This window comes from Ranitomeya imitator, chromosome 1 (genome assembly GCF_032444005.1).
Source record: "Ranitomeya imitator isolate aRanImi1 chromosome 1, aRanImi1.pri, whole genome shotgun sequence".
NCBI lineage: Eukaryota > Metazoa > Chordata > Amphibia > Anura > Dendrobatidae > Ranitomeya > Ranitomeya imitator.
Window position 1 is genome coordinate 51,438,991 of NC_091282.1, and position 144,179 is coordinate 51,583,169.

A 144,179-nucleotide genomic window follows, 5' to 3' on the forward strand; every position below is an offset into this window, starting at 1 on the left:
GTGTATGTAGTGTACCCTGATTCCCCACCTATGCTGCGAAATACATTACCAAAGTCGCCGTTTTCGCCTGTCAATCAGGCTGGTCAGGTCGGGTGGGCGTGGTGACATCGCTGTTTCTTCCCCAGCTTTCCGTTGGTGGCGTAGTGGTGTGCGCATGTCCAAGTGCCGAATCCACTGCGCGCAGGTGAAGAAAAAGCGCGCGATCTGCGCTATTACCCTTGTCATCGGTGGGGGCGGCCATCTTCCTGAGGCCGCGCGTGCGCAGATGGAGTGCTCTGCTGCACGGGGCTTCAGGAAAATGGCCGCGGGATGCCGCGCGTGCGCAGATGGAGATCGCGGCGGCCATTTTCCCAAAGCCGAGTTTGCATCTCAACTTCAGGAAAATGGCCGCCGCAATCTCCATCTGCGCACACGCGGCATCCCGCGGCCATTTTCCTGAAGCCCCGTGCAGCAGAGCACTCCATCTGCGCACGCGCGGCCTCAGGAAGATGGCCGCCCCCACCAATGACAAGGGTAATAGCGCAGATCGCATGCTTTTTCTTCACCTGTGCGCAGTGGATTCGGCACTTGGACATGCGCACACCACTACGCCACCAATGAAAAGCTGGGGAAGAAACAGCGATGTCACCACGCCCACCCGACCTGACCAGCCTGATTGACAGGCGAAAACGGCGACTTTGGTAATGTATTTCGCAGCATAGGTGGGGAATCAGGGTACACAAAATACACTATTGTAACGCACAGCGCAGGCCCTATTTAACAGTATTTTTATCTCAATCTGAAAAAACGGGGTGACAGGTTCCCTTTAAACCGGCCCTAATGTAACCCTATAGACACTGTTGGCACATGTGTCAACATTTTTTTTGGCACAGTAAACACACAGCACAAATATGATATAAACTATTCTTTATTGACCACTACTGATTTTTTGGCCAGGACAATCAAACACGAGAGGATTATTCAGCGTTTATTCTTTAAGCATTGCTGTGCATATGACATATTCTTATGTTTTTATGAGCTGTGTACCTATATAAATATATATTAATTGAATTAAAGCTTATAGGAAAGGATCTGGTTACGGTTGAGTTGTATTAAAGAAGTTTAATTAGAGATGAACGAATCTGCTAAAATTTGAATTCAGCAAATTTGCTCAAATTCGGATAGGAAATCCGATTTACATTGAATTTTTTGGGTGTAAATTAAATGTCCCTTGTTATACTCTGGGGTCTCTATAATAATTATAGGTTAAACAAATAAATACTCTCCTCAGCCTTCACCTGGCTTTTTTTCTGATCTTCTAATTAGACAACCTGCCATTCCTTCCAGTCCGATGTTCTGTTTTGGCCTCCAAAGACTTGACGAGGCCTTAAGTGATGTCAGAGGCGCTGAAGAGGATGGAAGAGAAGACTGGAATGGAGAGAGTGACGGGAATGAGAAGACCGGAGAATAGGGAGTGAGATGTATTATGTATATTTTTTTAACCTTTCTCTGCCCTTTAGAATCCAGCAAAATGGTGGACATTTTTAAAGCAAATCAAAAGAATTTGGATTCTTGAAAATCGTTTTTTTTTTTAATGTGAAATGTGAAGTGAACTTGATTCGCCTCAAATCGATTCGTTCATCTCTAAATAAGAGGCATTGCAGGTTACTCTATGTATGATTTGGCTTAAAGTCACTTACTGGGGTCAGTTACGCGCCCAATAATAATGGGGATTTTGTTTTTGTCATTAACCAGAACATACAAAAAAGGTCTTTCCACTGAGAACACCGGCATCGTGCGAGCAACACTGATAGAAGTAGCAGCTGCAGCTTTTACGCCACTTTCTTTGATTTCCAAAACAGCACGATGACGGACATCGCTGATTACAAGCTCACTCTTATCTGTCAGGGCGCAGAACTCTGGGGCTTCAAAAAGATCATAGAGACCTGTGAGGCAAAAACAAATCATTTAATGTGTGGTATTAGAAAGTCCCAAGGTTTCAGTCACGTAAAAAAGTACAACATGACATGTTATATGGGGTCCTTTAACATATTTTGCATTGCGGTCAGGAGCCTAACATAGCAAAATAAGATGGCCCACACCACCAAACAACCAGAAACTGAAACAATAGCATGCATCGGATGAAATAAGTATCGAAAGGCAATTTTCTAAGTAACTATATTTCTAAAGGTGCTATTTGTTAGGGGTCGAATTCCCACTTCTGCACAGGGGGAATCTCGGGCCGCTTCTGCTGCGGTCTCCCATTCTTCTCCTGCCGCAGGTAAACCTGCTCAGCGGAGACGTCTGTCCTTGCGTCTGGCTCAGTCTCACTCTGTGCTTAGGCTTGCTGTTGCTTCTCCAGCTTTTACCATTAAAGCCAGTGCTGGGCAGCAGCGAACGGACGCTTTTGGGACTAAGTCCTCCTTTTTCCCTTCTGAGCATGCCCAGGGTGAGATCTCCCGTTGGAGATCAAGGGTCACATGCTCGGATGCTGCAGTGGTTCCCATTGGTCCTCCTGGTAGGTCCTGAAAGGGCTAACTTCTGTGGCAGCTGCCCATTGGTCCTTTATTGGAAGGTCCTGAAAGTACTACAGCTATATAAGCTTCGCATGACCGCACGGCCATGCGCTAGTGTACAATTGTATACGTGTGTTTGTTGTGAGTGCAAGTCGTTCATTAAATACCCTTACCCTATTGTATGACTGTTCGCGTATGGAGTATGGCTGCTATCTAGCGCCCGACTAACCACTCAACGTGTCACACACGTATCAGCGTCTATTGCTGTGTCCGCCAGTGCGGCGCCACGCGCCAGTAGTGCGCTTCCTGACCCACGTCTGGGTGCTTAGTGGTGTCTGCCAGCACGGCACAGTTCGCACTTCGGTGCTCTAATTATAAGAGTTGCCTAACACACCCAGTTGCGGTGTTGTGTCAGCAAGTGGTCTAATCGGACTTCAATCCTGAGTCTTGGGGTTGTGTTCGCTCACTCCTTGCTTGCACTCTTTAGTGCGGTATTACGGACCTGTGGCTTTACCGGGTTCGCTTCCACCGCCATATTACGCTGCCATTTACTAGCAGCAGGTTTTCATCTGCACGGTGGACCCCGGACTGCGAACGCATCTATTACATCTTTCTTGGTGCGTTCCGCCAGTCCTAACACTATTGACATGAAATTCTCACCCGATGTCAGCAATGATATCACCATAGATGACTATAAATTAAGTTATGCGTAATAATGAGAAATGACACAGGGAAAAAATATTGAACATGCTTTCTGAAACGTATTTAATTCTTCGCACAAAAATCTTTGTTGGTGATGACCAATTCAAGACGCCTCCTGTATGGAGAAACTAGTCGCAGGCATTGCTCAGGTGTCATTTTGGTCCATTCTTCCACAAAAACATTCTTCAAATTCTGAAGCTTCCGTAGGCTCCTGCTATGAACTCTGAGCTTTCGTTCCTTCCATAGATTTTCTATAGCATTAAGGTCAGGTGATCGGCTGAGCCATTCTAGCAGCTTTTTCTTTTTCTGAAACCAATTGAGAGGTTCCTTGCTTGTATTGATGGCAGTAGATTTTTATCAAGAATGTACATCTGTCCACTCATCCTTCCTTCAATGATATGAAGTTTGTCAGCGCTGTATGCTGAAAACAGCCACCATGCCATGATGTTCCCACCTCCAAACTTCACTGTTAGTATCGAGTTTTTGTGGTGATGTACAGTGCCTTTTGGCCTCCAAACATGGTGTGTATTATGGCATCCAAAGTGGTAAATTTTGGTCTCAGCTAACAAGACTATATTCTCCAAGTATTTCACAGGCTTGTATAAATGTTGTTGTGCAAACTTTAAACACATTTGAACATGCTTTTTGTTCAGCAATGGAGTCTTGCATGGTGAGCGTGCATACAGGCCATGGAAGTTGAGTGCATTATTCATTGTTTTCTTTGAAACAATTGTACCCGCTGATTCCAGGCCTTTCTGTAACTCTCCACATGTGGTCCTTGGCTCATGGACAACAGTTCTGATAATTATGTTCACTACTCTACCTGAAATCTTGCGGGCATCACCTGATCACGGCTGGTTTATGGTGAAATGATGTTCTTTCCACTTCGAGATTATGGCCCCAACAGTGCTCACTGGAACCTTCAGTAGTTTAGAAAGTCTTCTGTAACCAATGCCATCAGAATGTTTTACTGCAATAAGGTTGCAAAGGTCTTGCGACACCTCACTGGTTTTGAGATGTTTCTTTTGTGGCACCTTGGTAATGAGACACCTTTTTATAGGTCATCAGTTGCATTAGCTGATATTATTGTTCACTAAGTGGCAGGATTGCTTTCTAATTACTGATATTAGCTGCTGTCATGATTTTCCAGGGCTTTTTGCACCTTTTTCTGAGTGTTAAATACTTTTTCATTATTTGCACAAAACTTAATTTATGGACATCTATGGTTTGGTTTCTTTGCCTGTGTGGATTGGATGGATTGTTATCGACATCTGGTGAGAATTTTATGTCAATACTAGCACCTTTAAGAAATATATATTTACTTAGAAAATTGGTGACGTGTTCAGTACTTATTTCACCCATTATATATGTGTGTGATGCAACGTCTGAGACTAAATAAGTAGAAGAATTCATGTGATTGACAGCTAAAAGGTTGCTCCCAGTGTGCGCGGCATGGAGGGAGGCAGCAGCGCTCCGGATTTTGGAGTGAGGGAGAAGGTGGCAATTTCTGAAAACACGAGAATGGGATGCATTATATCATATATGCCTCTGTAAAATCAGCCATCATTCTGCCACTTTAGTATAATAATGAATTACTCCCCCCTTACAATTTACTATCACATATTAGCATGCAGTAATCATGCCATCTCCTCCTTGTATAATAAAGAATTATTACAATTAGTCATGTGACAAGGCTCGTTAAAGGGTCGACATTGACTGTTAGGATTGTTATGTGGCACTAGAGTTCTAGTCCTCTTCCTCTCTGAAGAGACAATTTACAATTAGTAAAATAATTATTAGACTAATAAATAATTAATCCAGCCATCAGAACATAATAAATGTAGTATGTAAAAAAAAAAAAAAAAATCCTTATACTCACCCTATCACTCACTTCTCCGCCCCCTCTGCATCACGCGTCTGGTCCTTGCTGCATCTTCAGATAGTGAGCGGGCGCGATCTGAAGATGTGGCGAGGACCAGACAAAAAGGAAAACACCAGCAAAGCTTAAACTGCCAAAATTAAGTAACAAAAATATCAATCTATATTAAATATAGCAATAAAAATTACACACAACTAAAAAGCTGAAGCAAAGGGGGTAGGTCTGTAGAGTGAACAAAAGTGGTAATTAATCATATGCATACCTTATTAAATACATGACAATCATGATATATACTTGTTGTGGGCTTGTCACAGTCAGTTATAATCGTAGTCAGTACATAGCCTTTGGTAAAGGATATAACAGCTCCGCTTATTGGCTACATTGTACTATAACGGCACACAAGGAAGGCAGTTATCCGTAATGAGCCTTTAGCAGCCAAGTTTAGCCATTAATAAATAGCATGTGTGCAAAAACCAGTGCACATTAGTATCAGAGACCTTGACCCTGGTAATGTCGAGCGATTGGGGTAACGGGGAAAACACCCCATCTTACTTAACTTGTACATACCTCCGTTTGCCAACCCCATTGCCCACCAATAACACACTTACAACATATTCTTTGGAATAGTATCGGCCACAGCAGCCTTTTTATTTATTTAACATAAAACAAACATTGAATATATAAAAAACACCAATCATTAAAACTGTGAAGGAGTCCTTGGAGCTCCCAAGAATCTGGTGACCAACACAGCATAGCGTGACTTTATCCAAACCAAAATTACTCCCAGCCGTTACCCTACTGGCTCGGGAGCACCAAAGAACCCCATAGGGTTAACTGTTCACGCTAATATTCCAGGGGAACCGACCACCCCTGCCGGAACCCCCACCCCAGTCACCAGATCCAAAACCAATTGACCTCTAAATACAGAGGAGCCATCAGCCAATGGCTCCCCCAACCCAATTTCCACCAACTCCAAGGACTCCCCCCAGCCACCAAAGCCACAGTGACCCTTGTTACCCGGTACAAAATTCCCCATAAAATAACATTCCACCCCCACTAACCATACCAAATAGGGCGGGCGGGACTCACGATGCCTGGAGAGCGGGAACTGCTTGGCCCCACCCCCCCCACCACCACTATATAAGCTCCCGCTCTTTCAACTATTCCTCCCTATTAACCCTAACCCCTCCCTCCATCCCATGGTCATGTTCGCCTCCACTTACGCCGCTGGGGGGAGGGGCGGCTCCAGCTCCGGCCACTACTTGACCCTGGTAATGTCGAGCGATTGGGGTAACGGGGAAAACACCCCATCTTACTTAACTTGTACATACCTCCGTTTGCCAACCCCATTGCCCACCAATAACACACTTACAACATATTCTTTGGAATAGTATCGGCCACAGCAGCCTTTTTATTTATTTAACATAAAACAAACATTGAATATATAAAAAACACCAATCATTAAAACTGTGAAGGAGTCCTTGGAGCTCCCAAGAATCTGGTGACCAACACAGCATAGCGTGACTTTATCCAAACCAAAATTACTCCCAGCCGTTACCCTACTGGCTCGGGAGCACCAAAGAACCCCATGGCTCCCCCAACCCAATTTCCACCAACTCCAAGGACTCCCCCCAGCCACCACAACGAGGGGCTTTGAACACCTCAAAGACCCAAGACCCCACCAGAACGAAACGCTATGGCCTTCTCCACACCTTCTTGCAGTCCCAGTGCCCAGAAATCCATTCCGACTGCATTCAGATGGACACCATCTGCCAACCAAAAAGCCCCGTCACCTTTTTTCCAATTCAAAATGCCGCATGGCAACTCCCCCATTCCGTACCGCTCTGTTTACTTTAATTCTAGCTTTGTTAAGCTTGTCCAAAGATCTCATGTTCCGCCAATGCTTACGCGGCACTATCTCGGACCAAACCACTGCCACACCCGGGTATAAAAGCCATACCCGAAGCAAATCTTGCTTAATATCCCTGATTAACTCTCTGAAGGGTCTTGCCCCCAAATCATTACCCCCCACATGCAACACCAAAATATCAGGTGACTTATCCAAAATAACTGCCTTGTGGATTTCCTTCAGCACCTTGTTCCAGACCAAGCCCCTAAATCCGATCCATCGAACCACCACCACCGAGCGATCGAATCCCAGCTGTCTACCCTCCGACCGCATGTCAGCCCTCAGGGCTCCCCAATGGACATAAGAATGGCCGAAAATCTACACAAGCAGTGGGGGGGGGGGAATCTGAAAAATACAAACACATGCAGTTAAACCAACGCTAAAACGACCCAGACACCAAACCTGATGTCACCCAACACCCTACCATCAATTCCTAACATAACTGCGATATCTGTTAGACTTCCATCTACCAATGCGCTTGATGACCTCAGAATCCAGACCCCCTTCCGCTGCAGCGGTTGCTGCCCCAATCCGAAACGAGTGAGGAGAGAATCGAGAGTCATCTAGACCTAAGGCTCTAATCGCCCTTTTAAATACCATATGAAACTGATATCGCGACAGCGAGGAACCGTCCCCGTGGCAGAGCAACGAACCCGCCCTGGACGAACCCCGTCCCCAAAAAACTCTCAAACAATCAACTGGGCACATTCTTGAACCACTAACTGAGCCGAGCACAATCTTTTTACCTCGACCCGCCTGATCCGTCTTAGATCGACGTAACCAAAATTCCACACGCCCGTCATACAAAATTACGTCGCGTGCCAAAATGCCCCCCACTACTCTCTTATTGGGAGACACTAACTCTCCAATTCTCGTGGCGCCGAAAAAGGCCAAAGAAAACGCCAGTCTGAACCAACAGTGTTCAAATTCCGACTCACAACACTCACCTAACACCTCGCCTAACCGCTCCAACATCACGAAAGAAATTGGACGCCGAGAATCCAAACGATTATACTGTCTGCGAAAACCCTTAACTGCCTGTTTTACCAGGAACACTTTTGATAAATCCCGCTGTCCTCTTAGCTTAAAACCAAAAGCTAAAGCAGCTAACAAACACGACGCTTTAGACCAGGACCAACCTTCAGAAAACCCCCGGCTCAACCATGACAACAAGACCCCCACCTGTCCATCAGGATCACCCTCACCATGGTGAAAAGACAACTCTCTTTCCCATAACAACCAAGCCGCCTGATAAGCCTCCCACGTCTTGGGAGCCAACGACGATCTTATCAGATCTTCTGCGTCCCGGATACCACTAGCCAAAGTTCCGCCGGGCATTCCAAACCGCTGCTCTCCGCTTCTGGAGCCAAGGACCGAAAACGGTCGAACTGGAAACAAGAAAGAGAATCAGCTATTGAATTACACACCCCAGGCACATGAGTAGCCGTAACCTGAGAATTCAACTCCAAACAACAAAGAACCAGCTGTCTCAACACTTTTACCACCGGAGGTGACGATGCAGTGAGACCATTAACCGCACACACCACCCCCATATTATCACAGTTGAAACGAATGCGCCTGTTACGGAATTCCTGCTTCCACAAATGCACTGCCACCAAAATAGGAAAAATTTCCAATAACGCAACATTACGCACCAACCCTTCCGAGAACCATTCCGCCGGCCAAGGTGCCGCACACCACTGCCCTCGAAAGTACGCTCCGAAACCACTGCTGCCAGCCGCGTCCGTGAACAAATCCAACGAGTCATTGTCCAAAACCTCCTCCATCACCAATGAACGACAATTGTAAGTTTCCAAAAAGGTGCTCCATACCGCCAAATCCTCTTTTAAATCCGCTGACAACCGCACAAAATGATGCGGGGCTCGAACACCCGCAGTAGCACTTGCCAGCCGTCTGGAGAAAACTCTCCCCATCGGCATCACCCTGCACGCAAAATTGAGTTTTCCCAACAATGACTGCAGATCCCGCAATGACAATTTTTTCACCCGATGCGCTCTGACCAAATCCTGGCGAAGCCCCTCAATCTTTTCAACAGGCAGCCGAAACTCCCACTCCACAGTATCAATGACAATGCCCAGAAAACTAAAACATGTGCACGGGCCTTCCGTTTTACCAGGAGCCAACGGTACTCCAAACCACTCCGCCACCCATTCCACTGCCTTCAGAAGCCTATGGCAACGATCAGACCCAGCCGGGCCCACACACAAGAAATCATCCAGATAGTGTATCACCGAATCACAATCTGACACGTCCTTAATTGCCCATTCCAGAAACGAACTGAAAGTTTCAAACAATGCACATGATAACGAGCAACCCATGGGCAAACATCGATCCACAAAAAACCCCCCTTCCCAAAAACAACCAAGAAGTCTTATGCTATCCGGATGAACAGGCAGTAACCGGAATGCTGCCTCAATATCCGTTTTTGCCAACAGGCCCCCTTCCCAAACTTATGCACCCACCCAATGGCTTCATCAAATGATGCATACACCACCGAGCAAAGCTCAGGAGCGATACCATCGTTAACTGATAGTCCACGCGGGTAAGAAAGATGGTGAATGAGCCGAAACTTACCCATCTCCTTCTTAGGGACCACACCCAGCGGGGAGACTACCAAATCCTTAAACGGCGATGACGAAAACTGGCCCGAGCGCCACCTCCTTACTCAATTTTTCCGACACAATCTCCTTATGAACCAAAGCCGAACGTAAATTCATAAGGACCCGAGGCACCTCAAACGACGGAGCCGGGATAACAAAACCAACCTGGAAACCACTGAATAACAACTCTGCCGCCTCCCTCTCAGGATATCTACTTAGATAAGGGGCCATCCTTTCCAGCCTCACCGGCGTCACCCGCATAGGAATTCCCTGCCCCTGTCTTTGACTTGCCTTTTTTAAAGCATTTTGTTGCCCCGTGTGTGGATCCATTGCAATGGGAGCACAAATGCTTGAATTTGCAATTGACCCCGTACTTACACTGTCCGTCGTTGTACTGCCAACACAGACCTGCCTTATGCCTCCCTGACTGACCGGACTGGCTTGACGCCCCTGTACTGGTGGACTGGTTACCTTGACCGGAAGATCCGGCCCCCCCTTGAAAGGAATGCCCGAATTTATACTGCGCCATCATGCGCAGCCATAGCCCTATATATGTCCCACCGCAATGTCGGCCGAATCGCTTTACGCTGACAAAATTGTTTGTCATACCTCAACCAAGCCTGCCCCCCATACACTCTATGGGCTTCCCCAATAGAATCCATGTAACAGAACAGGCCCGAACAATTCTCTGGCGCCTTCTCCCCAATCACACTAGCCAAAATAGCAAAGGCTTGCAGCCAGTTAACAAAAGTCTGAGGAATTAAACGCCATCTGCGCTTCTCCTCCTCCTCCTTTTTACTGTCCTCTTTCTTCCCTTTATCCAGGTTAAATTTTTCAAGGGGAAGTAACGAAAATATCTCCACATACTCATCTTTTACAATTTTTTCTCTCACCTCTTTTTTAAGGTGCGCCCCCAAGGGGCCCTCAAAACAGACATACACCTCCCCATGCGCCCTATCATCCAAGTGAATACGGCATTCTTTCTCCTTCTCCGTCTGCACTGAAACTGAAACCGGAGCCACAGGGCTAACCGCTATCTCCCTCGTTCCCATACCCACACCGCCAGCACCTATCCATGCTGCCAAATGCCTCTGATCATTCATACCCCTCTCCAATCTTGTCAATAAATCCCTCACATTCTCCAAAAGCGCACTTACCCCCCCTGTATCCCCTGCACTCGGGCCCACGGCCCCAAAAACAGACCCTCCATCGCCTTGCAGACCCCGAACCACTGGCGTGGATAACAATTGAGCAGATATTGAAGACAAAGACGCACACTCACCAGGCTGCGAAGGAGCTGTGATCCCTCCAGCCGGAGTACCAGGATCCTGACGACTCTGTCCCGCTGCAGACGATCCATCATAGGGGGATGCCGTGCTGGGCCCCTGGCTTGATTCCAGTTGCGATCCCTGTGATGCTCCAGCCGATGAGGGTGTCAGATCTGGTGCCAGCCGCCCTCCAAATGACTGCACCGACGAAGTTGCGGAGCCACCAACCGGTCCTGGTGAAAACGCCATCCCATCCTGCACTCCCGGGGCAGGAGAGTATCCTGCTGCAGTACTCGGGGCCGGCCCCAGGGCATGAGACCCCAAGCCGCCCGTACCGAAACCTCCGCTCTGAGTAGCCATCGGTGACGCTGAGGCAGGCCGCGCGGCAGGGACATCACCGCTGCGGCCCCCCGTCGCACAAGTCCTCCCACGTTGCCCAGCTTGCACAGGCTCCGCCCCCACAGTGCTGCGAGGTGGAGGCCTAGCAGCCGAAGATGGACCCCTCGTGGCCAATGGATTCCTCCCAGGCCGGGGCCCCCTAGCACCGCGACCCGCTGGCGCCCGGCCTGGAGGGGCTCCTACGCCTATGGGGGGCCCGAGGTGCAGAGTCGGGTGAGAGTCGGTCCGGCAGCGGGGAAGCCGCCGCCGCCGCAGCCTGACCGCCGCTCCCCAGGATGCCCGCCACTTGCTGCTGTAGCCAGTCGGGAGGGTGCGAGACAGCCGCAGCCCTCAGGCTCTCCAGGATCTGGTCCACCGCAGCCATTGTCAGGTAAGGTGTACTCACGATGCCTGGAGAGCGGGAACTGCTTGCCCCCCCCCCCCCACCACTATATAAGCTCCCGCTCTTTCAACTATTCCTCCCTATTAACCCTAACCCCTCCCTCCATCCCATGGTCATGTTCGCCTCCACTTACGCCGCTGGGGGGAGGGGCGGCTCCAGCTCCGGCCACTACTATGTCAATAAAAATAATAACAATAAGTAGTCTAAAGTGAAAAACGTGCATATATAAAGTATTCTATAATAAAGTGCAAATGGCAGTACAAGGTAAGATAAAGCATAAGAATGTATATGCGAAACGCGCGTTGGGGCTTTGTCTACCATCCTGCCTGATCTCTCCCATACTGAATAGGTAAGAGACATACTCCCTCTGGAAGTTTAACCTTACTTACCTCACTTGCAAGCTATTTAATTAATGGATTAAGGTGATTAATGATACCTCACCTTACCGCTTACCTTTTTATCTTTATATGGCTTGAATATAACAGTTGATGGGAATATTGAGGTTGGTAATTTACCTTCGTTTGCACATCTTTTAACTTTTCCAAGAAATGTTAAAAATACTTTGCACTTGTACTCGCAACTCCTTGTCCTCCAATTATTTTTATTGTCATAGGTCTCTAATGTGCACTGGTTTTTGCACACATACTATTTATTAATGGCTAAATTCGCTTTTAAGGGCTCATTGCGGATAACGGCTATCCATGTGTGCTGTAATTGTACTCTTTAGCCACTAGGCGGAGCTGTTATATCCTTTACCAAAGGCTATGTACTGACTAGGATTAGAACTGACCACTAGGCGGAGACCTTATCCCGTATACTAAAGATATTTTGCTGTCTTGACTTTATCAATGGTTATACATTATACATGCATTTATGCATTGCAGATTATGACCACATACTGTAGGTAGTACAAGCATATGTAAAATATACACATACTGTACATATATACTGATATTTTTGTCATTTACTTGTTCATACGATTTTTTCTTTTTCTTTCATTCCTTCAAAGTTATAACAGCCGTTAGGTTATTATTTTTAGGCTAACTTCACTATGTGAGGATTTGTTTTTGTCCGAAATTAGCTGAAGTTATTTTTTAAGTGACATTTTTCAAAACACATATGTTTGAGTTACATTTCTGTTATTTGTTTTTTTTTTGGATTTAAAGCAGAAAAAAAATAATCAATTAAAGCATTTTTTTAACATTTACCATTCACCATAAAAAAATATATATATTTGTTTTAAAAAGTGTAAAAAAAAATCTGGAATTGTTTTCATTATTAAAAAAATCTGTTTTTTTTTTTATTTATCTCTAATATAAAGTTAGATAGAGGTGTACTGGTATATATAGATATACTCATATATAGAGATGTATCTCCATGTACCAGTACAGTATTCCTGTAAGGATGAAGAATATTATTTAGATATTTAGAAAGAGAAAATTCTCCTATACAAAGCAATGCAACCTGCTAAAGTCTGCTATGGTAAAGGTTGCAAGTTTTTATTTAGGTAAAGTTTTTCAACAAAAGCATAGAAATAATTAACTATACAGTGAGTACGGAAAGTTTTCAGACCCCTTTAAATTTTTCACTCTTTGTTTCATTGCAGCCATTTGGTAAATTTAAAAAAGTTCATTTTTTTCTCTCATTAATGTACACTCTGCACCCCATCTTGAATGAAAAAATCAGAAATGTAGTAATTTTTGCAAATTTATTAAAAAAACAAAAACAAAACTGAAATATCACATGGTCATAACTTGTATTCAGACCCTTTGCTCAGTATTGAGTAGAAGCACCTTTGGAGCTAGTACAGCCATGAGTCTTCTTGGGAATGATGCAACAAGTTTTTCACACTTGGATTTGGGGATCCTCGGCCATTCTTCCTTGCAGATCCTCTCCAGTTCCGTCAGGTTGGATGGTGAACGTTGGTGGACGCCATTTTCAGGTCTCTCCAGAGATGCTCAATTGGGTTTAGGTCAGGGCTCTGCCTGGGTCAGTCAAAAATGGTCACAGAGTTGTTCTGAAGCCACTTCTTTGTTATTTTAGCTGTGTGCTTAGGGTCATTGTCTTGTTGGAAGGTGAACCTTCGGCCAAGTCTGAGGTCCAGAGCACTCTGGAAGAGTTTTTCATCCAGGATATCTCTGTACTTGACCGCATTCATGTTTCCTTCAATGACAACCAGTGGTCCTGTCCCTGCATCTGAAAAACACTCCCATAGCATGATGCTGCCACCACCATGTTTCACTGTTGGGATTGTATTGAGCAGGTGATGAGCAGTGCCTGGTTTTCTCCGCACATACCGCTTAGAATTATCACCAAAAAGGTCTATCTACGTCTCAGACCAGAGAATCTTATTTCTCAGTGTCTGGGAGTCCTTCATGTGTTTTTTTAGCAAACTCTATGCGGGCTTTCATATGTCTTGCACTGAGGAGACAAGTAAATAAGGCAGCACACTGCAGCGCTGAAACATGCAAACATGAAACACGAAAATTGAACTGCATTACTGCACTAGAAATATAAAACATGAGAGCGTTTAGCGCATAAAAATGGCCAATTTTATGTGTGCCTGGTAGCCACTTTAGGGCATCTCTCTTATACCAGGTCCTACACTTTCCTTTCCTCGCTGAGAATAAACGTCTCCATCTGAATGGGTACCTGTGAAACCTCTTCTTAGACTCAAAAAATATAGAATTTTAGTCTAAGAAGAGGTTTCACATGTACCCATTCAGATGGAGAGGTTTATTCTCAGCAAGGAAAGGAAAGTGTAGGACCTGGTATAAGAGAGATGCCGTAAAATGGCTACCAGGTACACATAAAATTGGCCATTTTTATGCGCTAAACGCTCTCATTTTTCATATTTCTAGTGCAGTAATGCAGTTCAATTATCGTGTTTCATGTTTGCATGTTTCAGCGCTGCAGTGTGCTGCCCTATTTACTTGACTGTATACGAGTTGGTGACTCTAGGTTCAGCACCTGTTCACACTTAGTCTATGTTTGGATGTGACGGTCAGTTTTTTGAAATTGCACTGAGGAGAGGCTTCCGTCGGGTCACTCTGCCATAAAGGCCCGATTGGTGGAGGGCGGCAGTGATAGTTGACTTTGTGGAACTTTCTCCCATTTCCCTACTGCATCTCTGGAGCTCAGCCACAGTGATCTTGGGGTTATTCTTTACCTTTCTTGTGGCGCCCCAGGGTTCTGGTCGTCACAGTAGCATTGCTTTCCTCATAGGGAGAGTGATGTTACGCTTGGAGGCAAGAAGGGATAACTGTAACCAGGTAACCACAAGCATGCAACACATTCACACTCCAGGCCACCAGGGGGAGCTTTTGATCCTATTTACTAGGTGACTCCCCATATATATGGTAGTCTGTAGGGAAAGTTAGTCAGTCTTGCCAGGAAACAGACTGGATCAGTCTGAGGCAGAAGAGCTGTGTAGCCGCAGTGCTGTAGTTCCCAGAAAGAGACATTCAGAAAGCCGAATACATTGCAGTGAATGTGCAGGAGAGCAAAGCACAAGAGAGGATACCAGGGGAGACCAGCCCCGAGCAGGCTGCCTCCTTCTGAGGCGCAGAGACCGGTAGCCAGAACACTGAGGATCGTAAGGCTCTCCACGACTTACATCAGAGACGGGCAGGACAGCTGAACTCCACGTCCCCTGTCTGCCTTAGTACCCAGGAGGCACGGTGACACCCTTAGAGGTTGGGGCGTGATAGAGTCCCTATAAACCGCCTCGAGTCACCAGTCATACAAGTCGTGTCCTATCCTATACGGGGGACAGAGAGAGAGAACATCTGTGAGGACCTTATGTGAAGCCATAGGCAATAAGGGACTACAACACCATGGCGCTAGAGGAAGGCTTTGATTTCCACCTCGGTAAGGAGACTCCTAACTTGCCTCCAAGCCGGCCGAACCCTGCCTGTCCTGTGATCTGGTGCCCTGGACTGTGGCTGCCTGAAGACTTCAGTAAACAAGGTAAAGAGACTGCAAACCTGTGTCCTCGTTCCTTACTGCGCCATTCACCGTCTTCCATCTACACACTGGGAGCCCTGGGGATAAACTTGATCTGTGGGAAGTTATACCATCTAGCTGCCATAACATTACCCCAGAGAACCCGATTAAAGCAGCGTTGGTCACCCTGACCGAATACCACAGGTGGCCTCACAAACAGAAACTTTATTCCCTTTAAAGACCTTTCCCTTTTACATGGGCGCCCAGGGCCACGGACCAGGTCACCACTGTGACATCCCCCTGTGAACGAAGACCCGATACCGAGTACCACACAGTACTAATAGTTCCTAAGAGCCCAGTGACCTCCATAATCCTTAAATGAAAGAAATGTATTCTTTCATTTAAGGATTATGGAGGCCACTGGGCTCTTATGAACCTTTAGTACTGTAGAAAGTCTGTTGTAACCTTGGCCAGATCTGTGCCTTGCCACAATTCTGTCTCTGAGCTCCTTGGCCAGTTCCTTTGACCTCATGATTCTCATTTGGTCTGACATGCACTGTGAGCTGTGAGGTCTAATATAGACAGGTGTGCGCCTTTCCAAATCAAGTCCTATCAGCTGGCCTCCAATGAAGGAGTAGAACCAGCTCAAGGAGGATCACAAGGAAATGGACAGCATGTGACTTAAATATGAGTGTCTGAGCAAAGGGCCTGAATACTTATGACCATGTGATCTTTCAGTTTTTCTTTTTTATTACATTTGCAAAAAATTCTACATTTCTGTTTTTTTTCAGTCAAGATGGGGTGCAGAGTGTACATTAATGTGAAAAAAAAGAACTTTTTTGAATTTCCCAAATGGCTGCAATGAAACAAAGAATAAAAAATGTAAAGGGGTCTGAATACTTACCGTACCCACTGTATATGAATGAACCACACACAGATTCTGGGGCTCATCCCCCAAGGTCCAGATTCAGAGGAGGAGAAACTAAATGATTACAGCAGCATCCTGATTAAGGAACTGTGGATCCTCAGCGCTAAACGACCATCATAGTAACATAGTAACATAGTTAGTAAGGCCGAAAAAAGACATTTGTCCATCCAGTTCAGCCTATATTCCATCATAATAAATACCCAGATCTACGTCCTTCTACAGAACCTAATAATTGTATGATACAATATTGTTCTGCTCCAGGAAGACATCCAGGCCTCTCTTGAACCCCTCGACTGAGTTCGCCATCACCACCTCCTCAGGCAAGCAATTCCAGATTCTCACTGCCCTAACAGTAAAGAATCCTCTTCTATGTTGGTGGAAAAACCTTCTCTCCTCCAGACGCAAAGAATGCCCCCTTGTGCCCGTCACCTTCCTTGGTATAAACAGATCCTCAGCGAGATATTTGTATTGTCCCCTTATATACTTATACATGGTTATTAGATCGCCCCTCAGTCGTCTTTTTTCTAGACTAAATAATCCTAATTTCGCTAATCTATCTGGGTATTGTAGTTCTCCCATCCCCTTTATTAATTTTGTTGCCCTCCTTTGTACTCTCTCTAGTTCCATTATATCCTTCCTGAGCACCGGTGCCCAAAACTGGACACAGTACTCCATGTGCGGTCTAACTAGGGATTTGTACAGAGGCAGTATAATGCTCTCATCATGTGTATCCAGACCTCTTTTAATGCACCCCATGATCCTGTTTGCCTTGGCAGCTGCTGCCTGGCACTGGCTGCTCCAGGTAAGTTTATCATTAACTAGGATCCCCAAGTCCTTCTCCCTGTCAGATTTACCCAGTGGTTTCCCGTTCAGTGTGTAATGGTGATATTGATTCCCTCTTCCCATGTGTATAACCTTACATTTATCATTGTTAAACCTCATCTGCCACCTTTCAGCCCAAGTTTCCAACTTATCCAGATCCATCTGTAGCAGAATACTATCTTCTCTTGTATTAACTGCTTTACATAGTTTTGTATCATCTGCAAATATCGATATTTTACTGTGTAAACCTTCTACCAGATCATTAATGAATATGTTGAAGAGAACAGGTCCCAATACTGACCCCTGCGGTACCCCACTGGTCACAGCGACCCAGTTAGAGACTATACCATTTATAACCACCCTCTGCTTTCTATCACTAAGCCAGTTACTAACCCATTTACACACATTTTCCCCCAGACCCAGCATTCTCATTTTGTGTACCAACCTCTTGTGCGGCACGGTATTAAACGCTTTGGAAAAATCGAGATATACCACGTCCAATGACTCACCGTGGTCCAGCCTATAGCTTACCTCTTCATAAAAACTGATTAGATTGGTTTGACAGGAGCGATTTCTCATAAACCCATGCTGATATGGAGTTAAACAGTTATTCTCATTGAGATAATCCAGAATAACATCCCTCAGAAACCCTTCAAATATTTTACCAACAATAGAGGTTAGACTTACTGGCCTATAATTTCCAGGTTCACTTTTAGAGCCCTTTTTGAATATTGGCACCACATTTGCTATGCGCCAGTCCTGCGGAACAGACCCTGTCGCTATAGAGTCACTAAAAATAAGAAATAATGGTTTATCTATTACATTACTTAGTTCTCTTAGTACTCGTGGGTGTATGCCATCCGGACCCGGAGATTTATCTATTTTAATCTTATTTAGCCGGTTTCGCACCTCTTCTTGGGTTAGATTGGTGACCCTTAATATAGGGTTTTCATTGTTTCTTGGGATTTCACCTAGCATTTCATTTTCCACCGTGAATACCGTGGAGAAGAAGGTGTTTAATATGTTAGCTTTTTCCTCGTCATCTACAACCATTCTTTCCTCACTATTTTTTAAGGGGCCTACATTTTCAGTTTTTATTCTTTTACTATTGATATAGTTGAAGAACAGTTTGGGATTAGTTTTACTCTCCTTAGCAATGTGCTTCTCTGTTTCCTTTTTGGCAGCTTTAATTAGTTTTTTAGATAAAGTATTTTTCTCCCTATAGTTTTTTAGAGCTTCAATGGTGCCATCCTGCTTTAGTAGTGCAAATGCTTTCTTTTTACTGTTAATTGCCTGTCTTACTTCTTTGTTTAGCCACATTGGGTTTTTCCTATTTCTAGTCCTTTTATTCCCACAAGGTATAAACCGCTTACACTGCCTATTTAGGATGTTCTTAAACATTTCCCATTTATTATCTGTATTCTCATTTCTGAGGATATTGTCCCAGTCTACCAGATTAAGGGCATCTCTAAGCTGGTCAAACTTTGCCTTCCTAAAGTTCAATGTTTTTGTGACTCCCTAACAAGTCCCCCTAGTGAAAGACAGGTGAAACTGTACAATATTGTGGTCGCTATTTCCTAAATGCCCAACCACCTGCAGATTTGTTATTCTGTCAGGTCTATTAGATAGTATTAGGTCTAAAAGTGCTGCTCCTCTGGTTGGATTCTGCACCAATTGTGAAAGATAATTGTTCTTGGTTATTAGCAGAAACCTGTTGCCTTTATGGGTTTCACAGGTTTCTGTTTCCCAGTTAATATCCGGGTAGTTAAAGTCCCCCATAACCAGGACCTCATTATGGGTTGCAGCTTCATCTATCTGCTTTAGAAGTAGACTTTCCATGCTTTCTGTTATATTTGGGGGTTTGTAACAGACCCCAATGAGAATTTTGTTACCATTTTTCCCTCCATGAATTTCAACCCATATGGACTCGACATCCTCATTCCCTTCGCTAATATCCTCCCTTAAAGTGGACTTTAGACAAGACTTTACATAGAGACAAACCCCTCCTCCTCTCCGATTTTTACGATCCTTTCTAAACAGACTGTAACCCTGTAAGTTAACTGCCCAGTCATAGCTTTCATCTAACCATGTCTCGGTTATTCCCACTATGTCAAAGTTACCTGTAGATATTTCTGCTTCTAGTTCTTCCATCTTGTTTGTCAGGCTTCTGGCGTTTGCGAGCATGCAGTTTAGAGGATTTTGTTTTGTTCCAATCTCCTCACTGTGGATTGTTTTAGAAATGTTCTTACCTCCCTTCTGAGTATGTTTTCCTGGGTCGTCTTTGTTCGAGTCTAATGTTTTTCTTCCCGTCCCCTCTTCTTCTAGTTTAACGCCCTCCTGATGAGTTTTAAATTTACAATTTAAAAGCCTGTTTACACAGGCAGCCAGCGCTGAACAATGCACACTGATCAATCAGTAATAGATCATTCAGTGTGCATAGGCTGCTGTTGTTCTCTGCAGCTCAAGTCCATTTGCGCTGCCGAGAATGATGATTTTAAGCAAGCTTAGAAATAATTTCACCTGACTAATGAGGGTTTTGCTCTTTCATCAGTGATCACCAGCCTAGGATTATAACTAGAGATGAGCGGACCCGAACTTTAAGGTTCAGGATTTGTACCAAATGGGGGTTCGGGTTCATGTTCAAGTAAAGTTCTGGTACCCCTGCCAAAATTTTGACATAAAGTTCGGTCGAATACAAGAACTTGAAATTCCACGGGTCCGCTCATCCCTATTTATCCCAAAACAAGCAATTCTATGAACATTTCTTTGTTAATCATTGAATGTAAGTGCACTTTTAGACACATGCATGACAAAAAAAGGTGCAACACCTACACTTTCACAGACCCCATAGCCCATTTTATTTGGTACTGCACTCCTGATTCTCTAAATAGAATCTTGCATCTCTATCCGGCATCTGATGGATGAGTCTGGGTTTGGTGAATGCCATGAGAATGTTACCTGCCTGACCACATTGTGCCCACTGTACAGTTTGGTGGAGGAGGATAATGCTATGGGCCTATTTTTCAGACTTCGGCCTCAACCACTTAGTTCCAGAGAAGAGAAACCTTAATGAATCAGCACAAGACATTGTGGACAATTGTAGCCTCCAGCTTAGTGGGAACAGTTTGGGGAAGACGCTTTTCTGTGTCCCATGACTGTGCCCAGTGGACCAGCTCCATACAGACATGGTTGGGGTAGTTTGGAGGGAAGAACATGAGCAGCCTCACAGAGCCTGGACCCCAACCCTATCAAACACCTTTGGGATGAACTAGAACAGAGATTGTGAGACCGATCTCCCCCCGGACATCAGGGTCTGACCTCACAAATGCAGGGAAGACGCTATATTAATGTTTCTGGATACAGAATGGGAGGTGAGAAAATCTCCTGTAGATGTAAACTTTGTTATCACTCACCAAGTAAACTTAATGTTTCTGTTAAGCGAAATTCTGAGTCAAGTTTCAGCTTTGGAATAGATATGGTTGTGGCACGCGGAGATTTTTCCTCTAGCTGTGTAATCAGCAAATTCAAAATTTCTTCTGTAAGTTGACTTTCAACATTTTTTAATCCTTCTTTTCCTTGTGATAGAGGCAAAAAGATGATGAGGCTGTAGTTGTCAGATAATGGTAATCTGGCGACCTAGATAAAATGGTCAAGGGAAGTATATCTTTTTACCAATATAATGTAATAGACAAGTATCATTTCTATGGTTCTGCAATGAAATGCATTGACATATCAAACATGTTATATTAGTAAACCATGCCAAAGTCCAAGAACCAATGTACTACTCCGTAGGCTGATGCTTCTCATTGTTAGCACATCTCGCATGCGGTACCATACTTCACCCTGGTGAGGGACCTCAGCTGTTCCACGTGACGTTGAACGGTGTAACTGTGAATGGAAACCTGGAGTCAAGGAGTTTGGTTACCCTATTAACTGCCACAATCATGTGCTAGTCCCAGAGAAGAGGTTGGGGATGGAGTGTATCTATGCAGACACCAAGAATTATCCCATGGTCCAGCTGGATATACGCATAGAATGCGGTTCTGTGTCCCACCAAGTAGGAAATGTCTAAGACTTATCTCATGCCATTGTTGTCAGGCGAGATTTTCTTTCATTCTTGGACTTATGGGTTAAAGCTGTAGCACCCAGTAGTCCGGTGTGCTGCAAGGAGTCGGCTTTCTTAACAAGGTCACATAATGTATCTGGTGAATTTCAATTCACTGTACTGCCTAGAGCGGAGGATGAGGAAGCATCCCTTGAAGCCAATATCACTGACCTGTAGAAGTCCAAGACAACTTTGGGACTGCCCAGAGTAGCGACTTAATGGTGCAAGGTATTCTGTAAAATGTTAGTGTGTTGAACGGTGTACCCCATGAGACGATAATAGATTTCTGCATCTGGCTGGGCATAATGTTCTTTTGTGTTGAGGGACCAAAGGGAGAAGCCAGATAAAAGAGCACCTCCTCAACGTACAAGAGGCGCAATCCAGGGGATATAATCGGACGGTTGAGTGAGACAATTTAAACCTAGGGATCAGGTACTTGTGTTAGTGCCCACAGGGAAGAGCAAGTTCCATACCAAGAGGCAGGGACTCTAAAAGGTGGTAGAGGTCAACTATATACCCTGGACGTATAGGGAACATCTAGAAACCCCTTGTTTGTTGGCTGAGTTAAAAGCCAACATTGCGGGTTTCAAAGTGACAGAAAACAGCACTGCCAAAGTTAGTACACCAGAATAGAGACGGGTTCTCAGTTTCCAGGTATCACTCGTGCCATCAGACAGAGCTTCACACTCGGCTCAAGTTCAAGCCATTTAGGATAAAATGTTATTCCTGCACATAATGGTGATAGAGTATTACATACCTGAGCCTGCAGATGTGCATCTCGAAGACTTTGTAGAGGATATTTGTGATTATTCATCATGGGGACCCGAACAGAACCTGAGGATGTCGTTTTGAAATTCTCTTTCTTTGTAAGCTTTGGATCAAACTGATTCATCCATTTTCCTATGAAAAAAAAAAATAATACAACCACAATGGTAAGCAAAAAAAAGTGTAATACTAGCATAAAAGCTATCAGCAATATGTTCTTCATCCGCAACATTTTGTGCCAGCAAACTGGAAAAACGAAAAAATGTCTATAAACATTTAGTGAAAGATTTATTAAGAGTCCTTGCCTCACTGCAGCAATCCTACACACGTGGTCAAAATTGTTGGTACCCCTCGTCTAATGACAGAAAAACCCACAATGATCACAGAAATAACTTGAATCTGACAAAAGTAATAATAAATAAAAGATCTATGAAAATGAACAAATGAAAGTCAGACAGTGCTTTTCAACCATGCTTCCACAGATTTTTTTTTTTAAATAAAACTCATGAAATCGGCCTGGACAGAAATGATGGTTTCCCTGAAAATAATGTGACAAAAGGGACATGTTAAATCACGGTGTGTCCACTAACTAGTATCACAGGTGTCTACAATCCTGGAATCAGTGAGTGGCCGTTATATAGGGCTACAGATATTCACTGTGCTGTTTGGTGACATGGTGTGTATCACACTCAACATGGACCAGAGGAAGCGAAGGAAAGAGCTGTCTCAGGAGATTAGAAAGAAAATTATAGAAAAACATGTTAAAGGTAAAAGTTATAAGACCATCGCCAAGCAGCTTGATGTTCCTGTGACTACAGTTGCACATATTATTCAGAAATGTAAGATCCATGGGACTGTAGCCAACCTCCCTGGACGTGGCCGCAGGAGGAAAATTGATGACAAATCAAAGAGACGAATAATACGAATGGTAACAGAAGGGCCCAAACTTCTAAACAGATTAAAAGTGAACTTCAAGCTCAAGGAACATCAGTGTCAGATCGCACCATCCGTCGTTGTATGAGCCAAAATCATAAAAAACCCACACTGGAATTTGCCAAACTACATGTTGACAAGCCACAAAGCTTCTGGGAGAATGTCCTATGGACAGATGAGACAAAAATGAAACTTTTTGGCAAGGCATATCAGCTCTATGTTCACAGACGAAAAAATGAAGCATATCAAGAAAAGAACACTGTCCCTACTGTGAAACATGGAGGAGGCTCTGATATGTTCTGGGGCTGCTTTGCTGCATCTGGCACAGGGTGTCTAGAATCTGTGAAGGGTACAATGAAATATCAAGACTATCAAGGGATTCTAGAGAGAAATGTGCTGCCCAGTGTCAGAAAACTTGGTCTCAGTCATAGGTCATGCAACAGGATAATGACCCAAAACACACAGCTAATAACACCCCAAAATGGCTAAGAGGAAAACATTGGACTATTCTGAAGTGGCCTTCTATGAGCCCTGACCTAAATCCTATTGAATATCTTTGGAAAGAGCTGAAACATGGCGTCTGGAAAAGGCAACCTTCAAATACGAGACAACTGGAGCAGTTTGCTCTTGAGGAGTGGCCAAGATACCTGTCGAGAGGTGCAGAAGTCTCATTGACAGTTACAGGAATCAATTGATTGCAGTGATTGCCTCAAACGTTTGTGCAACAAAATATTGAGTTAAGGGTACCATCATTTCTGTCCAGGCCAATTTCATGAGTTTTATTTATTTATTTATTTTTTTAAATGCTGTGGAAGCATGGTTGAAAAGCAATGTTTGACTTTCATTTGTTTATTTTCATAGTTCTTTGATTATTACTTTTGTCAGATTCAAGTTATTTCTGTGACAATTGTGGGTTTTTCTGTAATTAAATGAGGGGTATCAACAATTTTGACTACATGTGTATATACGTAAAGTTATTCAGGGGGTGAAATAGGTATTGAACGTGTCACCAATTTTCTATGTAAATATACAGTTCTGGAAAAAATTAAGAGACTACCACATCAAATCCCTGTCATGGGCAGCCCAATCTCCAGACCTGAACCCCATTAAAAACCTCTGGAATGTAATCAAGAGGATGATGGATAGTCACAAGCCACCAAACAAAGAAGAACTGCTTACATTATTGTATCAGGAGTCTCATAAGGTCGCCCAAAAGCAGTGTGAAAGACTGGTGGAAAGCATGGCAAGACATGAAAGCTGTGATTAAAAATCATGGTTATTCCACAAAATATTGATTTCTGAACTCTTCCTGAGATAAAACATTAGTATTGTTGTTTCTAAATGATTATGAACTTGTTTTCTTTGCTTAATTTGAGGTCTGAAAGCAATGGGGTTTGTTTGTTTTTTAATTTTTACCATTTCTCCTTTTCAGAAAAAAAAATACAAAATTTATTGCTTGGAACTTCGGAGACATGTTGTCAGAAGTTTATAGAATAACAGAACAATTTACATTTTTACTCAAAAATATACCTATAAAGAGAAAAATCAGACAAACCGAACATTTTGCAGCGGTCTCTTAAATTTTTCCAGAGCTGTATTTTTAAAGGAGCTATTGACATGAAATTCTCACCAGATGTCGGTAACAACACATCCAATCCACACAGACAAAGAAATCAAACCATAGATGTCCATAAATTCATAAAATAAACAAAAAAAGTTGCACTCAATAGTGCCAAATCATGCAGACGTGGAATATATGAAATATGAATAGCAACACTGCTCCGGATAGTAAGAAATCTTGGAAGTGTCAGTGATTAGCAGCTCAATTCATCATAGGATTTCCATTTAGTTCCTTCCACGGTAGGGGTCCATACCTTGATGCAATCAATGGTAGGAAAAGGTAGAAAATCCAGCTTCACAAATGTTTTATTTTTTTTATATATATATTTTCTTTTCTAGTGAATAATAGCAAATCAGTGAAAAAAAAATGGTTAAAACTTCAAATTCATAGCATGGCTACAAGGAGAAGTCATTCCTTCTCCATAGATCCTGTAGCCATGCTATGAATTTGGAATTTTATCCATTTTGTTTTTCACTGGATTACTATTATTCACTAATAAAGAAAATGTATATTTAAAGGGACTCTGTCACCTGAATTTGGCGGGCTCTCTGTCCGGTCCGATGGGTGGTGTTTTCTCTCCTTTCATGCACCCCTTCCTTTCCCTCTGGCCGCAATATTATGTTGAATATGAGTCTGTTTCCTCCGTAGTTCACGCGTGGGCAAAGCAATCTTGCCTTGTGCATGCGCAGTATGCTTTGCCCACCTGCGGGCAAAGCCGAAAAGCATTAGTGCGCATGCGCCGGGGCACTATGTCACGGAAGTATTTAGCTGTGTTCCGGAACATAGTGCGCCGGCGCATGCGCACTAATGCTTTTCGGCTTTGCCCGCAGGTGGGCAAAGCATACTGCGCATGCACAAGGCAAGATTGCTTTGCACACGCGTGAACTACGGAGGAAACAGACTCATATTCAAGATAATATTGCGGCCAGTGGGAAAGGAAGGGGTGCATGAAAGGAGAGAAAACACCGCCCATCTGACCGGACCGAGAGCCCGCCAAATTCAGGAGTCCCTTTAAAAAAAATAAGTTTGTGAAGCTGGATTTTCGACCTTTTCCTGCTAAATATTGCTGAGCAAACTTTCGATGCACTTGCAGATGCTTTTTGTTTAGCTGCAGAGTCCTGCACAGTGAGCGTGCATACAGGCCAGGGAGGTGGAGGGCATTACACACCTGTGCCTGCAGACTTACCTTGGTAATAGATCACGCTCATCAGCATCAGTTCAAAGTCTGGAAGCTCTTTGAACACACTTGGGATCAGGTTGTTTGTTACTCTCGACACCCAGTTGTTAATTTTGCTCAAGTTCTTCTTTTTATCTTTTTGTAATTGTATCCCTTTACTTCCGTAAAATCGTTCTGATTGGCTGCTAAACTCTTCCTTTAAAGAAAAATCTGGAAAGAGACATTATTACATAAAAGTGCCAGCCTTTTCTGGAGATCAGAACATTAGTACTTTATTATCCTTTCACCACATCACAGTAATTAAAGGAGACCATTCACTGGATTTTAAATTAACTTCCTCCAATTGCTGCTGTTTCAATTTTTTCTTTTTCTTCTATGCCCCTCCATTCCAAAGTTATGCCCCCTGAAAATAAAAATGCTAATTTTTCCTTTAACCAACTGGGTGCATACCACAGAATTTCTCTGTTTGGTTTTTCTCTTCTTTCAGAGAAGTTCTGTAGTGTACACCCAGTTGGAGGAAAGGAAAATTTACATTATTATTTTTTGGGGGGTATAACTTTGAAACAGAGAGGCACAGAAAAAACTGGTCTGGAAACAATGGATCAGTGACAATTGGAGAAAGTACTTAATTTACATTTAAGGCTGTGTGCACACGTTGCTGAAAAAAACGCATCAAAAACGCACCAAAAACGCGGCAAAAACGCGCAAAAAACGCATGCAGATTTCTTGCAGAAAATGTCAGGTTTTTCTCAGGAATTTTCTGCAAGAAATCCTGAACGTGTGCACCTAGCATAAATGTTCCAATGAAAGGTTGTCTATAAAATGACTTTGCGCTGAAGGGAAGTTGTCATCAGAAAGCAATCTATTGCTTAAATCAGGTTTTTGTACAGTTGTGCTCAAAAGTTTACATAGCCCGGCAGAAGTTTTGCTTTCTTGGCCTTTTTTCAGAGAATATGAATGATAACACCAAAATTTTTCTCCACTCATGGTTAGTGGTTGGGTGAAGCCATTTATTGACAAATTACTGTGTTTTCTCTTTTTAAATCATAATGACAACCCAAAACATCCAAATGACCCTGATCAAAAGTTCACATACCCTGGTGATTTTTGCCTGATAACATGCACAGAAGTTGACACAAATGGGTTTGAATAACTACTAAAGGTAACATCCTCACCTGTGACCTGTTTTCTTGTAATCAATGTGTGTGCATAAAAGCTGAGTGAGTTTCTGGGATCCAGACAGACTCTTGCATCTTTCATCCAGCCACTGACGTGTCTGGATTGTGAGTCATGGGGAAAGCAAAAGAATTGTCAACGCATCAAAGGGAAAAGATAGTTGAACTGTATAAAACAGGAAAGGGATACAAAAAGATATCCAAGGAATTAATAATACCAGTCAGCAGCGATCAAACTGTGATTAACAAATGGAAAATCAGGGTCTCTGTAAAAACAAAACCACAGTCAGGTAGACCAACACAAATGTCATCCACAACTGCCAGGAAAATTGTTTGGGATGCAAAGAAAAACCCACAAATAACATCAGCTGAAATACAGGACTCTCTAAAAACTAACGGTGTGGCTGCTTCAAGATACACAATAAGGAGGCACTTGAAGAAAATTGGGCTGCATGGTCAAGTCGCCAGAAGAAAGCCATTACTGCGCAAATGCCACAAAGTATTTCACCTACAATACGCAAAACAGCACAGAGACAAGCCTCAAAACTTTTGGAACAAGGTAATTTGGAGTGATGAGACCAAAATTGAACTTTTTGCCCACAACCATAAATGTTACATTTGGATAGAGGTCAACAAGGTCTATGATGAACATCATTCCTACTGTAAAACACAGAGGTGAATTGCTGATGTTTTGGGGATGTGTGAACTACAAAGGCACAGGAAACTTGGTCAAAGTTGAAGGAAAGATGAATGCAACACGTTATAAGGAAATACTGGAGGCAAATTTGCAATCAGCCCGGAAGCTGCGCATGGGACGTACTTGGACATTCCGACATGACAACAATCCAAAACACAAGGCCAAGTCGACCTGTCATTGGCTACAGCAGAACCTAGTGAGGGTTCTGGAGTGGCCATCTCAGTCTCCTGACCACAATATCATTGAGCCACTCTGGGGAGATCTCAAGCATGCAGTTCATGCTGAACAGCCTGGGAATTTACAGGAACTGGGGGCTTTTTGCCAAGAAGAGTGGGCAGCTTTACCATCTGAGAATATAAAGAACCTCATCCAGAACTTCCACAAAAGACTTCAAGCTGTCATTGATGTTAGAGGGAGCAATACATGGTATTAAGAAATGGGTATGTGAACTTTTGATCAGGGTCATTCAGATGCTTTGGGTTGTCATTATGATTTAAAAAGGAAAACACAGTAGTTTGACAATAAATGGCTTCACCCAACCACTAACCATGAGTGGAGAAAAAGTTTTGATGTTATCATTCATATACTTTGAAAAAAGGTCAAGAAAGCAAAAATTCTGCCGGGGTATGTAAACTTTTGAGCACAACTGTATTTAATGTGTTCTTTCAAACAATTTGTAGACTGATTTTTTTCCCGTATCACAATCGATATTAAAGATCAAAAAATAGAAATTGTTCAGGAAATCACACATGCACTGTACATTAGCCACAATGAACAGACTCTGACCCTTTCTTTTGTTTTGAAGCATCTAATGAGCGTGTGCAAAGGTCCATATAAATGGATAAGGAACAGATCAACTATGACATCACCTATTGTGAATGGTGCATCCGGTGTTTTCATAGAATCATATAATTTTGGCGTTGGAAGTGACCTCCTGGGTCATCGTTTCCAACCCCCTGCTCAATGCAGGAGTCACTAAACTATCAGAGACAGATGTCTGTCCAGCCTCTGTTTTGAAAACTTCCATTGAAGGAGAATTCACCAGCTCTTGAGGCAGCCTGTTCCACACATTGATCATATTCACTGTCAATAATTGTTTTCTAATATCTAATCGGTATCTTCTCCCTTTCAGTTTCATTCCATTGCTTCTTGTGTTTTCATGTGCAAATGAGAATAAGTATTATCCTTCTACATTGTGGAAGCCCTTCAGATATTTGTAGACATTTATTAAATGTCTTCTTAGTCTTCTTTTTTGCAAGCTAAACATTCCTTTAACCATTCCTCATAGGACATACTTTGCAGTCCGCTCATCATCCTGGTAGCTCTTCTCTTAACTTGCTCCAGTTTTTCAATGTCTTTGTCTTTTTTTTAAATGTTGTGCCTAGAACTGTACATAGTATTCCAGATGATGCCTGACCAAGGAGTAGTAGAGGGCAATAATCACTCCACATAGTCTAGACTCTATGCTTCTCCTAACACATCCTAGAACTGTTTGCCTTTTTTGCTGCTGCATCCCACTGTTGACTCATGTTCAGTCTGTGATCTATTAGTATACCCAAGTCTTTTTCACACGTGCTGTTGTTTAGTTCTATTCCTCCCATTCTGTAGATGTAATTTTCATTTTTCTTGCCAGATGTAGAATCTTGCATTTCTCCCTGCTAAATACCATTCAATTAGTTGCTCCCTATTGTTGAACCTTATCTAGATCCTTCTCTTCTCTACTTTTAGCTATCCCTCTTAGCTTTGCATCAACTGCAAATTCGATTAGTTTCCCTTTACTAGATCATTTACTAAAATGTTAAACAACACTGGGGCCAGGACAGAGCCTTGTGGTAACCCACTTGAAACACTCTTCCAATTGGATATGCAATCATTTATTACCACTCTTTGAGTACAATCACTAAGCCAATTATTAATCTACCTAACCATATCCTTGTGAATCCCATATTTGGTCATTTTTTGAATAAGGATAGAATGAGATATTTTATCAAATGTGTTTCTGAAGTCAAGATATATTATGTCTACCGCATTTCCCTGATCTACCCAGTCAGTGATTCCATCATACAAGGAAATTAGCTTAGTCTGGAATGACTTGTTTGCTATAAACACATGCTGTCTCTGGATAATTACTTCATTCTTATCCAAGCAGTTACATACATGTTGTTTAATAATTTGTTCAAAGATCTTTCCTGGTTTAGAAGTAAGACTCACTGGCCTGTAATTTACTGGATACATCTTCTTTCCTTCTTGGAGATAAGGACAACATTTGCCCTTCTCCAATCTTCTGGGACTTCTCCTGTTCTCCAGGTTTTTTCAAAGATTCTGGCTAATTTCCTCTGCTAACTCTTTCAGAACCCTAGCATGTAATTCATCTGGACCAAGAGATGTAAATTAATTTAAATTAAATCTCTGTTTATCTCTCTATTTATAGATAGTGTGGATTCTTTAATTCCTTTAGTCCTGGATCCAGCTGCTGTTTTCTGCTGTATATAGAGATGCTATCAGTCATTGTACAGGAGGAGGAGGTGAGCTGTGACATCACCTATTGTGAATGGTGGATCCTGTGTTATCTACTGTATTATAGAGGTGTTATCAATCATTGTACAGGAGGAGGAGGAGGTGAGCTGTGACATCACCTATTGTGAATGGAGAATCATGTGTTATTAGCTGTATATAGAGGTGTTATTAGTCACTGTTCAGGAGGAGGAGGTGAGCTGTGACATCACTTATTGCGAATGGAGAATCCTGTGTTATTAGCTGTATATAAAGGTGTTATCAGACACTCTACAGGAGGAAGTGAGCGCTGACATTGCCTAATGTGAATGTTGAATCCTGTGTAATCAGCTGTATATAGAGGTGTTACCAGTCATTGTACAGGAGGAGGTGAGTTGTGCATCATCTAATGTGAATGGTGGATGCTGTGTTATCTACTGTATGTAGAGGTGTTATTAGTCATTGTACAGGAGGAGAAGGTGAGCTGTGACATCACCTATTGTGAATGGTGGATCCTGTGTTATCTACTGTATATAGAGGTGTTATCAGTCATTGTACAGGAGGAGGAGGTGAGATGTGATAGCACCTATTGTGAATGGTGGATCCTGTGTTATCTATTGTATATAGAGGTGTTATTAGTCATTGTACAGGAGGAGAAGGTGAGCTGTGACATCACCTATTGTGATTGGTGGATCCTATATTATCTACTGTATATAGAGGTGTTATCAGTCATTGTACAGGAGGAGGTAAACCATGACTTCATCTACCATGAATGGTGGATCCTGTGTTATCAGCTGTGTGTACAAGTGTTACCTACCATTGCAATTTTTCCTCTGATAAGAAAACTGAACATTTTCCATGAAAGGACAGGAATAAATATGGGTGAATTTATTATACTCCCTGACAGAAATTATGTCGCTAATCCATGTTATGTGAATAAAGGCTTATAACCTGATGTTACATTCATCCATTGGTTGTATAAATTATTCTTTTGAAAGCTAAAACCCTCCGAAATGTGGTTTAGGTTAAGAAAATAAATTGGCATCAATGCAGAAATATTGATCAGTTAATGGACACAGAATGGTCAGATTTTGGCAAGACAAAAGTTTTGTCGCCCACAGAAAGTAATTCAAATAATTAACTTAAAATACAAATACATGTTGCATAATATTAGTGAATGAAGTTGTGGTGCTATTAGAGTCATATTTAATATTTTGTGTGACTTCCATGAGCTTGAAGGACTGGATCCATGCGGTTCAACAATGATTCATACAATCAATGAAATCATGAGGAATAGCAAAGAATGCAGTCTTACATACCTCCCAGAGTTCATCTAGATTCTTTGGTTTTGTCTTCCAAGCTTCCTCTTTCATCCTACTCCAAACATGCTCAATGATGTTCATGTCTGGTGACTGGGCTGGCCAGTCCTTGAGCTCCTTGACCATTTTTTGCCTGGAGGAACTTTGCTGTAGAGATGGATTTATGAGATGGAGCACCATCATGCTGCAGAATTTGACCCCTTTTATGATTTTGAATATAAGAGGTAGCTAAGACTTCTTGATATTTTAGGCTATTGATATTGCCTTCCACCTTGCAAATGTTTCGCACACCCCCATACTGAATGTAACCCCAGACCATGATCTTTCCACCACCAAATTTAACTGTTTTCTGCATGTATTTGGGCTCCAGTAGGCCTCCTGCAGTATTTGTGGTGGCTGTGGTATAATTCTACTGAAGATTCATCAGAGAAATGAACCTTCTGCCACTTTTCCAGCGTCCATCTGTTTAGCAGGCTGTGGGACTTTGCAAATACCACACGGTTTTTATTTGCCTTTTGTTTAGTGCTGGTTTCTGGGCACTGATTCGACCAAGGAGGCCATTTCAAGACAGAATCCTACAAACTGTTCTAGTTGACACAGGGACTTGAGGTGATCAGGCCTGTTGGAGCTCTGTTGCAGTGGAAGAGGGGCTTGCTTTGGATTTTCTAACCAACAAACATTCCTCCTGAGCAGTTATCTTGCGGGGTCTGCCGGACCGGGGCTTGTCAAACATCTCCAGTCTCTTCAAATCTTTTTTTAATTATTTGAACTTGATGCTGAGACACATTAAAGGTGCCAGCCACCTCTGCAGTGGATCTGGTCTTCAGCCTCTTGATAATCCAGGCTTTGGTCGCAAGGTGGATTTTTGGCATGTTGTCAGAGCTCAAGTTGCAATTCAAGTGAAGGTCTGGAGTGCTGGGTTTCTTTTTATGCACACACACTAATTAACCGATCATTTACTGAGCACAGGTGAGGATGTAAACTAGGATTGGGTGCATTATATGACCAGGCGACAAAACTTTTGTCTTGACAAAATCTGACCATTCCTTTCTGACCATGGACGGGACAGTACGTCTGAGGTCAGAACCCTCGCTTTGATGCGGGCTCCGGCGGTGAGTCCGCATCAAAGCCGGGACATGTCAGCTGTTTTGAACAGCTGATATGTGCCCACAATAGCGGCAGGTGAAATCGCGATTCACCCGCCGCTATTAATTAGTTAAATGCCACTGTCAAACGCAGACAGCGGCATTTAACCGGCGCTTCCAGCCATCGGGCCGGAAATGAGCGCATCGGGGGGTCAGCAATGCTCCTGCATAGTAACCATAGAGGTCCGTGAGACCTCTATGGTTACTGATGCCGGTTTGCTGTGAGTGCCACCCTGTGGTCAGCGCTCATAGAAAGCCTGCAATTCAGCTACATAGCAGCGTATAATGCTCCACAAATGCTGATTATGGCCCCATAAGATGCTCCATGACTATTATGCCCTATATGCTGTTGCTGCGATAAAAAAAAAAAATCACATACTCGCCTCTCGTCGCTCAGGCCCCCGGCACTTGCTATATTCACCTGTCCCCCATTCCACTGCCAAGCGCCACTGTCTTCTGCGTCCTCTGCACTGACTGTTCAGGTAGAGGGCGGCACGCACCCTAATCGCGTCATCGCGCCCTCTGACCTGAGCTTCACTGCAGAGGACGCGGAAGATGGAGAGGCGCCGACTATGGAACGCGGAGAGCTGAATATTGTGCACTGCCCCCGTTATACTCACCTGCTCCTGGCGCGGTCCCTGCACGTCCCTGGTTCTCTGGGCGCTGACATCTTCTTCCTGTATTGAGCGGTCACATGGTACCGCTCATTACAGTAATGAATATGCGGCTCCAACACTATGGGAGTGGAGTCAGGTCCATATTCATTACTGTAATGAGCGGTACCATGTGACCGCTCAATACAGGAAGAAGCTGTCAGCGCCGGAGAACCAGGGACATGCAGAGATCACGCCAGGAGCAGGTGAGTATAATTAGACAGCTGCCACTCCCCCTCCCCTGCCAACCCCTGGGAATGACTCGAGTATAAGCCGAGAGGGGCAATTTCAGCCTAAAAAAATGGGCTGAAATTCTCGGCTTATACTCGAGTATATACGGTATTATTTAATTTTCATGGATTTTTCATTTTTTTCTCATGCTGAATTTCAATTTTTTATACATTGCACAGATGATATGTTACGTGCACACCGCTAGGTTCAGATAGGGGTGGGACAGGTCTCATGAATTCTTTGGAACTCTGGGGGAACCGTTACTCAGGGCGACCATGTACTGCAGCTTTCACAAGATGGATCCACTTGCTCACACAGATACAATTGATAGAGTCCTCATAAACACATGAACAGTGTAGTTTAATAGCACAGCATGTCCAGTACAATTTGAGTCTTTTAAGCACAGGCTTCATAAACAGTACAGCTGCTTCTTAAAGGCATATTGACTACAGGCTCTTTTGATAGCACAGTTCAGAACAGATCAAGACTCTATACAAAGGCACAGTAGTATACAGCATTCCTTCCAGCACAGTGAGATGGAGGGAGGAATGTTTTCTGAGGGAGATGATCCCTGTGACACAATTCCTTCCAGTCCTTATCTTCCTGCTCCTGATAGACTTTCTCAAATAGCAGTACAGGGGTTATCCCAGCTTCACTCTTTCATGGAATCCTGTTTCTCTATGGTTCACTTGCCTGGACTTTTGTGAGAGACAGATCACACACCACTCATCCATTGGCTGCTGTCAGAATGGTACATACACAAGTTCCCCATAATCCCCTTGGGGCTCTGCTAACCACTCCCTGTCTCCAAGGACTGTGTTAACCCCTCTAGTTGCTGGATGCTTTTGAAGCAATAACACTCAGCTCTACTTCTGCATGTCGCAGATACTGTGATGGCTACTTCCCTTACAGTAAAAATCAAATTAATGGCCTTGAAAAGTATGTGTTACGTAAATCTGTCACCAGGTATTTGCTATTTAATCTGAGAGCAGCATAATGTAGGGAAAGATACCCTGATTCCAGGGAAGTATCAGTTATTAAGCTGTGTGCTGTAGTTTCAAAACAATCAGTGTTTTATCAGCAGGAGATTATGGAAGACCAGGTCTCACGTGCAGACAGTCTAGCTACTCTGTGTAACCCCCACCCTCACCACTGATTGGTAGCTTGCTGACAATGCACGCAGGAAGCTGCCAATCAGTGGTTTGGGCAGGGTTATAGAACGCTCAGCATTCCAAGCTCTGCTAGATCTACTGCAGAGAAAACAGGGATTTTTTAACCCCTTTCTGTCATTGGACGTATTATTCCGTCCATGTGGGGTGGGCCTTACTTCCCAAGGACGGAATAGTACGTCCAGCGCGATCGGCCGCGCTCACGGGGGGAGTGCGGCCGATCGCGGCCGGGTGTCAGCTGCCTATCGCAGCTGACATCCGGCGCTATGTGCCCGGAGCGGTCACGGACCGCCCCCGGCACATTAACCCCCGGCACATTAACCCCCGACACACCACGATCAACCATGATCACGGTGTGCCGACGGTATAGGGAAGTGTCACGCAGGGAGGGGGCTCCCTGCGAGCTTCCCTGAGACCCCTGCAGCAACGCGATGTGATCGCGTTGCTGCAAGGGTCTCTTACCTCCTTCCTCGCTGCAGGCCCCGGATCCAAGATGGTCGTGGCATCCGGGTCCTGCAGGGAGGGAGGTGGGTTACCAAGTGCCTGCTCAGAGCAGGCGCTTGGTACTCAGCGCACTCAGGACAAATTGTACAACAACTTTTGGGGTCCAATTTCTTCTCTTACCATTGGGAAAATAAAAAATTGGGTGCGAAAAGATAATTTTTGTGAAAAAATATGATTTTTTATTTTTACGGTTCTGCATTATAAACTTCTGTGAAGCACTTGGTGGGTCAAAGTGCTCACCACACCTCTAGATAAGTTCCTTATGGGGTCTACTTTCCAAAATGGTGTCACTTGTGGGGGGTTTCAATGTTTAGGCACATTAGTCGCTCTCCAAACGCAACATGGCGTCCCATCTCAATTTCTGTCAATTTTGCATTCTAAAGTCAAATGGCGCTCCTTCCCTTCCGAGCTCTGCCATGCGCCCAAACAGTGGTTAAGCCCCAGATATGGGGTATCGGCGTACTCAGGACAAATTGTACAACAACTTTTGGGGTCCATTTTCTCCTGTTACCCTTGGTAAAATAAAACAAATTGGAGCTGAAGTAAATTTTTTGTGAAAAAAAGTTAAATGTTCATTTTTATTTAAACATTCCAAAAATTCCTGTGAAACACCTGAAGGGTTAATAAACTTCTTGACTGTGGTTTTGAGCACCGTGAGGGGTGCAGTTTTTAGAATGGTGTCACACTTGGGTATTTTTTTATCATATAGACCCCTCAAAATGACTTCAAATGTGATGTGGTCCCTAAAAAAATGGTGTTGTAAAAATGAGAAATTGCTGGTCAACTTTTAACCCTCATAACTCCCTAACAAAAAAAAATGTTGGTTCCAAAATTGTGCTGATGTAAAGTAGACATGTGGGAAATGTTACTTATTTAGTATTTTGTGTGACATATCTCTGTGATTTAATTGCATAAAAATTCAAAGTTGGAAAATTGCAAAATTTTCAAAATTTTCGCCAAATTTCTGTTTTTTTCACAAATAAACGCAAGTAATATCAAAGAAATTTTACCACTATCATGAAGTAGGATATGTCACGAGAGAACAATGTCAGAATCACCAGGATCCGTTGAAGTGTTCCAGAGTTATAACCTCATAAAGGGACAGTGGTCAGAATTGTAAAAATTGGCCCGGTCACTAACATGCAAATCACCCTTGGGGGTAAAGGGGTTAAAACTCCACCAAGCAGCCCAGTAAGTGACACATCACAGGAATCAGAGTCTCAGCCCCTACATTGTGCTGCCTTCAGGTTACATAACAAAAACCTGGCAACAGATTCCCTTAAATGGGCAATTCCTAATCTTGCACAGTATAACCCACTGAAGAAAAGTTCAGGTTTACTACTAAATTAATACTTACATCTATGTGGATGCCTCTATGCATAAATTATGTAATTTCTTTAAAAAAACAAACAAACAAAAAACCTTGCTTACTGTTTCCCATGCATTTCTCACCTTCACTGAAGAAAATTTCATTTGCGGCAATAAATGATTGAAAATTGGTCAAGTTCTGCATGGCGTGATGTACGCACTGCGGGTTTTCCATATCGCGATATAATATTTTCAGCATTAATTCCCTTGTTTTTCCACTAGATCCTTAAAAAGAAAAAAAAAAGGCAATAATTTAAAAAAAAAAATTGCAAGAAAATGGTCACATTTTAAGTTTTAAAATATTTTATGAAAAGAATCATCTACAAAACATTTTGTAGAGAAGTAAGAGACAGAAATGTGCAGCACAAAACTCACATGGTTCCAATTGGCGCCAAGTAGAAGTACCGTATATTGCTTGTTATTGAAATCAATGAGAAATTACTTTAAAAACCCTACAAAAATTAATTCTGTGATTTTAAAGAAAATTAAATTAAAAGATTTTGGCCTGAAATTGTGTTTTTCAACCACCAGTACAGTTTTGCTTTACTTTATTGCAGAGGCAACAAAACTGTGAAATCACACTATATTTAACCCTTTAAAGAACATGATTTTTTAATTGTTGTTGTTTTAATCTATGGGGCAGCTCACATCACCGTTTTTTTTTCAGGCGTATTCGACATCCATGTTAAATCGTAGCATGCTGTTATTGTACGCATGTATCGACCGAGACTCGCCAATGCAAGCCTATTGGTGCGAGAAAAACTCGGACACCACACGGACCATCCATCTAGCTTGCGACAAATACGCACACATTTTCATCATTTCAGCCCATTGAGCCATTAAATTCAATGAGGAAAAGCAGTGAGAAATGTAAAGCCATAAGCATGTCATATGGATGTCACACGGATACAGTGGGGGAAATAAGTATTTGATCCCTTGCTGATTTTGTAAGTTTGTCCACTGACAAAGACATGAACAGTCTATAATTTTAAGGATATGTTAATTTTCACATTGAGAGATAGAATATCAAAAATAAAATCCAGAAAATCACAATGTATAAATTATATAAATTTATTTGCATTTTGCAGTGAGAAATAAGTATTTGATCCCCTACCAACCATTAAGAGTTCTGGCTCCTACAGACCAGTTAGATGCTCCTAATCAGCTTTTTACCTGCATTAAAGACAGCTGTGTTACATAGTCACCTTTATAAGGCCGGTTTCACACGTCAGTGGCTCCGGTACGTGAGGTGACAGTTTCCTCACGTACCGGAGCCACTGACACACGTAGACACATAAAAATCAATGCATCTTTTCAGATGTCATTGATTTTTTGCGGACCGTGTCTCCATGTGCCAAACACGGAGACATGTCAGTGTTCGTGTTAGCGCACGGATTACACGGACCCATTAAAGTCAATGGGTCCGTGCAAAACACGTACCGCACACGGACATTGTCCGTGTGCAGTCCGTGTGCCGTGCAGGAGACAGCGCTACATTAAGCGCTGTCCCCCCCACTGGTGCTGAAGCCCCATTCATATGTTCCCTGCAGCAGCGTTTGCTGCAGGGAACATATGGGGTGGAGCCGCATATTCATCACTGTAATAAGCGGCACCACGTGACCACTCATGCAGGAAGAGCTGCAACGCTGAGAGGAAGCTTCAAGGGAACTGGGTAAGTATTTTAATGCCAGCGGGCGGGCGCACAGGGAGAGGGAGAGGGGAGATTACCGGGAACTTTATTTTAACAACAACAACAAAAAAAAAAACGTTATTTCATTCCTTCTCTCCAGCGAATGCTGCTGGGAAGAAGGAATGAATTCTGGATTCAGCACCCAAAGCAGGGGACAGCACTTAACTGTAGCGCTGTCTCCTGCACGGTGCGTGTGGTACCCAGTCAGCACACGGACGGGACACGGCTGCCGCACGTGTGCTACACTGATGTGCCATGTAAGCACACGGACACATGGACACAGATAACTCCGGTACCGATTTCTTCGGTACCGGAATTATCTGGACGTGTGGGACAGGCCTAAGAACGTCAGGGACAAGATCATAGACCTGCACAAAGTTGGAATGGGATACAAAACCGTTAGTAAGACGCTGGGTGAGAAGGAGACAACTGTGGGTGCAATAGTAAGAAAATGGAAGAAATACAAAATGACTGTCAATCGACATCGATCTGGGGCACCATGCAAAATCTCCCCTCGTGGGGTATACTTGATCATGATGAAGGTGAGAGATCAGCCTAAAACTACACGGGGGGAACTTGTTAATGATCTCAAGGCAGCTGGGACCACAGTCACCAAGAAAACCATTGGTAACACATTACGCCGTAAAGGTTTAAAATCCTGCAGTGCCCGCAAGGTCCCCCTGCTCACGATGGCACATGTGCAGGCCCATCTGAAGTTTGCCAATGAACACCTAGATGATTCTGTGAGTGATTGGGAGAAGGTGCTGTGGTGAGATGAGACAAAAATTGAAGTCTTTGGCATTAACTCAACTCACCGTGTTTGGAGGAAGAGAAATGCTGCCTATGACCCAAAGAACACCATCCCCACTGTCAGGCATGGAGGTGGAAACATTATGTTTTGGGGGTGTTTCTCTAAGAGCACATGACTACTTCATCGCATCAATGGGAGAATGGATGGAGTCATGTACTGTAAAATCTTGAGTGACAACCTCCTTCCCTTAGCCAGGACATTAAAAATGGGTCGTGGCTGGGTCTTTCAGTAAGACAATTGTTGTGGATTCTGTTTTTGGGCTCCCTCTGGTGGTTACAGATGGTACTGGGTGACTTGTGTTCTCTGCGGTCTCTGGTGTCCACCTGTTCTATCAGGATATGGGAGTTTCCTATTTAACCTGGCTTTCTTGTCATTTCCTCGCCGGCTATCAATGTAATCAGTGTGTCTTGTTACCTCTGCTTCCCGCTTCTGTATTCTTCAGGACAAGCTAAGTTTTTGATTTTCCTGTTCCACGTTTTGCTTAATTTTTGTCTTAGTCCAGCTTGCAGATATGTGATTCCTTTTTGCTGGTTGCTCTAGTGGGCTGATATTACTCCTCATGTTCCATGAGTTGGAACATGAGTTCAAGTAATTTCAGGATGGTTTTTTGTAGGGCTTTTCGCTGACCGCGCAGTTCACTTTTGTATCCTCTGCTATCTAGCTTTAGCGGGCCTCATTTTGCTGAATCTGTTTTCATAACTACGTATGTGCTTTCCTCTCATTTCACCGTCATTACATGTGGGGGGCTGTTATTTCTGTGGGGTGTTTCTCTGGAGGCAAGAGAGGTCTGTGTTTCTTCTAATAGGGAAAGTTAGTTCTTCGGCTGGCGCGAGACGTCTAGAATCATCGTAGGCACGTTCCCCGGCTACAGCTAGTTGTGTGTTGAGGTTCAGGATCGCGGTCAGCTCAGTTTCCATCACCCTAGAGCTTGTTTTATTTTTTGTGCTTGTCCTTTTGTGATTCCCTGCCATTGGGATCATGACAGTATAGCCGGACAAAAAGTGGTAATCGTATTGGCTGAAGTAGGAGGAAAAGTAGTCTGAGGAAGTTTTTTTTTTTTTTTTTTCCCCTCAGAGTTTGCTGCATAGCCTTAATTGCAGCCTGGCTGCGTCTTACCTCCTCTTAATCCTTGAATGGCTCTGACCTCAGCTGTTTATCATGGACGTCCAGAGTTTGGCTTCCAGCCTGAATAATCTTGCTGCTAAGGTTCAAAATATACAAGATTTTGTTGTACATGCTCCTATGTCTGAACCTAGAATTCCTATCCCAGAGTTTTTTTCTGGAGATAGATCTAGTTTTCTGAATTTTAGGAACAATTGCAAGTTGTTTCTTTCTTTGAAATCTCGCTCTTCTGGAGACCCTGCTCAGCAAGTCAAGATTGTTATATCTTTCCTGCGGGGTGACCCTCAGAATTGGGCATTTGCATTGGCACCAGGGGATCCTGCGTTGCTCAATGTGGATGCGTTTTTTCTGGCATTGGGTTTGCTCTATGAGGAACCTAACCTAGAGATTCAGGCTGAAAAAGCTTTATTGGCTCTCTCTCAGGGGCAAGATGAAGCAGAAATATATTGTCAGAAATTTCGGAAATGGTCGGTGCTTACTCAGTGGAATGAGTGCGCCCTGGCTGCAAGATTCAGAGATGGCCTTTCTGAGGCCATTAAAGATGTCATGGTGGGGTTCCCTGCGCCTACAGGTCTGAATGAGTCTATGACTATGGCTATTCAGATTGATCGGCGTTTACGGGAGCGCAAACCTGTGCACCATTTGGCGGTGTCTTCTGAACAGGCACCTGAGACAATACAATGTGATAGAATTCAGTCCAGAAGTGAACGGCAAAACTATAGGCGGAAAAATGGGTTGTGTTTTTATTGTGGTGATTCAGCTCATGTTATATCAGCATGCTCTAAACGCACAAAAAAGGTTGATAAGTCTGTTGCCATTAGTACTTTACAGTCTAAGTTCATTCTGTCTGTGACTCTGATTTGTTCATTATCAGCCATTTCCGTCGATGCCTATGTGGATTCAGGCGCTGCCCTGAGTCTTATGGATTGGTCATTTGCCAACCGCTGTGGGTTTAATCTGGAGCCTCTGGAAGTCCCTATTCCTTTGAAAGGAATTGACTCTACACCTTTGGCTATGAATAAACCTCAGTACTGGATACAAGTGACCATGCGTATGACTCCCGTTCATCAGGAGGTGATTCGCTTCCTGGTACTGTATAATTTACATGATGTCTTAGGCTAGGGTCACATTGCGTTAGTGCAATCCGTTTAGCGCTAGCGGATTGCGCTAACGCAATGTTTTCTATGGGGCTGCGGTCGGGGTCGCGGTAACGTCCCCGCTCTCGCAGATCCCCGATCTGCGAGAGCAGGGAACGGACCGCTGGCGCGCCTCGGACGCTGCAAGCAGCGTTCGCGGCGCGCCAGGAATCACCGGCGCGTCGCTAGCGCGTGCCGAACATGGCACGCGCTAGTGAAGCGCGTTCCCATTGCCTTCAATGGGCGCGTTAACGGACGCGTTGCACGGCGTTAATTTCGCCATGCAACGCTGTCCGTTAAACGCGGTCCCATAACGCAATGGGAACCCAGCCTTAGTGCTTGGTCTGCCATGGTTACAAACTCATAACCCAGTCTTGGACTGGAAAACGATGTCTGTGTTAAGCTGGGGATGTCAGGGTGTTCATGATGATGCACCTCCGATTTCTATCGCTTCATCTACTCCTTCTGAGGTTCCGGTATTTTTGTCTGATTATCGGGATGTTTTTGAGGAGCCTAAGCTCAATTTGCTTCCTCCTCACAGGGATTGCGATTGTGCTATAGATTTGATTCCTGGCAGTAAATTTCCTAAAGGTCGTTTGTTCAATCTGTCAGTGCCAGAGCATACTGCTATGCGGGATTATGTTAAGGAGTCCTTGGAAAAGGGACATATCCGTCCATCTTCGTCCCCTTTGGGAGCAGGTTTTTTTTTGTGGCCAAAAAAGATGGTTCCTTGAGGCCTTGTATAGATTACTGTCTTTTGAATAAGATTACAGTTAAATATCAGTATCCTTTGCCATTGTTGACTGATTTGTTCGCTCGCATTAAGGGGGCTAAATGGTTCACAAAGATTGATCTTCGGGGTGCGTATAATCTTGTGCGGATAAAGCAGGGTGATGAGTGGAAAACCGCATTTAATATGCCTGAGGGCCATTTTGAGTATTTGGTGATGCCTTTTGGACTTTCTAATGCTCCTTCTGTCTTCCAGTCCTTTATGCATGATATTTTCCGTGAATATCTGGATAAATTTATGATTGTGTATTTGGATGATGTTTTGGTTTTATCGGATGACTGGGAGTCCAATGTTCAGCAGGTCAGGAAGGTGTTTCAGGTCCTGCGGGCCAATTCTTTGTTTGTAAAAGGTTCAAAGTATCTCTTTGGAGTCCAGAAGATTTCTTTTTTGGGGTATATTTTTTCCCCTTCTACTATTGAGATGGATCCCGTCAAGGTTCAGGCTATTTGTGACTGGACGCAGCCTACATCTCTTAAGAGTCTACAGAAGTTCTTGGGCTTTGCTAATTTTTATCGTCGTTTCATAACTAATTTTTCTAGTGTTGTTAAGCCTTTGACGGATTTGACTAAGAAGGGTGCTGATGTTGCTGATTGGTCTCCTGCGGCTGTGGAGGCCTTTCAGGAACTTAAGCGCCGGTTTTCTTCTGCTCCTGTGTTGCGTCAGCCAGATGTTTAGCTTCCTTTTCAGGTTGAGGTTGATGCTTCCGAGATTGGAGCGGGGGCGGTTTTGTCACAGAGATGCTCCGATTGCTCAGTGATGAAGCCATGTGCGTTCTTTTCTAGAAAGTTTTCGCCCACTGAGCGGAATTATGATGTTGGTAATCGGGAGCTTTTGGCCATGAAGTGGGCATTTGAGGAGTGGCGTCATTGGCTGGAGGGTGCTAGACATCGTGTGGTGGTCTTGACTGATCACAAAAATCTGATTTACCTTGAGTCTGCCAAGCGTCTGAATCCTAGACAGGCTCGTTGGTCACTGTTTTTCTCCCGTTTCGATTTTGTGGTTTCATACCTGCCAGGTTCAAAGAATGTGAAGGCGGATGCTCTTTCTAGGAGTTTTGTGCCTGACTCCCCTGGAAATTCTGAGCCCACTGGTATCCTTAGGGATGGGGTGATTTTGTCGGCTGTCTCCCCAGACTTGCGACGTGCTTTGCAGGAGTTTCAGGTGGATAAACCTGATCGTTGTCCGCCTGAAAGACTGTTTGTTCCGGATAATTGGACCAGTAGAGTCATCTCCGAGGTCCATTCTTCTGCGTTGGCAGGTCATCCTGGAATATTTGGTACTAGAGACTTGGTGGCCAGGTCTTTTTGGTGGCCTTCCTTGTCGAGGGATGTGCGTTCTTTTGTGCAGTCTTGTGAAGTTTGCGCTCGGGCTAAGCCTTGCTGTTCTCGGGCCAGTGGATTGTTGTCACCTTTGCCTATTCCGAAGAGGCCTTGGACGCACATTTCCATGGACTTTATTTCGGATCTCCCTGTCTCTCAAAAAATGTCCGTCATCTGGGTTGTGTGTGACCGCTTTTCTAAGATGGTTCATCTGGTACCCTTGCCTAAGTTGCCTTCCTCCTCTGAGTTGGTCCCTCTGTTTTTTCAGAACGTGGTTCGTTTGCATGGGATTCCGGAGAACATCGTTTCTGACAGGGGATCCCAGTTTGTGTCTAGATTTTGGCGGACGTTCTGTGCTAAGATGGGCATTGATTTGTCCTTTTCGTCTGCATTCCATCCTCAGACGAATGGCCAGACGGAACGAACTAATCAGACCTTGGAAACTTATTTAAGGTGATTTGTTTCTGCTGATCAAGATGACTGGGTTACCTTTTTGCCGCTTGCCGAATTTGCCCTTAATAATCGGGCTAGTTCTGCTACCTTGGTTTCTCCTTTCTTTTGTAATTCGGGGTTTCATCCTCGTTTTTCCTCTGGTCAGGTGGAGCCTTCTGATTGTCCTGGAGTGGACATGGTGGTGGATAGGTTGCATCAGATTTGGAGTCATGTGGTGGACAATTTGAAGTTGTCCCAGGAGAGGGCTCAGCAGTTTGCTAATCGCCGTCGCCGCGTGGGTCCTCGACTTCGTGTTGGGGACTTGGTGTGGTTGTCTTCTCGTTTTGTTCCTATGAAGGTCTCTTCTCCTAAGTTCAAGCCTCGGTTCATCGGTCCCTATAGGATCTTGGAAATTCTTAACCCTGTGTCGTTTCGTTTGGATCTCCCGGCATCGTTTGCTATTCATAATGTGTTCCATCGGTCGTTGTTGCGGAAGTATGAGGTACCTGTTGTTCCTTCGCTTGAGCCTCCTGCTCCGGTGCTGGTGGAGGGAGAATTGGAGTATGTTGTGGAGAAGATCTTGGATTCTCGTGTTTCCAGACAGAAACTCCAATATTTGGTCAAGTGGAAGGGTTATGGTCAGGAGGATAATTCTTGGGTGGTTGCCTCTGATGTTCATGCTGCTGATTTGGTCCGTGCATTTCATAGGGCTCATCCTGGTCGCCCTGGTGGTTCTCGTGAGGGTTCGGTGACCCCTCCTCAAGGGGGGGGGTACTGTTGTGGATTCTGTTTTTGGGCTCTCTCTGGTGGTTACAGATGGTACTGGGTGACTTGTGTTCTCTGCGGTCTCTGGTGTCCACCTGTTCTATCAGGATATGGGAGTTTCCTATTTAACCTGGCTTTCTTGTCATTTCCTCGCCGGCTATCAATGTAATCAGTGTGTCTTGTTACCTCTGCTTCCCGCTTCTGTATTCTTCAGGACAAGCTAAGTTTTTGATTTTCCTGTTCCACGTTTTGCTTAATTTTTGTCTTAGTCCAGCTTGCAGATATGTGATTCCTTTTTGCTGGTTGCTCTAGTGGGCTGATATTACTCCTCATGTTCCATGAGTTGGAACATGAGTTCAAGTAATTTCAGGATGGTTTTTTGTAGGGTTTTTCGCTGACCGCGCAGTTCACTTTTGTATCCTCTGCTATCTAGCTTTAGCGGGCCTCATTTTGCTGAATCTGTTTTCATAACTACGTATGTGCTTTCCTCTCATTTCACCGTCATTACATGTGGGGGGCTGCTATTTCTGTGGGGTGTTTCTCTGGAGGCAAGAGAGGTCTGTGTTTCTTCTAATAGGGAAAGTTAGTTCTTCGGCTGGCGCGAGACGTCTAGAATCATCGTAGGCACGTTCCCCGGCTACAGCTAGTTGTGTGTTGAGGTTCAGGATCGCGGTCAGCTCAGTTTCCATCACCCTAGAGCTTGTTTTATTTTTTGTGCTTGTCCTTTTGTGATCCCCTGCCATTGGGATCATGACAGACAATGGCCCAAAACATACATCCAAGGCAACAAAGGAGTGGCTCAAAAAGAAGCACATTAAGGTCATGGAGTGGCTGGCCAGTCTCCAGACCTTAATCCTATAGAAAACTTATGGATGGAGTTGAAGCTCCGAGTTGCCAAGCGACAGCCTCAAAATCTGACTGATTTAGAGATGATCTGCAAAGAGGAGTGGACCAAAATTCCTTCTGACATGTGCGCAAACCTCATCATCAAATACAAATAACGTCTGACTGCTGTGCTTGCCAACAAGGGTTTTCCACCAAGTATTAAGTCTTGTTTGCCAGAGGGATCAAATACTTATTTCTCACTGCAAAATGCAAATAAATATATGTACTTTATATAATATGATTTACAGGATTTTATTTTTGATATTCTATCTCTCAATGTGAAATTAACCTATCATTAAAATTATAGACTGTCTTTGTCAGTGAGAAAACTTACAAAATCAGCAAGGGATCAAATACTTATTTTGCCCACTCTACATGGGTGCGAGAAAATCACATTATCGCATTGCAAACGCATTACACATGGATGATCATACGGAGAACACTTGTGCGACTCTTGGCAGGGAGACTAGGACTGATTTTTCATACATTAAGTGTGACCCCAGCCTAACTTTTGTGTCGCCACAACAGTGCGAAAGCTCGTTTTGTGTGGGGCGAGTTGTACATTTGAATGACGCCATCCATTTTATCATGTGAAGTACTGGAATGCTGGAAAAAATGTCAATTACAGAGAAATTGCAAAAAAAGCACATTTAGGCAATTCCGCTCCACCCGCGGCTGAGAAACACAGCCATCACCTGCTGGCAAAGATGTCAGCTCAGTACCGTAAGTCAGTGAACCGACTTATCACATACCAGTATGTCATATGATGTTAAGCGGTTAAGTGATGAAAAAAAATCAGAATGTGACGGGCACAAGGGGGCATTCTTTGCGTCTGGAGGAGAGAAGGTTTTTCCACCAACATAGAAGAGGATTCTTTACTGTTAGGGCAGTGAGAATCTGGAATTGCTTGCCTGAGGAGGTGGTGATGGCGAACTCAGTCGAGGGGTTCAAGAGAGGCCTGGATGTCTTCCTGGAGCAGAACAATATTGTATCATACAATTATTAGGTTCTGTAGAAGGACGTAGATCTGGGGATTTATTATGATGGAATATAGGCTGAACTGGATGGACAAATGTCTTTTTTCGGCCTTACTAACTATGTTATTATGTATATGTTACTAATTTCGTAAAAAAAACAAAATTTTTACCTTGTGCTGGCATTTTCCGAGACTGGTAACAACATTTTATTTTTTTTTATTGATGGAGCTGAGTGAGGGCTTGTTTTGCATGGCGAGCTGACATTATTATTTATACCAATTTATTGCATTTGTTTTAGGGGGCAAGATGAAAAATAAAAACAGAATTCTGCCATTTTGATTTTTTTTCTCTTTACAGTGTTTATCATATGCGGCAATTAGCTCCACATTTTGATTGATACGACTTTTCAGAATGCGACGATACGAAAAATATATACTAGATGTACATATATATATACACTGCTCAAAAAAATAAAGGGAACACTTAAACAACAGAATATAACTCCAAGTAAATCAAACTTCTGTGAAATCAAACTGTCCACTTAGGAAGCAACACTGTTTGACAATCAATTTCACATGCTGTTGTGCAAATGGAATAGACAACAGATGGAAATTATTGGCAATTATCAAGACACACACAATAAAGGAGTGGTTCTGCAGGTGGGGACCACAGACCACATCTCAGTACCAATGCTTTCTGGCTGATGTTTTGGTCACTTTTGAATGTTGGTTGTGTTTTCACACTCGTGGTAGCATGAGACGGACTCTACAACCCACACAAGTGGCTCAGGTAGTGCAGCTCATCCAGGATGGCACATCAATGCGAGCTGTGGCAAGAAGGTTTGCTGTGTCTATCAGCGTAGTGTCCAGAGGCTGGAGGCGCTACCAGGAGACAGGCCAGTACACCAGGAGACGTGGAGGGGGCCGTAGAAGGGCAACAACCCAGCAGCAGGACCGCTACCTCAGCCTTTGTGCAAGGAGGAACAGGAGGAGCACTGCCAGAGCCCGGCAAAATGACCTCCAGCAGGACACAAATGTGCATGTGTCTGCACAAACGGTTAGAAACAGACTCCATGAGGATGGTCTGAGTGCCCAACGTCCACAGATGGTGGTTGTCTTCACAGCTCAACACCGTGCAGGACGCTTGGCATTTGCCACAGAACACCAGAATTGGCAAATTCGCCACTGGTGCCCTGTGCTCTTCGCAGATGAAAGCAGGTTTACACTGAGCTCATGTGACAGACGTGACAGAGTCTGGAGACACCGTGGAGAGACATCCTTCTGCATGACCGGTTTGGCAGTGGGTCAGTAGTAGCCTGACTGCCATTAGGTACCGAGATGAGCTCCTCAGACCCCTTGTGAGACCATATGCTGGTGCAGTTGGCCCTGGGTTCCTACTAATGCAGGACAATGCCAGACCTCATGTGGCTGGAGTGTGTCAGCAGTTCCTGCAAGATGATGGCATTGATGCTATGGATTGGCCCGCCCATTCCCCAGACCTGAATCCGATTGAACACATCTGGGACATCATGTCTCGCACCATCCACTAACGTCACGTTGCACCACAGACTGTCCAGGAGTTGGTGGATGCTTTAGTCCAGGTCTGGGAGGAGGTCCCACAGGAGACCATCCACCGCCTCATAAGGAGCATGCCCAGGCGGTGTAGGGAGATCGTACAGGCTCGTGGAGGCCACACACTACTGAGCATCATTTCCTTGTCTTGAAGCATTTCCACTGAAGTTGGATCAGCCTGTAACTTCATTTTCCACTATGATGTTGAGCATCATTCTAACTCCAGACCTCCATGGAATATTAGTTGCGATTTACATTGTTTATTTTTAGGTTTTACTGTTCTCAACACATTCCACTATGTAATGAATAAAGATTTACAACTGGAATATTTCATTCAGTGATATTTAGGATGTGGGATTTTAGTGGTCCCTTTATTTTTTTGAGTAGCGTATATACAGTTGTGCTCAAAAGTTTACATACCCTGGTAGATTTTTGCTCTTTGCCTTTTTTCAGAGAATATGAATTATAATACCAAAACTTTTTCTCCACTCATGGTTAGTGGTTGGGTGAAGCCATTTATTGTGAAACTACTGTGTATTCTCTTTTTAAATCATTTGGTGTTATCATTCATATTCTCTGAAAAAAGGCCAAGAAAGCAAACATTCTGCCTGGGCATGTAAGCTTTTGAGCACAACTATATATTATTAATTTCTTTTTTTTTTTTTATTGGGAAGATGGGTGGAGAACTTTTTAGATTATTTTAAAATGTAATCCTTTTTTGTTTTATAAATTAGTTTTTAATCCCTTTAGGGGATTTTAGGGGTCTATCAGAGGCATGCAGCTGCGCAGGCCACCGGTGCAATGACATAATGCCGGTTTCACATCACAGGCCATGCCTAAGACATGACACCTGGGTGCTCTGCAGCTGCGAGCCTCTGATAGGCTTGTGTTGTGGATGTAGAGTAAATGCAAGTCAGGGAGCCAGTGGCTCTCTGCTCCACAACGGTGGAATTTTTTTTTGCGGCTGCACCTCCAGTTGAAAATAGTGCTGGTTCAGACTGGTTGCCCTACCCCAAGCCCCTGCTCTGAAGTCTTGGACCCCCACTGATCATAAATAGTGACGAGTGAACGTGATTGCATAAGGTGTCATCTGAGCATGCTCTGGTGTTAATCAAGTGTCTTCAGCGTGCTCAAAAAATATGTTCGAGTCCTCGCGGCTGCATGTCTCGCGGCCGTTGGGCAGCTGCAACGCCTACAGGGACTCCTAACAAACTGACAATCTTTGCATGTGTTGCAGCTGTTGAAGAGCCGCGAGACATGCAGGCGCGGGGACTCAAACGTATTTTTCGAGCACGCCGAAGACACTAGGTTAGCACCCAAGCATGCTCAGATAACGCCTTATCCCAGCACGCTCGCTCATCAGTAAACATAAACACTATGTAGCACCTGAAATATACAACAAAACATTAATAAAATGACAGTTACACTTTAATTTATAAAAAATAAATGGTTACTCTTTAAGGCTGTGTGCACACGTTGTGTTTTTTTTTCTGCACAGTTTTGTCACAAAACCCGAACGATTTCCCGATGACAGGAAAGTGAATGAGAATCCCAAAGTCTCATGACCAAGTTGCTTTTTTTTTTTTCTTGCAGATTTGATGCAGATTTAATTCTCCAGAATGTCAATTCTTTCCGTTTTTGCTGCAGATTTCGCCCCGTACTAATGAGTGGGGGAAAATCTGCACCAGAAACACAGCAAAAATGTGGGTAATTTACATTGTTGGTTTTTTTGCCAAAAGATGCAGAATTGGTACAGAAATTTCTGCCCCAAATACTTAATGCACATGCCCTGATCCATTCCATTCTAGCATCGTTTTAAACAATGAATGCACAGATCCCTTCTGCATTGTGTAAACATTTGTTAACTAAAGGGGATGTCCACCTTTGGGGACAATTTTTATTTTTTTTTTTATTTCAATGCATGCATTTCAGATAGAAAAAAAAATATTAAATTTTGCAATTTCACTTCATTCAAAATTTTACACCATTTGGCTTTTGCAGACTTTTTGCTTCCGTGTTCTCTTCTGTAGTCATAAATCAGCAGAGAGGAGCTAAAAAAATCACAGATAAGAGTAAGGCCTCATTCAGACATCAGTATTTTCCACGTACAAGAAAAATGGACAGATTATTCTGATCAGACTGTAGTCTGACTGTCATTAGTTGTACTCAAAGTCGAAAAAAAACAATGTTTCTCTACCTTACATAGTAACATAGTAACATAGTTAGTAAGGCCGAAAAAAGACATTTGTCCATCCAGTTCAGCCTATATTCCATCATAATAAATACCCAGATCTACGTCCTTCTACAGAACCTAATAATTGTATGATACAATATTGTTCTGCTCCAGGAAGACATCCAGGCCTCTCTTGAACCCCTCGACTGAGTTCGCCATCACCACCTCCTCAGGCAAGCAATTCCAGATTCTCACTGCCCTAACAGTAAAGAATCCTCTTCTATGTTGGTGGAAAAACCTTCTCTCCTCCAGACGCAAAGAATGCCCCCTTGTGCCCGTCACCTTCCTTGGTATAAACAGATCCTCAGCGAGATATTTGTATTGTCCCCTTATATACTTATACATGGTTATTAGATCGCCCCTCAGTCGTCTTTTTTCTAGACTAAATAATCCTAATTTCGCTAATCTATCTGGGTATTGTAGTTCTCCCATCCCCTTTATTAATTTTGTTGCCCTCCTTTGTACTCTCTCTAGTTCCATTATATCCTTCCTGAGCACCGGTGCCCAAAACTGGACACAGTACTCCATGTGCGGTCTAACTAGGGATTTGTACAGAGGCAGTATAATGCTCTCATCATGTGTATCCAGACCTCTTTTAATGCACCCCATGATCCTGTTTGCCTTGGCAGCTGCTGCCTGGCACTGGCTGCTCCAGGTAAGTTTATCATTAACTAGGATCCCCAAGTCCTTCTCCCTGTCAGATTTACCCAGTGGTTTCCCGTTCAGTGTGTAATGGTGATATTGATTCCCTCTTCCCATGTGTATAACCTTACATTTATCATTGTTAAACCTCATCTGCCACCTTTCAGCCCAAGTTTCCAACTTATCCAGATCCATCTGTAGCAGAATACTATCTTCTCTTGTATTAACTGCTTTACATAGTTTTGTATCATCTGCAAATATCGATATTTTACTGTGTAAACCTTCTACCAGATCATTAATGAATATGTTGAAGAGAACAGGTCCCAATACTGACCCCTGCGGTACCCCACTGGTCACAGTGACCCAGTTAGAGACTATACCATTTATAACCACCCTCTGCTTTCTATCACTAAGCCAGTTACTAACCCATTTACACACATTTTCCCCCAGACCAAGCATTCTCATTTTGTGTACCAACCTCTTGTGCGGCACGGTATCAAACGCTTTGGAAAAATCGAGATATACCACGTCCAATGACTCACCGTGGTCCAGTCTATAGCTTACTTCTTCATAAAAACTGATTAGATTGGTTTGACAGGAGCGATTTCTCATAAACCCATGCTGATATGGAGTTAAACAGTTATTCTCATTGAGATAATCCAGAATAACATCCCTCAGAAACCCTTCAAATATTTTACCAACAATAGAGGTTAGACTTACTGGCCTATAATTTCCAGGTTCACTTTTAGAGCCCTTTTTGAATATTGGCACCACATTTGCTATGCGCCAGTCCTGCGGAACAGACCCTGTCGCTATAGAGTCACTAAAAATAAGAAATAATGGTTTATCTATTACATTACTTAGTTCTCTTAGTACTCGTGGGTGTATGCCATCCGGACCCGGAGATTTATCTATTTTAATCTTATTTAGCCGGTTTCGCACCTCTTCTTGGGTTAGATTGGTGACCCTTAATATAGGGTTTTCATTGTTTCTTGGGATTTCACCTAGCATTTCATTTTCCACCGTGAATACCGTGGAGAAGAAGGTGTTTAATATGTTAGCTTTTTCCTCGTCATCTACAACCATTCTTTCCTCACTATTTTTTAAGGGGCCTACATTTTCAGTTTTTATTCTTTTACTATTGATATAGTTGAAGAACAGTTTGGGATTAGTTTTACTCTCCTTAGCAATGTGCTTCTCTGTTTCCTTTTTGGCAGCTTTAATTAGTTTTTTAGATAAAGTATTTTTCTCCCTATAGTTTTTTAGAGCTTCAATGGTGCCATCCTGCTTTAGTAGTGCAAATGCTTTCTTTTTACTGTTAATTGCCTGTCTTACTTCTTTGTTTAGCCACATTGGGTTTTTCCTATTTCTAGTCCTTTTATTCCCACAAGGTATAAACCGCTTACACTGCCTATTTAGGATGTTCTTAAACATTTCCCATTTATTATCTGTATTCTCATTTCTGAGGATATTGTCCCAGTCTACCAGATTAAGGGCATCTCTAAGCTGTTCAAACTTTGCCTTCCTAAAGTTCAATGTTTTTGTGACTCCCTGACAAGTCCCCCTAGTGAAAGACAGGTGAAACTGCACAATATTGTGGTCGCTATTTCCTAAATGCCCAACCACCTGCAGATTTGTTATTCTGTCAGGTCTATTAGATAGTATTAGGTCTAAAAGTGCTGCTCCTCTGGTTGGATTCTGCACCAATTGTGAAAGATAATTTTTCTTGGTTATTAGCAGAAACCTGTTGCCTTTATGGGTTTCACAGGTTTCTGTTTCCCAGTTAATATCCGGGTAGTTAAAGTCCCCCATAACCAGGACCTCATTATGGGTTGCAGCTTCATCTATCTGCTTTAGAAGTAGACTTTCCATGCTTTCTGTTATATTTGGGGGTTTGTAACAGACCCCAATGAGAATTTTGTTACCATTTTTCCCTCCATGAATTTCAACCCATATGGACTCGACATCCTCATTCCCTTCGCTAATATCCTCCCTTAAAGTGGACTTTAGACAAGACTTTACATAGAGACAAACCCCTCCTCCTCTCCGATTTTTACGATCCTTTCTAAACAGACTGTAACCCTGTAAGTTAACTGCCCAGTCATAGCTTTCATCTAACCATGTCTCGGTTATTCCCACTATGTCAAAGTTACCTGTAGATATTTCTGCTTCTAGTTCTTCCATCTTGTTTGTCAGGCTTCTGGCGTTTGCGAGCATGCAGTTTAGAGGATTTTGTTTTGTTCCAATCTCCTCACTGTGGATTGTTTTAGAAATGTTCTTACCTCCCTTCTGAGTATGTTTTCCTGGGTCGTCTTTGTTCGAGTCTAATGTTTTTCTTCCCGTCCCCTCTTCTTCTAGTTTAACGCCCTCCTGATGAGTGTAGCGAGTCTTCTGGCGAATGTGTGTTTCCCAGGTTTGTTGAGGTGTAGTCCGTCTCTGGCGAGGAGTCCATCATACCAGTAATTCACACCGTGGTCCAGGAATCCAAATCCTTGTTGTCTGCACCATCGTCTTAGCCAGTTGTTTGCATCAAGGATCCTGTTCCATCTCCTGGTGCCATGCCCGTCTACTGGAAGGATAGAAGAAAAAACTACCTGTGCATCCAGTTCCTTTACTTTCTTCCCCAACTCTTCAAAGTCCTTGCAGATTGTCGGTAGGTCCTTCCTTGCCGTGTCATTGGTGCCAACATGTATCAGAAGAAATGGGTGGACGTCCTTGGAGCTGAAGAGCTTTGGTATCCTATCGGTCACATCCTTGATCATCGCACCTGGAAGGCAGCATACTTCTCTTGCAGTTATGTCCGGTCTGCAGATGGCTGCTTCGGTGCCTCTCAGTAGTGAGTCTCCCACCACCACCACTCTTCGTTGCTTCTTGGCTGTACTTTTTGCTGTCACTTGTTGCTGTGTGCCCTTTTCTTTTTTGCTTGCTGGTATTGCTTCATTCTTAGGTGTGCCATCTTCATCCTCTACAAAGATTTGATATCGGTTCTTCAGTTGTGTGGTTGGTGATTTCTCCATGGTCTTCTTGCTTCTTTTGGTCACATGCTTCCACTCATCTGCTTTTGGAGGTTCTCTGACACTTTTTGCACCTTCTGTGACCAGTAGAGATGCTTCTGTTCTGTCTAGAAAGTCTTCATTCTCTTTGATGAGTTTCAAAGTTGCTATTCTTTCTTCCAGACCCCGCACCTTTTCTTCTAAAAGGGCCACTAGTCTACACTTCTGACAGGTGAAATTGGATTCTTCTTCTGGTCGATCTGTGAACATGTAGCACATGCTGCAGCTCACCATGTAGGTTGTCACATCTGCCATGTTGCTCCTAGATCCTGCTGACTTGCTGTGTGTTTTCCTTCTTGTGTAATCTACTCAGCCAAGCTCTCTTGCAATAATGTCCTACAGGCAAAAATTTGCCTAATGTCTTACGGCGCGCGGTTTGGTGATGCTTTCGAAGCAGCTGGTCCCGGCTGTACCCAACGATCTTCTAGCTTAGGGAGACTTCGCTTCTCCCAGAAGGCACCTGGAATATGCAAATTAGCCTCCTGAAGCTTGAATCCCTGGTTTGGTGATGCTTTCGAAGCAGCTGGTCCCGGCTGTACCCAACGATCTTCTAGCTTAGGGAGACTTCGCTTCTCCCAGAAGGCACCTGGAATATGCAAATTAGCCTCCTGAAGCTTGAATCCCTGGTTTGGTGATGCTTTCGAAGCAGCTGGTCCCGGCTGTACCCAACGATCTTCTAGCTTAGGGAGACTTCGCTTCTCCCAGAAGGCACCTGGAATATGCAAATTAGCCTCCTGAAGCTTGAATCCCTGGTTTGGTGATGCTTTCGAAGCAGCTGGTCCCGGCTGTACCCAACGATCTTCTAGCTTAGGGAGACTTCGCTTCTCCCAGAAGGCACCTGGAATATGCAAATTAGCCTCCTGAAGCTTGAATCCCTGGTTTGGTGATGCTTTCGAAGCAGCTGGTCCCGGCTGTACCCAACGATCTTCTAGCTTAGGGAGACTTCGCTTCTCCCAGAAGGCACCTGGAATATGCAAATTAGCCTCCTGAAGCTTGAATCCCTGGTTTGGTGATGCTTTCGAAGCAGCTGGTCCCGGCTGTACCCAACGATCTTCTAGCTTAGGGAGACTTCGCTTCTCCCAGAAGGCACCTGGAATATGCAAATTAGCCTCCTGAAGCTTGAATCCCTGGTTTGGTGATGCTTTCGAAGCAGCTGGTCCCGGCTGTACCCAACGATCTTCTAGCTTAGGGAGACTTCGCTTCTCCCAGAAGGCACCTGGAATATGCAAATTAGCCTCCTGAAGCTTGAATCCCTGGTTTGGTGATGCTTTCGAAGCAGCTGGTCCCGGCTGTACCCAACGATCTTCTAGCTTAGGGAGACTTCGCTTCTCCCAGAAGGCACCTGGAATATGCAAATTAGCCTCCTGAAGCTTGAATCCCTGGTTTGGTGATGCTTTCGAAGCAGCTGGTCCCGGCTGTACCCAACGATCTTCTAGCTTAGGGAGACTTCGCTTCTCCCAGAAGGCACCTGGAATATGCAAATTAGCCTCCTGAAGCTTGAATCCCTGGTTTGGTGATGCTTTCGAAGCAGCTGGTCCCGGCTGTACCCAACGATCTTCTAGCTTAGGGAGACTTCGCTTCTCCCAGAAGGCACCTGGAATATGCAAATTAGCCTCCTGAAGCTTGAATCCCTGGTTTGGTGATGCTTTCGAAGCAGCTGGTCCCGGCTGTACCCAACGATCTTCTAGCTTAGGGAGACTTCGCTTCTCCCAGAAGGCACCTGGAATATGCAAATTAGCCTCCTGAAGCTTGAATCCCTGGTTTGGTGATGCTTTCGAAGCAGCTGGTCCCGGCTGTACCCAACGATCTTCTAGCTTAGGGAGACTTCGCTTCTCCCAGAAGGCACCTGGAATATGCAAATTAGCCTCCTGAAGCTTGAATCCCTGGTTTGGTGATGCTTTCGAAGCAGCTGGTCCCGGCTGTACCCAACGATCTTCTAGCTTAGGGAGACTTCGCTTCTCCCAGAAGGCACCTGGAATATGCAAATTAGCCTCCTGAAGCTTGAATCCCTGGTTTGGTGATGCTTTCGAAGCAGCTGGTCCCGGCTGTACCCAACGATCTTCTAGCTTAGGGAGACTTCGCTTCTCCCAGAAGGCACCTGGAATATGCAAATTAGCCTCCTGAAGCTTGAATCCCTGGTTTGGTGATGCTTTCGAAGCAGCTGGTCCCGGCTGTACCCAACGATCTTCTAGCTTAGGGAGACTTCGCTTCTCCCAGAAGGCACCTGGAATATGCAAATTAGCCTCCTGAAGCTTGAATCCCTGGTTTGGTGATGCTTTCGAAGCAGCTGGTCCCGGCTGTACCCAACGATCTTCTAGCTTAGGGAGACTTCGCTTCTCCCAGAAGGCACCTGGAATATGCAAATTAGCCTCCTGAAGCTTGAATCCCTGGTTTGGTGATGCTTTCGAAGCAGCTGGTCCCGGCTGTACCCAACGATCTTCTAGCTTAGGGAGACTTCGCTTCTCCCAGAAGGCACCTGGAATATGCAAATTAGCCTCCTGAAGCTTGAATCCCTGGTTTGGTGATGCTTTCGAAGCAGCTGGTCCCGGCTGTACCCAACGATCTTCTAGCTTAGGGAGACTTCGCTTCTCCCAGAAGGCACCTGGAATATGCAAATTAGCCTCCTGAAGCTTGAATCCCTGGTTTGGTGATGCTTTCGAAGCAGCTGGTCCCGGCTGTACCCAACGATCTTCTAGCTTAGGGAGACTTCGCTTCTCCCAGAAGGCACCTGGAATATGCAAATTAGCCTCCTGAAGCTTGAATCCCTGGTTTGGTGATGCTTTCGAAGCAGCTGGTCCCGGCTGTACCCAACGATCTTCTAGCTTAGGGAGACTTCGCTTCTCCCAGAAGGCACCTGGAATATGCAAATTAGCCTCCTGAAGCTTGAATCCCTGGTTTGGTGATGCTTTCGAAGCAGCTGGTCCCGGCTGTACCCAACGATCTTCTAGCTTAGGGAGACTTCGCTTCTCCCAGAAGGCACCTGGAATATGCAAATTAGCCTCCTGAAGCTTGAATCCCTGGTTTGGTGATGCTTTCGAAGCAGCTGGTCCCGGCTGTACCCAACGATCTTCTAGCTTAGGGAGACTTCGCTTCTCCCAGAAGGCACCTGGAATATGCAAATTAGCCTCCTGAAGCTTGAATCCCTGGTTTGGTGATGCTTTCGAAGCAGCTGGTCCCGGCTGTACCCAACGATCTTCTAGCTTAGGGAGACTTCGCTTCTCCCAGAAGGCACCTGGAATATGCAAATTAGCCTCCTGAAGCTTGAATCCCTGGTTTGGTGATGCTTTCGAAGCAGCTGGTCCCGGCTGTACCCAACGATCTTCTAGCTTAGGGAGACTTCGCTTCTCCCAGAAGGCACCTGGAATATGCAAATTAGCCTCCTGAAGCTTGAATCCCTGGTTTGGTGATGCTTTCGAAGCAGCTGGTCCCGGCTGTACCCAACGATCTTCTAGCTTAGGGAGACTTCGCTTCTCCCAGAAGGCACCTGGAATATGCAAATTAGCCTCCTGAAGCTTGAATCCCTGGTTTGGTGATGCTTTCGAAGCAGCTGGTCCCGGCTGTACCCAACGATCTTCTAGCTTAGGGAGACTTCGCTTCTCCCAGAAGGCACCTGGAATATGCAAATTAGCCTCCTGAAGCTTGAATCCCTGGTTTGGTGATGCTTTCGAAGCAGCTGGTCCCGGCTGTACCCAACGATCTTCTAGCTTAGGGAGACTTCGCTTCTCCCAGAAGGCACCTGGAATATGCAAATTAGCCTCCTGAAGCTTGAATCCCTGGTTTGGTGATGCTTTCGAAGCAGCTGGTCCCGGCTGTACCCAACGATCTTCTAGCTTAGGGAGACTTCGCTTCTCCCAGAAGGCACCTGGAATATGCAAATTAGCCTCCTGAAGCTTGAATCCCTGGTTTGGTGATGCTTTCGAAGCAGCTGGTCCCGGCTGTACCCAACGATCTTCTAGCTTAGGGAGACTTCGCTTCTCCCAGAAGGCACCTGGAATATGCAAATTAGCCTCCTGAAGCTTGAATCCCTGGTTTGGTGATGCTTTCGAAGCAGCTGGTCCCGGCTGTACCCAACGATCTTCTAGCTTAGGGAGACTTCGCTTCTCCCAGAAGGCACCTGGAATATGCAAATTAGCCTCCTGAAGCTTGAATCCCTGGTTTGGTGATGCTTTCGAAGCAGCTGGTCCCGGCTGTACCCAACGATCTTCTAGCTTAGGGAGACTTCGCTTCTCCCAGAAGGCACCTGGAATATGCAAATTAGCCTCCTGAAGCTTGAATCCCTGGTTTGGTGATGCTTTCGAAGCAGCTGGTCCCGGCTGTACCCAACGATCTTCTAGCTTAGGGAGACTTCGCTTCTCCCAGAAGGCACCTGGAATATGCAAATTAGCCTCCTGAAGCTTGAATCCCTGGTTTGGTGATGCTTTCGAAGCAGCTGGTCCCGGCTGTACCCAACGATCTTCTAGCTTAGGGAGACTTCGCTTCTCCCAGAAGGCACCTGGAATATGCAAATTAGCCTCCTGAAGCTTGAATCCCTGGTTTGGTGATGCTTTCGAAGCAGCTGGTCCCGGCTGTACCCAACGATCTTCTAGCTTAGGGAGACTTCGCTTCTCCCAGAAGGCACCTGGAATATGCAAATTAGCCTCCTGAAGCTTGAATCCCTGGTTTGGTGATGCTTTCGAAGCAGCTGGTCCCGGCTGTACCCAACGATCTTCTAGCTTAGGGAGACTTCGCTTCTCCCAGAAGGCACCTGGAATATGCAAATTAGCCTCCTGAAGCTTGAATCCCTGGTTTGGTGATGCTTTCGAAGCAGCTGGTCCCGGCTGTACCCAACGATCTTCTAGCTTAGGGAGACTTCGCTTCTCCCAGAAGGCACCTGGAATATGCAAATTAGCCTCCTGAAGCTTGAATCCCTGGTTTGGTGATGCTTTCGAAGCAGCTGGTCCCGGCTGTACCCAACGATCTTCTAGCTTAGGGAGACTTCGCTTCTCCCAGAAGGCACCTGGAATATGCAAATTAGCCTCCTGAAGCTTGAATCCCTGGTTTGGTGATGCTTTCGAAGCAGCTGGTCCCGGCTGTACCCAACGATCTTCTAGCTTAGGGAGACTTCGCTTCTCCCAGAAGGCACCTGGAATATGCAAATTAGCCTCCTGAAGCTTGAATCCCTGGTTTGGTGATGCTTTCGAAGCAGCTGGTCCCGGCTGTACCCAACGATCTTCTAGCTTAGGGAGACTTCGCTTCTCCCAGAAGGCACCTGGAATATGCAAATTAGCCTCCTGAAGCTTGAATCCCTGGTTTGGTGATGCTTTCGAAGCAGCTGGTCCCGGCTGTACCCAACGATCTTCTAGCTTAGGGAGACTTCGCTTCTCCCAGAAGGCACCTGGAATATGCAAATTAGCCTCCTGAAGCTTGAATCCCTGGTTTGGTGATGCTTTCGAAGCAGCTGGTCCCGGCTGTACCCAACGATCTTCTAGCTTAGGGAGACTTCGCTTCTCCCAGAAGGCACCTGGAATATGCAAATTAGCCTCCTGAAGCTTGAATCCCTGGTTTGGTGATGCTTTCGAAGCAGCTGGTCCCGGCTGTACCCAACGATCTTCTAGCTTAGGGAGACTTCGCTTCTCCCAGAAGGCACCTGGAATATGCAAATTAGCCTCCTGAAGCTTGAATCCCTGGTTTGGTGATGCTTTCGAAGCAGCTGGTCCCGGCTGTACCCAACGATCTTCTAGCTTAGGGAGACTTCGCTTCTCCCAGAAGGCACCTGGAATATGCAAATTAGCCTCCTGAAGCTTGAATCCCTGGTTTGGTGATGCTTTCGAAGCAGCTGGTCCCGGCTGTACCCAACGATCTTCTAGCTTAGGGAGACTTCGCTTCTCCCAGAAGGCACCTGGAATATGCAAATTAGCCTCCTGAAGCTTGAATCCCTGGTTTGGTGATGCTTTCGAAGCAGCTGGTCCCGGCTGTACCCAACGATCTTCTAGCTTAGGGAGACTTCGCTTCTCCCAGAAGGCACCTGGAATATGCAAATTAGCCTCCTGAAGCTTGAATCCCTGGTTTGGTGATGCTTTCGAAGCAGCTGGTCCCGGCTGTACCCAACGATCTTCTAGCTTAGGGAGACTTCGCTTCTCCCAGAAGGCACCTGGAATATGCAAATTAGCCTCCTGAAGCTTGAATCCCTGGTTTGGTGATGCTTTCGAAGCAGCTGGTCCCGGCTGTACCCAACGATCTTCTAGCTTAGGGAGACTTCGCTTCTCCCAGAAGGCACCTGGAATATGCAAATTAGCCTCCTGAAGCTTGAATCCCTGGTTTGGTGATGCTTTCGAAGCAGCTGGTCCCGGCTGTACCCAACGATCTTCTAGCTTAGGGAGACTTCGCTTCTCCCAGAAGGCACCTGGAATATGCAAATTAGCCTCCTGAAGCTTGAATCCCTGGTTTGGTGATGCTTTCGAAGCAGCTGGTCCCGGCTGTACCCAACGATCTTCTAGCTTAGGGAGACTTCGCTTCTCCCAGAAGGCACCTGGAATATGCAAATTAGCCTCCTGAAGCTTGAATCCCTGGTTTGGTGATGCTTTCGAAGCAGCTGGTCCCGGCTGTACCCAACGATCTTCTAGCTTAGGGAGACTTCGCTTCTCCCAGAAGGCACCTGGAATATGCAAATTAGCCTCCTGAAGCTTGAATCCCTGGTTTGGTGATGCTTTCGAAGCAGCTGGTCCCGGCTGTACCCAACGATCTTCTAGCTTAGGGAGACTTCGCTTCTCCCAGAAGGCACCTGGAATATGCAAATTAGCCTCCTGAAGCTTGAATCCCTGGTTTGGTGATGCTTTCGAAGCAGCTGGTCCCGGCTGTACCCAACGATCTTCTAGCTTAGGGAGACTTCGCTTCTCCCAGAAGGCACCTGGAATATGCAAATTAGCCTCCTGAAGCTTGAATCCCTGGTTTGGTGATGCTTTCGAAGCAGCTGGTCCCGGCTGTACCCAACGATCTTCTAGCTTAGGGAGACTTCGCTTCTCCCAGAAGGCACCTGGAATATGCAAATTAGCCTCCTGAAGCTTGAATCCCTGGTTTGGTGATGCTTTCGAAGCAGCTGGTCCCGGCTGTACCCAACGATCTTCTAGCTTAGGGAGACTTCGCTTCTCCCAGAAGGCACCTGGAATATGCAAATTAGCCTCCTGAAGCTTGAATCCCTTCTTCTTTGTCATCTGAGTGCAGTCCAATGATTTTCACGGACCCAAAAATTGACACTGCAGATTTTGATCTGACGCTCGGGTCAATAATTGGACATGTCTCTGATATTTTCCCAGGACTGCTTTTTGCGAGGAAAAAATTGGACATATGCACAGCCCCAAAGAATATCATAGGCAGGCTCGGACTGGCCCACGGGAGAACAGGAGAATCCTCTGGTAGGCCGCCCTTGTGAGAGAAGCTCTAATTGCATAATACTATGTCACTTGATTGACAATTTGCAGAAAATTAAACAAGCTAGCCAAGTTAATATTACATAAAAAGCAAACGTAAATTTTCAGGTTATTTTTGCATGTAGCTGAACAGTGGGCCTGAAGAATCAATATTACTGGTGGGCCTTTGCCATCCCAGTTCGACACCTATAGGTACAAGTTCTATCTGTGAAAAAAAAAAAAACGGATTGCACGCGTACGTGAAAAACTGCCTTTGAATGAGTCGTTAGAAACTCTCCAAATGGGCTGTCAGAATGAGTTCACAGAAGGATTCTCAGATAACTCATTCTGCAGCCACAATTAGACTGGGAAACACAGAGGCTGTAGAACGGGAAATGATGTAAAATGTGATTAAAAAAAGGAATTTTAGCTTAAAAGAAATAGTTTTCATTAATCATAAAAACGTCTATGTTCCTTACCCAGCATTAGCTGTGACAGCGCCAGTGCAATGCTTATTGGAGCAATCACGAGATTCGATGTTTCGTCACGTTGCGACAGTGTTTTGTACATATCCAGGCTGAATCTGCTCAGTTGTCTCGACACCTCCTCGGTGGCATTGTGAGGATTGGCACATTCTGGCCACATCGAAGAACAATTAAACTCTGGAGCTGCTGTTGATGTTTGCACCTTTGTCAGAGGTGTTTCCATATCTTCCTCATCCTCGGTTTGGTTACTTTTGGTGGCAGCTTGGTCCTTTTCAGAGGGAACTCTGTTCTTTGCTTCGGCATCAGCATCTAAATTATTTTCCGAATGAACTGAAGATCTTGCCGCTTCTTTTATCCATTCCGGTCCTGTTGGCGGATCCTTCTGATTTATAGGAACTCTATTTATACTCTCTGACGATTCCTGCGGGTTTCCGACATTATGTACGTCCGGAGAAGTCTCTTGATTGAGACCTTTTTCTACCGAATTTGCGTCCTGAACAGTAATGAATTCCTAAATTATAAACGAAACAGAAAAGTTTACGTCACATCTGCACTATTTAGGCTGCCGTCACACTTGCAGTATTTGGTCAGTATTTTTCATCAGTATTTGTAGCCAAAACAAGGAGTGGAACAAATAGAGGAAAAGTATAATAGAAACATATGCACCACTTCTGCATTTATCACCCACTCCTGGTTTTGGCTACAAATACTGATGTAAAATACTGACCAAATACTGATAGTGTGACGGCAGCCTCAAGGGCTTCATTTCGGCGAGAAAATATTAATAGGATGTTCACATGTTGCACACTATATTGTGTATCAGCATGTTTTAATCATATGGGCTTCGATTCATCAATTGTAGGGGTCTTTAAGTCAATTACAAACAGAGTGATCTAGTGTTTATTTCTGTTAATGTTTATGATTATGGCTTACAGTCAGTGAAAACCCAAAAGATATTATCTCAGTAATTTAGAATAATTAACAAAAAACACCTGCAAAGGCTTCCTAAGCTTATAAAAAGGTCCCTTTTTAGTCTGTTTCAGTAGGTTTCACAATCATGGGGAAGACTGCTGACTTGACAGATGTCCAGAAGGCAGTCATTGACACACTCCACAAGGAGGGTAAGCCACAAAAGGTCATTGCTAAAGAAGCTGGCTGTTCACAGAGTGCTGTATCCAAGCAGATTAATGGAAAGTTGAGTGGAAGGAAAAAGTGTGGTAGAAAAAGGTGGCAAGCAACTGGGATAACCGCAGCCTTGAAAGGATTGCTAAGAAAAGACCAATCAAAAATTTGGGGGAGATTCACAAGGAGTGGACTGCTGCTGAAGTCATTGTTTCAAGAGCCACCACACACAGACGTATCCAGGACATGGGCTACAAGTGTCACATTTCTTGTGTCAGGCCACTCATGACCAATAGACAACGCCAGAAGCGTCTTACCTGGACCAAAGAGAAAAAGAACTGGACTGTTGCTCAGTGGTCCAAGGTGCTGTTTTCAGATGAAAGTAAATTTTGTATTTCATTTGGAAATCAAAGTCCCAGAGTCTGGCGGAAGAGTGGAGAGGCCACAATCCAAGCTGCTGGAGGTCTAGTGTGAAGTTTCCACAATCGGTGATGGTTTGGGGAGCCATGTCATCTGCTGCTGTAGGTCCACTGTGTTTTATCAAAACCAAAGTCAGCGCAGCCGTCTGCCAGGAAATTTTAGAGCACTTCATGCTTCCCTCTGCCGACAAGCTTTTTGGAGGTGGAAATTTCATTCTCCAGCAGGACTTGGCCCCTGTCCACACGGCCAAAACTACCAATACCTGGTTTACAAACAACAGTATCACTGTGCTTGATTGGCAGCAAACTCGCCTGACCTTAACCCCATAGAGAATCTATGGAGTATTGTCATGAAGAAGATGAGAGACACCAGACCCAACAATGCAGACGAGCTGAAGGCTGCTATCAAAGCAACCTGGGCTTCCATAACCCCTCAGCAGTACCACAGGCTGATCGCCTCCATGCCACGCCGCATTGATGCAGTAATTGATGCAAAAGGAGCCACGACAAAGTATTGAGTGCATTTACTGAACATACATTTCAGTAGGCCAACATTTCGGATTTTAATATCCTTTTTCTATCTGGCGTTATAAAGTATTCTAATTTACTGAGATAATGACTTTTGGGTTTTCATTGGCTGTAAGCCATAATCATCAAGATTAACAGAAATAAACACTTGAAATAGAGCACTCTGTTTGTAATGACTCTATATAATATGTGAGCTTCATTTTGTGTATTGAAGAACTGAAATAAACTTTTTGATGATATTCTAGTTTTGTGAGAAGCACTTGTAGATGGCTTAGAAGGGTTGATCCTATCTACTGATTCCCTTTCAGAATTATTGTCAATGTAAAAGATGTGTCAAATGGTGCTAAATTTATGGTCCACTGTGATATACAGTATATGGTGCATTTTACGGGTATTTGCAAACGTCTTTTAGCAACAGGAAGGCGTTTCAGGAAAAGGTCAGCTCAGCTGTATTTTTATAAAGTGTAAAAATATAAAGCTCTTTTTTTTAAAAACAAACTTGTACTTATAAAAAATTGAGCTGCTTCCAAAATGAAGCTGTCTGTAGACTGGCATGGCCACTTCTTTTATCCGCTTTTCGGCTTTCTAAGCCAGAGCCTACCCTCCTGTAAAAATAGCACATACCCTATATTTCATGCAGTCTCAATATTAGAAAGCATTAATAAATTTGCCCCAATGTTCTAAAATGTCAACAGACGGAAGGTATACTATTTCAGCATCGTGACCTGCAAATAAAGAGTACACATGTAACGTGCAGACAATTGGACAGATGCGCTATACAGTTCTGATTGCGTATATTGCGCTAACCTCAGACTTGGGTTGATGTGAGAGAGACCCGTTCTTGCACATTGCAGTTGCAAAAAGGAAAACCACGTGGATCATAAGTTGCATCGTAGCTATTAAAGTATCTGAAAACAAAAACATAGAATGCTTCCATTTCAATGCAACTTTCGGTAAAGCAACAACAGTTGTATGGTTTTGATTCTTTCTTACCTCCTCCGATGTTGAGCTTTGGGGTCCTCTGCTGATCTCCAGTCGTGCGTCTCTTATCTTGAGAAGTTTGATTGCTCTCGAAGAAAGAAACAAAAAAATAATCCTGCTGATAACTTTTAAATGACTAATAAAGATAGAATAAATGATGTTACAACACAAATTTTCGGAATTCCAAATCCTTAGGTCTCTTCGTCAGGCATGTTCTCTAGGTGTTGTCCCAAAAAGCACAGTGCACATGTATTTATAAGTCAGACTCACAGAATGATATTGGGAGGGATGAAGACAATACTAGTTAAACATTCTCTCAAATTCCGGTAAATGCACTGACTTCCAAAAAGTTCCTCCCTCTAGTAAGCACCTCCCCAATAAAAGCAATTCATTTCATTCTTTCCAGATTCTTTCAATTTCATCTTGTTGGCAATGCAATACATTAACTCCTCAAGAACCAGGACAATTTCATAGTATTAATTTGGTCGTCCAGGCTGAAATGAAAAATCTGCAGTTATTTTTGCTGACTGCAATATGTTATTGCTGCGTAGCATTACTCTTACCTCAGTAAGGTACACCTGTTTACAGTGGTCGACATATCAGCCTTTGTTGCATTGCTACATGAATGCTGCAACAGGTGAAGTTCCTCATGTGTCATGTGAATGATTGGTGATGTGTGGGCAAATACATAACATGGGAAAAAAACACCTTTGGTCATCTAATGCCTAGGCTGGGTGCCACTGTTTTGATTGGCTGCGAGGATTGCTGAGTGTTTTTTTATAATGAGAAGTCATGGGACAATGTGGGGTCAGCAGTAGATTATATGCCCATGACGTGTCACTCAGGGAAGACTAAGTGCAACACGAAGGAATTGGGGAAGGGAGTTGAGTACTAAGGAAGGGGAGAGTGGGACCCCTAGGCAGATCTAAAGTCACCCTGTCTGCCCTAAACGTCCCTATATAGGTTCTACACCTATCGCCGAGCAGGAACCTGATCCCTGCCTGACCCAGTGGCTAAGCCTTGCTTAGGGAAGAACAAGGTGCACTAGTCAAACCCCACTACCACTAAAGACAGCTGGGATAGACAAACAAGAACTCATATCTTGAGTAGACTCACTGAGGTAACACAGATGTCCTCCAACAGCACCAAAGAGTAAGATAGCCGACTGCTATAGCTCCAAGTCTCAACAGGGGAAAATGGAAATATCACCGGCAATTCACAGATGCAGACAGGAAATCTACAAATACCCAGTCCAGGTGTGTCAATTAGAGCCGGGGGGAGGTTGCCACTGAGTCCAAGAGTCAGAAGGACCAGGAAGGTGTTTGCAATGCCAACCACAGAGACCTACTGCAGCCAGATGCTATGCGACTGTCTGTAGCCTCTGACACACCCGTGACACCATGGGAGCGTAAAGAGTGCATAACAAATATCTGTTTCAGACGTATGCAGACAGGATGACAATAAAAAAAATCTGAGCTGTCCAATAGAAAGGCCTGTGCCACAGCTAGCTATTAAGTGGGCATAAGCAATACTCACTACTAATGTCTATTGCCCCAATGATTTAGAAAGGGCCAGAGAGAAGAAAAGCATGGGCCTCTCTGACCTTTCCAGGTGCCTGTGCACTGCACTCTGCCATCAACAGGTCAGATAAGTACACCTGCGCAGGAGCATGATGCCGGGGAGCCATGAAGCAAGCAGGAGGGCGGCGATCATAAGAAGATGGGAGGTGCCGGACCTGTGACACCCATCGGACCAGACCGCCCCCGGGTGAGTATAATAAAACTTATTTTTCTTATCTTTCAGGTGGGATCAGGATCTCTTCTACAGCATTATAGAATGCTGTAGATAGGCCCTGAAAGGCGGTGGCCCATCTTATATCGGACAAACCTGGTGAGAGGTTCGCTTTAATGTATATATGAAATCTTCATCTGCAAAATTGCTATGAAAAATACAGTAAAAAAGAAGGTACTTAGCGCAAAGATTGGCCAATCATCAACTGCAGACTTGTTAGAGTGATGTTGCACAACTGTGTAATGATTTGTGGGTTGGAAGCTCCTTATTCCTTGCTGAAGACCTGCATGTTGGATTCCTCTGCATGTTAAAGGGAGTCCATCAGTCCAAACTGACAGTATAAACTGAGCATCAAGCCTTGTAGGGGATATAACACTTCTATAAAAAAAATCGCACTTAGTGTTCTCATCGCTGCCTCTGAAGTTTAATCAATTATACTTATTAATGTGCTCAGTGCACCCTGGATGTGGCCAAAAGATTCCGGATGTATGCGGATGCGTCCGCATGCGTCGTTTTGATGCGCCTGCCGACCGCAACAAAATGCAACCTGTTGCGTTCGACGCAGTTCGGTGCAGCGTCAAAACTAAGCATGCGGACGCATCTGCATACATCCGCATGGCCTGCGTACCCAATGTTAAAGATAGATGCGCAGGATGCATGCTAATGTAGGCGGAGCTGAATGGAAGAGGTGTGACAGTGGGCGGGGCTTAACAGCGGAAGTATGCAGCCCTCCGCAGCTCTGCCCAATGCAAAGGTGAAACCAGCCTAAGTGAATCCCAGTACCAATCTAAAAGTATTACCACTGTGGGTGTAGGGAACGGTGAAATTAAATAATACTGTATAACACATTAAATATAAAGAACAAGCAATAAAACAGTAGTGACTGTGCCCTGGTATATATTGAATGACTATGCAGACATGGCAGTATTAATGACTCATGGCGATATTGGAGATATTACCTGTGCAGGCAGGGGGGTGTAAGCAGAAACGCACCCCGACGCACGTTTCGGAATAAATCCTTCATCAGGGGGCAATGTCAGTCCACTATTTTAGCATGGGGAACCAGAATTGTATAGAATGCTGGCTCATTCCTTATCTTGGTAAGATGGAGCAGTCTACATAGAAACCAACAGTTGCAAAAACGGAGAAGAAAAAACTATATCGGTTCAAAATAATGAACAAGATAAAGTTTATTGATTAAAAGAGATAACAGGTGTGGAGGGAAGGGAATATAACACGTGTCACATGATGTGCTGTGCGAGACTAGGGCGCACACAATTGGGCAGAACTGCATATAACATGGTAAATAGCATGACAAAATTGACAGTCATTAGAGTATACAATAAGTCAAAAACAGGAATGTCATGAAACATGATAGCATAACAGTTAAATCTCTGCTTAGGAGGTAATGCTAAATAGCAATAATATAAAGACATATACAGCCATGTGCAGGCAAACATATAATAGCCATGTGTAGGCAACCACATGGTAAGAAGCACTACCTATGCATGTAACAGCATGGATCTCTGAGGAGTGTGCGCCCGCCCCGACGCGCGTTTCAGTTCTGCCTTCCTCAGGATCCGACAGTTGCTTAGAGTAGGTCTTTGTCATTGACCCAAGGTTAAGCATTGTTTTTTCTCTATCTGTAGGCTAAAAAAATTGCTTCCATCTCATACTGTTTTTTTAGTGTCCTACTGAACGTGGAAAGCTATTCAAGGTTTGCCTCTTTCCTGAGTCAAAGAAATCTTGAAGTGTCATAACGCAGAGCTAGACAGATCTTTGGAAAACAAAAATAGTAGCGTCAGGGTATTTTTCACCTTGGCTGAGCAATCATCATTAACTTGCGGAAGGCTACAGAATCCAATAGGAAGGGACTACATGACTAACCATGTAAACAGGTAAAGCTACAGGTGACTAGACTGCTTTTTGCAGGTAATATTTTCCTGTAGGTGGTTGCTATTGACTTGGGAATGTTGAAACTGGTGGATTAATGCTTTACACCATCACTGATTATAGCAGAACATCAACAGAAAATGATGACGGAACAGAAATAACCTGCTTTTGTTTTCTCACTAGTGTTAACAGGATATGTTATACTGCAATACCCAAAAGCTATCACACTGTTTGCAAAGCCTGCAGATGGCTACAAGTAGACTTTTGTCCAGCAAGATGAAAAAAAAATTGTTCTAATGATGTGATAGAATTTAATTTTCATTAATTGTAGTGCAGCGGAGTCGGTGCAGAGTGACAGACAGGGAGGGACCAAAAGTTCAAAGCAAATATATTTTAATGTTCAAAGAAACTCACAAAATAAACAGTGCACAGTTTCCTCCAGATCACAGCCGGGGCATCTTAACAGTCTGTATCCGAGACCGGCTGCCGAGGGCGACCCCTGTGTCACACTCAGGGGTACCAGGCGCTTGCTGCTCTTGGCTCTTTGTTACTGCACACCTAAGCTGGATGTTGCAGAGCCACCTGCTCTGCAGTTTGCAAACAAGCACTGACAAACATAACCCTTTGCTACAGGGTTTTTAAATGGAATTTGTGGCCATGGGCCACTTGAAAGACGCCGCGGAGAGAGCAGACTGCACCACTACCATCCTGTAGTCCACTCCAAAAATAAAAACCCTTAACGGGTTTTCCTAAACATTGCCTTGGTCAAATAACTTGACCAGGTTCACACTTACATTTATTTTGCACTGCAATCCTAAATTTATTCCAAAAAAAGCTAAAGTAATATGAAGTAAAAATGCCAACATCAATTTGACAGTTTTCTATTTTTTTCTACTTGTCTGTTTTCATTTTTGCATCATCTAAATTCACCTTTGTCCTTTTCTTTTACTCCGTGTTTGTGAAGCCTTTTGTAAACAACAGTTTAAGCAAATGATTAATGCACAAGTAATGAAGTCAACCAGACAAAATCCTATGTAATATCCAGTGTCATCCAAAGACAGATATGCAGTGTACAAAAGGTTGAAAAATTAAGATTTTTATTTTAGTAGTAGCAACATATGCTGCAGCATTTTACAGTTCGGAATAGAATGAAACATCAATGAAACACCAAAAGGAAAAATGGATATTATAAAGGAATACTCTTATCCTCTGTATGGATTGTAGACCAGTAATGGAAAGGAAACAACAAATAATGGACAACTTATAAACATGCAACAAACCTGTTTCATCACAATAGGGAACGATCACACCACCGATGTCTCCACATTCGAGAAAAAAAACAGTCCAATTATTTTGAGGGGCTTCAGTTTTTCTCAGACATGAAGAGAAAAACAAAAGTTTCCCCACCTTCTTCATTCTCCATTATGTCATCCGAGAGAGGTCTAATTTTTTTCACGGGCCCATAGACTTACATTGTTGATTTTGATCCGACCCCTCAAATCAAAATCGGACATGTCTCCGATTTCTTCTGCGGACCACTCGGCCTGATGGATAAATTGAACATGTTCATGGCCTAATAGAATAGCCTGGGTACAAATGCCATCCATAAAAACCATGGATAGCACTCATAAGCGAAATTTGGAGACAAGCCCAAAGGGGAACCCTCCAAGTGTGAAGTAAAAGTGCATCAAAAACTATAGAAAAAAAAAAACATGTACGTGCCAAAATTGGTTAGGTGATGATGGAAATCTTTTAGGGCCCTATTAATGAAAGTTTTTTAAAGTCACAACATTTTTGCATAGAGTGAGTATTCACACCAGTTTTAATCTGTGCTGCCAAAACAGGGGTAGCAGCGATGCGCATGGTAACATCTGCCGTTCAATTCATTAAATTGCAGCTGTTTTGTAGGCCAGAAATGCTACTCCAGGTCCTGATTGGAGTAGCAGTTCTGGCACAGTTCAAGTAGATGTATGCTACTCCAAAGATGCGCCACATTAAGTGGTGAGCATTGTACGCCAGCCAGACTGGCATAGTGCGAGTATGTGCTATCCAGGGCGTAATGAGTCAAACTATATGTTTTTTGTAGGATGTAGAGGCTTTTATGGGGGAGCGGTTCCCCACTCAGGATTAGTGGTAAAAATGAAAATGTAGGGGGGCATGGCCTGGCTATAGAGGAGTAAGGACGTGTGTTTCCTCTCTCCTATCCCTAGACTGGACACAGACCTCGCCTGGGCTACAAAACTCTGCCAAAACTCTGTAAATGCCAGCTAAGAAATAGAAGAACACACTACAGACATCCGGGTGCCCTCGCACAGACTCTCCAGCAAGTATTACCCGCTTTCTTAGGAGTGCAGCTCCCTCTCCACACAAGCCAGGAGAATCTAAGATGGAGGTGGATGCTTCTGGGAGAGACATTCCCAGCACTCCGCAGGCTCCTCAGCCTCATGTCCCTCTCCCTGCCCATGAGTCAGCTACTTCTATGTATCTAGACTGGAATCATCATACAGGGCTGAAGCTGCCTCTTTTAGAGGGGAAATGCAACAACAGAGAGGGTGTCTATCACATAAAATAACACAACTAATATGGAACAAAAGCTGATCTCTCATGAAAAAAGTTATTTTTCTCATTCATACCAAATAGAATACTTGACGGATCTTTTAGAGTACAATTAAAACAGAGTACGGCATAGCAATATCAGGGTTAGGGGGCTCCCTGAAACATTGGCTCAGAAGGATCTAGATGAGACCCTAAGATATATTTTCAACTTCATTTTGGGAGCACACCTGGACTCTGAATTAGAATTAGATAGAGCACATGTCACGCTCACGCCCTGACTGTGCCACAAACCAGACTACCCTGGAAGGGGCGTGACTATGACAGCTGCCTTGGTCTTCTCTGGAGCCTCTGATGGTGAGGTCAGGATTGTGCAGCAGGCAGCTGCCAGGTGCCACTACAAGGTTGTGTCTGGCTGTGGCTGCTGATCCCACTTGGGAGACAGGAACACTAGGACAAGTGTGGGCGACAGGCAGGACTGGCAGATGAGCACTACTGAAACTTGGACGAGTGGGCTGGCAGGCACGGCAGAGACACAGGGCTGGCAGGCACGGCAGAGACACAGGGCTAGCACGGCAGAGACACAGGGCTGGCAGGAACGACAGAAACACAGGGCTGGCAGGAATGGCAGAGACACAGGGCTGGCAGGAATGGCAGAGACACAGGGCTAGCAGGCACGGCAGAGACCCAGGGCTGGCAGGCACGGCAGAGACACAGGGCTGGCGGGCACGGCAGAGAAGAAACAGGTAGAAGTGATGTATGAATTAGGTAGGACCCTGTATACACAGCGGATGCAGGTACTGGTTCTGATAGGAAGGAATAGGTAGGATCCTGTTCACACAGTGGGTGCAGTGTTATGAAAGGTAATTCAGTACCACAATGGACATAGAGGTCAGCGCACATACAGTGACCTGGCAATAATCCAAAAAACAAAAACGAGCTCTGAGACGTGGGAACTCTGTTGACCGCAATCCCTAATCCTCTCCAACCACACTAAAGGCAGCCGTGGATTGCGCCTAACGCTGCCTATGCAACTCGGCACGGCCTGAGAAACTAGCTAGCCTGAAGATAGAAAATAAGCCTACCTTGCCTCAGAGAAATACCCCAAAGGAAAAGGCAGCCCCCACATATAATGACTGTGAGTTAAGATGAAAAGACAAACGTAGAGATGAAATAGATTTAGCAAAGTGAGGCCCAACTTTCTGAACAGAGCGAGGATAGGAAAGGTAACTTTGCGGTCAACACAAAACCCTACAAAAACCACGCAAAGGGGGCAAAAAGACCCTCCGTACCGAACTAACGGCACAGAGGTACACCCTCTGCGTCCCAGAGCTTCCAGCAAGCAGAAAAAAAACAAATTGACAAGCTGGACAGAAAAAAACAGCAAACAATAGCAAAGAGGAACTTAGCTATGCAGAGCAGCAGGCCACAGGAACGATCCAGGAGGAAACAGGTCCAATACTAGAACATTGACTGGAAGCCAGGATCAAAGCACTAGGTGGAGTTAAATAGAGAAGCACCTAACGACTTCACCACATCACCTGAGGAAGGAAACTCAGAAGCCGCAGTACCACTTTCCTCCACCAACGGAAGCTCAGAGAGAACCAGCCAAAGTACCACTTGTGACCACAGGAGGGAGCTCTGCCACAGAATTCACAACAGTGCAGGTACTGGTACTGATAGAAAGGAATGGTAAAATGGAGAAACAGGTAGAGACCTGTTCACACAGGAGGAGAACTGCAAGGCTGCAGAGAAGAGCTGTAGAGCAGCAAGAGATTCTGTAGAAGCAGGAACAAAGCAGAGCTGAACCGCAAGGTATACGGAGAAGAGCTGTAGCAAGAGGTTCTGCAGCAGCGGGGCCTAAGCAGAACAGAACCGCAAGGTAAGCGGAGATGAACTGCAGCAAGAGGTTCTACAGTAGCAGGAACAAAGCAGAGCAGAACCGCAAGGTATGCGGATAAGAGCTGCAGCAAGAGGTTCTGCAGCAGCAGGAGCAAAGCAGAGCTGAAAGAAAACAGAACCGCAGGAGTACGGAGCAGAGGTAAAGCTACAAGAGAGCAGAGCCCAGGCAAAAAGAGACGACACAAGGAAAGACACAGCAGGGAAAGAAGCCACAGACAATGAGACAGGTAGACAGAGATAGGACAAAGTACAGACAAGGTAATGGAATGAGACAAGGCACAAGAACAAAGAGACAGAGACCAGGATATTCTGCCTGACCAGGATATTCTGCCTCCTGGAGGGCGGACAGACCAAAACAAGGCAAAGCAAGGACACAGACACTGAGACCAGGATATACAGCCTCCTGGAGGGCAGACAAACAAGATCAAGGCAAGGCAAGGAGAAAAGCCTCCAGAGAAGGAGGAACACAGAGCAAGGCCTGGCATCTCAGTAGCTAGACACTAATTGAGTTTAGACATTGCACAGGCCCAGTCCAAAGGGTGGAGCTGTCCTAAATACTGGAGGCCTCTTGGTAATTGGTAAGGAACAGATTAGACAGGTGCACCCTGATTCCATAAGAACCAGAGAGTTCTGGCGCCGCCCCCCTATGCACACAGCCAGGAAGCATGCAGAGAGCAGAGGCACCTTATATGGAGCCGGCAGCAGACAGAGATCACAACATGACATGGAGCAGTGAGTAAGATGGTGTGTGAGGGATGGGAGGCTATGTAGTGATGCCATCAGAGTTGTTACAGTACCCCTCTTTACGGCCCCTCTTCTTCAAACCCACCAGAATTACTTGTAGAAGAAGGATAGGAACACACATAGTCAGAGCCATCACAACATTCCTCAGGTAGGATGAGGTATGTGTGACATTAGAGATCTCAGGTTGCCCAGACTCTTTGAGTCCAGCAAGATCAGCTTCCCACACTGAAAATACAAGAACCAGGACTTCTTTCACGTGGTTGACAAAAAGCAGGGACTTGGAAGCTTCTGTTTTGACCTCAACATAAACCGATCCCCTGGAAACTGAAGACACCTTCACTGGATCCAACTTAAGCCCATCATCACAAGAAAATTGAACCTCCTCCTTTAGACTGGTGGAAAGCAGAGATGAGCACACTTCTGTCTTGGGATCTTCACCCAATGGCCATATGGAAGATGGAGGCATATGCACAGGAAACATCTTCAGCCTGGTACCCTGATAAAACTGGACCTCCTCGTCTGGATTAGAGGATGAGTAAGTTTCTGTCTTGGTATTTTCACCAAGTAGCCACTTAGAAGTAGAAGGCATGCATTTAGGAAGCCCCATCAGCCTGTTACTCTGACAAAACTAGACCACCTCTTCCTCCGGATTGGTGAAGAACGGAGATACAAGAGCTTCTGCTTCAACTTCTTCATCCACCTGCCACATGGAACCCGAGGGCATCTTTACAGGAAGCATCTTCGGCCCATAGTTCAGAGAAAAACTTTCAAGCGACAGGGATGTTCCTGGGAACTGGTCACTGGTATTGTCACTGGAGGAATGCGGAGAGGGCGCCACTGCTTCCTTTACTTCAGTGAGGTCAGCACACAGTGACTCAATAGCCAGCTGATTAGGTGGAGAAGATATCAACACTGTAGATTGACCTCGCAGTTTAGGAACAAGAACACTCTGGAAACTTGATAGTTCCAAACGCAGAACCACACTGGGTTTTCGAACCAGAACAGGCAGCAGAGTATCCAGTTCAGAACAACTGACGTGCAGACTTGTCAACAAGTGGAAAACAAATTTCTTCAAATATAATGCTCCAATTTGGAGCTCAAGTAGCCCCTTCGACACTGTACTGTTCATAAGTAGGGCTCAGCCATCACCAAACACCTCTAAAGGATTCTGGATCTGTGGAACAGGAACCACACATAGACTCCGTCTGGTTAGCAGCTTGAATACATCTGCAGTGCTGAAGCTCCCACAAAGCACCGGAATAGACACAGACTTTAGTGGAAGGGAGTTATTCTCACCAAGGGCAGTCTCTCCTACTGGCCCAAGGTTTTGAAGTTTAGATCCCCTGGACAGAGGCCGTCCAGGTGTTCCTCACAACAGCAGCGACATTATATGCCCTTCTTATGGCTGATTTCAGGCTGCTGCTTTGCCAGCTCACTCTCATCAACCTTTTTAGGCTTCACTCGGGTAGCTGCTTTAACAAGTAGAGGAACTGGAGGGTCACAGACGTTCGTGGCTTGACGTGGAGGTTGCTTCACGGGTTTCGCCCGTCTGGAGCGCCTCTCAGATCTAGACATGGAAGACTTTGCAGAAGCAGCTGGATGAGGCATGTCAAAGTTTCTCCGGAAAGCCACCAGGAAGGCCCCAAGGTTCATGATGATAGGATCCCCTGCTTCCCAGAGGGGACAAATCCATATTAAAGCATCTCCTGCTAAGTAGGACATGATGTTAACCACCTTAATCCGGTCAGAGGGGAAACAAGCTGCATTCTGCAGGATGTAGTGCATGCACTGTTCCAGGAATCTTTGGCATTCTTCAGGATTCCCATAGAACCTAGGCGGACCTGCTGGGTCGTGCTCCTCCTCATAGGCCAGAAGTTGATTGTAGAGAGCGTTAGAAACTATAATTGGGTCAGAAGTCTCCTCAATCTGAACCACCCTTGGTGGAACAAATTTTCCAGGTTGCTCATACGAGCAAGAAAAAAGTTCCTGATGCTCTGCGAGCGGAAGGACATGGGACTCAGCGGGGACCATGGCCTGTGCAAACTGTCACGCTCACGCCCTGACTGGTGGGTGTGAGCCAGGGGATTTGTGGACCCACTGTGCTACAAACCAGACTACCCTGGAAGGGGCGTGACTAGGACAGATGCCTTGGTTTTCACTGGAGCCTCTAATGGTGAGGTCAGGCTTGTGCGGCAGGCAGCTGCCAGGTGCCACTCCAGGGCGGTGTTGTTTCAGCACATAGGTCTCTGGGTCCTATATCCACTGATGAAATAAACCTTGTGGTGTAATTTGTTGGGTTCACAGATATAAACAGAAGGATAGCATTCTATTCAAAGCCCGAAACATGGACCCTATCCTATACAAGGATCCAGCTTGTTTCAGAACTTGTCGTGGCACGCGTTTAAAAAATAACGGGCCCTGAAACCACTTCTGGAGCTCATGAGAAAGCGAAACATCCAATATTCATGGGGATTTCAATTGCGTTTTCTGGTCCGTCGGGAGGGATGCACTCATGTACTTCGAGGCCCTGGTGACTTATCAGCTTTCATTGCAGATCTGAAGATCTCACCCATCTCCATCACATCATGGGACTGGCCTGGACTCCCTTGGGGCCCTAACCTTGAATATAACCCTTAGCCGCAGAGAGCCCCAAGACGTAAACCTAGAAGGGTCTCCAGGATTGGAGGAGACAGTACACGTTTCTCTCCCTCCTACCCCACCAAACTTTTCCTTCACACTCTGCTCTCTTTTGAGATAAATGTTGGTAAAGTTTGATTCTCTTTCTTAGAAAGATTGTCAAACTGGACCCTTGAAGGATCTATAGCCAGTGTTTTTGATCTGTAATGCTGGTAACAAGGTAATGTTGTTAACACAATTATACTTGGTAGGGGTTTTTTTTTGTCATCATCAGTGTTATGCTACATAGGCGAGGTTTGATGTCCGGCCAGGGAGGAGGTGTCCCCTATAGAAAGTCCGCCCCATACAGGGGATCTACACTCTGCTGTGCAGGTGTGGAATGAATCTTTCCCCTCACTTATTTTCTAACTTGCATTTTAGTTTTTATTTCTCTTATATTTCACCTAATCCCTTCTTACCTACTCTTCTAAACCGCCTCCATTTTCCATTGCCTTTCTCCCAACCATGGTGTCGATCAAAATAAGTTTGCGTAACATAAGAAGCTTTAATATTCCACAGAAGCGATCTCAAGTGCTATATTCCATGCATAAACAGAAAGCTCAAATCCTTATGTTGCAGGAAACTCACTTTAAAACAGGACATGTCCCCAACAGACAGATACTTTCATCATTGGTTTTCACAGCACTAACCCAGAGTCAAGATCCAAAGGGGTCTCTCTAGCAGTTCATAAATCCTTAGCTATTACTCTTCTCAATTCTATCATTGACTACCAGGGCAGGTTCATACTCATTAAACAAAAAATAGCAGACTCGGCGTGTTACAATAGCCAATTGATACCTCCCGAATAGGGATCAGATTACTACTTGTGGTAATTTTTTAGCATCTCTCTCTGATTTTACAGAAGTGTCTTAATTGCTGGTGGAGACTTTAACTTTACCTTAAACCCCTTCTTGGACTCCTCATCTGGATAGACTTCCGTTCCTGTGAGACTGTGTAGCATTCACTAAAACGGATCCTCCATGCCTTCCGACGTGACGTGATGTCTGGCGTGTTCTAAATCCAGAGGGTAAAGATTACACATATTTTTTCCACTCATACAATACATATAGCCGCATAGACTTATTTTTATTGAGTCACCAGGCTCTGGCATGGTAACAAGCCACAACAGGTGATATTTTGTGGTCAGATCATGCCCCGATCTCTCTTTCTTTAACCCTCCCATCTCTGTCCCAACGCTCATGGTTTGGAGACTAAATGACAACCTTTTCAAGGATAGCCTTTCTACTGCAGAGCTGTCTGTGCCTATAGACGCCTTTCTTCAGGTCAGGGCTGCCACTAGAAATTTCGGGGCCCCATACTGGCAAAATTTTCAGGGCCCCCTTGAGACTCCGCCCAGACTCCACCCCAGCCCCTCCTCCACGCTACACCTTTTGAACTGTCCACAGTCCCACCACTCTCTCTTGGAAATACTCCACTTCTCACCTATCACACATTAACAGATCTCATCACTAGATCACACATATAGCCGGCAGCTTTTGTTTAGGCCAAAAGATTTTTTAAGCCGCCACCATAACACGGTAGACACTTTTGGCCAGGCCCTACTCTACTGTAACCTATTAAATATTTGTTAAAATATGCAATACAATTTAGATATATATTTTTTTTATTTTTCAAGTTTTAAAATGACCAATATTATCACATTCAAAGAACAAATACCGCTACACCATGTCCAGACCACAAATTACCACCACAGTGATCGAATAATATCAAATACAGTGAACAAATACTACCGCATCATGACCAGACCACATATTACCACCAATGACCGAATAATATCACATACAAGGAACAAGTACCACCACACCATGACCAGATACCATATTACCACCACAAAGTGACCAAATAGCACATACAAGGAACAAATACCACTACACCTTGTCCAGACCACATATTACTACCACATAGTGACTGAATACTACAATACTGATCTCAGTAATTAAAAAAAAAACCATGATACTAGTGCGGCGCTGCAGGGTTATGGTCGTCGCAGTAGTATTGCTTTCCTCCCGGGGAGAGTGAGGCTACGTTTGGAGACAGTGAAGGATAACTGCATCCAGGTAACACAATACATGCAACATGTTCATACTCCAGACCAGAAGGGGGAGCTCTAAGCCTGTTTTAAGTGAACTCCATTATAAGAACATCCTGATCTGGAGGGAAAGAGTTCAGTTCCTGTCAGGGAGACAGGGGGAAAGGAAGGAGAGGAGCCCTGTGGCCTAAAGTGCTGCAGCTCCTAGGAAACAGACGGATAAAAAGCAGCAAGTGTGCAAAGAAAGCAAAGCGAAGGAGATGATGCCGGAAGGGGACCAGCCCTGCACAGGCTGCCTCCTTCTGAGGTGCAGAAGCCCATTAGCCAGAACACCGAGGGAGAAAATACCTTTATGCTTTGCTCCAGAGACCGGCAGGACAGCTAATTGCAAGTTACCTGTCCACCCTTCACCCAGGAGGCACGGTGGCAACCCATGGAGGCCTGGGCATGCTAGAGTCCCTATAAACAGCCTCAAGCCACCAGTCATACGGGTATTGTCCTATCCTATATGGGGGACAGAGAGAGCAAAACATTGCATTTGTGAGACCCTTATGTGAAGCCATAGGCAGTAAGGGACTACACCACTGCAGCGCAAAGGAAGGCTACTGATTTCCACCTGGATAAGGGAACTCTAGACATGCCTCCCAACTGGCCGGACTCTGCCTGCCCTGTGATCTGGTGCCCTGGACTGTGGATGCAGAAGTCTTCAGTAAAGGTAAAGAGACTGCAACCCTGTGTCCTCATTCTTCATTGCGCCATTCATCATTCACCATCTACATACTGGGAAGCCCTAGGGATATACTTCACCTGTGGGAAGGTATACCATCTAGCTGCCATAACATCACCCCAGCGGACCCCTTAAAGCAGCGTCGGTCGCCCTGACCGAATACCAGAGGTGGCGTCATGAACATTCCACTTAAAGACCTTTCCCCTTTTACAAGGACATCCCAGGCCACAGACCGGGTCAGCCACCGTGACATCCCCCCCCCCCCCCCCCCCGTGAACCGCAGGACCCGGTACCGAGTACCCCACGGCCCCATGTGGGGTGCTCCACTATCACCATCAGTGCCATTATACACAGGAGATCTGTACTTAGTATGCAGTGTCTGTGTACAGGTAATAGTGATCACTGGTGGTATTATACACAGGAGCTCTGTATAGAATGTATAGGTAATACAGTGATCACTGGTGACATTGTACAGAGGACCTCTGCATATAGTATACAGTGTATAGTGTCAGTGTATAGGTAACACACTGACTCACCAGTGAAGTCTCTAGGTGAAGACCTTCATCTTTGTTTTTCATCCAGCACAGACCGCCATCACTTATTCCAGCCAGGACTTGTCTCTGCAGGAAATTACACAGTTATCTCGAGCTCCGCTTGTAGAACACATTAATTAATTTTTCCCAACTTCTACATTACACCACATGAAGAAAAAAAGGCGACATAGCATCACTCTACACAGTAACAGGACCGCCCCCTCATTTAAAACAGTATACTCAAAAAATAAAATAAATACATCACTGCAGTAATAATATCACTTAATTAGCCGCTATGGTAATAATATTCACCATCCTGGGCCCCGTAAGTGTCTCATTCCTGGCATCAGCCATATGTTCTCCCATCCTGCCCTCATAAGTATCCATTCTGCCCCATATGATCTCCATCGTATCCATCCTGCCCCATGATCCAATCATGCCCCGTATCTCCATTATGCCCCCTATGTCTCCAGCATTGTGCCCCAGTGTGTCCAGCATTCTTCCCCAGTGTGTCCAGCATTCTGCCCCAGTGTGTCCAGCATTCTGCCCCCAGTGTGTCCAGCATTCTGCCCCAGTGTGTCCAGCGTTGTGCCCCCAGTGTGTCCAGCATTGTGCCCCCAGTGTGTCCAGCATTCTGCCCCCAGTGTGTCCAGCATTGTGCCCCAGTGTGTCCAGCATTCAGCCCCCAGTGTGTCCAGCCTTCAGACCCCAGTGCGTCCAGCATTCAGCCCCCAGTGTGTCCAGCAGTCTGCCTCCAGTGTGTCCAGCATTCTGCCCCAGTGTCCAGCATTCTGCCCCGGGGCCCCACGGATCGCCGCTCTCAATAATAATAAAAAAAAAAGTTCTTACCTGACTGCGCTCCTGCGGTGAAGGCGAAGCTCTCTCCACTTAGCTGAAGCGCGCACTCGCCGGTGACTGACAATGACGTCAGACTCTGTGCGCGCTGCAGCTGACGTCAGCTGCCAGCCTCCGATTGGCAGGCGGCTGTTAACTATTGACGTGCGGGCATGGGCCCGCACAACAACAACTTTGCTGCCGCAGCGCCGCTAAAGGCCCGGTTTAGCCTGCTGGTAGGGGCCCGGTGAGCAGATGAGACGGGGTCCGATGCGGACCCCCTCTGCCCACCGGGTCCCATACGCCAGTCAGGGCAGTAATGCCCTGATGGCGGCCATGCTTCAGGTACATACCTCGGTACATACCTCGGATCAAACCCCCATCCCGTTACAGTGGGAGACTCTAAAATGTGTAGTGAGAGGCATATTAATCAAACACGGCTCCAGACTTAAAAAGGAGAGATATATTGAGGTAGATAATCGCTTAATGCAGATTCAGTCACTGGAGACCCTACATAAACAAACACTTTCATCTTTTATTCTAGGAGAATTATCCAAGAAAAGAACCTTTCTCAGACTGTTGTTAGACCAGAAATATCATAGACAGAAAAATTTAAAACGCTACATGTATGAGACATCTGATAAATGTGGTCGCCCCTTAGCAAGACTCCTTCACACCCTGGTTGGCAGCTTCATATGTACCGTGCATCAAGAGACACGATGGGAAAGACTTTCATAAACCTAAGGAGATTATGGATACATTTAGGTTATGAGAAGTTATACAATACTAAGGAACAGCTTGCAGACCATTCCCCATTGGATCTGTCTGAGCGAATCTGGAAATATATCAAAGAATCCTCTTTACCTACCCTGGACCGTGGTGTCTCGGATGCACTAGAGGAAGATATCTCAGGAATTGAAGTTAATACAGTAATTAAATCCACACCCTCAGGTTCTTGACCGAATGGATTTTCTCCAGCATTTTACAATTTTTTTAGAGACCAACTAGCTCCGAATATAGCCAAAAATGTTCAACTCCCTAGATCAGGGGTGGGGATCCTCAGGCCCCAGGGCCATTTACGGCCCTCGACGACCTTTTATCAGGCCTCCGAGCAGATTCTCAGGGACCGCATTCATGGGCAGGGAGGTGTATTTTGATTACAATAAGCTCATTAATTTCTTCTTGCTCTGTTAGCACACACATGCAGTGTTCATTACTGAACACTGAAGGGCATGCAATGAAAGATTACGTCCTGAAACCAGTGCCACAATTATGGTGCACTTTGTGGATGGAGTTTGTACAGACCCCAAAGGATGGTATAAATATCCAAATGGCCCTTGGCAGAAAAAAAGATTCCCCAACCCTGCCCTAGATGAAGGTACATGCTTTGCCCCCCAATCACTAGAGGCACATCTATAATATAACGCTGGGAGCGTCACTCTGTCCGAAGCCTCTATAGACTGCGCAAGCGCAAGCGCCGGCGCAGTTTGGGCCTCACAGAGCGACGCTCCCGGGAGATCGCGGTGTGCGTTCACACTGAACACACACCGCGATCTCCACCGCAGAAGCAGGGACCGCCAGGAGGGTAAGTATCGGCCTATATTCACCTGTCCCCGTTCCATCGCAGAGCGGCGCCATCTTCCCGGTCTTCGGTCTGTGACCTTCAGTTCAGAGGGCGCGATGACACGCTTAATGCGCGCCGGCGCCGCCCTCTGACTGAATAGTCACGGCCAGGAGACCGGGAAGATGGCGGCGCTCAGCGATGGAACGCCGGACAGGTGAGTATAGTAAGTGCTGGGGGGGCCTGAGCTGGCGGCGATACCGGCACCTGACCCCCACAGCGCGCCGGTGTCCCCGCCTGCTCAGGCCCCCCAGCACTCGGCGCCGAGCGGGTCAGAGGCAGTATGGGGACGCAGGATGGAGCAGCACATAAGGATGGGGACGCAGGATGGAGCAGCACATAAGGATGGGGACGCAGGATGCAGCAGCACATAAGGATGGGGACGCAGGATGGAGCAGCACATAAGGATGGGGACGCAGGATGCAGCAGCACATAAGGATGGGGACGCAGGATGCAGCAGCACATAAGGATGGGGACGCAGGATGGAGCAGCACATAAGGATGGGGACGCAGGATGGAGCAGCACATAAGGATGGGGACGCAGGATGGGAGCAGCACATAAGGATGGGGACGCAGGATGGAGCAGCACATAAGGATGGGGACGCAGGATGGAGCAGCACATAAGGATGGGGACGCAGGATGGAGCAGCACATAAGGATGGGGACGCAGGATGGAGCAGCACATAAGGATGGGGACGCAGGATGGAGCAGCACATAACAGGATGGGGACGCAGGATGGAGCAGCACATAAGGATGGGGACGCAGGATGGAGCAGCACATAAGGATGGGGACGCAGGATGGAGCAGCACATAAGGATGGGGACGCAGGATGCAGCATGAACATAAGGATGGGGACGCAGGATGCAGCATGAACATAAGGATGGGGACGCAGGATGGAGCAGCACATAAGGATGGGGGCGCAGGATGGAGCAGCACATAACAGGATGGGGACGCAGGATGGAGCAGCACATAAGGATGGGGACGCAGGATGGGAGCAGCACATAAGGATGGGGACACAGGATGGAGCAGCACATAAGGATGGGGACGCAGGATGGGAGCAGCACATAAGGATGGGGACGCAGGATGGAGCAGCACATAAGGATGGGGACGCAGGATGGAGCAGCACATAAGGATGGGGACGCAGGATGCAGCATGAACATAAGGATGGGGACGCAGGATGCAGCATGAACATAAGGATGGGGACGCAGGATGCAGCATGAACATAAGGATGGGGACGCAGGATGCAGCAGCACATAAGGATGGGGACGCAGGATGCAGCAGCACATAAGGATGGGGACGCAGGATGCAGCATGAACATAAGGATGGGGACGCAGGATGGGAGCAGCACATAAGGATGGGGACGCAGGATGCAGCAGCACATAAGGATGGGGACACAGGATGCAGCAGCACATAAGGATGGGGACGCAGGATGCAGCAGCACATAAGGATGGGGACGCAGGATGCAGCAGCACATAAGGATGGGGACGCAGGATGGAGCAGCACATAAGGATGGGGACGCAGGATGGGAGCAGCACATAAGGATGGGGACGCAGGATGGAGCAGCACATAAGGATGGGGACGCAGGATGCAGCAGCACATAAGGATGGGGACGCAGGATGCAGCAGCACATAAGGATGGGGACGCAGGATGCAGCAGCACATAAGGATGGGGACGCAGGATGGAGCAGCGCATGACAGGATGGGGATGCATGATGGAGCAGCGCATGACAGGATGGGGACGCAGGATGGAGCAGCACATGACAGGATGGGGACGCAGGATGGAGCAGCGCATGACAGGATGGGGACGCAGGATGGAGCAGCACATGACAGGATGGGGACGCAGGATGGAGCAGCGCATGACAGGATGGGGACGCAGGATGGGAGCAGCGCATGACAGGAAAGGGAACGCAGGATGGAGCAGCACATGACAGGATGGGGACGCAGGATGGAGCAGCGCATGACAGGATGGGGACGCAGGATGGAGCAGCACATGACAGGATGGGGACGCAGGATGGAGCAGCGCATGACAGGATGGGGACGCAGGATGGAGCAGCACATACCATGATGGAGACAATATACCAATATAAATGCTCGCCACCCGGGCGTAGAACGGGTTCAATAGCTAGTATAATATAAGTGTGATTGCCAAACCTGGGAAAGATCCCTCCGTTACTGCCAACTACAGTATAGACCTATTGCTAATTAATGTGGACAATAAAATATTATCGAAGATATTGGCAGATAGGTTAGCTCCTTTACTATCTGCAATAGTAAACATAGTCCAGGTGGGATTTGTGCAGGGCCGAGAGGCAAGGGACAAAAGACGATGCTTATTATCTCTAAGGCTGAATCTAAATCTTTACCCCTAGGTCTCTTATCAGTTGATGCAGAAAAGGCCTTTGATAGGGTTCATTGGGGTTTTATGAAAGAGGCGCTGTGTCAGTTGGGCATTGGTCCTCATTATCTGCAAAAGATCCTTTCTTTAAATAAAGGCCCTACTGCACGAGTTAGGGTAAATGGAACATTACCTTCTCCCTTCGAGATTCAAAATGGAAGAAGACAGGGGTGCCCCCTGTCCCCTCTGCTCTATATATTAGTGTGGAACATCTTGCTAATGCAATTAGGAACAATCCTAACATACATGGAATAAATATAGGCTCAGCAAATTACAAAACATCATAATGTGCAGATGATCTCCTTTTGTACATATCACAGCCCCAAATCTCTTTACCCTCCCTGTATTTGTTTTGTCTCTCTGGCTTTCCTGACCTCAGCTCATGTATTGGACTTAGTCTCTGACTTCCCTTTGTACTGCGCCATTTCCTGGACTTGACCTCGGATTGTTTGACCTCTCTTTACTTACAGTAAGTAGTATATATATTTACTGCCGTGACTCGCGTCACATTATGATTGACCATTAAAAAATTTTCAGTTTCCCACCTATGGATCAGTTATATACTTTGTGTGATCAGGTGGCGAATCTGACTCAGTTAGATCAAGATTTAGCCTTGGAACAACACAAACTGGCTTCCTCTCATGCTCAGTTACAAGGCCAGATTTCTGATACTCTTACTGCCCCTCAGAATCCCTCTCCTCAGACCGCAGTTATGACTCCTGTACCATCTGACATCTCGTTCAACCCCCCTGAACCTGCTATTGCACTCCCTGACAAATTTTCAGGAGAAAAGGACCAGTTCATAATTTTTAAAGAGAGTTGCAAATTATTGGTTTCCCTGCGCCCCCGGTGATCAGGGAATGAGTCACAGTGGGTGGGAATTATAATGTCCCTCTTGGGAGGGGTCCCCAGAACTAGGCATTTTGTCTACCCTCTCTTGCTCCTGAATGTCTTTTGGTGGATGCCTTTTTTGACGCATTAGGACAGATCTATGATGAACCTGACAGGGTCAAGGTGGCAAAGACAAGGATCATAAACCTGACACAGGGGAACCGCACAGCAGAAAACTATTGTACTGAGTTTCATCAAAGGTCTTCTGAGGTCCTGTGGAATGACGCAGCTCTCAGATTCTAATTTTTCAGGTTTTTTTTGGAGTCTCTTAAGGACGCTCTGGCTTTACATGCTTAACCTGGTTGTTTGGCGGAGGCCATGACTCAGGTTATCTGCATGGATCGGAGGATGCAGGCAAGATGTGAGGTGCAAAAAGAGGCTCCATTTTTTCCAACTGGCTCGGTTTGTGCACCTTAGGTGGAACCTCTGGAGGTTGGTGCTGCCAGCTCTAGGATTAAGGAGAGGAGATGCCGGTGGGAACTTGGACTTTGTCTCTATTGTGGCCAAGCTGGACATTTCTTGAAGGATTGCTTGGCACGACATGCAGCAAACAAGCTGTCAGGAAACGCCTAAGTCTGGGTAAGTGTCGAGGAGGTCACTCAGACTTACAGGTGCCTTTTTACTCCTCTGATAAGGTATTGTTGAATGCTGAACTTTTTCAAGATCAGTGTCTGTTCACATTTGTCTTTGTTGACTGCGGATCTACTGCTAATTTCATAGATGCGGAACTGGTTCTGAAGTTAGGATTAGGGACAGTTAAGCTAGAAAGCCCTATTCAAATTGTGGCCATTGACAGAACCCTGTTGCTCAAAAATCTGGTTTGGTTAGTTACGATGGAGTTCACACTCGAGGTGGGGTCTCTTCATATGGAAAATATCTCCTGTTATGTTTTGGACAATTTACCTGCTGGAATTGTGTTGGGTATTCCTTGGCTGCGTATGCATAATCCAATTATTGACTGGAATCGGAGAGATATTGTCAAATGTGGTCCTCTTTGTGTTGAAAAATGTCTTAAACCTGTGCATGTTTGTTCCGTTAGTCTAGAAGGTCTTCCGGAATACCTGAAAGACTTTAGAGATGTTTTTTCAGAAAAAGAGTCTGAGATATTACCTTCTCACCGCCCCTAAGACTGTGCAATTAATCTCATTCCTAATTCCAAGTTACCCAAGGCTCCCTTGTATAACATGTCTGGCTCTGAGCGGTCAGCCATGAAAGAGTATATTAGCGAGAGTTTATGAAAAGGTCATATTCGCCCTTCCTCATCGCCAGTACCTAACTTTTTTGTTAAAAAGAAAGATGGAAGACTTTGTCCCTGCCCCGATTTTTGAGAATTAAATAAAATAACAGTTAAAAATACCCACTTCCATTCATTCCCGATCTATATAATCAACTTTCCAATGGTTTTCCAAACTGGATCTTAGAGGGGCATATAATCTTAGACGGATTTGTGAGGGTGATGAGTGGAACACGACATTTTTAACATCTGAAGGTCTCTTTGAAAATCTCGTCATGCCTTTTGGTCTCACAAATACACCTGCAGTTTTCCACAATTTTATGAATGATATTTTTTCTGATTATATTGAGAGATTTATTATGTTTTTTTGGAAGACATTCTCATTTTCTCACCTGACCTGGATTCACATCATAAACATGTCCGTTTGGTTTTGCAAAGTTTGAGGGATAATTGGTTGTTCGCTAAAATTGAAAAATGTACCTTTTCTGTTCAAGAAATATCATTTTGGGGTTTCATTGTCTCAGCCTCCGGGTCTAAGATGGATCCTGGGAAAGTTTAGGCCATCATTGATTGGGTTCAACCCAGCAACCTGAAGGCTCTACAGCGCTTTTTAGGGTTCGCAAATTATTACAGAAAATTTATTAGATTATTATTAGATTTTCTCAGATTGTCAAGCCTCTTACGGACCTCACTCATAAAGGGGTGAAGCTAAAGGTTTGGTTGCCGGAAGCAGTTGGGGCTTTTGAAAATTTAAAGAAATGTTTTATGTCTGCTCCTGTTCTGGTGCAACCAGACCTCCAGAGGCTGTTTATTGTGGAAGTAGATGCTTCTGAGGTAAGGGTGGGAGCTGTACTATCTCAAGGTCCTGAGGCTTTAACTAACCTGCGACTATGTGCCTTCTTCTCTAAACAATTTTCTCCTGCTGAAACTATGATGTGGGTAATCAGTATTTGCCTCCTGTCAAGTTGGCCTTTGAAGAGTAGAGGCATTTTTTGGAGGGAGCCATTCATCCAGTCACTGTTCTGATGGATCACAAAAATCTTGCTTATATTGAGTCTGCCAAGCGGTTGACACCTAGACAGGCCCGATGGTCTTTTGTTTTTTTCACGATTCAAGTTTTCTATTACGTTCAGACCAGGGTCTAAGAACGTGAAGGTGGATGCCTTGTCTCATTGTCTTGATTCTGTGTCTCCTCCAGAACCTCCTTCCTCCATTCTTCTTCAGGTGTTGTTTCGGCCACGGTTTCCTCTGAGCTGGAAGCCGAGATCCGTAGTGCTCAGTCTTTGGCTCCTTCCAATACCCCTGAATGCAAGCTGTTTGTGCTTGTGTATCTCAGATTATGCCTTTTGCAAGTATTTCATGATTCTGTGTTGAGTGGTCATCCTGGGGTCACTGCCACCCAGATGGCAGTTGCTAGACTCTTTTGGTGGTCTGCTATGCATAAGGATATTAGAGATTTAGGATTAGAGATTTTGTGTCTGCTTGTGAAACGTGCACGTGCCAAAGTACAGCATTGCCGGCCGGCTGGGAATTGGCTCCTTTGCCAATTCCAGAAAGACCATGGACTCATTTGTCCATGGATTTCATTTCAGATTTACCGTGGCCTAGGGGGATGACTGCTATTTGCGTGGTAGTCGATCGCTTCAGCAAACAACTCACTTCGTCCCATTATCTGGATTACCCAATCCTGAAACTCTCTCCAAACTGTTTTTTATTCATTTGGTACGATTGCATGGGATTACTCTAAATATTGTATCGGATAGAGGTGTACAATTCGTCTCTACATTTTGGAGGGCTTTCTGCTGTAATGATTTGTCCTTTTCCTCTGCTTATCATCTGTTATGAACTGGTGATTTAGAACCACAATGGACCTGGTGGTTAAGAGCACACAAAATGACCTGAAAGTTACTAATAATATAGGACGAGCTCTGAGACGTGGGAACTCTGCTGACCGCAATCCCTAATCCTATCATACCACACTAGAAGTAGCCGTGGAGCGCTCCTGACCAGACCTATGTACACTACAAAATATAGGTCGGCACCACCGTCAGGGATCACCTATAACATGCTACAGAAGAGCTAAGACCAACAACAAGAGAAAAAGAGTAGCATGCATGATAAAGGGATCACCACAAAATATATTTAACTTTTTTGTGGTGTACTCAAGTGTGTTTCAATAAAAATTTGTTATATTTTGCTATATATTTTGTGGTGATCCCTTTATCATGCATGCTACTCTTTTTCTTTTGTTGTTGGCCTGACCAGACCTAGGCGCCTCGGCACAGCCTGAGAAACTAGCTAGCCCTGAAGATAGAAAAATAAGCCTACCTTGCCTCAGAGAAATTCCCCAAAGGAAAAGGCAGCCCCCCACATATAATGACTGTGAGTAAAGATGAAAATACAAACACAGAGATGAAATAGATTTTAGCAAAGTGAGGCCCGACTTACTGAATAGACCGAGGATAAGAAAGATAGCTTTGCGGTCAGCACAAAAACCTACAAACAACCACGCAGAGGGCGCAAAAAGACCCTCCGCACCGACTAACGGTACGGAGGTGCTCCCTCTGCGTCCCAGAGCTTCCAGCAAGCAAGAAAAACCAATATAGCAAGCTGGACAGAAAAAATAGCAAACAAAAGTAACACAAGCAGAACTTAGCTTATGCAGGGAAGACAGGTCCCAAGAACGATCCAGGAGAGAGCAAGACCAATACTGGAACATTGACTGGAGGCCAGGAACAAAGAACTAGGTGGAGTTAAATAAAGCAGCACCTAACGACTTAACCTCGTCACCTGAGGAAGGAAACTCAGAAGCCGCAGCCCCACTCACATCCACCAGAGGAAGCTCATGGACAGAACCAGCCGAAGTACCACTCATGACCACAGGAGGGAGCTTGACCACAGAATTCACAACAGTACCCCCCCCCCTTGAGGAGGGGTCACCGAACCCTCACCAGAGCCCCCAGGCCGACCAGGATGAGCCAAATGAAAGGCACGAACCAGATCAGCAGCATGAACATCAGAGGCAAAGACCCAGGAATTATCTTCCTGACCATAACCCTTCCACTTAACCAGGTACTGGAGTTTCCGTCTCGAAATACGAGAATCCAAAATCTTCTCCACTATATACTCCAACTCCCCCTCAACCAAAACCGGGGCAGGAGGATCAACGGATGGAACCACAGGGGCCACGTATCTCCGCAACAATGACCTATGGAATACATTATGGATGGAAAAAGAAGCTGGAAGGGTCAAACGAAAAGACACAGGATTAAGAACCTCAGAAATCCTATACGGACCAATGAAACAAGGCTTAAACTTAGGAGAGGAAACTTTCATAGGAATATAACGAGACGACAACCAAACCAAATCCCCAACACGAAGTCGGGGACCCACACAGCGCCTGCGGTTAGTGAAACGTTGAGCCTTCTCCTGGGACAATGTCAAATTGTCCACTACATGAGTCCAAATGTGCTGCAACCTGTCCACCACAGTATCCACACCAGGACAGTCCGAAGACTCAACCTGCCCTGAAGAGAAACGAGGATGGAAACCAGAATTGCAGAAAAATGGCGAAACCAAAGTAGCCGAGCTGGCCCGATTATTAAGGGCGAACTCAGCCAAAGGCAAAAAGGACACCCAATCATCCTGATCATCAGAAACAAAACATCTCAGATATGTTTCCAAGGTCTGATTGGTTCGTTCAGTTTGGCCATTTGTCTGAGGATGGAAAGCCGAGGAAAAAGACAAATCAATGCCCATCCTAGCACAAAAGGCTCGCCAAAACCTCAAAACAAACTGGGAACCTCTGTCAGAAACGTTGTTCTCCGGAATGCCATGTGTTGCGAATTCTGTGGCAGAGTTCACTCCTGTGGTCACAAGTGGTACTTCGGCTGATTCTCTCTGGGAGCTTCCGTTTGTGGAGGAAAGTGGTACTGCAGCTTCTGAGTTTCCTCCCTCAGGTGATCTGGTGAGGTCGTTAGCTGCTTCTCTACTTAACTCCACCTAATGCTTTGATTCATGCTTCCTGTCAATGTTCCAGTGTTGGACTTGTGTTTCTCTGGATCTTTCCTGTGGCCTGCTGCTCTGCATAGCTAAGTGCTTCTTTGCTATTTGTTGCTATTTTTTCTGTCCAGCTTGTCTATTTGTTTTGCTGGAAGCTCTGGGACGCAAGGGGTGTACCTCCGTGCTGTTAGTTCGGTACGGAGGGTCTTTTTGCCCCCTTTGCGTGGTTTTCTTTAGGGTTTCCTATCCTCGTTATCCTAGTTATCTTTCCTATCCTCGTTCTGTCTAGAATATCGGGCCTCACTTTGCTGAATCTATTTCATCCCTACGTTTGTCTTTTCATCTTACTCACAGTCATTATATGTGGGGGGCTGCCTTTTCCTTTGGGGTATTTCTCTGAGGCAAGGTAGGCTTATTTTTCTATCTTCAGGCTAGTTAGTTTCTCAGGCTGTGCCGAGTTGCATAGGGAGCGTTCGGCGCAATCCACAGCTGCCTCTAGTTGTGTTTGGAGAGGATTAGGAATTGCGGTCTACAGAGTTCCCACGTCTCAGAGCTCGTTCCGTTATTTTGGGTTGCTGTCAGATCACTGTATGTGCTCTGATCGCTATGTACATTGTGTTACTGAATTGCCTAACGCAACAGTACAGGAAGCCAAAGGTACTAATGTTTCTCAATAGAGGGAAAAAAGAAGTTCTGATACAATTTTTTTTCCTTTGCACTGTGTTTTGTCTTTTTTTTCCCCTAGACATTTGGGTGGTTCAGGACACAGGTGTGGACATGGATATTCAGGGTCTGTGCTCTTCAATGGATAATCTCGTTATAAATGTACAAAAGATTCAAGACTTGGTGGTTCAGAAGCCTATGTTAGAACCTAAAATTCCTATTCCTGATTTGTTTTTTGGTGATAGAGTCAAGTTTATGAATTTCAAAAATAATTGCAAGCTGTTTTTGGCCTTGAAACCTCACTCCTCTGGTGACCCAGCTCAACAAGTGAGAATTATTATTTCTTTTTTGCGTGGGGACCCTCAAGACTTCCCTATTGATGCGTTTTTCCTGGTGCTCGGATTGCTGTACGATGAACCTAATTCAGTGGATCAGGCAGAAAAAAATTTACTGACTCTGTGTCAGGGTCAGGATGAGATAGAGGTATATTGTCAGAAATTTAGAAAGTGGTACGTACTCACTCAATGGAATGAAGGTGCGCTCGCAGCTATTTTTAGAAAGGGTCTCTCTGAAGCCCTTAAAGATGTCATGGTGGGATTTCCTATGCCTGCTGGTCTGAATGAGTCTATGTCTTTGGCCATTCAGATTGGCCGACGCTTGCGTGAGCGTAAATCTGTGCACCATTTGGCGGTATTATTGAGCATAAACCTGAGCCTATGCAGTGTGATAGGACTTTGACCAGAGTTGAACAGAAAGAACACAGACGTCAGAATGGGCTGTGTTTCTACTGTGGTGATTCCACTCATGCTATCTCTGATTGTCCTAAGCGCACTAAGCGGTTCGCTAGGTCTGCCACCATTGGTACGGTACAGTCAAAATTTCTTTTGTCCGTTACCTTGATCTGCTCTTTGTCATCTTATTCTGTCATGGCATTTGTGGATTCAGGCGCTGCCCTGAATTTGATGGACTTGGAGTATGCTAGGCGTTGTGGGTTTTTCTTGGAGCCCTTGCAGTGTCTTATTCCATTGAGAGGAATTGATGCTATGCCTTTGGCCAAGAATAAGCCTCAGTATTGGACCCAGCTGACCATGTGCATGGCTCCTGCACATCAGGAGGTTATTCGCTTTCTTGTGTTGCATAATCTGCATGATGTGGTCGTGTTGGGGTTGCCATGGCTACAAGTCCATAATCCAGTATTAGATTGGAAATCCATGTCTGTGTCCAGCTGGGGTTGTCAGGGGGTACAAGGTGATGTCCCATTTCTGTCTATTTCGTCATCCACCCCTTCTGAGGTCCCAGAATTCTTGTCTGATTACCGGGATGTATTTGATGAGCCCAAGTCCGATACCCTACCTCCGCATAGGGAGTGTGATTGTGCTATCGATTTGATCCCTGGTAGTAAATTCCCAAAAGGTCGACTGTTTAATTTATCTGTGCCTGAGCACGCCGCTATGCGGAGTTACGTGAAGGAGTCCTTGGAGAAGGGGCATATTCGCCCGTCATCGTCGCCCTTAGGAGCGGGGTTCTTTTTTGTGGCCAAGAAGGATGGTTCGCTGAGACCTTGTTTAGATTACCGCCTTCTAAATAAGATCACGGTTAAATTTCAGTACCCCTTGCCGCTGTTATCTGATTTGTTTGCTCGGATTAAGGGGGCTAGTTGGTTCACCAAGATAGATCTTCGTGGTGCATATAATCTTGTGCGTATTAAGCGAGGCGATGAATGGAAAACTGCATTTAATACGCCTGAGGGCCATTTTAAGTACCTAGTGATGCCATTCTGACTTGCCAATGCTCCATCAGTGTTTCAGTCCTTTATGCATGACATCTTCCGAGAGTACCTGGATAAATTCCTGATTGTATACTTGGATGATATTTTGGTCTTCTCGGATGATTGGGAGTCTCATGTGAAGCAGGTCAGAATGGTGTTTCAGGTCCTGCGTGCTAATTCTTTGTTTGTGAAGGGGTCAAAGTGTCTCTTTGGTGTTCAGAAGGTTTCATTTTTGGGGTTCATTTTTTCCCCTTCTACTATCGAGATGGACCCTGTTAAGGTCCAGGCCATCCATGATTGGACTCAGCCGACATCTCTGAAAAGTCTGCAAAAGTTCCTGGGCTTTGCTAATTTTTATCGTCGCTTCATCTGCAATTTCTCTAGTATTGCTAAACCATTGACCGATTTGACCAAGAAGGGTGCTGATGTGGTCAATTGGTCTTCTGCTGCTGTGGAAGCTTTTCAAGAGTTGAAGCGTCGTTTTTCTTCTGCCCCTGTGTTGTGTCAGCCGGATGTTTCGCTTCCGTTCCAGGTCGAGGTTGATGCTTCTGAGATTGGAGCGGGGGCTGTTTTGTCACAGAGAAGTTCTGATTGCTCGGTGATGAAACCATGCGCTTTCTTTTCCAGGAAGTTTTCGCCTGCTGAGCGAAATTATGATGTTGGCAATCGAGAGTTGCTGGCCATGAAGTGGGCATTCGAGGAGTGGCGTCATTGGCTTGAGGGAGCTAAGCATCGCATGGTGGTCTTGACTGATCATAAGAACTTGACTTATCTTGAGTCTGCCAAGCGGTTGAATCCTAGACAGGCTCGTTGGTCGCTGTTTTTCGCCCGTTTTGACTTTGTGATTTCGTACCTTCCGGGCTCTAAAAATGTGAAGGCGGATGCCCTGTCTAGGAGTTTTGTGCCCGACTCTCTGGGTTTGTCTGAGCCGGCGGGTATTCTCAAAGAGGGAGTAATTGTGTCTGCCATCTCCCCTGATTTGCGGCGGGTGCTGCAAAAATTTCAGGCTAATAAACCTGATCGTTGCCCAGTGGAGAAATTGTTTGTCCCTGATAGGTGGACGAATAAAGTTATCTCTGAGGTTCATTGTTCGGTGTTGGCTGGTCATCCTGGAATCTTTGGTACCAGAGAGTTAGTGGCTAGATCCTTTTGGTGGCCATCTCTGTCGCGGGAAGTGCGTTCTTTTGTGCAGTCCTGTGGGATTTGTGCTCGGGCTAAGCCCTGCTGTTCTCGTGCCAGTGGGTTGCTTTTGCCCTTGCCGGTCCCGAAGAGGCCTTGGACACATATCTCTATGGATTTTATTTCAGATCTTCCCGTGTCTCAAAAAATGTCAGTCATTTGGGTAGTTTGTGATCGCTTCTCTAAGATGGTCCATTTGGTACCCTTGTCTAAATTACCTTCCTCCTCTGATTTGGTGCCATTGTTCTTCCAGCATGTGGTTCGTTTTCATGGCATTCCAGAGAATATCGTTTCTGACAGAGGTTCCCAGTTTGTTTCGAGGTTTTGGCGACCCTTTTGTGCTAGGATGGGCATTGACTTGTCTTTTTCCTCGGCTTTCCATCCTCAGACTAATGGCCAGACCGAACGAACCAATCAGACCTTGGAAACATATCTGAGATGCTTTGTTTCTGCTGATCAGGATGACTGGGTGTCCTTTTTGCCTTTGGCTGAGTTCGCCCTTAATAATCGGGCCAGCTCGGCTACCTTGGTTTCGCCGTTTTTCTGCAACTCTGGGTTCCATCCTCGTTTCTCTTCAGGGCAGGTTGAGTCTTCGGACTGTCCTGGTGTGGATACTGTGGTGGACAGGTTGCAGCAGATTTGGACTCATGTAGTGGACAATTTGACCTTGTCCCAGGAGAAGGCTCAACGTTTTGCTAATCGCAGACGCTGTGTGGGTCCTCGACTTCGTGTTGGGGATTTGGTTTGGTTGTCTTCTCGTCATATTCCTATGAAGGTTTCCTCTCCTAAGTTTAAACCTCGTTTCATTGGTCCGTATAGGATTTCTGAGGTTCTTAATCCTGTGTCTTTTCGTTTGACCCTTCCAGATTCTTTTTCCATCCATAACTTATTCCATAGGTCATTGTTGCGGAGATACGTGGCACCTATGGTTCCATCTGTTGATCCTCCTGCCCCGGTTTTGGTGGAGGGGGAGTTGGAGTATATTGTGGAGAAGATTTTGGATTCTCGTGTTTCAAGACGGAAACTCCAGTATCTGGTTAAGTGGAAGGGTTATGCTCAGGAAGATAATTCCTGGGTCTTTGCCTCTTATGTCCATGCTCCTGATCTTGTTCGTGCCTTTCATATGGCTCATCCTGGTCGTCCTGGGGGCTCTGGTGAGGGTTCGGTGACCCCTCCTCAAGGGGGGGGGTACTGTTGTGAATTCTGTGGCAGAGCTCCCTCCTGTGGTCACAAGTGGTACTTCGGCTGATTCTCTCTATGAGCTTCCGTTGGTGGAGGAAAGTGGTACTGCGGCTTCTGAGTTTCCTTCTTCAGGTGATGTGGTGAAGTCGTTAGGTGCTGCTCTATTTAACTCCACCTAGTGCTTTGATCCTGGCCTCCAGTCAATGTTCTAGTATTGAACTTGCTTCCTCCTGGATCGTTCCTGTGGCCTGCTGCTCTGCATAGCTAAGTTGCTCTTGTGTTATTTTTGTTTGTTGTTCTTTCTGTCCAGCTTGTTTATTTGTTTTTCTTGCTTGCTGGAAGCTCTGGGACGCAGAGGGTGTACCTCCGTGCCGTTAGTCGGTACGGAGGGTCTTTTTGCCCCCTTTGCGTGGTTGTTTGTAGGGTTTTGTGTTGACCGCAAAGTTACCTTTCCTATCTTCGCTCTGTTCAGAAAGTCGGGCCTCACTTTGTTTAATCTATTTCATCTCTACGTTTGTCTTTTCATCTTAACTCACAGTGATTATATGTGGGGGGCTGCCTTTTCCTTTGGGGTATTTCTCTGAGGCAAGCTAGGCTTATTTTCTATCTTCAGGCTAGCTAGTTTCTCAGGCTGTGCCGAGTTGCATAGGGAGCGTTAGGCGCAATCCACGGCTGCCTCTAGTGTGGTTGGAGAGGATTAGGGATTGCGGTCAGCAGAGTTCCCACGTCTCAGAGCTCGTTCTATGTTTTTGGATTATTGTCAGGTCACTGTATGTGCTCTGACTTCTATGTCCATTGTGGTACTGAATTACCTGATCATAACAGTCGTGGTCATCGCAGTGGTATTGCTATCCTCACGGGAAGAGTGATGCTACGTTTGGAGGCAATGAAGGATAACTGCATCCAGGTATCACAAACATGCAACACATTTCACACTCCAGGCCACCAGGGGGAGCTGTTGTGAATGCAGCTTTTGGGCTCCCTCCGGTGGTTGTAGAGGGTAATGCAGTTGTGCCTGGACTAGCAGGAGTGGACAGGTGTATCTACTAATTGCAAAACTGACTGGGGTATATAGCTTTGCAGGATCCTTTAGTCAGTGCCAGTTGTCCATTGTTCTGGAAGGATTCACTTCCCTGCTGGTCTCTCCAGTTTGCTGTGCTTCTCTACAAAGATAAGTCCTGGCTTTGTTTTTGCTGTCCACCTGCAGTGGACCTTATAGTTCTGTGCTTTTTCATGTTTTTGTCTTGTCCAGCTTAGTCTGTGAAGGATTTTTTGCAGCCTAGCTATTTCTCTGGAGATGCAGATATACCCCCATGTCTATAGTCAGATGTGGTGATCCGTATTTTCTGCGGTGGATATTTTCTAGTGTTTTTATACTGACCGCATAGTACTTTGTTCTATTCATTCTTTTTAGCTAGTATGGCCTCCTATGCTAAAATCTGATTTCATATCTGCGTATGTTATTTCCCTCTCCTCTCACAGTCAATATTTGTGGGGGGCTATCTATCCTTTGGGGATTTTCTCTGAGGCAAGATAGGTTTCCTGTTTCTGTCTTTAGGGGTAGTTAGATCTTAGGCTGTGCCGAGGGGTCTAGGGAGTGTTAGGTACCCCCCACGGCTACTTCTAGTTGCGCTGCTAGGTTCAGGGTTTGCGGTCAGTACAGGGACCACCTTCTCCAGAGTCCGTCTCATGCTGCTCCTAGGCCACCAGATCATAACAGTACAACTGGCCAACAATGAGTTAATAGCATCTCAGAAGAAGGGCGGAAAGCTTTTGAGCCATTTTTTTTCCTTAGCCTGTTTGATATTTTCCTCCCTCTTTACCTCTGTGTGGCTACAGAGTCTAGTATTAACATGAATGTTCAGGAGTTAGTTTCTCGGGTGGATCAGCTTGCTGCTAGGGTACAGGGTATTTCAGATTTCATTGTTCAAACTCCTGCCTTAGAACCTAAGATTCCCACTCCTGATTTATTCTTTGGCGCCAGATCCAAATTTTTGAGTTTCAAAAATAACTGTAAACTGTTTTTTGCATTAAGACCCCGGTCTTCTGGTGATCCTATTCAGCAGGTTAAAATCATCATATCTCTGCTGCGTGGTGACCCACAGGATTGGGCATTTTCCCTGGAATCTGGCAATCCTGCTTTGCTTAATGTTGATTCATTCTTTCAGGCATTGGGGTTGTTGTATGATGAGCCTAATTCTGTGGCTCAGGCTGAGAAAATCTTGTTAGCCCTGTGTCAAGGTCAAGAAGCGGCAGAATTGTATTGCCAGAAATTTAGAAAATGGTCTGTACTGACTAAATGGAATGAGGATGCCTTGGCGGCAATTTTCAGAAAGGGTCTTTCTGAATCCGTTAAAGATGTTATGGTGGGGTTCCCCACGCCTGCTGGTCTGAGTGATTCTATGTCTCTGGCCATTCAGATTGATCGGCGCAGAGTTGTGCACACTGTGGCGTTGCCCTCTGAGCGGAGCCCTGAGCCTATGCAGTGTGATAGGATTTTGTCTAGAGCTGAACGTCAAACATTCAGGCGTCAGAATAGGTTGTGTTTTTACTGCGGCTTTTCTGCTCATGTTATTTCTGATTGCCCTAAGCGTACTAAGAGAATCGCTAGTTCTGTTGCCATCAGTACTATACAACCTAAATTTCTGTTATCTGTGACCTTGATCTGCTCATTATCATCATTTTCTGTCATGGCATTTGTGGATTCAGGCGCCGCTTTGAACTTAATGGATTTAGAATTTGCCAGACGTTGTGGTTTTCCCTTGTAGCCTTTGCAGAGCCCTATTCCTTTGAGGGGCATTGATGCTACACCGTTGGCTAAAAATAAGCCTCAGTTTTGGACACAGCTGGCCATGCGCATGGCGCCAGCCCATCAGGAAGATTGTCATTTTCTGGTGTTGCATAATTTGCATGATGATATTGTGCTGGGTTTTCCATGGTTGCAGCTACATAATCCGGTGTTAGATTGGAAATCCATGTCTGTGACTAGTTGGGGTTGTCAGGGGGTTCATGATCAGGTTCCTTTGATGTCAATTTCCTCTTCCCCCTCTTCGGAAGTTCCTGAGTTTTTGTCAGACTTTCAGGATGTATTCGATGAGCCCAAATCCAGTTCCCTTCCACCGCATAGGGAATGTGATTGTGCTATTGACTTGATTCCAGGTTGTAAGTTCCCTACGGGCCGACTTTTCAACCTGTCTGTGCCTGAACATGCCGCCATGCGGAGCTATGTTAAGGAGTCTTTGGAGAAAGGGCATATTTGGCCATCTTCTTCACCGTTGTGAGCGGGGTTCTTTTTTGTTGCCAAGAAGGATGGCTCCTTGAGACCCTGTATTGATTATCGCCTCTTGAATAAGATCATGGTTAAATTTCAATACCCCTTGCCTTTGCTTACTGATTTGTTTGCTAGGATTAAGGGGTCTAGCTGGTTTACTAAGACTGACCTTCGAGGGGCATATAATCTTATTCGTATCAAGCAGGGTGACGAATGAAAAACTGCATTTAATACGTCCGAAGGCCATTTTGAATACCTTGTGATGCCATTCGGACTCTCTAATGCCCCATCTGTGTTCCAATCCTTCATGCATGATATCTTTCGGAGTTATCTTGATAAATTCATGGTTGTATATTTGGATGATATTTTGATTTTTTCCAATGATTGGGAGTCTTATGTGAAACAGGTCAGGATGGTATTTCAGATCCTCCATAATAATGCTTTATTTGTGAAGGGGTCAAAGTGCCTCTTTGGAGTGCAGAAGGTTTCTTTTTTGGGTTTCATTTTTTCTCCCTCATCTATAGAAATGGATCCGGTTAAGGTTCAGGCCATTCATGATTGGATTCAGCCCACATCTGTGAAGAGCCTTCAGAAATTCTTGGGCTTTGCTAATTTTTATCGTCGTTTCATTGCCAACTTCTCCAGTGTGGTTAAACCTCTAACCGATTTGACCAAGAAAGGCGCTGATTAGTGTTGAGCATTCCGATACCGCAAGTATCGGGTATCGGCCGATACTTGCGGTATCGGAATTCCGATACCGAGATCCGATACTTTTGTGGTATCGGGTATCGGTATCGGATACATAGAGATGTGTAAAATAAAGAATTAAAATAAAAAATATTGATATATTTACCTCTCCGGCGGCCCCTGGACTCAGCGCGGGTAACCGGCAGGCTTCGTTGTTCAAAATCAGCGCTTTTAGGACCTAAGAATCACGTCCCGGCTTCTGATTGGTCGCGGGCCGCCCATGTGACCGCCACGCGACCAATCACAAGCGGCGACGTCACCGCAAGCAATTAACGCGCTCATTTTTGAAAAATGAGCGCGTTAATGACTTTCAAAGACGTAGCGGCTTGTGATTTGTCGCGGCCACGCGACCAATCACAAGCCGCGACGTCACCGCAAGCTATTAACGCGCTCATTTTTAAAAATGAGCGCGTTAATGGCTTTCAAAGACGTAGCGGCTTGTGATTGGTCGCGTGGCCGCGACCAATCACAAGCCGCGACGTCACCGCAAGCTATTAACGCGCTCATTTTTAAAAATGAGCGCGTTAATGGCTTTCAAAGACGTAGCGGCTTGTGATTGGTCGCGTGGCCGCGACCAATCATAAGCCGCGACGTCACCGCAAGCTATTAACGCGCTCATTTTTAAAAATGAGCGCGTTAATGGCTTTCAAAGACGTAGCGGCTTGTGATTGGTCGCGTGGCCGCGACCAATCACAAGCTGCGACGTCACCGCAAGCTATTAACGCGCTCATTTTTAAAAATGAGCGCGTTAATGGCTTTCAAAGACGTAGCGGCTTGTGATTGGTCGCGGCCACGCGACCAATCACAAGCCGCTACGTCTTTGAAAGTCATTAACGCGCTCATTTTTAAAAATGAGCGCGTTAATAGCTTGCGGTGACGTCGCGGCTTGTGATTGGTCGCGTGGCGGTCACATGGGCGGCCCGCAACCAATCAGAAGCCGGGACGTGATTCTCAGGTCCTAAAAGCGCTGATTTTGAACAAAGAAGCCTGCCGGTTACCCGCGCTGAGTTCAGGGGCCGCCGGAGAGGTAAATATATCAATATTGTTTATTTTAATTCTTTATTTTACACATCCCTATGGATCCCAGGGCCTGAAGGAGAGTTTCCTCTCCTTCAGACCCTGGGAACCATGAGAATACCTTCCGATACTTGATGTCCCATTGACTTGTATTGGTATCGGATATCGGTATCGGCGATATCCGATATTTTTCGGGTATCGGCAGATACTATCCGATACCGATACTTTCAAGTATCGGACGGTATCGCTCAACACTAGCGCTGATGTGACGAATTGGTCCTCCGTGGCTGTTTCTGCCTTTCAGGAGCTTAAACGCCGATTTACTTCTGCCCCTGTGTTGCGTCAGCCAGATGCTTCTCTTCCATTTCAGGTTGAGGTTGACGCGTCTGAGATTGGGGCAGGGGCCGTTTTGTCTCAGAGGAATTCTGATGGTTCCTTGATGAAACCGTGTGCCTTCTTTTCTCGGAAGTTTTCGCCTGCGGAACGCAATTATGATGTCGGCAATCGGGAGTTGTTGGCTATGAAGTGGGCATTTGAGGAGTGGCGACATTGGCTTGAGGGGGCCAAGCACCGTATTGTGGTCCTGACAGATCATAAGAATCTGATTTACCTCGAGTCTGCCAAACGGCTGAATCCTAGACAGGCTCGATGGTCCCTGTTTTTCTCCCGTTTTGATTTTGTGGTCTCGTACATTCCTGGTACTAAGAATGTTAAGGCGGATGCCCTCTCTAGGAGTTTTCTTCCTGATTCCCCTGGGGTTCTTGAACCGGTCGGCATTTTGAAGGAAGGGGTGATTCTTTCTGCCATCTCCCCTGATTTGCGACGGGCTCTTCAGGAATTTCAGGCTGATAAACCTGACCGCTGTCCTGTGGGGAAACTGTTTGTTCCTGATAGATGGACTACTAAAGTGATTTCTGAGGTTCATTGTTCTGTGTTGGCTGGCCATCCTGGGATTTTTGGTACCAGAGATTTGGTAAGTAGGTCCTTTTGGTGGGCTTCTTTGTCACGGGATGTGCGTTCTTTTGTGCAGTCCTGTGGGATTTGTGCGCGGGCTAAGCCTTGCTGTTCCCGCGCTAGTGGGTTGCTTTTGCCATTGCCGGTCCCTGAGAGACCTTGGACGCATATTTCTATGGATTTTATTTCCGATCTTCCTGTTTCCCAAAGAATGTCGGTTATCTGGGTTGTCTGTGACCGATTTTCTAAGATGGTTCATTTGGTGCCTTTGCCTAAATTGCCTTCCTCTTCTGATTTGGTTCCGTTGTTTTTTCAGCATGTGGTGCGTTTGCATGGTATTCCGGAGAATATTGTGTCCGACAGAGGTTCCCAGTTTGTTTCCAGGTTTTGGCGGGCCTTTTGTGCCAAGCTGGGCATTGATTTGTCTTTTTACTCTGCATTTCATCCTCAGACAAATGGCCAGACTGAGCGAACTAATCAGACCTTGGAGACCTATTTGAGATGCTTTGTGTCTGCTGATCAGGATGATTGGTGGCTTTTTTGCCATTGGCCGAGTTTGCCCTTAATAATCGGGCTAGTTCGGCTACTTTGGTTTCGCCTTTTTTTGTAATTTTGGTTTTCATCCTCGTTTTTCTTCTGGGCAGGTTGAGCCTTCTGACCTTCCTGGTGTGGATTCTGTGGTCGACAGGTTGCAGCAGATTTGGGCTTATGTGGTGGACAATTTGGTGCTGTCTCAGGAGGAGGCTCAGCGTTTTGCTAACCGTCGTCGGTGTGTTGGTTCCCGGCTTCGGGTTGGTGATCTGGTTTGGTTATCTTCCCGTCATATTCCTATGAAGGTTTCTTCCCCTAAGTTTAAGCCTCGATTTATTGGTCCTTATAGGATTTCTGAGATTATTAATCTGGTGTCCTTTCGCCTGGCGCTTCCGGCCTCTTTTGCTATTCATAATGTCTTCCATAGATCTTTGTTGCGGAAATATGTGGAGCCCGTTGTTCCCTCTGTTGATCCTCCGGCCTCTGTATTGGTCGATGGGGAGTTGGAATATGTTGTTGAGAAGATTTTGGATTCCCGTTTTTCGAGGCGGAAGCTTCAGTACCTTGTCAAGTGGAAGGGTTATGGCCAGGAGGATAATTCTTGGGTTTCTGCCTCTGATGTCCATGCCGTTGATTTGGTTCGTGCCTTTCATCGGGCTTATCCTGATCGGCCTGGGGTGTTATGACCCCAATGGCGAGGGTCTCAGAGGAACGTGGAAGTCTGCAAGATACAAAAATCCAGCTCATAGGGCAGTGGTAACTGGGTTGACCATATATCTACTCCTAACGCCAACACTAGAAGTAGCCGGGGGTCATACCTACGTTGATCCTAGATGACTCGCGCCAGCCGGAGAATCTAAATACCCCTAGTAGAGGAAAACAAAGACCTCTCTTGCCTCCAGAGAAAGGGACCCCAAAGCAGGATAGAAGCCCCCCACAAATAATAACGGTGAGGTAAGAGGAAATGACAAACACAGAAATGAACCAGGTTTAGCACAGAGAGGCCCGCTAACTAATAGCAGAATATAGAAAGGTAACTTATATGGTCAACAAAAAAACCCTATCAAAAATCCACACTGGAAATTCAAGAACCCCCGAACCGTCTAACGGTCCGGGGGGAGAACACCAGCGCCCTAGAGCTTCCAGCAAAAGTCAGGATACAGATTAGGAACAAGCTGGACAAAAATACTAAACCAAAAACAAATAGCAAAAAGCAAAGTAAATGACTTAGCTGAATAACCGGACCAGGATCAGTAGACAAGAGCACAGCAGATTAGCTCTGATAACTACGTTGCCAGGCATAGAACTGAGTGTCCAGGGAGCTTATAAAGCAACGCCCCTAACTAACGACCCAGGTGCGGATAAAAGGAAAGACAGAAAAACCAGAGTCAAAAAACTAGTAACCACTAGAGGGAGCCAAAAAGCAAATTCACAACAGTACCCCCCCCTTAGTGAGGGGTCACCGAACCCTCACCACGACCACCAGGGCGATCAGGATGAGCGGCATGAAAGGCACGAACTAAATCGGCCGCATGAACATCAGAGGCGACCACCCAGGAATTATCCTCCTGACCATAGCCCTTCCACTTGACCAGGTACTGAAGTCTTCGCCTGGAGAGGCGAGAATCCAAGATCTTCTCCACCACGTACTCCAACTCGCCCTCAACCAACACCGGAGCAGGAGGCTCAGCAGAAGGAACTACAGGCACAACGTACCGCCGCAACAAGGACCTATGAAATACATTGTGAATAGCAAACGACACAGGAAGATCCAGACGAAAAGATACAGGATTAAGGATTTCCAATATCTTGTAAGGACCAATAAAACGAGGTTTAAATTTGGGAGAGGAGACCTTCATAGGAACAAAGCGGGAAGAAAGCCATACCAAATCCCCAACGCGTAGTCGGGGACCCACACCGCGGCGGCGGTTGGCAAAGCGCTGAGCCCTCTCCTGTGACAACTTCAAGTTGTCCACCACATGATTCCAGATCCGCTGCAACCTATCCACCACAGAATCCACCCCAGGACAGTCAGAAGACTCCACATGACCTGAAGAAAAGCGAGGATGGAAACCAGTGTTGCAGAAAAAAGGCGAAACCAAGGTGGCGGAACTAGCCCGATTATTAAGGGCAAACTCAGCCAACGGCAAGAATGTCACCCAATCGTCCTGATCAGCAGAGACAAAACACCTCAAATAAGCCTCCAAAGTCTGATTGGTTCGCTCCGTCTGTCCATTAGTCTGAGGATGGAAAGCAGAGGAAAACGACAAATCAATGCCCATCCTACTACAAAAGGATCGCCAGAACCTGGAAACGAACTGGGATCCTCTATCTGACACAATATTCTCAGGGATGCCGTGCAAACGAACCACGTTCTGGAAAAACACAGGAACCAGATCGGAAGAGGAAGGCAGCTTAGGCAAAGGAACCAAATGGACCATCTTGGAGAAGCGATCACATATCACCCAGATAACAGACATGCCCTGAGATAGCGGAAGATCAGAAATGAAATCCATGGAGATATGTGTCCAAGGTCTCTTCGGGACAGGCAAGGGCAAGAGCAACCCGCTGGCACGAGAACAGCAAGGCTTAGCTCTAGCACAAGTCCCACAGGACTGCACAAATGACCGCACATCCCTTGACAAAGAAGGCCACCAAAAGGACCTGGCCACCAGATCTCTGGTGCCAAAAATTCCCGGGTGACCTGCCAACACCGAGGAATGAACCTCGGAAATGACTCTGCTGGTCCACTTATCCGGAACAAACAGTCTGTCAGGTGGACAAGACTCAGGCCTATCAGCTTGAAATCTCTGCAACACACGTCGCAGATCCGGAGAAATAGCTGATAAGATAACTCCATCCTTAAGAATACCAACAGGATCAGCGACTCCAGGAGCATCAGGCACAAAGCTCCTAGAAAGAGCATCGGCCTTCACATTCTTTGAACCTGGTAAATACGAGACAACAAAATCAAAGCGGGAGAAAAACAATGACCAGCGGGCCTGTCTCGGATTAAGGCGTTTAGCAGACTCGAGATACATCAGATTTTTGTGATCAGTCAAGACCACCACACGATGCTTAGCACCCTCGAGCCAATGACGCCACTCCTCAAATGCCCACTTCATGGCCAACAACTCCCGATTGCCCACATCATAATTTCGCTCGGCAGGCGAAAACTTCCTAGAGAAAAAGGCACAAGGTTTCATAACAGAGCAACCAGGGCCTCTCTGCGACAAAACGGCCCCTGCTCCAATCTCCGAAGCATCCACCTCAACCTGAAAGGGAAGTGAGACATCGGGCTGGCACAAAACAGGCGCCGAAGTAAACCGGCGTTTCAACTCCTGGAAAGCCTCCACGGCAGCAGGAGCCCAGTTAGCTACATCGGAGCCCTTCTTGGTCATATCCGTCAAAGGTTTCACAACGCTAGAAAAATTAGCGATAAAACGACGGTAGAAGTTAGCGAAACCCAAGAACTTCTGAAGACTCTTAAGTGACGAGGGCTGAGTCCAATCAAGAATAGCTCGGACCTTGACCGGGTCCATCTCCACAGCAGAAGGGGAAAAAATAAACCCCAAAAAGGGAACCTTCTGTACACCAAAGAGACACTTTGAGCCTTTGACAAACAAAGAATTTTCACGCAAAATTTTAAAGACCAACCTGACCTGCTCCACATGCGAGTCCCAATCATCAGAAAAAACCAAAATATCATCCAGATAAACGATCAAAAATTTATCCAGATACTTCCGGAAAATGTCATGCATAAAGGACTGAAAAACTGAAGGCGCATTGGAGAGCCCAAAAGGCATCACCAAGTACTCAAAATGACCTTCGGGCGTATTGAATGCGGTTTTCCATTCATCACCTTGCTTAATGCGCACAAGGTTGTACGCACCACGAAGGTCTATCTTGGTGAACCACTTGGCACCTTTAATTCGGGCAAACAAGTCAGACAACAGCGGCAGAGGATACTGAAATTTGACAGTGATCTTATTTAAAAGCCGATAATCAATACAAGGCCTCAAAGATCCGTCCTTTTTAGCCACAAAAAAGAATCCTGCACCAAGAGGGGAAGAAGACGGACGAATATGTCCTTTCTCCAAAGACTCCTTGATATACGAACGCATAGCGGTATGTTCAGGTACCGACAGATTAAAGAGTCTTCCCTTAGGAAATTTACTGCCTGGAATCAAATCTATAGCACAGTCACAGTCCCTATGAGGAGGCAATGCACTGGACCTGGACTCGCTAAAGACATCCTGATAATCAGACAAATACTCCGGAACTTCCGAAGGCGTAGAAGAAGCAATAGACACAGGCAGGATATCCCCATGAATACCACGACAGCCCCAACTAGAAACTGACATAGCCTTCCAGTCCAGGACGGGATTATGGGTCTGTAACCATGGCAGCCCTAAAACAACCAAATCATGCATTTTATGTAAAACAAGAAAACGTATCACCTCGCGGTGTTCAGGAGTCATGCACATGGTAACCTGTGTCCAATACTGCGGTTTATTTGCTGCCAATGGCGTAGCATCAATACCCCTAAGAGGAATAGGATTTTCTAATGGTTCAAGAGTAAAACCACAGCGCTTAGCAAATGACAGATCCATAAGACTCAGGGCAGCACCTGAATCTACAAACGCCATGACAGGATAAGACGACAGTGAGCAAATCAAAGTTACAGACAGAATAAATTTAGGTTGCAAATTTCCAGCGGTGACCGGACCAACAACCTTAGCTATACGTTTAGAGCATGCTGAGATAACATGTGTAGAATCACCACAGTAGTAGCACAAGCCATTCCGGCGTCTATGAATTTTCCGCTCATTTCTGGTCAGGATTCTATCACATTGCATTAAATCAGGTGTCTGTTCAGACAACACCATGAGGGAATTTGCGGTCTTGCGCTCCCGCAATCGCCGGTCAATTTGAATAGCCAGTGCCATAGCATCATTCAGACCTGTGGGAATGGGAAAACCCACCATAACATCTTTAATGGCATCAGAAAGACCATTTCTAAAATTAGCGGCCAGTGCACAGTCGTTCCAATGTGTCAGCACGGACCATTTCCGAAATTTTTGGCAATACACTTCAGCCTCGTCCTGCCCCTGAGACATAGCCAGCAGGGCCTTTTCTGCCTGAATCTCAAGATTGGGTTCCTCATAAAGTAAACCGAGCGCCAGAAAAAACGCATCAATATCAGCCAATGCCGGATCTCCTGGCGCCAGCGAAAAAGCCCAATCTTGAGGGTCACCCCGTAAGAACGAAATAACAATTTTTACTTGCTGAGCGGAGTCTCCAGATGAACAGGGTCTCAGGGACAAAAACAATTTACAATTATTCTTGAAATTCCTAAACTTAAACCTGTCTCCGGAAAACAGTTCAGGAATCGGTATCTTAGGTTCTGACCCAGGACTTCTGATAACATAATCTTGTATGCCCTGCACACGAGTAGCCAGCTGGTCCACACTTGTAATCAAGGTCTGGACATTCATGTCTGCAGCAAGCATAAGCCACTCTGAGGTAAAGGGGATGAAGAAAAAAAAAAAAAAAAAAAAAAAATGAGAGAGGAGAAAAAAAAAAACTCAGAATCTTCTTTCTTATAATCCCTCTTTTGCAATGCATTAAACATTTAATATAGGCCTGGCAAACTGTTATGACCCCAATGGCGAGGGTCTCAGAGGAACGTGGAAGTCTGCAAGATACAAAAATCCAGCTCATAGGGCAGTGGTAACTGGGTTGACCATATATCTACTCCTAACGCCAACACTAGAAGTAGCCGGGGGTCATACCTACGTTGATCCTAGATGACTCGCGCCAGCCGGAGAATCTAAATACCCCTAGTAGAGGAAAACAAAGACCTCTCTTGCCTCCAGAGAAAGGGACCCCAAAGCAGGATAGAAGCCCCCCACAAATAATAACGGTGAGGTAAGAGGAAATGACAAACACAGAAATGAACCAGGTTTAGCACAGAGAGGCCCGCTAACTAATAGCAGAATATAGAAAGGTAACTTATATGGTCAACAAAAAAACCCTATCAAAAATCCACACTGGAAATTCAAGAACCCCCGAACCGTCTAACGGTCCGGGGGGAGAACACCAGCGCCCTAGAGCTTCCAGCAAAAGTCAGGATACAGATTAGGAACAAGCTGGACAAAAATACTAAACCAAAAACAAATAGCAAAAAGCAAAGTAAATGACTTAGCTGAATAACCGGACCAGGATCAGTAGACAAGAGCACAGCAGATTAGCTCTGATAACTACGTTGCCAGGCATAGAACTGAGTGTCCAGGGAGCTTATAAAGCAACGCCCCTAACTAACGACCCAGGTGCGGATAAAAGGAAAGACAGAAAAACCAGAGTCAAAAAACTAGTAACCACTAGAGGGAGCCAAAAAGCAAATTCACAACACTGGGGGCTCTGGTGAGGGTTCGGTGACCCCTCCTCAAGGGGGGGGGAGGGTACTGTTGTGAATTCAGCTTTTGGGCTCCCTCCGGTGGTTGTAGAGGGTAATGCAGTTGTGCCTGGACTGCAGGAGTGGACAGGTGTATCTACTAATTGCAAAACTGACTGGGGTATATAGCTTTGCAGGATCCTTTAGTCAGTGCCAGTTGTCCATTGTTCTGCAAGGATTCACTTCCCTGCTGGTCTCTCCAGTTTGCTGTGCTTCTCTACAAAGATAAGTCCTGGCTTTGTTTTTGCTGTCCACCTGCAGTGGACCTTATAGTTCTGTGCTTTTTCATGTTTTTGTCTTGTCCAGCTTAGTCTGTGAAGGATTTTTGCAGCCTAGCTATTTCTCTGGAGATGCAGATGTCTTTAGTCAGATGTTGTGATCCGTATTTTCTGTGGTGGATATTTTCTAGTGTTTTTATACTGACCACATAGTACTCTGTTCTATTCTTTCTTTTTAGCTAGTATGGCCTCCTATGCTAAAATCTGATTTCATATCTGCATATGTTATTTCCCACTCCTCTCACAGTCAATATTTGTGGGGGGCTATCTATCCTTTGGGGATTTTCTCTGAGGCAAGATAGGTTTCCTGTTTCTGTCTTTAGGGGTAGTTAGATCTTAGGTTGTGCCGAGGGGTCTAGAGAGTGTTAGGTACCCCCCAACGGCTACTTCTAGTTGCGCTGCTAGGTTCAGGGTTTGCGGTCAGTACAGAGACCACCTTCTCCAGAGTCCGTCTCATGCTGCTCCTAGGCCACCAGATCATAACAGGGAGCTCTTGCTCCTATTTATTAGGTCACTTCCCACATTGGTAAAAACTGGTGGCCTGTAGGGAAAGTTAGTGAGTTGCTGGCTGAGCTCGGCTCAGTTAGTTGGTCCCTCACAGGGGTGGGGTCCTGTCAGAGAGCAAAGGAGAAGGACACGGAGCTGTGCATGCCCTCAGAGCTGCAGCTCCTGGAAAGAGACATCGAAGGCAGAATTGTATTGCAATGAGCGTGCAAAAGAAGTCGTAGCAAAGGAGTGGATATCAGAAGGGAACCAGCCCTGCACAGGCTGCCTCCTTCTGAGGCGCAGAAGCCCTGTAACCGGAACACTGAGGGAGTAATGTTCTTTATGCCTTGCTCCAGAGACCGGCAGGACAGCTAATTTCACGTTACCTGTCCGCCCTACACCCAGGAGGCACGTTGGCACCCATTAGAGGCTGGGGCATGATAGAGTCCCTGTAAAATGCCTCAAGCCACCAGTCATACGGGTTTATCCTATCCTATCCGGGGGACAGAGAGAGAGACATAACATCTACAACAGTTGTGAGGACCTTATGAGAAGCTTAGCAGTAAGGGACTACAACATGGCAGCGCTAGAGGAAAGCTACTGATTTCCACCTGGACAAAGGGGACTCTGGACTTGCCTCCAAACCGGCCGGACTCTGCCTGCCCTGTGGTCTGGTGCCCTGGACTGTGGATGCTGAAGCCTTCAGTAAAGGTAAAGAGACTGCAACCTTGTGTCCTCGTTATTCACTGCGCCTCACACCATCCACCATCTACACACTGGGAAGCCCTGGGGATATACTTCACCTGTGAGAAGGTATACCGTCTAGCTGCCATAACATCACCCCAGCGAACCCCTTAAAGCAGCGTCGGTCACCCTAACCGATTACCACAGGTGGCGTCACGAACATTCCCCTTGAACACCTTTTCCTTTTACATGGACGTCCCCACGTCAGCCACCGTGACATCCCCCCGTGAACCGAAAGACCCGGTGCCGAGTACCCCGCTGCCCTGACGGGGCGATCAATTTACTGCCGTGACTCGCGTCACATTTAACAGTACAGACACTCAAAATATGGCACACTTTTTTTAATGGAAAATTTCCCTCTGGGAGTATCAGTCCCCTTACATCACTTTTTTTACTCCATCATTTTGACCAGGTTATTTTAGAGAGACTTTTCTCATTTGGAGGGACGTGGAGGACACCCGTATACATCATGTTCTTATTGATGGTAAGTTGCCCGCATTCAATGCTCTGCAGGCTCAGCACCCGTCCAAAGTCCTTTCTTGGTTTGAATATGTACAATTGCAATCTCTTTTATCTTCTAAGGGTCTAAACCGCTTATTTCCAATTCACACCTTCCCCTCTTGAAAAATTATTTTTACAGGAATCTCCGCCTAAGCATGTGATCTCAGTTATGTACAACTACCTAATCAGAGAGGGATGTGCGGGGAAAATGGGCTATCAGTTGGCATGGGAATGGGAAATTGGGGAATCTTTATCTCAGTCGGAGTGGGAGAAAGGATTTCTATTTACACAAATTATCACTCGCTTGCCCTGGCCAGGAAAAAAAACTATAAAATTATGGCAAGATTGTATTATTATCCCTCAAAATTACATGCTATATTTCCATCTGTTCCTGACACATGTTGGTGATGTGGAAGAGATAGAGGTAATATGATGCACATATTGTGGGATTGCAATAGAATTAAGCCATTCTGGGAAAAGATTTTTTCAAATTACTCTTCGGTTACTTGTAGGAGTTTGGCGTTCTTCTCCTGCTTTGTGGGCCTCCACCATTTCCATTGTCGGAGTTAGGCCAGCGTCACACTAGCGAGTTTTACGGACGTATGAGCGCATAAAATATGTCCGTAAAACTCGCCTAACAAACGTACCAATTATTCTCTATGCCCCTGCTCCTATCTGCCGTATTTTACTGATCAGTATTATACGGCTTTCTACGGCCGTAGAAAATCGCAGCATGCTGCGTTTGTCACCGTATTGCGCAAAAAATCCGCCAATGAAAGTCTATGGAAGCCCCAAAAATACAGATTACACACGGACCAGCAGTGTGACTTGCGAGAAATACGCAGCGGTGTTAGCGAGAAAAGCCGGCAATTCAGTGCGGTGTACAGTAAAATCACACTGACAGCTTACAGTCCAATAGGTAGAATAAATGTGTACACATAGAATAGGTATATATATATAGTATTCATATGAGGACAACCAGCAGAGGGCGCCCTCATATGAACTCGAGCCTAGGAGCTTTCTAGGAAAGTTCCCACGCTCCAGGAACAGCCAGCAGAGGGCGCCTCACCGCAAATGAAGGTAAATATAGGTCATTGACCTACTTTACCTTCATTCTCCTGGGTTTTGCAGCAAGGAGCAGCGCTGCATTAGCAGAGCTCCCGGCTGCAAAATTTTTTAACCCCTTCAGATGGATTTACATCGTGGGACTTACAGATCTTCGGAAGGTATGTATATTGTTGGTTTATTATTTTTACTTTGTTACAGAGCGAGGGTCTTCAGAAGGATTGAGCGAAGAATAAATTATTACAACAACCTTTGTTTTTATTTCATTAAAATAATTTTTATTAATGTGTGTGTTTTTTTAACCCTTTACTAGTATTGGATTAATAATGGATAGGTGTCATAATTGACGCCTCTCCATTATTAATTTGGCTTAATGTCACCTTACAATAGCAAGGTGGCATTATCCCTTCATTACCCCATATCCCACCGCTACACGGGAATGGGAAGAGAGTGGCCAAGTGCCAGAATAGGCGAATAGGCGCATCTTCCAGATGTGCCTTTTCTGGGGTGGCTGGGGGCAGATGTTTTTAGCCAGGGGGGGGGGGCAATAACCATGGACCCTCTCCAGGCTATTAACCCCTTCATGACCGTGGGATTTTTCGTTTTTCCGTGTTCGTTGTTCGCTCCCCTCCTTCCCAGAGCCATAACTTTTTTATTTTTCCGTCAATTTGGCCATGTGAGGGCTTTTTTTTGCGGTACGAGTTGTACTTTTGAACGACATGATTGGTTTTAGCATGTCGTGTACTAGAAAACGGGAAAAAAATTCCAAGTGCGGTGAAATTGCAAAAAAAGTGCAATCCCACACTTGTTTTTTGTTTGGCTTTTTTGCTAGGTTCACTAAATGCTAAAACTGACCTGCCATTATGATTCTCCAGGTCAGTACGAGTTCATAGACACCTAACATGTCTAGGTTATTTTTTATCTAAGTGGTGAAAAAAAAATCCAAACTTTGCTAAAAAAAAAAAAAAAATTGCGCCATTTTCCGATACTCGTAGCGTCTACATTTTTTATGATCTGGGGTCGGTTGAGGGCTTTTTTTTTGCGAGCCGAGCTGGCGTTTTTAATGATAGCATTTTGGTGCAGATGTGATCTTTTGATCGCCCGTTATTGCATTTTAATGCAATGTCGCGGCGACCTAAAAAAAGTAATTCTGGCGTTTCAAATTTTTTTCTCGCTACGCCGTTTAGCAATCAGGTTAATGCTTTTTTTTAATTGATAGATCTGGCAATTCTGAACGCGGCGATACCAAATATGTGTAGATTTGAATTTTTTTTTATTGATTTATTTTGATTGGGGCGAAAGGGGGGTGATTTAAACTTTTATATTTTTTTTATTTTTTTTCACATTTTTTTTAACTTTTTTTTTTACTTTTGCCATGCTTCAATAGCCTCCATGGGAGGCTAGAAGCTGGCACAACGTGATCGCCTCTGCTACATAGCAGCGATCTTATGTTCGCTGCTATGTAGCAGAAATGGAGGTGTGCTATGAGCGCCGACCACAGGGTGGCGCTCACAGCTACCGGCGATCAGTAACCATAGAGGTCTCAAGGACCTCTATGGTTACAATGGAGACGCATCGCCGACCCCCGATCATGTGACAGGGGTCGGCGATGACGTCATTTCCGGCCGCCCGGCCGGAAGCGGTAGTTAAATGCGTTTGACAGCGGCATTTAACTAGTTAATAGGTGCGGGCAGATCGCAAATTCTGCCCGCGCCTATTACGGGCACATGTCAGCTGTTCAAAACAGCTGACATGTCCCGGCTTTGATGCGGGCTCACCGTGGAGCCATGAATCAAAGCAGGGGATCTGACCTCGGACGTACTATCCCGTCCGAGGTCAGAAAGGGGTTAATATCTGCCCTCAGTCACTGGCTTTACTACTCTGGCGGAGAAAATTGCGCGGGAGCCCACGCCAATTTTTTCCGCCATTTAACCCTTTAATTTAATAGCTAGAACAGCCACTGTATGTAAACCAGGTCTCATATCATGTCGGGTTTAGGAAGGAGAAAGCAAAAGCCGGTAATTGAATTACCGGCTTTAAAGCTATCTAGCGCTGTATGAAGTAATAATATATATACATATATGTGTCTACTGACATATATATACATATATACAGTATATATTTTTTTTTTTTACACATGGATCCCTTGTATAGCCGTATGTTGGTTTTGCAAGCCTGCGAGAAAACCACGCAGTACGGATGCCATACGGATTACATACGGAGGATGCCATGCGCAAAATACGCTGACACACCCTGCCTACGGAGGAGCTACGGACCACTATTTTGGGGACTTTTCAGCGTATTACGGCCGTAATATACGGACCGTATTGTCTTACGCTGAGTGTGACGCCGGCCTTAGGCAGCTGCTTATAAGAACCCATGGCTGCTGTTTTTTGGCACAAGGTTGGAGGAGGCTGGGTTATTATAAAGCTGGGAAATTTGCATCACCTGGCCTTTCCTAACGATGGTAGAGAACAAGCCATAACCCTAACAGGCTAATTAAGGTCTGAAACCTTGGTCAAAGGTATCTGAGCATAGAAATCTCCAAACTTTTGCATCGGCCGATTTTCCTTTTTGTAATTTTTCAAATGTAAAAGATGAAAATGTATACATATTTTTAGCCTAAAATACAATGGAATTGTGTCATCTTTAACTTTAGGCCCTTCTAGAGATCATTTCATCTTCAGCTTGTGCAGCTGTTCACAACAACAGCAATTTTGACCAGGGGTGCCCAAACGTTCACATGCCACCTTACATCTGTATAAACCGATGCATTTCTATGTTACTGTGTTCTATGGGTAAAATATGTCAGAGAATTATTTATTTCTATAAAATTACTAAAAAAAAAATAATAAAAAAAGTTACAATAATGCCATTTTTAATGTGCTTTTTTGAAAAATAAATAAAATAAACATCACAAAACAGCAAATAACAGACATATGATGTAGCTTATAACAACCTGCTCAATCCGGTGGATAGATTATTTACAGCGATTGGTAAATGGTGTAAAAAAAAAATAGGGCTATTGATTTTTTTTCTCCATTAAACCCCCACAAAAAATAATAAAAATATAACACTGAGGCAATGTTCAAAGGATGCTGAGTTATTTTCTACTGCTTTTTATCGGCATGTTTTCTCCAGGTTTCCTCAACACATGGCGCAATAACAGTCTTATAAGATTGAGTTTTCGCTGGGTTTTTTCTGCTTTTTCCCAGTTATTGATGAGTGCACATGTGAAGCCGTGTTTTTATGCATTTTTTTTATAAGACAGAAATGCTTTCATTATGCACTTTAAAATGCAACTGCGATTTTTTTTTAATATATATATAAAAAACAAATAAATGAGACAAACTATAATACTTCCTGCCACATTCCGACTAGACGAGTCCGACCGCACGTCTAGTTGGCATGTGACTGCATGTATGGGGGGATCACATACTTATGGTTACACACTCGCCCACTCCCAAACATTGCACCCACTGCGCGCTCTGAGGATTCACAAGTCTGCAGTCACATAGAATGACTGCAGACTTGTACCTCAAGGGCGGACAACTTCTTTAAGTGCAAAATCAAAGCTTTTTCTGTCCCATAAAAAACACATTTAAAAAAGCTGCATCAAATCTGCACCAAAATTCACCAAATAGGTGGGAAAAACAGATAAAAAATGCAGCAAAAATGCAATAACCAGAGAAGGTTGCTATTGCGTAGTTTGGTGCCAACACCTGCAGGAAATGTGCAGATAAAAAGCAGCATGCAAAAAATGCAGAATTTATGCTGTGTGTGAACACAGCCTCAGAGATGCAAAAAGCAAAAAATGGTGAATGGTAAAAATGTGCGTATACGTTGGCAGGCATGCTGATGGTATTGCATGATGGATAAGTATCTGCTGGTAAAAGTTTATTGTGTGACCTTATGTAGACTAATAATGACTTTATTGTGTTAATTTATTTGTAATTAATTGTCGGTTCTTGTAACTAGTAGAAGTGACCTTTATTATCTGTGGCTGCCGTGGAACGCCCGGGAAGGAGCGTTTCCTAACGTTGTTCCCTCTTGAAAACTTGGTGGTTATTCATAGCACTAAGTAATACCAAACTTCCCCTCTAGGTGGCACTGCGCCCCTGATTATTTCCGATGATGACTCATAGGAAACCAGCAGGAAAAAAATGGGAAAAATTTGACCCATTTCTTGACTGAGGACATTAAATCTATGTCTTATGTAAATATAGTTGATGCATAAATCTGGTGCAGAACTTTGGCTAGTAAAAATGTTCGCCCCCTCTGCAATAAGGGAAAAGTATGGGTCGTAACGTCATCAGCGTCGCTCACTTCTGATAGAGAAGTGGATGGCGCCAGAGAACCCCTGTACTGGATATATGTCTCGTAGACCCCCACTGTTCTACTGACCCAAGTTATCTTTCAGTACTGTATATAATAACAATTAATTTTTATTCCTATAGCGTCAACATATTCCGCAGCACTTCACAATTCAGAGGATCGATGTCCACTAGTTAGAAATGATTCTGCATCGTTCTCGTTCACGGACGACCTGGTGTTTGTCCTCGCCATCTACAATCTCCCTTGGTAAGAGATGAGGACGGCGCTGCCCCCAGATCCGCAGAAAGGGCCTTAGTTTTGCTTAAAACATTTAAAGATTAATTGTGAGCTCTTCCCTCTAATGTTTATTCCTCAGAATAAAATATAATCTTTAATAACCTGCCGGCGGCGGCCATATGCCAGTATTTACCGAGCCTCCTCCAACTCTACAGCCAAGTTATTTACTACGGTTTATGCTGAGAAGGGTTTTAACTTCCAAGTATAAAGTACTTAAAGCTGCAGAAGTCCGGGCTAAATGTGGCCGGGGGCTGGGGGGCGCTGTAATCTGATTTATAGCCATGTGCATATGTGAGATCTGATCATCTACTGCCATCGGGGGAGGGGAGCGCAACTAGCCCACCACCCTCATCATTATTATTATTATACATTTTTATAGCGCCATTTATTCCATGGCGCTTTACATGTGAATACGGGGCAAATATAGACAAATACATTAAACATGAGCAAATAACAAGGCACACGGGTACATAAGGAGGGAGGACCCTGCCCGCGAGGGCTCACAGTCTGCAGGGGATGGGTGATGAAACACTAGGAGAGGGTAGGGCAGGTTGCGCGGCGGTTCAGTAACTTCAGGATCACTGCAGGCTGTAGGCTTGTCGGAAGAGGTGGGTCTTCAGGTTCTTTTTGAAGGTTTCTATTGTAGGCGAGAGTCTGATGTGTTGGGGTAGAGAGTTCCAGAGTATGGGGCAAGCACGGGAGAAGTCTTGGATACGGTTGTGGGAAGAAGAGATGAGAGGGGAGTAGAGAAGGAGATCATGAGAGGAGGAGGTTGCGTGTAGGTAGGTACCGGGAGACCATGTCACAGATGTATGGAGGAGACAGGTTGTGGATGGTTTTGTTTGTCATTGTGAGGGTTTTGAATTGGAGTCTCTGGGCGATAGGAAGCCAGTGAAGAGCTTGACATAGGGGAGAGGCTGGGGAATAGCGGGGAGACAGGTGGATTAGTCGGGCAGCAGAGTGTAGGATGGATTGGAGCGGTGCCAGAGTGCTAGAGGGGAGTCCAGAGAGTAGGAGGTTGCAGTAGTCGAGGCGGGAGATGATAAGGGCATGCACTAGCGTTTTTGTGGTGTTGCGGTCAAGGAAAGCACGGATCCAGGAAATATTTTTGAGCTTGAGACAGCAGGAGGAGGCAAGGGCTTGGATATGTGGCTTGAAAGAGAGGGCAGAGTCGAGGATCACCCCGAGGCACCGGGCGTGTGGGACTGGGGAAAGTGAGCAGCCATTGACATTGATGGATAGGTCTGGTGGAGGGGTAGAGTGAGATGGGGGAAAGATGATGAATTCTGTTTTGTCCATGTTCATTTGTAGAAAGCGAGCAGAAAAGAAGGCCGAGATAGCAGACAGACAGTGCGGGATTTTGGTAAGTAAGGAGGAGAGGTCAGGTCCGGATAGGTAGATCTGCGTGTCATCGGCGTAGAGATGATACTGCAAACCGTGGGATTCTATGAGCTGTCCCAGGCCGAAAGTGCAGATGGAGAAGAGTAGGGGTCCTAGAACAGAGCCTTGAGGAACACCGACTGACAAGGGGCGAAGTGAGGAGGTGGTGTGGGGGAGGGAGACACTGAATGTTCAGTCTGTCAGATATGACGAGATCCAGGAAAGGGCCAAGTCTGTGATGCCAAGAGATGAGAGGATTTGAAGCAGAAGGGAGTGGTCCACAGTGTCGAAGGCAGAAGACAGGTCCAGGAGAAGGAGGACAGAGTAGTGTCGCTTGCTCCTGGCAGTTAGTAGGTCATTGGTGACATTAGTTAGGGCAGTTTCAGTTGAGTGATGGGAACGGAAGCCAGATTGTAACCGATTAAAGAGGGAGCAGGAGGAGAGGTGGGAGGACAGTTCATGATGGACGTGTTGCTCCAGCAATTTTGAGGCATAAGAGGGAAGAGATATCGGGCGATAGCTAGACACAGAGGATGGGTCGAGGGAGGGCTTTTTGAGGATGGGTGTCATCTTGGCATGCTTGATGGATGAGGGGAAGACACCTGTTGTGAGTGAGAGGTTGAAGAGGTGCGTTAGGGTTGGGATGAAGACCGTGGAAAGGTTAGGGATGAGGTGGGATGGGAGCGGGTCAAGCGTGCAGGTGGTGAGGTGTGATATTGACAGGAGGGCGGAGAGCTGATCTTCTGTCATGGTGGAGAAGCTGCTTTTGGAGGAGCAGGGTTGAGCAGCTAAGAGGGGCAGTGGGCGCTGTGGGACAAAGCTTTCTCTGATCGTATCGATCTTCTGTTTAAAGAAAGAGGCGAAGTCTTCAGCAGAAATGAGGGGGGAAGGAGGAGGTGCAGGGGGACGGAGTAGAGAATTGAAAGTGTTGAAAAGCTGTTTAGGGTTATGAGACAGGGAGGATATGAGAGATGAGAAGTAAGTTTGTTTTGCGTCAGTGAGCGCAGACTTGAAGCTGGCGAGGGACTGCTTGTATGCAGTGAAGTGGTCGGCAGAGCGGGATTGCTTCCATCTCCGCTCAGCAATCCTGGAAGCCCGTCTTAATTCTTTGGTCAGGCTGGTCAGCCAGGGCTGCCTGTTAATTGTATGAGTTTTGCTATGCATGAGCGGGGCGGCCGAATCGAGTGTTGCTGTTATTGTGGTGTTATAAAAAGTGGCAGCTAGAGTTGAGCGACCTTGACCTTTTTAGAGTCGAGCCGGGTTTTGCGAAACCCGACTATGTCCAAAGTCGGGTCGAGTGAAATCGGCCGATTATGACGTAAAGTCGGGATCGACCGAAACACGAAACCCAATGCAAGTCAATGGGGCAGCATAGTCGGCAGTGAGTGGGGGCCAGGAAAACACCTAGAGTACACATTTTAATGTCAATACCATCCATTCTTCTTAATGAAGCTTGTCAAGCGTAATTTACCTTATAATAATTGGAAGGCATTTGAAATTGGGGGTCATTTGGCTAAAGTTGTGGGGGGTAGGGCTGGTTCAAGTAATTAGTGGGCCCAGGAAATCTGGACCACGTCACGGCAGTGGAGCAGGGAGAGGTAAGTATTTCAACTTTGCAAGTGCTGTGAACCTGAGCAAGCAGGGGGGGCCCACTCGTTGGCATTGGCACTGGCACAGGGCCCCTCAAAGTACAGCGGTGTGTTTGCACGGCGGGGGCGCCTCCCACCGGCAGCAACACTTTTGCGTACTATGAGAGGCCCTGTGCCAGTGACGTCGCCAACTAGTATTCCTCCCCCCACCTGATGAAGGAACCTGCACTTTCATCTGCACCTTCCTCTTTGTCCCCGTGTAAGGTGGTATGGTATGCGGGAAGAGCAACCTGACTTTCAGCAGGGTCACAATGTTGTTGTGTAGCGTGCACGGGGAATGTTGCGTTATGGGTCAATGTACCAGCAGACTCATCTATCACTGGCTGGGCAATGGGCACGATGAAGTGGAAACACAGATATAGGCCCAAAGAAGAAAGTGGGCTAAATGCAGTTCAAAATTGGTAACACAGGAATAACCAGGGGGCATTGCAGTGGAGGACAACTGGAATGAGAGGCTGACACAGAGAGTAGGGCCAAATCAGTAAGTAGTCGAAATGCAGTTCAAAATTGGCAACCGTAGTAAACAGGCGGCACAGCTTTGTTCAGTGGAGGAGAACAGCAAGGAGTGGCAGACACCGATAGTAGGCCCCAACCCAACAAGTAGGCCAAATGCAGTCTAACATTAACAACTACTTAACGAGAGGCTGAAAATGGAATTTCAGGACAGGAAACCAGGAGAACAGCAAGGAGTGGCAGACACCGATAGTAGGCCCCAAACCAACTAGTACGCCAAATGCAGTTGTTCCATTTAACCACAATTTAATGAGAGCCTGAAGATAGAAGCTCAGGAAAGGCAACCTGGGGAACACCTTGGAGTGTAACACACCATCTCTCTCCACCCCATACCCATTTTTTAGGCCTAATGCAGTGTACTTTTCTACAACTACTAAACGAGAGTCGGAAGACCGAAGCAATGGCAAGGAAACCTGGGGAACACCTTGGAGTGTAACACACCATCTCTCTCCACCCCATTCCCCATTTTTTAGGCCTAATGCAGCCTACTTTCCGACACCTACTAAACGAGAGCATGAAGATCGAAGCTCAGGAAAGGCAACCTGGGGAACACCTTGGAGTGTAACACACCATCTCTCTCCACCCCATACCCATTTTGTAGGCCTAATGCAGCGTACTTTTCTACAACTACTAAACGAGAGCATGAAGATCGAAGCTCAGGAAAGGCAACCTGGTGAAAACCTTGGAGTGTAACACAACCTGTCTCTACACCCCATACCAAATTTGTAGGCCTAATGCAGCGTAGTTTCCACCAACTACTAAACGAGAGCCGGAAGATCGAAGCTCATGAAAGGCAACCCGGGGAACACCTTAGTGTAACACAACCTCTCTCTACACCACGAAAGGGCTGATTCTTAGGAAGGAAGGCTGTTGTAAATAAGCATTGCGCGTCCGAGGGTGATTATATTCTTATTCGGTATCTACTCACCCTTGGACGCGCCATGCTTCTTGATTTGTAATTAATGTTTATTTGCAATGTGCTTTTGACTTACTCAATTAATTTTTTAATTATTGATTTTATTAAATTAATAGTTTAACATCTTATTGGAAATAATTTAAAGGAGACGCGACAGGACAACACTCGGTGGATGCCATATCTGTGTTAACAACTCCAAAAAACTTTCAGTTAACTTCTTGCAGGAGAAAGAAATTGTAGCTGTTGGACCTTTGTAGTACAGTTCCAGATATTTGTTGTGTGTTTGTTTTGATTGTTAAAATGTCTGCATTTGAGATCTCAACACGATCTTATTTTTTATAATCAAATTAATTTTTAAAATATTTTATTAGGTTGGTTCAAGGGGTACACGGGCCGCAGTAGACAGGTCAGAGGAGGCCTAGTGGAAGGAGGGACCGCAGATGCGCCACTGTTTCACCCATACACAATTAGTAGGCCTAATGCAGCGTAGTTTCCAACAGCTACTAAACGAGAGCCGGAAGATCGAAGCTCAGGAAAGGCAACCTGGGGAACACCTTGGAGTGTAACACAACCTCTCTCTACACCACGGAAGGGCTGATTCTTAGGAAGGAAGGCTGTTTTAAATAAGCATTGCGCGTCCGAGGGTGATTATATTCTTATTCGGTATCTACTCACCCTTGGACGCGCCATGCTTCTTGATTTGTAATTAATGTTTATTTGCAATGTGCTTTTGACTTACTCAATTAATTTTTTAATTATTGATTTTATTAAATTAATAGTTTAACATCTTATTGGAAATAATTTAAAGGAGACGCGACAGGACAACACTCGGTGGATGCCATATCTGTGTTAACAACTCCAAAAAACTTTCAGTTAACTTCTTGCAGGAGAAAGAAATTGTAGCTGTTGGACCTTTGTAGTACAGTTCCAGATATTTGTTGTGTGTTTGTTTTGATTGTTAAAATGTCTGCATTTGAGATCTCAACACGATCTTATTTTTTATAATCAAATTAATTTTTAAAATATTTTATTAGGTTGGTTCAAGGGGTACACGGGCCGCAGTAGACAGGTCAGAGGAGGCCTAGTGGAAGGAGGGACCGCAGATGCGCCACTGTTTCACCCATACACAATTAGTAGGCCTAATGCAGTGTAGTTTCCAACAGCTACTAAACGAGAGCCGGAAGATCGAAGCTCAGGAAAGGCAACCTGGGGAACACCTTGGAGTGTAACACAACCTCTCTCTACACCACGGAAGGGCTGATTCTTAGGAAGGAAGGCTGTTTTAAATAAGCATTGCGCGTCCGAGGGTGATTATATTCTTATTCGGTATCTACTCACCCTTGGACGCGCCATGCTTCTTGATTTGTAATTAATGTTTATTTGCAATGTGCTTTTGACTTACTCAATTAATTTTTTAATTATTGATTTTATTAAATTAATAGTTTAACATCTTATTGGAAATAATTTAAAGGAGACGCGACAGGACAACACTCGGTGGATGCCATATCTGTGTTAACAACTCCAAAAAACTTTCAGTTAACTTCTTGCAGGAGAAAGAAATTGTAGCTGTTGGACCTTTGTAGTACAGTTCCAGATATTTGTTGTGTGTTTGTTTTGATTGTTAAAATGTCTGCATTTGAAATCTCAACACGATCTTATTTTTTATAATCAAATTAATTTTTAAAATATTTTATTAGGTTGGTTCAAGGGGTACACGGGCAGCAATAGACAGGTCAGTGGAGGCCTAGTGGAAGGAGTGACGGCAGACAGGCATCAAAGGCCTAACATTGGGCTGGCTGTAGGTAAGTTAAAATTGGTTCCAGGGGAACACGGCCATCAGTGGCCTGGTCAGTGTAGTTGTAGTTGAAAGAACGGGACGCAGACAGGCTTCGAAGGCCTAACATAATAACATAGGGCTGGCTGTAGGCAAGTTAAAATTGGTTCCAGGGGAACACGGCCATCAGTGGCCTGGTCAGTGTAGTTGTAGTTGAAAGAACGGGACGCAGACAGGCTTCGAAGGCCTAACATAACAAACTTGGGCTGGCTGTAGGCACTTTTAAATTTGTTCCAGGGGTACATGGGCAGCAGTGTATGGTCAGTGGAAGTCTAGTGGAAGGAGTGACCGCAGACAGGCTTCCAAGGCCTAACATAACAAACTTGGGCTGGCTGTAGGCACTTTTAAATTGGTTCCAGGGGTACATGGGCAGCAGTGGTCTGGTCAGTGGAAGTCTAGGGGAAGGAGTGACCGCAGACAGGCTTCCAAGGCCTAACATAACAAACTTGGGCTGGCTGTAGGCACTTTTAAATTGGTTCCAGGGGTACACGGGCAGCAGTGGTCTGGTCAGTGGAAGTCTAGTGGAAGGAGTGACCGCAGACAGGCTTCCAAGGCCTAACATAATAAATTAGGGCTGTGGGCACTTTTAAATTGGTTCCAGGGGTACACGGGCAGCAGTGGTCTGGTCAGTGGAAGTCTAGTGGAAGGAGTGACCGCAGACAGGCTTCCAAGGCCTAACATAACAAACTTGGGCTGGCTGTAGGCACTTTTAAATTGGTTCCAGGGGTACACGGGCAGCAGTGGTCTGGTCAGTGGAAGTCTAGTGGAAGGAGTGACCGCAGACAGGCTTCCAAGGCCTAACATAACAAACTTGGGCTGGCTGTAGGCACTTTTAAATTGGTTCCAGGGGTACATGGGCAGCAGTGGTCTGGTCAGTGGAAGTCTAGTGGAAGGAGTGACCGCAGACAGGCTTCCAAGGCCTAACATAACAAACTTGTGCTGGCTGTAGGCACTTTTAAATTGGTTCCAGGGGTACATGGGCAGCAGTGGTCTGGTCAGTGGAAGTCTAGTGGAAGGAGTGACCGCAGACAGGCTTCCAAGGCCTAACATAACAAACTTGGGCTGGCTGTAGGCACTTTTAAATTGGTTCCAGGGGTACACGGGCAGCAGTGGTGTGGTCAGTGGAAGTCTAGTGGAAGGAGTGACCGCAGACAGGCTTCCAAGGCCTAACATAACAAACTTGGGCTGGCTGTAGGCACTTTTAAATTGGTTCCAGGGGTACATGGGCAGCAGTGGTCTGGTCAGTGGAAGTCTAGTGGAAGGAGTGACCGCAGACAGGCTTCCAAGGCCTAACATAACAAACTTGTGCTGGCTGTAGGCACTTTTAAATTGGTTCCAGGGGTACATGGGCAGCAGTGGTCTGGTCAGTGGAAGTCTAGTGGAAGGAGTGACCGCAGACAGGCTTCCAAGGCCTAACATAACAAACTTGGGCTGGCTGTAGGCACTTTTAAATTGGTTCCAGGGGTACACGGGCAGCAGTGGTGTGGTCAGTGGAAGTCTAGTGGAAGGAGTGACCGCAGACAGGCTTCCAAGGCCTAACATAACAAACTTGGGCTGGCTGTAGGCACTTTTAAATTGGTTCCAGGGGTACATGGGCAGCAGTGGTCTGGTCAGTGGAAGTCTAGTGGAAGGAGTGACCGCAGACAGGCTTCCAAGGCCTAACATAACAAACTTGTGCTGGCTGTAGGCACTTTTAAATTGGTTCCAGGGGTACATGGGCAGCAGTGGTCTGGTCAGTGGAAGTCTAGTGGAAGGAGTGACCGCAGACAGGCTTCCAAGGCCTAACATAACAAACTTGGGCTGGCTGTAGGCACTTTTAAATTGGTTCCAGGGGTACACGGGCAGCAGTGGTCTGGTCAGTGGAAGTCTAGTGGAAGGAGTGACCGCAGACAGGCTTCCAAGGCCTAACATAACAAACTTGGGCTGGCTGTAGGCACTTTTAAATTGGTTCCAGGGGTACATGGGCAGCAGTGGTCTGGTCAGTGGAAGTCTAGTGGAAGGAGTGACCGCAGACAGGCTTCCAAGGCCTAACATAACAAACTTGGGCTGGCTGTAGGCACTTTTAAATTGGTTCCAGGGGTACATGGGCAGCAGTGGTCTGGTCAGTGGAAGTCTAGTGGAAGGAGTGACCGCAGACAGGCTTCCAAGGCCTAACATAACAAACTTGGGCTGGCTGTAGGCACTTTTAAATTGGTTCCAGGGGTACATGGGCAGCAGTGGTCTGGTCAGTGGAAGTCTAGTGGAAGGAGTGACCGCAGACAGGCTTCCAAGGCCTAACATAACAAACTTGGGCTGGCTGTAGGCACTTTTAAATTGGTTCCAGGGGTACACGGGCACCAGTGGTCTGGTCAGTGGAAGTCTAGTGGAAGGAGTGACCGCAGACAGGCTTCCAAGGCCTAACATAACAAAATTGGGCTGACTGTAGGCACTTTTAAATTGGTTCCAGGGTAACACGGCCAGCAGTGGCCTGGTCAGTGTAGTAGTTGTAGAAAGAAGGGACCGCAGACAGGCTTCGAAGGCCTAACATAACAAAAATGTCAAAACAATGGTATTGTCAGTGCCAGGCATTGAAGGATGTCAGCGCCTAGACTACACATTGGTGAAGCTGTGAGAGATAATTTTGCTAGTGGTAGAGCACTGTTTGAGCTGGGGGGGGGGGGAACTGTCTTGTGGCCGGCGGTACAGGCACAGGGCCCCTCATATTACAACGGTGTGTCTGACGTTGGGTGCGCACCACCACCGCCAGAGACACTTTATTGTACTATGAGGGACCCAGTGGCAGTGCCGTCGACCAAAAGCGGCCACACCCACCTCTTCAGACAAACAGCACTCTCAAGGGTCCAAGCGCAAAGTGTCGATAGCACGGCCCCGTGTGGGGAGTTTGGCCATTTCGTGAGGTGGAAACATGTCGTATGCTGGACAATCAGGTGAAGAAAATTACGAGATTGGAAAAGTCATTCAGAATAGTCCACAGGCAAGACCTTTTCATAGGAAAGCTAGGTGTCAGCCGGGCAGGGTGGGGCAAAAGATTTTGAAATCCAGTTGTGGTTCATTTTAATGAAGGTTAGATCATCTACATTTTGGGTAGCCAGACGAGTCCTTTTTTCGGTTAGTATTGAACCTGCAGCACTGAATACTCTTTCTGATAGGACACTAGCTGCCGGGCAAGCAAGCTCCTGCAATGCATATTCTGCCAATTCTGGCCAGGTGTCTAATTTGGATGCCCAGTAATCAAATGGGAATGACGGTTGAGGGAGAACGTCGATAAGGGATGAAAAATAGTTTGTAACCATACTGGACAAATGTTGTCTCCTGTCACTTTGAATTGATGCTGCAGTACCTGTCCTGTCTGCGGTCATAGAAAAATCACTCCACAACCTGGTCAGAAAACCCCTCTGGCCAACGCCACTTCTGATTTCTGCCCCTCTAACACCTCTGGTCTGCTGGCCCCTGGAGCTCGTGTGAGAACGATCACGGGCGCTGTGTGCAGGGAATGCCAGAAGCAAACGGTCAACAAGAGTTGATTGTTTTGTTGCTAATATTAGTTCCAAGTTCTCATGTGGCATAATATTTTGCAATTTGCCTTTATAGCGAGGATAAAGGAGGCAGGCCAACCAGTAATCGTCATCGTTCATCATTTTTGTAATGCGTGTGTCCCTTTTGAGGATACGCAAGGCATAATCCGCCATGTGGGCCAAAGTTCCCGTTGTCAAATCTGCGGTTGTGCTTGGTTGAGGGGCAGTTGCAGGCAAATCTACGTCACTTGTGTCCCTCAAAAAACCAGAACCCGGCCTTGCCACGCCACCAATTTCCCGTGCCCCCGGGAAAGCTTCCTCATTAAAAATATACTCATCCCCATCATCCTCCTCATCCTCCACCTCCTCTTCGCCCGGTACCTCGTCATGTACACTGCCCTGACCAGACAATCGCTGACTGTCATCAAGGCTTTCCTCTTCCTCTGGTGCAGACGCCTGATCCTTTATGTGCGTCAAACTTTGCATCAGCAGACGCATTAGGGGGATGCTCATGCTTATTATGGCGTTGTCTGCACTAACCAGCCGTGTGCATTCCTCAAAACACTGAAGGACTTGACACATGTCTTGAATCTTCGACCACTGCACACCTGACAACTCCATGTCTGCCATCCTACTGCCTGCCCGTGTATGTGTATCCTCCCACAAAAACATAACAGCCCGCCTCTGTTCGCACAGTCTCTGAAGCATGTGCAGTGTTGAGTTCCACCTTGTTGCAACGTCTATGATTAGGCGATGCTGGGGAAGGTTCAAAGAACGCTGATAGGTCTGCATACGGCTGGAGTGTACAGGCGAACGGCGGATATGTGCGCAAAGTCCACGCACTTTGAGGAGCAGGTCGGATAACCCCGGATAACTTTTCAGGAAGCACTGCACCACCAGGTTTAAGGTGTGAGCCAGGCAAAGAATGTGTTTCAGTTGGGAAAGGGAGATGGCAGCCATGAAATTCCTTCCGTTATCACTCACTACCTTGCCTGCCTCAAGATCTACAGTGCCCAGCCACGACTGCGTTTCTTGCTGCAAGAACTCGGACAGAACTTCCGCGGTGTGTCTATTGTCGCCCAAACACTTCATAGCCAATACAGCCTGCTGACGTATGCCAGTAGCTGCCCCATAATGGGAGACCTGGTGTGCAACTGTGGCAGGTGCGGATGGAGTGTTTGTGCGACTGCGGTCTGTGGACGAGCTCTTGCTTCTGCAGGAGGACGAGGAGGAGGAGGAGGAGGAGGGGGTGCGAACGGCTACAGACAACTGTTTACTAGACCGTGGGCTAGGCAGAACTGTCCCAAACTTGCTGTCCCCTGTGGACCCTGAATCCACCACATTTACCCAGTGTGCCGTGATGGACACGTAACGTCCCTGGCCATGCCTACTGGTCCATGCATCTGTTGTCAGGTGCACCTTTGTGCTCACAGATTGCCTGAGTGCATGGACGATGCGCTCTTTAACATGCTGGTGGAGGGCTGGGATGGCTTTTCTGGAAAAAAAGTGTCGACTGGGTAGCTCGTAGCGTGGTACAGCGTAGTCCATCAGGTCTTTGAAAGCTTCGCTTTCAACTAACCGGTAGGGCATCATCTCTAACGAGATTAGTCTAGCTATGTGGGCGTTCAAACCCTGTGTACGCGGATGCGAGGCTAAGTATTTCCTTTTTCTAACCATAGTCTCATGTAGGGTGAGCTGGACTGGAGAGCTGGAGATCGTGGAACTAGCGGGGGTGCCGGTGGACATGGCAGACTGAGAGACGGTGGGAGATGGTATTGCTGCCGCCGGTGCCCTAGATGCAGTGTTTCCTACTACGAAACTGGTGATTCCCTGACCCTGACTGCTTTGGCCTGGCAAAGATACCTGCACAGATACAGCAGGTGGTGCGCTAAATGGTGGTCCTACACTGCCGGAAGGGATGTTGCGTTGATGACTAGCTTCATTGGCCGAGGGTGCAACAACCTTAAGGGACGTTTGGTAGTTAGTCCAAGCTTTCAAATGCATGGTGGTTAAATGTCTATGCATGCAACTAGTATTGAGACTTTTCAGATTCTGACCTCTGCTTAAGGAAGTAGAACATTTTTGACAGATGACTTTGCGCTGATCAATTGGATGTTGTTTAAAAAAATGCCAGACTGCACTCTTTCTAGCATCGGATACCTTTTCAGGCATTGCAGACTGAGCTTTAACCGGATGGCCACGCTGTCCTCCACCAGGTTTTGGCTTTGCCACGCGTTTTGGGCAAGATACGGGCCCGGCAGATGGAACCTGTGGCGATGTTGATGCCTGCTGCGGCCCCTCCTCCTCCTCTGCTTCAGAACTGCTGCCGCCTGCACCCTGTTCCCCCAATGGCTGCCAATCGGGGTCAAGAACTGGGTCATCTAATAACTCTTCTTGTACCTCCTGCGCAACTTCGTCTGTGTCACCGTGTCGTTCGGTGGTATAGCGTTCGTGATGGGGCAACATAGTCTCATCAGGGTCTGATTCTTGATCACCACCCTGCGAGGGCAATGTTGTGGTCTGAGTCAAAGGACCAGCATAGTAGTCTGGCTGTGGCTGTGCATCAGTGCACTCCATGTCAGATTCAACTTGTAATGGGCATGGACTGTTAACTGCTTCACTTTCTAAGCCAGGGACGGTATGTGTAAAGAGCTCCATGGAGTAACCCGTTGTGTCGCCTGCTGCATTCTTCTCTGTTGTTGTTTTTGCTGAAGAGGACAAGGAAGTGACTTGTCCCTGACCGTGAACATCCACTAACGACGCGCTGCTTTTACTTTTACCAGTTTCACGAGAGGAGGCAAAAGAGCTAGAGGCTGAGTCAGCAAGATAAGCCAAAACTTGCTCTTGCTGCTCCGGCTTTAAAAGCGGTTTTCCTAATCCCAGAAAAGGGAGCGTTCGAGGCCTTGTGTAGCCGGACGACGAACCTGGCTCCACAGCTCCAGACTTAGGTGCAATATTTTTTTCCCCACGACCACCTGATGCTCCACCACTACCACTACCCTCATTACCAGCTGACAATGAACGCCCCCGGCCACGACCTCTTCCACTAGACTTCCTCATTGTTTTAAAAACATAACCAAACTAACGTTATTTGTTGCAGTCACACAACTTACACGGTGAGCTATAACTTCAGTATGATTTAGCTACCCCTTTACAGGTTGGTGAGACCACAGCGAAAATCAGGGCCAATGTTACACACTCTTTTTTTGGTGGCTGCAAATTAGAGAGATGCCCCACACGCAGGACTGTCACTGAAGCACAAATGTTAATATTAATGTCACACTATTATTTTTTTTTTATTTTTATTTTTTTCAGGAACACTTTAGAAACCGCAAAAAAAAAAAAAAATAGATTTTTGCAGGGAGAATTTAGAAAACAAATGTAACAAACTATATGCTTTCTATGGGCCACTGAGTGAGAGATGACGCACACAGGAATCAGGAGTGGCACACAAGCCCAGAGGCCAATATTTTTCTACCAATGATTGATGGAGTTATTTTCTCTGGTAGATTTTTGAACCCAAATCAAGGAAAAAAAATATAGGCTTTCTATGGACCACAATTGGAGAGAGAGAGAGAGAGAGAGAGAGAGAGAGAGAGATGGCACACCCAGGAGTCAAGACTGGCACACAAGCAGAAAGGCCAATATTAATCTCCCAATTTTTTGGGGGGTTTGTTTTTTTTTTTTTTTTTTCAGGGAGACTTTAGAAAAAAAAATAATAAAAAAAATATGATTTTATCAGGAAGAATTTAGAAACCAAATAAAATAAAATGATTTTTTCAGGGAGAATTTATAAAACAAATAAAAACAAAAATAGGCGTTCTATGGCCCACTGACTGAGAGATGACGCACACAGGAGTCAGGAGTGGCACACAAGCCCAGAGGCCAATATTTTTCTACCAATGATTGATGTAGTTATTTTCTCTGGTAGATTTTTGAACCCAAATCAAGGAAAAAAAATATAGGCTTTCTATGGACCACAATTGGAGAGAGAGAGAGAGAGAGAGAGAGAGACAGATGGCACACCCAGGAGTCAAGACTGGCACACAAGCAGAAAGGCCAATATTAATCTCCCACTGTTTTTTTTGGTTGTTTTTTTTTTTTTTTTTTTCAGGGAGACTTTAGAAAAAAAAATAATAAAAAAAATATGATTTTATCAGGAAGAATTTAGAAACCAAATAAAATAAAATGATTTTTTCAGGGAGAATTTAGAAAACAAATAAAACCAAAAATAGGCGTTCTATGGCCCACTGACTGAGAGAGAGAGAGAGATGGAACGCTTAGTACTGGCACACAAGCCCAAAGGGCAATATTAATCTCCCTTTTTTTTTCAGGGAGAATTTCTAAAACCCAAAAAAAAAAAAAAATAGGCTTTCTATGGCCCACTATTTGTGAGAGAGATGGGACGCTCAGGACTGGCACAGATGGCACGCTCAGGACTGGCACAGAAGCCCAGAGGCCAATATTAATCTCCCTTTTTTTCTGGGAGAATTTATAAAACCAAAAAAATATTTAAATAGGCTTTCTATGGCCCACTATTTGTGAGAGAGATGGCACGCTCAGGACTGGCACAGATGGCACGCTCACAACTGGCACAGAAGCCCAGAGGCCAATATTAATCTCCCTTTTTTTCTGGGAGAATTTATAAAACCAAAAAAATATTTAAATAGGCTTTCTATGGCCCACTATTTGTGAGAGAGATGGCACGCTCAGGACTGGCACAGATGGCACGCTCACAACTGGCACACAAGCCCAGAGGCCAATATTAATCTCCCTTTTTTCAGGGAAAATTTATAAAACCAAAAAAAAAATTAAATAGGCTTTCTATGGCCCACTATTTGTGAGAGAGATGGCACGCTCAGGGCTGGCACAGATGGCACGCTCACAACTGGCACACAAGCCCAGAGGCCAATATTAATCTCCCTTTTTTCAGGGAAAATTTATAAAACCAAAAAAAAAATTAAATAGGCTTTCTATGGCCCACTATTTGTGAGAGAGATGGCACGCTCAGGACTGGCACAGATGGCACGCTCACAACTGGCACACAAGCCCAGAGGCCAATATTAATCTCCCTTTTTTCAGGGAAAATTTATAAAACCAAAAAAAAAATTAAATAGGCTTTCTATGGCCCACTATTTGTGAGAGAGATGGCACGCTCAGGACTGGCACAGATGGCACGCTCACAACTGGCACACAACCCCAGAGGCCAATATTAATCTCCCTTTTTTTCAGGGAGAATTTATAAAACCAAAAAAAAAAATTAAATAGGCTTTCTATGGCCCACTATTTGTGAGAGAGATGGCACGCTCAGGGCTGGCACAGATGGCACGCTCACAACTGGCACACAAGCCCAGAGGCCAATATTAATCTCCCTTTTTTCAGGGAAAATTTATAAAACCAAAAAAAAAATTAAATAGGCTTTCTATGGCCCACTATTTGTGAGAGAGATGGCACGCTCAGGGCTGGCACAGATGGCACGCTCACAACTGGCACACAAGCCCAGAGGCCAATATTAATCTCCCTTTTTTCAGGGAGAATTTATAAAACCCAAAAAAAAAAAAAATAGGCTTTCTATGGCCCACTATTTGTGAGAGAGATGGCACACTCAGGACTGGCACACAAGCCCAAAGGCCAATATTAATCTCCCACTGTATTTTTATCAGGGAGAATTTATACACCCCACAAAAAAAAATACAGAAAAATGAAAAGGCTTTCTATGGCCCACTATGTGAGAGAGATGGCACACACAGGGATGGCACTCTAGCAGAAATGCCAAATTGCCAATCTTAATCTCCCACCAAAAAAAAAAAACAGGGAATGTCCTACAATTACTATCTCCCTGCCTGCAGTAATCTCAGCCAGGTATGGCAGGCAGCTACTATCTCCCTGCCTGCAGTAATCTCAGCCAGGTATGGCAGGCAGCAATAAGGAGTGGACTGATGCACAAATGAAATAAAAAGTGTGGACAAACAAACAAGATAGCTGTGCAGAAAGGAAGGAACAAGAGGATTTGTGCTTTGAAAAAAGCAGTTGGTTTGCACAGCGGCGTACACACAGCAATGCAGCTATCAGGGAGCCTTCTAGGGCAGCCCAATGAGCTACAGCGCTGAGGGGAAAAAAAAAAAAAAAAAACTTCCACTGTCCCTGCACACCGAGGGTGGTGTTGGACAGTGCAAATCGCTGCAGCACAAGCGGTTTTGTGGTTAATGGACCCTGCCTAACGCTATCCCTGCTTCTGACAAAGCGGCAGCAACCTCTCCCTAAGCTCAGATCAGCAGCAGTAAGATGGCGGTCGGCGGGAACGCCTCTTTATAGCCCCTGTGACGTCGCAGACAGCAAGCCAATCACTGCAATGCCCTTCTCTAAGATGGTGGGGACCAGGACCTATGTCATCACGCTGCCCACACTCTGCGTTTACCTTCATTGGCTGAGAAATGGCGCTTTTCGCGTCATTGAAACGCGACTTTGGCGCGAAAGTCGCGTACCGCATGGCCGACCCCGCACAGGGGTCGGATCGGGTTTCATGAAACCCCGACTTAGCCAAAAGTCGGCGACTTTTGAAAATGTTCGACCCGTTTCGCTCAACCCTAGTGGCAGCAGCATCTGTGTCATGAAGGGAGGCTATGTCTGTGAGAGGGAGAAGGGACTCAGAGAGTGATTGTAAGTTGAGATGTTTGAGATTTCTGCGAGGGAGTTTGTGGAGAGGGGAGTGCACATTAGGAGAGGAGAGGGAAGAGAATGTCAGTAGGTTGTGGTCAGACAGGGGGAAGGGTGTGTTAATGAGATTAGTAAGGGAGCAGAGGCGGGTGAAGATGAGGTCCAGCGTGTGGCCATCTTTGTGAGTGGCCTCAGAGGACCATTGAGTGAGGCCAAAGGAGGCAGTCAGTGATAAAAGTTTAGAGGCAGCTGAGGTGGAAGTGTCAATGGGGATATTGAAAACACCCATGATGATAGTGGGGATGTCAACAGAGAGGAATTCAAGTAGCCAGGTGGTGAAGTGGTCGAGAAAGGTGGAGATGGCTAGTTCTGGGGGGCGGTAGATGACAGCCAGCTGGAGGTTGGAGGGGGAATAGATGCGGACAGAGGGCACCTCAAACGAGGGAAGAGAAGCGGAGGGTGGTAGCGGGATTGGAGTGAAGGAGCAGGTGTCGGACAGGAGCAAGCCAACTCCTCCACGTTTGTTGCTGGGGCGAGGGGTGTGAGAGAGGTGGAATCCGCCATAGGAGAGCGCAGATGGAGAGGCCGAGTCAGAGGGGGTGAGCCAGGTTTCAGTTAGGCCGAGGAAGGAGAGTTTGTGGGTGATGAAGAGGTCATGGATAAATGTCAGTTTGTTGCAGACAGAGCGTGTGTTCCATAGTGCTCCAGGTAAGTGGACCGGGGGAGTGGGGGCTGGATGATTGGGTATGAGGTTACTGTGGTTGCAAAGACGTGTAGAAGATCGTGGCAGGGGATTAGAAATGAGTGTGGGGATGTGATGAGGAGGGCCAGGATTTGGGGATATGTCGCCAGCAATGAGGAGCAGCAGACAGAGCGTTAGAAGGTGTGAGCTGGATAGGTCATGATACGGCCGTGTGTGTCTGGAGAAAAAGGATTGTATGTGGGGGAATAGTTCTGTGGAGGAGGTGAGGTGGCTGGGGAAGATTGAGGAAGAAATGACTAGTTCCTTACTGGGTGCAGGGATTACAGGAGATAGGAAGAAATAAAGTAGTATGGGGTGAATGTTACAAGAAACCAAAACATTATAGTAGTTTTCAATTCCTTTACCTTCCAGTCAATTCCAGTCCAATTCTAGTCTAATTCATAGTAATTAAAAATCTGTAATTTAAAAGATGGGATTTCAAAGATGGTCAGACACGTCTGGTCAGACTCATGGCTTTGAATTTTAATCATCTCTCTGTAATCGTACGTGATAAATATACAGAGCGAGTATAAAGTGGAGTAATTTCTAAGCAGGGATAATATAAAAGTCCAAACTGCATCCACCTCTGAGCTCAGTGATTGGCTGCAGCGTGTAGTTACCACTGCAGCTAAACGGCGCAGAATTAGGCAGTTCTGCACCCGAGGAGGGTAAGTAAAGCTTTGTTTGTTTTTTAAACTTACTGAGCCTGTGCGGGCTGAATATAGATGAAAGGGGACGGAATAATACAGTTAAATACTCTGTTTACATGGCCGTTTGGACACTCTGATCCATTTTTGGAACAGATAGATTGAATAAGTGATCTGTTCCTGCAGGAAATGGAGCCAGAAAGATCGCTGGTTCTTCCTCAGCTTTACGTTGGTGGCGTAGTGGTGTCCGCATGTCGAGTTTGCATCTCGGCTTTGGGAAAATGGCCGCCGCGATCTCTAATGCGCACGTGCGGCATCCCGCGGCCATTTTCCTGAAGCCCCGTGCAGCAGAGCACTCGATCTGCGCACGCGCGGCCCCAGGAAGATGGCCGCCCCCACCGACGAAAGGGATGACAGCGCAGATCGCGCGCTGCTTGTTCAAGTGCCCACAGTGGATTAGTCACCTCAACATGCGGACACCACTACGCCACCAACGTAAAGCTGAGGAAGAACCAGCGCTGTGAACACGCCCTCCCGACCTGACCAGCCTGATTGACAGGCGAAAACGGCGACTTTGGTAAGTTATTTCTCAGCATAGGTGGGGAATCGGGGTACACTACAGTAACACACAGCGCAGGCCCTATTTAACAGTATTTATATCTCAATCTCAAAAAACGGGGTGACAGGTTCCCTTTAAGGGTATGTGCACACGTTGCGGATTAGCCTTAGGAATTTCTGGTGCGGATACTGCCTCTCCTGGCAGAAAACGCACCTGCGGATTTGTTGCGTTTTTTGTGCGGTTCCGCAGCGTTTTTTGTGCGTTTTTTCTGCGTTTTTTTTTGCGGATTTGCTGCGATCTTTACCCCTGCAGTTTTCTATAATGGAAAGGGTACAAAAACGCTGCAGATCCGCAAAAAAGAAGTGACATGATACTTCTTTTAAACCGCAGCGTTTCCGCAGCAGATTTTCCGCAAAGTGTGCACAGCATTTTTTTTTTCTCATTGATTTACATTGTACTGTAAATCAATTGCGGATCTGCAGCGCTTCTGCACCGCAAAAAACGCTGTGGATCCGCAGAGAATCTGCAACGTGTGCACATAGCCTCAAGATTTCAAATATTTTGGGGGCCCTGTTGGCGCTTTCCCATCGGGGTCCATGAGTTTCAAGTTACGCCACTGACTAGGACTCCCCCTCCAGCACTTCTGTTCATTGTGAATGGAGTTGAAGAAAACAGCCGCACTCTAAATTTGGATTTTCAAATGCATATCAAAAGCAAATATTTATTGAAATCACCACAGTAGAACGTAAGGGTGTTGAGGTAACGTTTCGACCGTATAGCGGGTCTTTTTCAAACCTCACTTAAAGGAGAATAGTTTAAGAAAGAGAAAAAAAAAACCAGTGCTGGATACTCAGATGTAGACTCCTGGAAAGAGCAATTGGCTTTAACCCTTTTCTGACCTCGGACGGGATAGTACGTCCGAGGTCAGATCCCCTGCTTTGATGCAGGGCTCCGCGGTGAGCCCGCATCAAAGCCGGGACATGTCAGCTGTTTTGAACAGCTGACATGTGCCCGTAATAGGCGCAAGCAGAATCGCGATCTGCCCGCACCTATTAACTAGTTAAATGCCGCTGTCAAACGCAGACAGCGGCATTTAACTACCGCTTCCGGCCGGGCGGCCGGAAATGACGTCATCGCCGACCCCCGTCACATGATCGGGGGGCGGCGATGCTTGTGAATGGTAACCATAGAGGTCCTAGAGACCTCTATGGTTACTGATCACCGGTGGCTGTGAGCGCCACCCTGTGGTCGGCGCTCACAGCACACCTCCATTTCTGCTACATAGCAGTGATCAGCAGATCGCTGCTATGTAGCAGAGCAGATCGTGCTGTGCCTGCTTCTAGCCTCCCATGGAGGCTATTGAAGCATGGCAAAAGTTAAAAAAAAAAGTTAAAAAAAATGTGAAAAAAATAAAAAAAATATAAAAGTTTAAATCACCCCCCTTTCGCCCCAATCAAAATAAATCAATAAAAAAAATCATATCTACACATATTTGGTATCGCCGCGCTCAGAATCGCCCGATCTATCAATTAAAAAAAAGCATTAACCTGATCGCTAAACGGCGTAGCGAGAAAAAAATTTGAAACGCCAGAATTACGTTTTTTAGGTCGCAGTGACATTGCATTAAAATGCAATAACGGGCGATCAAAAGAACGTATCTGCACCAAAATGCTATCATTAAAAATGTCATCTCGGCACGCAAAAATAAGCCCTCAACCGACCCCACATCACGAAAAATGGAGACGCTACGAGTATCGGAAATTGGCGCAATTTTTTTTTTTTTTTTTAGCAAAGTTTGGAATTTTTTTTCACCACTTAGATAAAAAATAACCTAGTCATGTTAGGTGTCTATGAACTCGTAAGGAACTGGAGAATCAAAATATCAAGTCAGTTTTAGCATTTAGTGAACCTAGCAAAAAAGCCAAACAAAAAACAAGTGTGGGATTGCACTTTTTTTTGCAATTTCACCGCACTTGGAATTTTTTTCCCGTTTTCTAGTACACGACATGCTAAAACCAATGGTGTCGTTCAAAAGTACAACTCATCCCGCAAAAAATAAGCCCTCACATGGCCAAATTGACGGAAAAATAAAGAAGTTATGGCTCTGGGAAGGAGGGGAGTGAAAAACGAACACGGAAAAACGAAAAATCCCAAGGTCATGAAGGGGTTAAAGACAAGAATCTGGAAAGGCACGGGAAGGGATTACGGTCCAGACTGCCGAGTTCCCACACCATGACTTGGTTATTTCTCAACATGAGGTTTTATTGTGTTTTTAACGCTGCTGTTTTTGTTTCTGTTTTTGCCGATGCTATAAATAAAGCTGCGTTGTTTTTGATACTTCCTGGTATTTGACTTTGACAAAACTTTATTGACATACTTAGGTGCGGATTACATGAGGTTTTTATACGTTTCCTCCACAGAAACGCACTAAGAATGTGAGTTTTTTACCTACAGATTTTCCACATCTAATGAAATTCTGTGGGGAAATTCTACCCAGATGTCTCAGCGTACCCACAAGATGGAAAACCGCTGCGGATTCCGCACAAAGAATTGACATGCTGCGGAAAGTAATCCGCTGCGTTTCCGAGCGGCTTTTTCCGCAGCATGGGCACAGCGTTTTTGGTTTCCCATAAGTTTACATTGTACTGTAAACTCATGAGAAACTGCCGCGGATACGCTGCGAATCCGCAGCAAAATCCGCAACGTGTGCACATACCCTTATACTTGGCACTGCTGCCGGCGGTTCAGACCGGAGCGTTCAGCTGCATAGAAATACATGCAGCCGCACACTCCGATGTCGGGTATTGAGGTGCGAGACTCGTGTGAGTTTCTCACATTGCACTCGCAAGTGTGACCCCGACCTAAAAATAAGACTTTTAGGTGCGGAAACTCCCCACCCAGCCGCACGGACGCAGACTAGAGGAATGTGAACATGATGTCTTTTTTTTCCGGCTGCTTTAGGATAACGCCAGCGGTCTTTTACCTGGAGCGGCTGCTCTGGTGGCTTTGCCGTCCTTTTTTTGTGGTGCCCCGCCACCAACGTCTTTTCTCTGTACTTTCTATGATAGCGGTGGAAGTCGCCTGAAGAATGAACGTGTTACTTCTTATAACAGATTCACAGTTTTCAAAAGCTAAAGTTAGTAAAAGAAGTAACAAAAGCCTGAACATGTGCACAGCAATGTCGTTTTGATATTGCTGTACAATATGTTCATTTTTTGCAGCAGTAAAAAGATGCTGGCAGTGGAGCCACCGCGGAAAAAATGGCAAAACCTCTGGTGGAGCCGTTTAAATTAAAAAAAAGCCATCGGCCTTTTCTTGAATCGGCTTTGTGAAGAAGAACTCCAGCAACTCCGCTGTGGGACTGGAGACGCCATGTGTATGGATGTGGATCGCCCCCGTGGGGGTACTCGGAACCGGGCCCTTTGGTTCTCAAGGGGGGATGTCACGGTGGCTGACCCGCTACGTGGTCCTGGGGAGATCCGTTGAAAAAGGGGGGAAAGGTCTTTAAAGGGATAATGTTCGTGACGCCACCTGTGGTATTCGGTCAGGGTGACCGACGCTGCTTAGGGGTCCGCTGGGGTGATGTTATGGCAGCTAGATGGTGTACCTTCCCACAGGTGAAGTGTGTCCCCAGGGCTTCCCAGTGTGTAGATGGTGGCTGGTGTGAGGCGCAGTGAAGAACGAGGACACACTGGGTGCAGTCTCTTTACCTTTACTGAAGGCTTCAGCGTCCACAGTCCAGAGCACTGGATCACAGGGCAGGCAGAGTCCGGCCGGTCCGAAGGCAAATCCAGAGTTCCCTTATCCAGGTGGAAATCAGTAGCCTTCCTCTAGCGCCTGGGTGTTGTAGTACCTCCCTGCTGAGCCTCTCATAAGGTCCTCACAACTGTTGTAGATGTTCTACATGTTATGTCTTTCTCTCTGTCCCCCAGATGGATAGGAACAAACCCGCATGACTGATGGCCTGGGGCTTTTTACAGGGACTCTAGCACGCCCTGGCCCCCACAAGCTGCCACCGTGCCTCCTGGGTATAGGTCGGGCAGGTAACGTGGAATTATCTGTCCTGCCAGTCTTTGGAGCAAGGCATGGAGACGATTGCTCCCTCGGTGTTCTGGCTACCAGATTCTGCGCTTCAGAAGGAGGCAGCCTGTATAGGGCAGAACTCCTTCTGGTTTTCTCTCCTCTTGCTATGACTTCGTTTCTCACCCCCTACAATACAATTCTCTTTCGTTTCCTTCCTTAGGATGCTGTTATGGCTGGCAATCAGGTAACACAGCGTGCAGTAATCAGCGCACATACAGAGATCTGGCAATAACCCAAAACAATAGGACGAGCTCTGAGACGTGGAATCTCTGTAGACTGCAGTACCTGATCTATCCTCACACAACTGGAAGCAGCAGTGGATTGCGCCTATCAACTACCTATGCAACTCGGCACTGCCTGAGGAGCTGACTAGCCTGAAGATAGAAATACAAGCCTGACTTACCTCAGAGAAATACCCCAAAGGAATAGGCAGCCCCCACATATAATGACTGTTAGCAAGATGAAAAGACAAACGTAGGAATGAAATAGATTCAGCAAAGTGAGGCCCGATATTCTAGACAGAGCGAGGATAGCAAAGAGAACTATGCAGTCTACAAAAAACCCTAAAACGAAAACCACGCAAAGGGGCAAAAAGACCCACCGTGCCGAACTAACAGCACGGCGGTGCACCCCTTTGCTTCTCAGAGCTTCCAGCAAAAGATAATAACAAGCTGGACAGAAAAAACAGAAAACAAACTAGAAGCACTTATCTAGCAGAGCAGCAGGCCCAAGGAAAGATGCAGTAGCTCAGATCCAACACTGGAACATTGACAAGGAGCAAGGAAGACAGACTCAGGTGGAGCTAAATAGCAAGGCAGCCAACGAGCTCACCAAAACACCTGAGGGAGGAAGCCCAGAGACTGCAATACCACTTGTGACCACAGAAGTGAACTCAGCCACAGAATTCACAACAGTACCCCCCCCTTGAGGAGGGGTCACCGAACCCTCACCAGAACCCCCAGGCCGACCAGGATGAGCCACATGAAAGGCACGAACAAGATCTGGGGCATGGACATCAGAGGCAAAAACCCAGGAATTATCTTCCTGAGCATAACCCTTCCATTTGACCAGATACTGGAGTTTCCGTCTAGAGACACGAGAATCCAAAATCTTCTCCACAATATACTCCAATTCCCCCTCCACCAAAACAGGGGCAGGAGGCTCCACAGATGGAACCATAGGTGCCACGTATCTCCTCAACAACGACCTATGGAATACATTATGTATGGAAAAGGAGTCTGGGAGGGTCAGACGAAAAGACACCGGATTGAGAATCTCAGAAATCCTATACGGACCAATAAAACGAGGTTTAAATTTAGGAGAGGAAACCTTCATAGGTATATGACGAGAAGATAACCAAACCAGATCCCCAACACGAAGTCGGGGTCCCACACGGCGTCTGCGATTAGCGAAAAGCTGAGCCTTCTCCTGGGACAAGGTCAAATTGTCCACTACCTGAGTCCAGATCTGCTGCAACCTGTCCACCACATAATCCACACCAGGACAGTCCGAAGACTCAACCTGTCCTGAAGAGAAACGAGGATGGAACCCAGAATTGCAGAAAAATGGAGAGACCAAGGTAGCCGAGCTGGCCCGATTATTAAGGGCGAACTCAGCCAACGGCAAAAATGACACCCAATCATCCTGGTCAGCGGAAACAAAACATCTCAGATATGTTTCCAAGGTCTGATTGGTTCGTTCGGTCTGGCCATTAGTCTGAGGATGGAAGGCCGAGGAAAAAGATAGGTCAATGCCCATCCTACCACAAAAGGCTCGCCAGAACCTCGAGACAAACTGGGAACCTCTGTCAGAAACAATATTCTCAGGAATGCCATGTAAACGAACCACATGCTGGAAGAACAAAGGCACCAAATCAGAGGAGGAAGGCAATTTAACCAAGGGCACCAGATGGACCATTTTAGAAAAGCGATCACAGACCACCCAAATGACAGACATCTTTTGAGAAACGGGAAGGTCAGAAATGAAATCCATCGAAATATGTGTCCAAGGCCTCTTCGGGACCGGCAAGGGCAAAAGCAACCCACTGGCACGTGAACAGCAGGGCTTAGCCCTAGCACAAATTCCACAGGACTGCACAAAAGCACGCACATCCCGTGACAGAGATGGCCACCAGAAGGATCTAGCAACCAACTCCCTGGTACCAAAGATTCCTGGATGACCGGCCAGCACCGAACAATGAAGTTCAGAGATAACTTTACTAGTCCACCTATCAGGGACGAACAGTTTCTCGGCCGGACAACGATCAGGTTTATTAGCCTGAAATTTCTGCAACACTCTCCGCAAATCAGGGGAGATGGCAGACACAATGACTCCTTCCTTGAGGATACTCGCCGGCTCAGATAACCCCGGAGAGTCGGGCACAAAACTCCTAGACAGAGCATCCGCCTTCACATTTTTAGAGCCCGGAAGGTATGAAATCACAAAATCAAAACGAGCAAAAAATAACGACCAACGGGCCTGTCTAGGATTCAAGCGCTTGGCAGACTCAAGATAAGTAAGGTTCTTATGATCAGTCAAAACCACCACGCGATGCTTAGCACCCTCAAGCCAATGACGCCACTCCTCGAATGCCCACTTCATGGCCAGCAACTCTCGGTTGCCCACATCATAATTACGCTCAGCAGCAGAAAATTTCCTGGAAAAGAAAGCACATGGTTTGAACACTGAGCAACCAGAACCTCTCTGTGACAAAACCGCCCCTGCACCAATCTCAGAAGCATCAACCTCGACCTGGAACGGAAGAGAAACATCAGGTTGACACAACACAGGGGCACAGCAAAAACGACGCTTCAACTCCTGAAAAGCTTCCACGGCAGCAGAAGACCAATTAACCAAATCAGCACCCTTCTTGGTCAAATCGGTCAATGGTCTGGCAATGCTAGAAAAATTACAGATGAAGCGACGATAAAAATTAGCAAAGCCCAGGAATTTCTGCAAACTTTTTAGAGATGTCGGCTGAGTCCAATCCTGGATGGCCTGAACCTTAACCGGATCCATCTCGATAGTAGAAGGGGAAAAGATGAACCCCAAAAATGAAACTTTCTGCACACCGAAGAGACACTTTGATCCCTTCACGAACAAGGAATTAGCACGCAGTACCTGGAAAACCATTCTGACTTGCTTCACATGAGACTCCCAATCATCTGAGAAGATCAAAATGTCATCCAAGTAAACAATCAAGAATTTATCCAGATACTCACGGAAAATGTCATGCATAAAAGACTGAAAAACAGATGGAGCATTGGCAAGTCCGAACGGCATCACCAGATACTCAAAATGACCCTCGGGCGTATTAAATGCCGTTTTCCATTCATCTCCCTGCCTGATTCTCACCAGATTATACGCACCACGAAGATCAATCTTAGTAAACCAACTAGCCCCCTTAATCCGAGCAAACAAGTCAGAAATCAATGGCAAGGGATACTGAAACTTAACAGTGATCTTATTAAGAAGGCGGTAATCAATACACGGTCTTAGCGAACCATCCTTCTTGGCTACAAAAAAGAACCCTGCTCCCAATGGTGACGACGATGGGCGAATATGTCCCTTCTCCAGGGACTCCTTCACATAACTGCGCATAGCGGTGTGTTCAGGTACGGACAAATTAAATAAACGACCCTTAGGGAATTTACTACCAGGAATCAAATCGATAGCACAATCACAATTCCTATGCGGAGGAAGGGCATCAGACTTGGACTCTTCAAATACATCCTGAAAGTCCGACAAGAACTCTGGGATGTCAGAAGGAATAGATGACGAAATAGACAAAAATGGAACATCACCATGTACTCCCTGACAACCCCAGCTGGTTACCGACATAGAGTTCCAATCCAATACTGGATTATGGGTTTGTAGCCATGGCAACCCCAACACGACCACATCATGCAAATTATGCAGTACCAAAAAGCGAATAACTTCCTGATGTGCAGGAGCCATGCACATGGTCAGCTGGGCCCAGTACTGAGGCTTATTCTTGGCCAGAGGTGTAGCATCAATTCCTCTCAACGGAATAGGACTCCGCAAAGGCTCCAAGAAAAATCCACAACGTTTAGCATAATCCAAATCCATCAGATTCAGGGCAGCGCCTGAATCCACAAACGCCATGACAGAATATGATGACAAAGAGCACATTAAGGTAATGGACAAAAGGAATTTGGACTGTACAGTACCAATAACGGCAGAGCTATCGAACCGCCTAGTGCGTTTAGGACAATTAGAAATAGCATGAGTAGAATCACCACAATAGAAACACAGTCTGTTCAGACGTCTGTGTTCGTGCCGTTCTACTTTAGTCATAGTCCTGTCGCACTGCATAGGCTCAGGCTTACTCTCAGACAATACCGCCAGATGGTGCACAGATTTACGCTCGCGCAAGCGACGACCGATCTGAATGGCCAAGGACATAGACTCATTCAAACCAGCAGGCATAGGAAATCCCACCATTACATCCTTAAGAGCTTCAGAGAGACCCTTTCTGAACAAAGCCGCTAGTGCAGATTCATTCCACAGAGTGAGTACTGACCACTTCCTAAATTTCTGACAATATAGTTCTACATCATCCTGACCCTGGCATAAAGCCAGCAGATTTTTCTCAGCTTGATCCACTGAATTAGGCTCATCGTAAAGCAATCCCAGCGCCTGGAAAAATGCATCAACATTACTCAATGCAGAATCTCCTGGTGCAAGAGAAAACGCCCAGTCCTGTGGGTCGCCGCGCAAAAAAGAAATAATAATCAAAACCTGTTGAATAGGATTACCAGAAGAATGAGGTTTCAAGGCCAAAAATAGCTTACAATTATTTCTGAAGCTCAGGAACTTAGTTCTGTCACCAAAAAACAAATCAGGAATCGGAATTCTTGGTTCTAGCATCGATTTCTGATCAATAGTATCTTGAATCTTTTGTACATTTACAACGAGATTATCCATTGAGGAGCACAGAGCCTGAATATCCATGTCCACAGCTGTGTCCTGAAGCACTCTAATGTCTAGGGGAAAAAAAAGACTGAAGACAGAGCTAAGAAAAAAAAATGATGTCAGGATTTCTTTTTTCCCTCTATTGGGAATCATTGGTGTGGCTCCTTGTACTGTTATGGCTGGCAATCAGGCAACACAGCGTGCAGTAATCAGCGCACATACAGAGATCTGGCAATAACCAAAAACAATAGGACGAGCTCTGAGACGTGGAATCTCTGTAGACTGCAGTACCTGATCTATCCTCACACAACTATAAGCAGCAGTGGATTGCGCCTATCACTACCTATGCAACTCGGCACTGCCTGAGGAGCTGACTAGCCTGAAGATAGAAATACAAGCCTG

The 144,179-nt window shown here is 45.5% G+C and overlaps 1 protein-coding gene across 1 annotated transcript; it reads right to left on the reverse strand.

Moving 5' to 3' along the window:
* Positions 1-889: 889 nt before the first annotated feature.
* LOC138661654 (factor XIIa inhibitor-like) lies at positions 890-65,313 on the reverse strand. Its single transcript, XM_069746494.1, has 8 exons — positions 65,064-65,313; positions 64,878-64,978; positions 61,996-62,512; positions 36,790-36,930; positions 25,961-26,161; positions 22,213-22,355; positions 20,764-20,986; positions 890-1,925 (listed from the first exon to the last, which is right to left on the reverse strand). Exons 2-8 carry the CDS (start codon positions 64,959-64,961, stop codon positions 1,672-1,674), a joined length of 1,563 nt encoding a protein of 520 aa, XP_069602595.1. The 5' UTR covers positions 64,962-64,978; positions 65,064-65,313; the 3' UTR covers positions 890-1,671.
* Positions 65,314-144,179: the final 78,866 nt, after the last annotated feature.

Coding starts and splice junctions, on each gene's coding strand:
- LOC138661654 (XM_069746494.1), bottom strand. CDS start 64,961: ATGCAACTTATGATCCACGTGGTTTTCCTTTTTGCAACTGCAATGTGC. Junction 62,513..64,877: donor CACATCAACCCAAGTCTGAG/GTTAGCGCAATA, acceptor TTTATAATTTAG/GAATTCATTACTGTTCAGGA. Junction 22,356..25,960: donor GAGCGTGATCTATTACCAAG/GTAAGTCTGCAG, acceptor TTTTTTTCATAG/GAAAATGGATGAATCAGTTT.